This window comes from Uloborus diversus, chromosome 8, assembly GCF_026930045.1.
Source record: "Uloborus diversus isolate 005 chromosome 8, Udiv.v.3.1, whole genome shotgun sequence".
Lineage (NCBI taxonomy): Eukaryota > Metazoa > Arthropoda > Arachnida > Araneae > Uloboridae > Uloborus > Uloborus diversus.
In genome coordinates this window covers 149,912,181-150,039,838 of record NC_072738.1, presented here as the reverse complement: position 1 = coordinate 150,039,838, position 127,658 = coordinate 149,912,181, and the positions used below count along the sequence as shown (strand labels likewise).

At 34.6% G+C, this 127,658-nt stretch overlaps 3 protein-coding genes, 1 long non-coding RNA gene and 5 other non-coding genes across 9 annotated transcripts in view; 7 read left to right on the top strand and 2 right to left on the bottom strand.

Moving 5' to 3' along the window:
• LOC129227851 (ubiquitin-60S ribosomal protein L40) overlaps positions 1–27,512 on the bottom strand; it is a 145,227-nt gene extending 117,715 nt beyond the window's left edge. Inside the window, exon 1 of the mRNA XM_054862469.1 lies at positions 27,495–27,512. The gene's annotated coding sequence lies outside the window, so the exon portion shown is untranslated. The remainder of the gene's footprint in view (positions 1–27,494) is intronic.
• On the top strand, positions 245–5,380 carry LOC129227855 (uncharacterized). Its single transcript, XR_008580879.1, has 4 exons — positions 245–818; positions 910–1,044; positions 1,152–1,289; positions 5,069–5,380. It is a non-coding gene; the product is annotated as an uncharacterized LOC129227855 (long non-coding RNA).
• Positions 27,513–38,091: 10,579 nt separating the features above from the next.
• Positions 38,092–50,816, top strand: LOC129227848 (heme-binding protein 2-like). Its single transcript, XM_054862466.1, has 5 exons — positions 38,092–38,239; positions 43,516–43,599; positions 46,296–46,425; positions 47,980–48,151; positions 50,575–50,816. The coding sequence occupies exons 1-5, from the start codon at positions 38,219–38,221 to the stop codon at positions 50,786–50,788; spliced, it is 621 nt and encodes a 206-aa protein (XP_054718441.1). The 5' UTR covers positions 38,092–38,218; the 3' UTR covers positions 50,789–50,816.
• Positions 50,817–67,725: 16,909 nt separating this feature from the next.
• LOC129228683 (uncharacterized) lies at positions 67,726–117,756 on the bottom strand. Its single transcript, XM_054863367.1, has 5 exons — positions 117,709–117,756; positions 114,500–114,557; positions 75,322–75,527; positions 68,776–68,911; positions 67,726–67,832 (listed from the first exon to the last, which is right to left on the bottom strand). The coding sequence occupies exons 2-5, from the start codon at positions 114,546–114,548 to the stop codon at positions 67,726–67,728; spliced, it is 498 nt and encodes a 165-aa protein (XP_054719342.1). The 5' UTR covers positions 114,549–114,557; positions 117,709–117,756.
• LOC129228865 (5S ribosomal RNA) lies at positions 84,845–84,963 on the top strand. The gene has a single exon (XR_008581043.1). It is a non-coding gene; the product is annotated as a 5S ribosomal RNA (ribosomal RNA).
• Positions 89,565–89,683, top strand: LOC129228840 (5S ribosomal RNA). The gene has a single exon (XR_008581021.1). It is a non-coding gene; the product is annotated as a 5S ribosomal RNA (ribosomal RNA).
• LOC129228730 (5S ribosomal RNA) lies at positions 94,287–94,405 on the top strand. The gene has a single exon (XR_008580924.1). It is a non-coding gene; the product is annotated as a 5S ribosomal RNA (ribosomal RNA).
• Positions 103,233–103,351, top strand: LOC129228739 (5S ribosomal RNA). The gene has a single exon (XR_008580933.1). It is a non-coding gene; the product is annotated as a 5S ribosomal RNA (ribosomal RNA).
• Positions 110,437–110,555, top strand: LOC129228740 (5S ribosomal RNA). Its single transcript, XR_008580934.1, has one exon. It is a non-coding gene; the product is annotated as a 5S ribosomal RNA (ribosomal RNA).
• Positions 117,757–127,658: the final 9,902 nt, after the last annotated feature.

Genomic DNA, 127,658 nt, shown 5'->3' with positions numbered 1-127,658 from the left:
TATAGGGATAGGGGGGATAAAGTAAAGAAAAGCGGACACAATAACGCAAATTAAGTTTTTAACATTTAACTGTGATATTGGAAAATCATTGAAGCAATAAAGAAATGGATGTGGTTTAACGAGTTTCGCATATGATAATTTTACTCAAAAGGATGATTAGGTTGGGTAGTGATGACGAAGGACAGGAAATGTCTACAAAAATAGATGTATAAAAGGGTTTTAGTGAGATTACTGCAAAGAAAATTTCCATCATAAGTAGGATTTTTTTCTAATTAATATGTGAGAAAGAGTTGGTATATGATAGAAAGTAATGCTTTAGCTATGGTTAAAGATTATAAATGCTTCTAAAATGTTCCATTATCGGCTTAGTCATTTTCTTTTTTGGAGGGGGGTAGGATTTAAATAATAATAGATTAGAGAAGAGTTGTTTGTTGAATTTCAAAAATGGTTAAGAGGATGTAAATAATGAAAAATAATTATAATGTAAGTGGATTGAGGTTAATGTATTCTTTTGAAGGTCTTGGTGAATTGTATAAAAACCCGTGGAACGCGTATTTCGATAGCTACAACCTCCCTCTCTCCTCGGCACCAAACAGCCAACTTCTAAGTTATTATGAACCCCAATACTCGTTCGTAAAGTTTTTAAATAATTTTATGACTTTTCTTCTAAGTGGGAGATTTTTTTAAAACTTGTATTTATTTCTATGACATTTAAAAGCATAGATATTTTCTTTTAGTAAAACGATCCATCGACCGACTACAGGATGAAGAAGATTGGGAACCCAGTCAACGGTTTGAACCGAGTACATCATCATCACGTGAGTCTTAGTGTTTTATTTCTGTATGTAAATAGGAGACTTTTTTTTTTCATAACAAAAATCTATTCTAATTTTTTTTTTTTTTAAAAAGCTTATGCCCACATTTTTTCCGTGCTAAAAAAAAGGAAACGAAATCAAGAATCAATTGATTATGAAGATGAGGGATATCAGCAAATTGAAGAAAAACGTAAACCGAGTGCTGAAGTAGGAGATAGGATTGTTGTAGGTAATACAAAATTTAGAATTTTTGTTTTTCAAACTATTAAACAGTTAATGATTTTAAAATATGTTTTTCGGTTTTTTGTAAATTAGTGTTTTTTTTTTATTTAAAAGCTCACACCGAAACAAAAGGATCGGACGCACGAAAGGATGTGGAAATTGTTGAAGTGAAAAAACCCAATTTTGATTTTGACCTGAGCAATGAACTCGAAGAAAGAGATGCAAAGCTGAAACCTTTCAGCATTAACCTCGGTAACAAAACTTCCGTCGAATTGAAGGAATACAGAAATGTGTTTTACTTCGGATTTTCTCGACACAATGATCTTGGTGGAGTAAAAAATAGATTTAATATTGAGTTAAATCAATTAAATATTGTCCTGAAAGCATTAGAGATGGTTAAGGGATACGCAAGAGAAAACGGGATACGAGTTTAAAACGAATTGAATATTCTTGGGGGAATTTTAAAAAATGATTTAAAGTAACTTAAAATGGAAAGGAGGGGGAAATAGGAAATGTTTTTGTATTCTTCAAATTAATGTTTTTGTTTGTCGCAGCTATGGACTTTTGCATTTAGTAATAACAATGGTGGAATTTATTTTACAAGATAGAGCATTTCGCGGGTATGTACGCTCATTTCGTTCTCAAATTCATGAGCTTGATATATATCGTGTGTATGAAATAAGTAAAACAAAAATTTTTGATTTATTAAATGTTTCTAATATTTTGAGATTACGATTTTTTATTTGCTTTAATATTATAATTAGCAAAATAGTGGAAAACAAAGAAGTGACGAATAATTTTTATTTTTGTAGTAGCATAAAAAGGATTATTTTCACAGGACAAATAAATACCGCTATTGATGAATGCTTTATTACTATAATAGAAAAAATTGAAAATTTTTTAAGAAATGGTTCTGGATGGGTTATTAAAGAAGTTGAATACATTGATGTCCTCATCGGTAGATATAACCCCCCCAAGGGGTGGTTGCTCAAATGTAAATTTACCTCCAAAGTTAAGAAATAAAAAGTGTTTAATTAATATTAAATGTAGTGATAACAAATGCTTTTTATATGCCGTATTAGCTAAACTGTACCCTCAAGACATAAACCCTCAAAGAATTTCCCCACTATAAAAAGTATTTAAAGACTTTAAAACTAAAAGGTATTTCTTTCCCTATTCAAATAAATGACATTCCGAAGTTTGAATTATTAAATAATATTGGAATCAACGTACTTACTATTGAGGATGATGATAAAAAATTGGAAATATTTCCACTAAAAATAAATAAAGATTCAAAATTTAAAAGAAATGTAGATTTACTGTTTTATAAAAATCATTTTTTTTTTTTTGATTAAAAATTTCAACGCATTAATGAGAGGTAAGGATCGTAAAAATTTTTATTGTAAATCATGCATGATAGGTTTTTATCGAAAGGAAACATTTAATTTACACAAAAATTTGTGTTTGAATATTAAAAATGCTCAAAAAATTTCTATGCCTACTGATTTGAACTTAAAATTTTCTGATGTATCAAAAATGTTGTATCACCCGTTCTGTATTTTTGCTGACTTTGAATGTATTACTGAAAAAATATCCGGTGCGTTACCGAGCAGTGAAAAAAGTTTTACTGCTCACATAGAGAGTCATAAGCCTATAAGTTATGCTTTGTTAGCTACCAATTCACAAGATGAAGTAATATTTCATGAATATTATTGTGGTTTAAATTTTACTGAACAATTTATTGCAACATTAAAATACATCACAAATATTCTTCTAAAAAAATTACATTTTAACAGACCTATGATTGATGATGGAACTAAAATTCTATATTGGGAAAAATGTCATTTATGTGATAAAAAGTTTAAACCCGGTGAGATACGTGTGAGAAATCATGATCATCATAGTAGAAGAAACGTGAATAATATTCTTGGAATTGCTCACGTAAGTTGTAATTTGAATTATCGAATACAAAATTTTATTCCTGTAGTAATTCATAATTCTAGGAACTATGATACGCATTTAATTTTGAAATATTGGCCTAAAGATCTTATAAAAGATATTACGATTATCCCCATGAATATGGAGAAAATTACAGTTCTAACGTTAGACAATATTAAATTCATCGATAGTTATTTGTTTATGAATGCCTCATTGGATGCTTTAACAGAAAATTTAAAACAATCTGGTCATAAGTTTAAAATTTTTAATGATTTTTTTAAAAAGCATGCCCATCGGGAACTTTTGAAACGAAAAGGTGTTTTTCCATATTCTTATTTTGATTCTATTGAAAAATTGAATGATACTTGTCTACCACCATGAAGGCTTTTTTTAACACTCTAACTGGGGAGGAAATTGATGCGGAAGACTATTTACATGCACAAAATGTATTTAATAAATTTAACTGCAAAAATTTCAGTGATTATCTTGAGATCTATCAAAATAACGATGCCGTTCTTTTGTGTGAAAATTTTTTAAAATTTAGAAAAATGTCAATGGAGTCATACAATCTCGACCCCTGAGATTTATCAGCAGCGCGGACTTGACGTGGCATGCTGGGTTAAAATTAAGTAAAGTTGAGATAAAATTGTTAGGCAACGTTAATGATTACATTTGGTTTGAAAATCAGATGCGAGGAGGGGTTAATATTTTATCTAAGCGATATGCAATTGCTAACAACCCATACATCCCAGAGACGTATAATGCAGATAAACCTCACAGCTATATAGTTGCATTAGATGTGAACAATTTATATGGATATGTAATGAGTCAGCCGATGCCAGTAGGTGAATTTTATTGGTTAATACTAACAGAAGTTGAAAATTTTGATATAACAGAAAAATCTTTTGATGATGAAATTGGGTTTTTTATTGAATGTTCGCTGACATACCCCCATAATGTTCATGAAATCCATAATTGTTTACCTATGGCTCCTAGTCATATAGATATCACATTTGACATATTGTCTCCCTACGCAAAAGAATTATGCGAAAAATTTAATTTGAAACATATATTTCCAACAAGAAAACTAACTCCTAATTTTTTTGATAAAAATAATTATGTAGTTCATTATATGAATTTAAAGTTTTATTTGGAACATGGTATTGTATTAAAAAAAATTCATAGAATTTTATCATTCAGACAGATAAAGTGGTTAGAAAAATACGTAAATTTTAATAATGAGAAACGTCAACAGGCTAAATCGGATTGCGAAAAATTATTTTTTAAAACAATGAACAACGCATTTTACGGGAAAACTTGTCAAAATGTACGAAAGCGAATCAATGTGAAGGCATCAGTAACAGAAGCTACTTGTGGAGCTAACATGGCTAGCCCACTTCTGGATTATTTTGAAATAGTTAATGATAATTTAGTCTTATTTAAAATGCGGAAAAAAACTCTCCGTTTGGACAAGCCCCTGTATATTGGCTTCTGTGTTTTGGAATTGGCGAAATATCGAGTTTACCATCTTTTTTTTGATTACTTTAAGAAATTTTATGGGCAAAAATGTCGCCTTCTTTACTCGGACACGGATTCACTTTTTTTACATTTATCCACATGTGATTATTACCGTGATATGCTTGATCCATATTTTTCAAAAATTTTAGATTGTTCAAATTTTAGCAAGGATCATTTTTTGTTTAATGAAACAAATAAGGGGAAACTAGGCTGTTTGAAAAATGAAATTTGTTCTCCCATACAAGAATTTGTCGGATTGAAATCAAAAATGTATGCCTTTAAATACGAGGATACGTCAAAAAAACGAGCTAAAGGTATAAAAACGTGCTGTTTAAAAAAAACTATTCATTTTGAAGATTATAAAAGAGTTTTATTTGAGCAAAACTTCGACAGATTATCTCAAAATTCTCTTATTTCTAAAAAACACGAACTTTTTACAATCATACAAAATAAAGTAGGTTTATCAGCATTTTATGATAAAAAATTCGTATTAGATAATGGCATCGATTTAAGATCATATGGTCACTTTAAAAATTCTAAGTAAACAAACAAAATAATCGAGGTCTCTTTTATAGATCAAGTGAAAGACACCAATTCGAAATACAACCACACCAGAAAAATAAATATAAATCGAAAACATTTTTCTCCTGACTTATTTAAAACTATAAAAAGAGATCCATATATGACGACAAAAGAAATGATTGACATCTGTTTCAGTGGTTGGACAGCAGAAAATTAATTGAATGATGTAAAATGTATGTATTTTAATGTGTATTTTATTTTTTGAAAATGTATCTGTTTTTGTATGTATTTTATCTGAAACTTTTTTTTTTAAATATTACTGTAGAATGTAAAATAAAAAAGGCGGGTCCCCTACAAGGGGCCTGCAGTGGTTTTGGAGAGACTTTTTCTATTTTTAAAAATGAAAAACCTCTTTGAAACCACCGTAGGCCAGAATCACATACACGCAAGAAGATGCAACCAAGCATGAATACAGATGAAAAGAACACGACCTGAAAGTTTTGGTGCGTGAGCAGAATATTTAAGATCGGTTGATTCAAGAGAGAGAGAGAGACGGTTGAGTGCAGTCAAGTGAGTTTTTACTTTTTATTTTCTTTGAAAGTTATCCAAGAGAGAAGAAGGGAAAAGCATTTCGGCAGTGGGGGCGAAGTGAAACTCGGTTAAATGTACACTACTGAGAAGAATGAACTCTTCAATAATGAAGCAGATGCTCAAGAGAAGGAAAAGAGAAAAAAAAAATCATTTGATAATGATAAGTATTATTCCTTGGACTCTGTTGAATGTTTTTTTTATATATACGTTAAACATGCAGCATAGTTCAGGGATTAAATACTGTCAAAAACAACTTGGGATGCATTAGGGAGTTCTCAAATCACGGTAAGTTATTTTTCTATTGCTCTCAAACTGAATTGTCTTTTTTATGCATTTTGATAATAATATTTTTTTCTATTGCTCTCAAACTAAATTGCCTTTTCCATGCACAAAATAACAAAAAGCAAACAGTCTTTTTAAAAAAAAAAAAAAAAAACATATATATATATTTATTAGTTTTACATTCATTGGTGTAATTCATGTAGCAATTCTTTAGCATGTAATAAACGAAAATAACAGATTTTGACTTCATAGTCTAGATACAATGTTTCATATTCTTTGTAAACATTTTTTGCATACAATAAAATATCTAAAAAGTTTAAAAACAGAGTTTTATCTAGATAAGATAAAGAAAAACAACAATCATTACATTTTTTGCGAAGCAATATCCCAAAACCAAGTGTTGGAGTTGAACTCTCTACTTTGTAAGAAAGTAGACTTGCACAATCTTCTTTATTAAGTACTTTAAAATAATTCACATGAACATTTTCTTGTTCACCTAAATATTCATTTGCTTCTAGTACACAAACTTTTATATCATAGTATAAATATTCTTTGAAGAACAAAATATCATTTTCAGCCGTCAACACAGTAGAATACCATCCGAATCGTTCCGCTCTCTCCATCTTCTGCATTTCTGATTAACAGTTTATGAAACTGCGAGCATGTTTTTAAACGACCGACATGTTTGAGAAATCCAATAAGAATGACGACAACAATTTTTGTATCGAAATTTTTTTCGAATAAAGCTTTGAATCATTTGTTCGTTTAAAGATGGATCATCCTTGTTTAGTTGAACCGTCATATTTCGAGCAGAATGGTACAAAAAATAAAGACAAAAATGCCCGCACGTCATTGTTAGCTTATCTTGAAAACATATTTTATTATACATCATTTTTTTGCAATGTTTTCGCATGAAATTTAACATATTTTTATTCTTTGGTCTTCTTCCGAAACTATCAAAATATATTCCCATTTCATTTTTAAAATGTAATACAATCCAATGAGAACCAGGTAGACGTTTAGGATCCAAATTGATGATAAAAAAATTAAAGTTGGATTTAGTATTAGGTAAAAAATCCGACGGGAAAACTCCACCAAATTGAGATTTTATTACTTCGTCGCTGCATGCTAATCGACATATCTGTACGGTGTCCATATTCCTTAATAATCAATGATAACCGATCGTGATTTGTCGATTTCAATAATGTTTCGAAATTCAGCATAAACAATCAAACTGACTGTGTTGGGTAAAGGAAAAGAAAATTTTAGATCGATGGCTAAATTCCCAGATTGTGTTGTACTGGAATGTGACTCGTTTCCTGCATAATCAGAAGTCATATCGAAGGAAAAAAGGGAGAAACCACCCTTATAGTCTGAATAATTTATATTTATGTTTTGAGCGCTATGATACCGATTTAAATCGGTAAACAAGTTCATGTAACATCGACTGTATTGGTCTTTCCGAAAATTTGGTTGTAGTGGTTTGAAAGGAATAGTTTGAGAACCATTAAGCATAGCTAAATATGATAAGTCAAAATGATGAAATTTAAATGGATTCTTCGAATATGTTCCATTATATGCCTCATTTGAAACCAACCCCATTATCAATCGGTTTGGTAATTGTCCAAGAAAAGCATTTGCAATATGTTTGGAAGCAATCCCAGCCGAAAGAGAAAAAGATTTAATTACTACTCTTCTTATTGGCATTTTTATTACTCCTTTTTCCAAGGCTTTTTCATGGGCAACAATAATAGAAGGTGCGATGTTTACTTTTCGTACATATAGACTTGCAGAAAGAATGTTTATTTTGAAATCATTAGTTGCAGACATTAAACAAAAACTATTTTTGTTTCGCTCCAATTTTATTCTGACTGAAACTCCATGAATTAAAAGTTTCGGTTGATTTGCTAAATCAAAATGAATAGGTCCAATCAAATCAATTACTTTACTAAGATTACTCAGTTCAGATCTTTTTTGAAAACCTACATTATCAGCTGTTATGGAATCATGATGATTAGCAATATCTTTATGAAAAAATGATGTAGTCAGTAAACTATCATGCGCATTTTTTGAATAAAACAACAAACTTTCAAGATATGAACGGTATGCGTAATTTACCTGAGTCGAAACTTGTTTGTCATTTAAAAATACACCACATTCTGAAAATATAGTGTTTAATAAGTAATTTATAGGAGCAACTTTAAGTTTTTCAGTATCTGTAAGTAATGTGTCATCAGCTTTTAAAACTTGTAATTGCAAATGTAGTAACGTATGAGAGATATCCACATATTGATTTCCGCTGCTACTGATCAAAAATTCAATCGGAGAATGTTCTGTCAACGAAGCAATCGGATGGATTTCAACAAACGTTGATGAATCAATTCCTAACTGCACCGGAACATCTTGAAACAAGTCTAATTCAGACTTGAGACAGATCAAATTTTTTGACATGATGAAAAAATGTCTCTATTTAGATTTTTACACCGTTTTGCTGATGAATGATTTTTTTCGACTTGCGTTTTCTTTTTATACCTTCGCCGTGTTGTATTTTTTTCAAAATATCATCTTTTATTTGTTTTGAAATTTCCCTAAATCTTGCACGTGCAGAATCTTTAAATGATTTGCCTGAGGAAACATCGGATATCACCCCTCGTCCCGCATGAGCAATTTTTTTACCCAAATATTTTGTTGCTCTTAAAGTTAGAGGAGTAATATATCTTTTTAAATCTCCAAAAAACCCATATCCTCTTTGATGGTTCACACCATGAAAAAAATTTTCACCGCCACCCACTTGTGAACAATAATAATTTTCACAGTCTTTAGTACTTAGGTGCATCGTTACTGTCTTCGTACCCAAAGACATTAGAAATGATTGCAATGACTTTTATCACTTAAATTTATACTCTTCTGCGTCTGAAAGATAGCACAACAAATGTTTTTCCTCCACTGCAAATAATTCTCTTCCCAGAACTGGTACGCAAATCAATTTCGATTGTTTCTACGTGTTTTTTTCTCGAGGGAAAATAAAGCGGAAAATTGTACTGTCTCACAATCTGTTCCTTTTTATCAGTCATGCATGGTATAACTCTAAGCAAAGGAGCAAAAGTATCTCCTACGTGATGAGATGAAATTATATCAGAGTACACAAATATTTCAGCTATTCCACCATCGAGTTCTAAAGGATATTGACTTACATGGGATTCACTTTGAAAATGAACAGATGAGAAACCTAACATATCAGCTAATCCTTCACTAAAATGTATTTCATGAAGAGGTGGAACTTCTAAGTGAACTTTCAGATTTGGTAACTGACGTAGAATTACGTATTCAAATACATCGAAAAGACTCTGCGGGGTTTCATACATACCCACGTTTAAATCCAATTTCTCGACTACATCTGTTGTTGCTATTTCTTCATAATATTCTTTAATTATTAATTTTATTATTTCGTCTGATTGTATCAGAATTAATGGGTTTATATTAGAAAAATTATGTATTCCTTTCGTGAATATCACATCTTTCTGAACATTCAGCATTTGCATTAACGATGGACATTTTTCGTGACTAACATGAAGTTCGGCATTTTCTGAAATTTCAAGTTTGACGTTATTTTTTATTGGTTCATACTCAAATTTTATTAATTTATCAACATCGAGTATATTAATATTTGCATTGATAACATTAAATACGTTATGAGAAATACGGAGTTTACTCTCTGGTTCTTTAATAAAATTTAATGGAATTACTTTTTCTGACTGATGCTTGGGATTTCTATTAAATACTGTTAATTTTTGACTAACATTTTTCTCAGTAGATCGCCTAAATTGAACCCTTTTAGATTTTGTAATTCTGATATCTTCACTTGGTAAATGTAACATGTATAAAAACTTATCGCCTTCTTTCTGATCAATAAATATTTCATACCCTTCAGATATTTCAATGTCGATGATGGTTTTGTTACGACTTAAAACCGGTGTAAATTTTATGAAATTCTTTCCCCTCTTGCTTTTTCAATGAGTTCATTTATACCTAGAAAAAAATCTAAATCATTTTGATCGGAATCATAAGAAAACACTATGTCGTATCTCACATGATCCACGGTAAACTTCCTCTGTTTTTTATATTTTACTGTGTATGATTTGTTATGATTAAAAATAGTGTACCAATTGCGCGGGATTGATAATTCAGAAATCCCAACATCCCAATCTCCGTTAAGGTGTAAAGGTGAAGAAAGTTTGGTTCGAAAAAATGTTTGTGTATTTTCGGGGAAGTATTGCATGCTTGAATTACTCGGTAAAGTCACATAAAATTCGTTTGTCGTTTCATCCATGTTGATTTTATCCAAGAATTAAACCGCTCGTCAAATCCTTGCCACTTTACAAACAATTCTTTGTTTTTTCCCGATTCCCTTTGTCTTTAACACTTTTTCAACTTTCCAAAAATCTTCTGAGGTTTTCAGTTTTCTGTAGTTCTTGTTCATAAAAACGTCCTTTTATTAGTTCATTTTTTAAATCTTTTATGATATAAGTTGGTGGGTTTGAAGCATAACGTTTATGTATAACGAATATTTCATCGGTCCAGTTAGGTAAATATCCACGACGGAAAGTTCTTTTCAATTTCGAAATCCTCACTTGATCGCCGATATTAAATCTGTATTTAGGTTCATATTTATATCCATACAGTTTTTCAAAAATTAATGGTTCTAAATCTGAGGTGACTTTGTTCGGAGCATAGCCTGTACTGCGATGAATGCTGTCATTATAACTCTGCAACAGTGGTTTCAAGATGTCTACGTATTTATAGGAATTTCGGTGCGTAAAAATACGAAATAACTTGTTTTTTATTGTTCTGTTTGCTCTTTCTATGACAGAGGCATGATGTTTACTATGTGATGAATAATGATGAATTTTATTTTTTTTGAAAAATGCTCGAACTTTGGAGTTGTAAAATTCTTTTCCCTCATCAGTTTGTAAATTCACTACATGTTTGGATTCCTTCAATAATTTTTTAAATGCTCTCAGAACTTCTTCGGAATTTTTTTTTAATTGGTATTGCAAATAAACGTTTCGAAAACACATCGATTGCTGTTAGCAAGTATTTGTAATTATTATTTTGCTTTGCGTATTTTGATAAGTCGATCAAATCACACTGCATAAGTTCTCCCATACCAAAAGATAAAACTTTCCTACGAGGAAAGTTAATTCTTATAGGTTTATGAAGTGTATAAACATCTTGTTTCAATAAAAACTCTTGTGCCTTTTTATATGGAACACCACTGGTTTTCGCGAGTTTTGAAACACCACCGAATGAACCGGGGTGTTTTATATCGTAATAATTTTTTCTTAATAGTTTATCCATGGTGATTTGATTTCTTCATATGACTTTGATCTCTTATGTTTAGGTGACTTGATTCTCTCATATGACTCTGATCTCTTATGTTTAGGCTCTTTTGTATTCAGCAACATATCATCAGCAACATCATCGTGCTTCGCCAATTGTTGAATTTGAGGGATAAGTTTTGTATTTCCAATCCAACTGTGAGGGATGTTTATTTCTTGAATCGCTTTTAAGAATGTATAAAAAATTTTTGGTTCTACGTTTCGTTTCGCATTACTCATCGCATACACAAAATAGTCCACAATTTGCGAATTTTTTACCTTAGACTCTCCAACCATAAAATTACCTTCATCGTTCTAAGAGTAATGTCTAGTTTTTAGTTTTTCAGCAATAAGCGGAACAAATTTCGCATACTTTTTTGGGACAGATTTAATGATATTTTTCAAATTTAAATCAACATAATCATCATGATGAGATGTGACTAAACTCATTTTCCTCACTTATGTCATTTCCTTTTGCTGCATCGTCTACTACTTTAACACGAAGTGGTTCCGGAGGTGTGTGAATCACTTTTTGATATCTCGATACCATTTGACCAAGCAAACGGGCTTTCATATCATCTGGTAACTTATTTCGATCCAACAAATTCGTGATGTCATCTTCCAACCTATCTTCAGTTCTTGGAATATTATGAGAATTTATTAACTCTTCAGGAATCCATGCCATTTTTTTCGCCATAACACTTGTTTGTTTTTAAAAGTTTTTCAAATTCTATTTCCTATTGCTCTGCCAACCATACCTGCGACTGCAGAAGCAAGTGCTGGAAGAATGAGGGGTAAGAACCCTCCCACTTGATTTACTAAATTTTTTTTTTAGATTTAAATGGTATACTCTTTTGAGTTAGTTTTCTTAACACGTTCTTATATTTTTTTCAGCTTCTTTACATTAACGGGTATGTTTCCTCCTAATATATTCAAACAAATTTCACACAAACAGATAATTTGAGGTTTGCTAGCGGTTCGCAGTAAAGCTTTTTTTTGCTCTCGTGATGAATGCGCTAACAAGTTTAAAAAGGGGAGATCCTTTTTTAATTTCTTCATTAGATAGGATGAAAAAAGCAATAATATCCTTTTTCGTCCGGAATCAAACTATCCCTCAGACGAAACTCTTCTTTCGTTGATGGAGGCAAATCGATAAATAAATAGGTATGTGCTAAATCAGTGGCTTTTATATATGCATCCAAAAAAAATTTTGACTTTTGAGGATACAGTTGTCGTCCTAAACAATTAACTTGACTCATATCTCTTGAATTTTTAAACAAAGTAATATAATGAGCGTTCAAACTTATGTCGCGCATAACTTTTAGTCGTGGAAATAAATTTTGCAATATTAAAATTACGCTTACATTACGATGATGAGAAGCAGCAGTGAATAAATCAGAAATTTTATCATTTAAATGATGCATCTGATCATCAAGTATGATCAAATCAACCCCCTCATAGTCCTGTGGCAAGCCGGAAACAAATTTGATATGTTTTTCTTCCAAAAACCAAGGAGCAGAATACAAATAACACCAAACAATGTTTTTATTTTTTTTTTTTATATATGTTTCTTTTGATGAGACGGCGAACAAGACTAGTTTTTCCTACTTGAGAAGGACCAACCACGATTAGACTACTTGGATGCTTAAGCTTCAACATATTTTATAAACAAAAAAATAACTCAAAACAATTATCTTGTTTTCTCTGAATTACATCGGGAACAAACTATACTCTTAACGACTACATAACAAGATTGCGAGTTTTGACATTCGCAAAGTACTCGATAATCGCAATAAGGACACTTTTTCAAAACGCACATATTTTTAAAGTGTTTATAATAATACTTATAACGATGGTAACAGATGATTCATTTAATTTAAACGAGTTTTTCCTTGTTCTTCTACTTTCAGGATGTGTGCATGTTGCTTATATATGTACCTGATGGGGGGTGCACGCTGCTTATATATGTACCTGATATGCGAAAATCCATACCTCCTCCACTCCACCTTCTCATGCATATGAAATATCGTTAAGACTGTCAGTGTTTGGTATTTAAAAAAAAATCTAAACACTAACAATCTTAGCATTATTTTATAAAGCACAATCATCTTTTCTTAACCCTTAAAGTGGAACGCCCCTCTCCCACTAAACTAGTCAAAAATGTCTGACCCACTGTAAAGAATTTGCTCTATTTGGACACATCACATCCACACGCACGTGCTCCAAAAATGCCAGCTACCTTGTTGTAAACCCCCCCTTCTTTCTCATCAAGGTGGAACCCAAATTGACAGTTCAATGCACTGGTCTCGCCCTGTTCCTTGGAGATTTGAATCCTTTTAGCTATTCAAATACACGTTATCTGGATTTTTCCGTTTTGTTGTGGTTTGCTGAACAAGGAATGTTCTCAATTTCGAGCTGCCTGCTTCATTTTGTAGCAGTAGGAAGTAAATTTTTCTTCGCACTTCAGGAATATTATTTCGCAATACGGTCTTCAACTTTTGCTGAAGAAATTACATATTAAAATTCCTTTTCAAAAAGTCATAGTTTATGTTTGGGCACATGCAAAATTTAAATTTGTTCAGTACCTACTACGCTACAAATGTTTATTCCTATTCAATTGTTTGCTTAGCAATTGTTTAGTTCAGTCTTACTAAAAATCAATATCATATGAGTATAGGTGAAAGAGGTACCTATGGGGAATTTTTTCCTCGTTTCTTTTTTTTTTTTTTTCAAAGAACGTTATGAATTTCTCAGGGCAAAAGTGTTCTAATGATAGAAGTATTTTCTTTGAGTCATGATCTTTATGAGATTTTGAAAGAAAATCTATTCACTTTATGGTGTTTGAAAAAAAAAAAAAGAAAGAAAAAGAAAAGGCTTCAATTGTTCAAATGTGCTCCGATTGTGGCCGAATATCGTCAAGCCTGGGGCACATACGAACAAGATTTTAGAAAAAAGAGAGGACAATCATCATACTTCAAAGAATTACATTGAAGAGTTTGTGACCTATACCAGGACTGTGGAGTCAGAGTCGGGCTTATTTTGGGGTGAAGGATTCGGAGTCGGAGTCATTCGAAACAGGCCTACTCTGACTCCGGGCTTCTTTTTTTCAATAATATTTACCGACTTTCCTTGCATTTTTTAAATAATTTACCACAAATTAGTTCGATTACAAGTATATAGGCCTACTAATAACAAATAACTGTCTTTGGCAACCAGCAGACTTGATTGTTTATCATACTTTCTGTAATAGCTATTTACGCCGTCCCCTACTTTGCTTGTTTTTGTACTCTCTTTAACTCATAGCAACTGTCATCAAACAGATTTGTTGCCTAAAGTAATCCCTTTCAAATAAAAATAATAACTAGTAAAAGGAATGTATTCCTTGAACAAGCCGGCGCCCGTATCTTGAGAGGAAACTTGAGGGTGTTCGGTAAATTCAAATAAGTGTTGGCGCGGTGAATCCGAAAAAGATCTGATGAAATATATAATCCTTTCCCTTGAGGGAAGGGAGGGAATTGAAAATAAATAAATAAATAAAAAGCCGGCGTCGAAGTTGGACGATTCAAAATCCAGGAGTCGGAGTCGAACATTTTCCTTCCGACTCCACTCCTCCGACTAGTACTTTGTTAGTTTAAATTATACTGTAATGTGTCAAATACAAAAAAAAAAAAAAAAATGAATTACATAACAATGCTCACTGTTAAATTTGAAAGTTTCGTAGTTTGTTCCAATCGCTGGAGACAAAAGAAAAAGAACCTATAGGACTGCACAGCCTAAGAAATATTTTATTGTGTTAAGATTATTTTTATTATACATTGCTATTAGGTTTCACACAGGTTATTAATGTTTTTAAATGATTTTAAACTGGATTTTTTGTTAATGTTTCGTGTTTAGTTAAAATGTTTCGTGCCTTTTTATTTCCTGTAGTCAGGACTAGATTAGCCTTTAAAATTAGGGAAAACTCGGTCTCATTTCAAGGCCCTCACTTTTAGCTTTTGGAAATTTTTCGAAAATTCGGAACTCCAGCGCTCGAATACGCTACCTTGCGGTGATTTATAAAACTGCGTCTGCACCTAAAACATTGCCACGTTGCGCATCACGTGTGTCTGTTGACGTGAACACAGGCAGTTTGTTCTGAGTATTTATTAACGCAATCGATGTGTCTTAGTTTGCTTTCAGCTACAGAAATTAATTCGTCCCTTAGTAGTATTCTCGAGCTTCTCAAAATAATGTTAGTTTTTCTTATTTCTTTCAAAAAAGTATTAAATGGTGGAAGCGTAAACAAGAAAAGTCTGGATTAACAAAATTGGATAACGTAATACCAGGTAAAATTTTTTATTGTTTTGTATGAATTTGTAAGAATATGAGTTTTTTTTAATCTTAAATTAATTTAACTAATCATATTTTACAGCAGCATTTAGTTGGAATGGACAGTATGCAAAATATTTTCTTGAATTTATTATCGTAGAACAAAATGAAAAATGTTTAACCGAGAAAGAATTTACTTTATTCCTTTTATTCTCAGCTGAAAGGTTTCGCCAAATTTGTTTAGGGTTATAGTAGTTTTAGTATTGTGCAAGCAAAGTAGCCTTGGCGAGTTTTCGCATTTTTAGTTAAACCATTTTTAATTTTTATCATGAGTGGAATAAAATGATAGTAAGATTACAGAATTCGATAAGCAAAAAGAAATAATGGTCAATCAACTGAAAAGAAAACTACCACCATATATAAACTGTGAGTACACATTTTATTTATTTTGTTCTGAGTGAATTTGAATCAGTTTTTCAATTCGATGGAAAAAAAAACGAACTTAACAACATTGACTGGACACTTTTCCTTAACCTAATTCCACATAAATGATTTAAATAACCTTTGTTACTACAGTATCCTACTGAAATAGACAGTATGCAAATAAATTTTCTTGAAAATATTTATCGCAGAACAGATTGAAAAATCCAGAAAGAACGTTAAGAATTTGAACAATAAAAAATAAAAGTTCGCCAAAAATCTGTTTATAGGCTTATGGTTTTAAAATTATGTGAAAGAATAATGTATCTTGACAAGATTTCGCATATCAGGTAAATCATTTCCATGACGAATGAATTAAATGCATGATTTCTTTGGATATCCAATCATATAGTCATAGAAATAAATTATCTAGTGTTAAACGTTACTCTTGACAGTCTGCCACGTATGTGCACTATGTGACAAAAATGTCAACAAATGCTGGAAATGTCACGAAACTGAACTTAATATGTACTAATGTATAGAAAAAACGGTACAAAATGAAAATGCCGTTCGAAGCGAACCAAAAATTCATGAATTCCGAATTCAACATCGTGAAAATGGCTGCTTCAGAACAACTTACTGTGTGTTCTGCATTAATTGTTTACTTTCGTAATACTTTTTGGTTTCTAATCTCTTTCTATATGGGTCAGAATAACCAAAAGACTTTGAAAAATCTTTTCAAATGAATAAAGCGAAAAAATCATGCATACGAACAAAAATCACAACACTTTTAGCATTTTCTTCGTTACCACATGCGTTTGTTTTAGTTTTCAATTCCGCCATTAGACAGTGACTGCAGTGCCCCCTATAGTTCGTTGGAGTTGCGAATTCTATGCACATTGATGCAAAACTTTTTTGTGCTACTAGTAATATTTACAAAAGTGATCCAGTAGAATTCAATAAAGTTTATTCCACCTTCCCAGCGAATTGAAATTTCGTACATTACACATGTTGTACTGCAATGCTCGACGAATAACGTAGTAAAACGTTTAAATCAAATTTAACACTTCACAAAAAAAAAAAAAAAATGAATGACATAAATGAGCATTATAACAGAGTTGAACCAAATCCTATGCCAGAAAACATAACTTGTGATCACATTTTATTAAATGTATCCTCACCTTTTATTATTATTTATTTCTTCCAAACATTTTTATTTAGCATGCGGCAACGTTAGCAATCTCTTTAAAAATGCTTTTAAAAGCAGAAACTCTAATTGTTAATCACAGTTTTTTTATTTATTTTCTGGCTCCCTAAAAATTCTGAGGAGAAGCTCAAGTTTTCTGACTTTTATGGGGTAATATGGCCTCCCTGTAGCTGTTCTATAGCACAAAATTCTTGACTAATTATGTAGTAACAAGAAATAAAGAAATACTTAACTATACTTTCTGAATCGACAGTACAAAAAATAATAATAAATTATAATATTGTTTTCTCGAAAATTAATAATAACCTAACATTCATGTTTTAAAAAAGATACCGGAACAGCTCACATGAGCGGCGGTTGTTATGTGTTTACAAGTTCTCCATCTTCTACTTTAGGACTAACTTGCAATAGTAAAGAATTTTTAATTTAATAAAAAAGAAATTACACATATAGTCATACATTTACGTAAATGTTCATCAGTGGCAGTATCGTGGCGAACGCAATGGGGTCCGCAATGGTGTCCGGCGGTCACCCCCATTATTTTTAGACCATCTCAATGATCTAAGCCTCTATCCCCTCGATTCGTTTTTCTTGTCTGTAAACCTATTTATAGCAGTCATCTCACTGCGTGCACTGTTAAAACCACGTAACAACGAAGTCAAAAATGCTTTCATTTCTTGTATTTCATAATTTACATGACTATATAAACGTGAATATTCATCGTACAGCGTAAATTTATTTAGATTTGTAGTTGCAAAATATGAGGCATCAAGAAGCTGTAAGAAGGGATGTAAGTTGACTTTTAAAGTTTCGAGTAAAACACGTTTAAATTTTAGATTCTAGATAGACTTTTAATTGATTTTTTTCTAAACTATGCTGTTTAGCAGCACTAGCCAGAACTTCGAGTTCTATCTCTTGCCCCAAAACAGAAAAGAGGTTCTCCTACCATTTCTATTGATTATCGCCAAATTTTAAAATTTTGGATCTTACATACGTTTGTTTCTCACTGTTTCATAACATTTTAAAACTGTATTGAAAAAATAATTGATTGAAATCCTAAGATAGAAAACAAGTAACATTATTGTCTTTTGTTAAAAGCATACTTTAAGATGAAAGACTACTTTTCTTCAAGATTGAAGAGAAAGAAGATTCTGTCTTCATCAAATGATAGTTTTTCTTTTTGTTTTTAAATTTTGAAAAAAAGTAAATGCGCAAATTATTGTGGTTTTTGGTAATTCCATTAAGTGTTCGTTAAAAATTCCAAAGAAAAGATGAAATTTTGCATATTTTTCAAATTTTCAGGAACGTTACCGGCTTTGATATCAGATTTCAATTTTCTTTTCCGCTTCAATTCTTCATCAATAATTGGAACTCTCTGGTCTTATAGTATTTTAAAAATAAAAATGAAGGGTTTTTTTTTTAATTATGAAGAAATGGTGGAATTCTTCCATTTTGGAATTTTCTGTTTAGTCGTGGATTGGATTATAATGTTCAATTTCATTATCTTTTTACAAAAATTAAGTGTTCACCAATTGCAACGTTTCAGGGTTTATAGCACTTGAAGAAAAAAAAAAGATGCAAAATTTTGAAAAAAATTCCAAAAAACCGGCAAAACTCTCCGCGTTTTCGAATTTTTAAGGCTCGTTCGGCTGTCAAAAGCATGCAATTTCAAAATAACTTATTTTTTAAGCCGTTGCGTTCACCAATCGCAACTTCTCCGTGCTACATTCACTCGAAAATAATTGTTTTGATTTTTTCGCACCACTCTTCGCTCTTTCTGTTTTACTGAAGAATATCATTTAAAATTAATACACTCCAATAACATTAATTATATTCTACCAAGTAATTAGCTTAACTTTATTCCGTTCTGTTTTTCATTTGTTACACCTATTTGTTCAGCATCGCAATTCCTATAGTAACATAAGGTTCAAAAATATATGTCTAAGAATGTTTTGTTTCAGTACTTATTTAAAAATTGGTTTTCAAGTGAAAACAATGACTCTTTCTTTATGAAAAACAAAGTTCTACAAATATTATAATTCCAGTAATGTAAGGATGAGTTTTGCTAACTCTCCAAAGCATATCTTAGTTTGTTGTTTGACTTTATTGAATGCACATGTTCTTATCAGTCAGCTGAATCACTGTTCTTTATGAAAAGAGCTTGAAAATAAGATTTCCCCCTTCTGATGCTCAAGGGATCTGCATTCATGTGGAAGGACAATACCGAGGACTTCCCCTTTCTCGTTTCGTCTTGCAAACGAAACAATGGAGTACTCTAGCTCGTTTGCTATGGCGTTATGGGGTGCAAGTGTCAGGGTCAGGTATACCCCGCAAGGTGTCCTTGGGGTAGGAAATGGCGCGAAGCTGAGACTGGACTATCAACCAAGCTTTTAACATTTCAATATCAGGCCACCATTTTGATACCACCATTTTCACACCATTAAAACCTCTCGCTGCGGCACCATAGGGTACCACAGCAACCCACTTTGAGAATCCTATCTCTATTTTTTTTTAATTGTTAAATGTTGAATATGAAAAACAATTAAGATTGTGCAATTAAAGGTATCCATACTAGTAAAGCAAAAAATTCCAATGAAAGGTTCACGTATTTTGGAGCAGGGCCGACTCAAGTGGTTTTGTCCCCCAGAACAAAAATGAAAAATGACTCCCCTCCTCACGATAAAAATATTGAAATTTATATGTGATGAAATACAATGAATCTTGAATAAATCTTGCACATAGATGACCTGCATCGCAAAATAATTCATATTATAATAAATAAGCATTTAGCTTTGATAAATAATCATTCATTGAAGCTCCTTTTTCGATTATATAGGAAAAAAGAAAAAGAGAAGAAGACAAAAATTGAAAGCAAATACTAGAAAAAGCATATCTGGGCCCCTGTGTAACATTTACATGAATTGAAACATTTACATGAGAACTCGAACCTCCTAATTTTTTTATAAATGTAATTTTTAATAAAAAATAGTAACAAGTGGCAACCATTTCTGTGGGCACTCATTAAGTCATATCTTCATTCTAAGACAGCGTTGCTTGATTTTTTTTTTTTTGATGAGTAGAGGTGGAACCCTTATTAATGTTTACTTTTTTCATGAAGCCCTGGATTTTTCTTTACACAATGTAATCGACTATCAGTAATATTAAATGTTAGAATATTTTAATGCATTTTTCATGCAAAAAAAAAAATTATAATAGTTCACATGGATATTAAATTTTTTTACAGCTTTTTATCTTATTTAATGAAGTTCTGACTTTAATAATTCGTGTTTTAGATATTTCGAGATAGAATCAGTCCCATTCATCTTGAACTATGGAGATTCAACTATATTTCTGTTCTTGGATTTAGTCACATATATATCCATATTTTTGTAATGAGACAAGGTTAAATTTAACATAATATTTGACTTTAATATTTAACTGAAAGTCTGGGAAAAGTTTGGATATATACAAACTAAATAATAATCCGTGATCGGTAATATGAGTAAAAATAACTTTGTGAATCAAAGTTACCGTTATGTACGCCTTGATATAGCATTTTTTTTACGTGGCCAGTTCCCTAGTAGCACATAACGTACGACGATATCGTAAAATTTACCAGTACTATATCGCTGCGTCATCGGGTCACGATATAAAACGATGTCTAATCCGACAGAGCGTGCGCTATCGTAACAATATCGTATTCGATATTACAACGATAACGGAAGCGTCATTGTGTCGTCATCGTTTTGCCCATAGTTCCGATATCTCCCTATATCGTTTATGCGTCATTGTAACGATAACGTAAGCGTCATTGTATCGTCGTCGTTTTGCCCATAGTTCCGATATCTCCCTATATCGTTTATGCGTCATTGTAACGATAACGTAAGCGTCATTGTGACGATATCGTAAGTGACATCGTGCTGTCATCATTTGGTTGACTATTCTGATATCACCCCTATTTCGCTTTATATGTCGACATCGCTAGCTGTAATTAAGATCATCTTTTTTTACAAGGAAATAATAAAAATCAGGTTTGCTCCCCTCCCCCCCTCATCTCAACTCTCTTTTTTTTTATTTTATTTTTTCACTTTTTCGTAATTTCATTGATTTTTTTAAATTATTTATTTGATAATTTATTTATTTTAATTATTGTTGCTATTATTAATTTGATAGAAAAGATCTGTGCTATGCCAATGACACACACACAAGCTAAATAATAAATAAATGGAAGTAAATTAATAATTGAAATTAAAAATAAATCAATAAATTTTAAAAAATGAATGCTGCCTCCCCCCCTTGTTTTATTTATTTATTTTTTTTTTTTTTTGTTTTGTTTTTTGATGCCGCAACTTGCGCCATAATCTTCCCCTGTGGGTACCTTTGATAAAAATTAATTGATAAATAGTTTAATCAAGCTTTGTTTAGTTTTAAATAGGGTTGCGGAGTCGGAGCCGTATTGATTTTGGGGTGAAGGAGAAGGAATCGAACGTTTGAAATTTCAAGAGTTGGAATGCGTCATTTTCTCCCAAAGTTTGTAATGCTGCCTGTGCTTGCGGAGTCAGAGTTTGAATCAGTCTGATTTTAAAGTAGAGTAATCAGAGAGTTGGTCATTTTTCCTCCCACTTCGCAGCTCTGGTTTTAAAGAACTATTTTTAAAAAATATTTAAACGTTAATTATAAGATTAGAAATTATTCTGATATAATTATACATGCGTAATAAAGACTGCAATGTTAAACAAAGTAGAAAAATACGAATATTAATAACAAATTAACGTAAAAGATTTCAAATAGGTTAGATAATGCAATATTTTTTATTGAGAAGTCACAATTGTTTGTGGTTTTACTTGAACGTTGAAAGACATTCTTTCCTGTTTGAACACCCCCCCCCCCCCAGAATCCACAGACTGGTGCTCCTCCTGGGCTGTGGCATCCATGTCACCTGCCCTGGAATAGATTTCATTTATGCCGGACCCACTTGACTTTATACAATCCTTTGTAGACATCCAGAACCCTGCGCACAGCATCTGGCATCCAGTTCCCTGCATTAATTTGAATTTTGACATCTTGAATCCAAATTAAGTTCTTATTAAATTATAATTACAATAGGAGGCATTTGTAAAAACAAGGATCCCTAAGAGTATGATCCTATCATAACTTGTGGCTGCGAAAAACATAATTTGAATTCAAGATGCCGAAACTCACATGTGTGCCAGGGATTGTACTCTAAATGTTGTGAGCTAAACATTAAATCTTTTTTTTTTCTGTCCTTTTTTCTAAAAAAAATAAGGTAACTTTTTTAACATGAACTAACAAAAACCTCTGAGGACCAGTCAAATTTTTCTGTGAACCAGTTTTTGGTCCTTGGGACCATTGGTTGAGAATTGCTGATCTGCATAGTAAAATGAACACTTACTTCACAAAATTTCTTTACTTTACCTGATGCACTAGTCAACAGCAATAGCTATTCTTTGGGGTTATTCAATAGCAACCAGCAAGGTCATTAAAATGACAAAATAAAATTTTGCCTATCAAAATCACCCAGCTAGTGTTGAAATTAATTTTCAAAACTGCTGAAAACATACTTTTTTCATTTTAAAAATATTTGACTTGCTCAAAATGCATGTTATTGCATTCAAACAACTACATGCATCATATCCCCCTACATAGTCAAACTTTGGCCAAGAGCTGAGTATAAGGGACGGATACAAGGAGAGGATCATGGAGTCACTACCCAACTAAACATCCACAATCGCATGCAATTGTCATTTCAACCAATGCCTTTCGATTTTTTTTCCCACAAATTTTACAGCTAACATAACTCATTTATGGTTGGTAAATTTCAAAAATGCAAACAGGATAATTTGAAAGACTGAGATTTCTACAGATTAATCATACACCAGTCACCATTAGCAAACATGGATAAACTTACACCGACAGGAATTGAAACCATGGCCATCCAGCCGGCACGGATCTGTAAATTGTAAGCGGCCCTCTTCAAAAATTTTGCAGTGTCCCAGCGGCTCACTGGATTGCCCCCCTCCCCCCCAAACGATGAATTTTTAACCAAGTGATAGTTGCTTGTTTCTACCTGTTTCAATATTTCTTCTCAAATTTTGGATTTATTTGTTCAAGTGTTTTTATTTCATTTTATTCTTATATTATAGTTTATTGATTTTTAACTTACCTGTTTAAGCGTATCGAGGTAGTTATGTGGGTTTTTTAATGTTGATTCTGTTAAACTCATTTTGTTTATAAGTTATGTCAGCAAAGAAACAAGTTTCCCATAATTTTACAGCTCTCCGAGATTTAACCAATCTTTTAATTTCAATCCAAGTTTAAGAACCTCAAAACTGTTTCGGTTTTGAAGGAATTTTTACATTACACGGAATCAGCTTAACGTAGTACAGGGTAGGGCTTTCATTCTATAAATCTTTCAAGTTAGGCTTACATTTTTGCCCGCTTTATAGGTTTTCTCCCAATTCGTGAATTTAATCATGAGTCAAACTGAACAATGCTTCATACACTCAATGGTGAGATAAATTTACTTTACCTTTCGTTAGTTGGCATTCTCAGCTTCAATGCCATTACATCTGCCTCCAGCTTGGTTATTCACTATTTTAGACTGATGAGTTCTAATAAGAGCGGAACTGCAGTCCCTGGATGTGATAACTGCAGGCTCCGATCTGCATACCCCTGGAGTGGGGGGGGGAGGGGGCACGTCCTTAAGAGGTTTTAAAAAAAACATGAGCACTACAACTTATTAACATTGCAAATTTACACTGTTGGCCTTTGAGGGGCGGGCATACAGATTTTGTTGTAGGAGGGCCCAAAATTTATAGTTACAGGCCTCGATAACCGTGCTGCATTTCATGTATTTCTGCCTTAGCCCTAGCTTAGGAGTGGTAACTTACTGCTAAATCACTCTATATTTGTTATTGTAGCCCTGATTAAGACCACTTAAGGAATTTCGCAAAACAGTTTTAACTCAGGAGTGCCCAGCCCCCTTAAAAATCACGAAGACCCCCCAAAAACCAAGAACCTCCCTAAAAAGGTAAAAAATACCCCCTAAAAACTTTTTGGACATAGTCGGCACCATGATCCCCCCCCCCCCCTCAGGTGGTCATCCCTATTTAACTAAAGTTAAATCTGTTTTAACCCTAATTTTAGTTTACGGCAAAATTTAACCAAGAGCCAAAAAATTGAAATATGATAGCCTTCCTCTATTTCAAGAGCAAAAAAATCAGAATACTATACTACAGTCGACTCTCGATAACTCGAAGGCTTATAACTTAAACATTCGTTCATTTCGAAGTTTCCATTTGGTCCCAAAATAATTAAGTTTTTCTTAATACCAAGTTGTTTCTATGTCTCAAATGTACCCCTACGACTGCACTATAGTCTTTTCTTGTAATGGCAGCAAGAAAAAACAATAAGAATAGACGAAATGTTTTGATGGAAAATTCAAGTTTTTTCTCGCCCGTTGAGGGCGGAAAATATTGTTTTACATTTTTACGTCAATAATTGTTCTTACTAATTTCAAATTTATTTAAAAAATTTCTCAACAAAAATATTTGAAAGCTGATCACTATTATTCACTTACCCAGGAAAATTATTCGATTAAGCTGGAGTCTTTAATCAGGCCGGATTACACAATAGGCCACCCTAAGCCCTGGGCTAAAAGTGCAAGCCGAAAAGGGCACACGTCACAGGAAAAAAAATTAATAGCTTGTTGAAAAAAAAAAAAAAAACTGGCATGCTATTATGAAGAAGCAAAATTCAACTTTATAGATATGCAACCAGATCTTTAGACAGAAAAAAAGCTATTTGAGGAGAGCTGAGGGGGTGTATGCTTGAGTCGAGGTCCTTTTCCAGTAAAAGCAGATAATTTTCAATATCTTTGATTTGAACAATAATTTCTTCAAAGTATAGCTTTGCTCAGGGTTAGACAGGGTCCTCTCGAAGAGCTCACATATTCAAAGGCACAAAGAAAAAGAAAAAAAAAAAAAGTTGCACAGGCTCAAGAGAGAAAAAGTTTGGGGATGTCCCATGACACCTCCATTGGGGCGCCTCTGCAAGATATATCACCTATTTTGCACAAAATATTTGCCATAGACTGCTTAAATTCTCTACATACACATTAATTGCGTGAAAGTTTCAAATTGATAGCAAATTATATACACAGTTTTATATATTTTGTTCATAATTATATCGGTTATCGGAGTTTGCTGCCAACATATTATTTTTTGAAGCATTTTTATTCAAAATTTCATCACGAAGACCCCAACAAAGTGGATAAAAATACATGGGATGCCCCAAAATATGTTTTAAATAGAAAAAATAAATAAATAAATAAAATGAAGAAAGTAATTTAGAATATGGTAAGGAAGAGATACTAGCAGTTATAAATGGTCCTAAGGTAAAAAATGAATGGTGAACAAAAGTGTATCAGGAAATTCAAGAGACATGTTTAAATTTAAGTAAATAAAAAAAAAAATACATAAGATACCCACCTCAGCCCAAAGTATCAAATTTTCCTTTTTCAGGGGGAACAAAAATTTGAGATTGAAATTTGAAAATTCCTTTATGGGAAAACTAAAAGTTAAATATTTTTGGAAAAGAAAAAGTATGGCAGGATGCTTTACAGAATATTTTTAAAAATAAAAAATACAGTAGGCTCTCTGTTTAACGACTTTCAAGGGACCACAAAAAATCATTCTTAAGTAGAAAGCGTCCTTAAATAGAATGCTTTTAACATTATAGTGGACTATCTGGGACCGTCAAAAGCCGTCGTTAAACAGAGAGCCAACTGTATATATTACGGACAAAGCAAAATACGAGGAAGGAGGCCTTTTCTGAGCCTAACCCCATTGGGGTGGGGGGCTGATTTCGATATAGTTCGGATGTGAGGTGGGGCGTCATTTCAAAGTTTGGCCTAGGGTGTATATGGAACTTAATCCAGCCCTGTCTTTAAAACTGCATCTATGGGGAAAATTTTTGTTTCAGGAGGTTTTATTCATACAATCGGTGTAGTCATTTATCTGTTACCCCATTAAGTGACAGTATCTTAAAAAATTTATTCTGTTCTCTGTAAAGTTATTTTTATTTAATACATATTAATATTTAATTTATCCAAACTATGCATGTTATAATAGTTTATGTATCGGGCACTATTCTTGAGAAACAAAATAAAAATTATACTTGAGAATGATAGGAAAGGAAATTACTGTAACTTGAACTGCTGATTATTGGAAGGTTTTAACCATGTTCTTGGGACTTTGAGTTACCGAGAGTTCACTGTATATATTGGAATTCTACTTCACTAGCTTTCTTGTCTGTTGTTGCAACCATAATGTAGAATTTCAGGCAGTTCTAGTGCGCACTAAGCCCATCATTTAAAAATTTTTCACGGGGAGCGAGGCAATGGACATATACACATTGCAAATGTTAGGAAAAAAACAGTACAGTAACGCTCAATGCAATAGCTTTGGGACAAATATATTTTGATAACAATAATCGAAAAGAATCCAGAAAAAAACATTTTTTTCAATTAAGCATGCAATATGCTGTAAATTAAAATTGCAATCAGTCAACTAAACTGTTTTAAATTACTAAATTAGCAGAAAAGAAAAGCAGTTTTTTCCATCAATTAAACCATTCCACCGGTGCTTTTTGGCCTATTTTTAAAACAAGATCTTCTGTGTTTTTCTCCCGCAAGGACAGTGTACTGAGAAATACTAAAAAAGGGCACAGGGTCTTCTTAAAATGCCAGGGGAGGGGGGCGGGACATAATAAGAAAATCAAAATTTATTGGGGAAAAAATGTCAAACTATAATTCATCTTGCTGTAGAATATTCAAAATTGCAGCATTTCTTGTAATGAGATAGATAATCCAGGAGCAGGCAAGCATATCAGCCATTTTTATTGTACCGTTTAAAAAAATACTAAACCTAGTTATATACAATGCAAGTGTTTGTTTTAATGGAATTTCATCTGAAATAAATTTACTGAAGCAGCTTTGCATAAGGAATTAAATTTGTGATTTAGTTTCAATTAGCAACAAAAAAATCATGTTTCAGCCATAACAGCGTTCCATTACCTTGCATTCAAACTCACTGTCGCTAAAACAATGTTTAAATTTTAAACATAAATTCATTATTTTAGAGTTTGACTTTGAATTTTAGAGCTTGTTGACACAAAACAGTCAAATGTCATAATGTAGATCCCGAAAATTACTTATGAAATTTTCTACGTTCGCTCGAAGCAAATATTTGTTTACACTTGAAGACTTGAAATCAGTGTTGCCAACTCTTCGAAAGGACTGGGGCTAAGTCAAGCTAAAAAAAAAGGGCTAGATCAAGCCAACGCATGGACGAATGGGGCTAGATTCAGTAGCGCCATCTGTAGTATACTGCCGTAAGCACAAATATGGTATTCGCACATTTTATCAAAATTTAATTACTGTCGCTGGCCGGTCATTAGTAGTTTAGTTTACCTAAACCTCAAGTTTTTATTGGTTCATTTGCGAACGCAAAATATTAAAAAAAGCTTTAGGGTATAATTGGTGCATATTTCTAAGGCAAAGTGACAAATACTAAGCCTTTAATGTAGTATCTGCGCAGTTACCCGTTTTTTCCTTAGTTATTATGTAGATACAACTTTTATACCTTAGTAAAGTAGCATATTTAATAATGTAGCAGTTTTTGTAGCAGAGTACTTAAGTTTAGTTTAGCTATTAACTGAATAGTTGATAAAGGTCAATAATAAAAACTAATAAAAATTTTTTATAAATGTTTAAATAGATATGTATTTTCTAGTAGAACTCAGTCAGTTGATCGCTGACAGTTATAGACGTCAATGGTGCACCAACCGATGCTCCATGGAACTAGAGCCGCACAGGCCGACGCATCAGCTTTAGTTTAGCCATTTTGGATCGGATTTTTCATTGCTGCTCTGCGAGGGTTATCACAGCAAAGTTTCGGGTTTCGCCAAATTTGCCGAAAATAATACTTTATTTAATAAACAATTCACGTGCCGCTAAGAATCGCTTGCAGTGAACAATCACCAAACTCGATTACTCGCCAGAAAAGACAACCACTCTAACACGCGCTCCGATCCAAAAAGGCTGATCTTAAGCTGATGCACCGGCTCGTATATATTATTTTCGGCAAATTTGGCGAAATCCAAAACTTGGCTGTGATAACCCTAGCAGCGCAACAATGAAAAATCTGATCCAAAATGGCTAAACTTAAGCTGATGCGTCGGCCTATCTAGATAGCGGAACGATTTTGGTTGATAACGTAGTTACTTGCACAGATGATTAATACTTATTATTGCTCAAAAATGTCAATCAACCAGTTAAATCGACTGGTAGCGCTATGCCAACGCGTCTGCGACCTTTTGTCTCATCTAGGAAAATTCTATTCTATTCAAGAGTCACAACTGACTACAACTGTATTTATGTCGAGGACTGCATACAAAGTGCCTTGCCTCCATTATTTTATATACCGATAGATGGCAGCACCATCACCGGAGTCTAGGAAAACTGTAACCGATGCTGGCACGTCGGTTACAGTTTACGTATGAAGTTCAAATAGAAATTCTGATGTTGCAAAAATGGGAGATGTATTTTTAAAGATTAATAAACTAACTCAGCCAAAAACATTATTGAAAAAATAAAAAAGCGTTAGGGGGCTAGATTCGGGGCTAGGTGCTAGATTTTCTTCTTCGGGGCTCAACGAGCCGAAAAAGGGCTAGATCTAGCCCCAAAAGGGCTAAATTGGCAACACTGCTTGAAATTTGAATTAGAAAAAAGAAAACAGCGCGAACGCCCTCTGGCTTCTGGAAGAATCGAAAAATATCGTTGTCATTCCTAAAAAAAAAAGAAAACATATGAAACCTATTTTCGAACGTAGAATAAGTTATTTTTCGAAATTTCTTGTTTAGAGAGGAGTGACTATCCAATATAAATGGGTACAAGTAAAAAAAAAAGAAATTACAATGACGTACGACGATATCGTGAAAATAACCAATCCTATATCGCTGCGTCATCGGGTCACGATATAAAATGATGTCTAATCCGACAGAGCGTGCGCCATTGACAAAATCGTCACGCGTCATTATAACGATAACGCAAGCGTCATTGTGCAGTCATCGTTTGCGATATCTGCCTATATCGTTTACGCGTCATTGTAACGATAACGTAAGCGTCATCGCGTCGCGATTAGAGAAGTGCGTGAAATTTCAAATATTTGAATTTTTTTTTATTAAAACTGAATTATTTTTGATTTATTCCATTTTATTCATAAAATAACTGTACAGTTTTGAAATTTGACTATTATAAGCAATTTTGTAAAATGCCGTTTCGTGTGATATCGAGCCGATGACGAGCTATACAGTAGAAACGATATACGATATCGGGTAGATGAAACGATATACGGCAATGACGTACGGATGACGCTAAGATATCGGGTGCTACTAGGGTGCTTCCTAAAATCAGTTTCTCCTGGTTGGTGGTGTCTATGTCCTACACACACGCACGCTCTCACACACACACACACACAGACACGCTCATACACACACACACATGCTCATACACATACACACACGCCTACGTGCATATACACAGGTCTACATACACACGCGCCCATACACACATGTCTACACACACACACACACACAAGCCTACACGTGCACGCACGTGCGCCTACACACACACACAACTATACACGCGTAAAGGGCAAGGCGGGAGGGCCAGGCTTGGGGGGACAGGAGCGGTTTCTAGAAACAATAGCCCCCAATGAGCAGGAGGGTCCTGTCGCAACTCGTGATTGCGAGAAACATAATTTGAATTCAAAATTTCAGAATTCAAGTTAATTTTAAATTTTTTCTTTTTTTTGAGAGAGAGAGGAAAGCTTTATACCAAGTAAATTTTTTTTTTATTGTTTTGTGTAAATTTGTAAAAATATGGTTTTTTTTTTTTTTTTTTTTTTTTTTTTTTTTTTTTGCGCAATCACGATTGCGTATATTGTTCTCACTTGACGGTTTTGAATTCGTATGATTTTATTTTCCCACCACCTCCCTCTGCCATCAGCACCACCGTCGGCCGGCCTCACAATGCTGCTCCTCTAGCGAAAACTAACCGTCTTCAGTTTGCGTCAATGTCCTACGCATACATACACCCACCCACACACACACAAACACATACACACACACACGCATACGTACAGACACCTACACATACACACAATTACCCAAACACACATACCTACACACACATACACATACCCACCCCCACACATACACACGACTACTCACACACACAAGCACACATGCCTATACACTCACACACCCACAAGTACACATGCCTACACACACATACACATACCACACACAAACAAACATACCCCCCCCCCCACACACAAACAAACATACTCCCCCCCACACACACACAAACAAACATACTCCCCCCCACACACACACAAACAAACATACTCTTAAACGCTTAAATAAATGTGTTTTTAGGACATCAATTTTCCATTACTACTCCAACCGAACAATTAAAACTTATTTTAAATTTCTTGCAGGGGCGACGAGAGTTAAAAAGAGAAACATTTTGAGGACCCTTCTCTCAAGGACGTAGCCAAGGGGTGGGTCCATGGGGTCCGGACCCCCCCTTCCCGAAAGACCCCTGTCCTTTTTTCTCAGTTGTTGCATCTCGCATCAACAAAATTTTTCCGAAAGAGAATGTTTTTATAACACCTTGCATTTTCCACTTAAATATTCCCAGTAATCGGCAATTTTCTCAGCGCTTGAGTCAATTCAGAACACGAGAACCTCGTGCAACAACTGCAGGTTCCCAATTTTCGTCTGCTTTTTGCTGTGTCACCTACTCCGTCCGAAACGGGGAAATGTCCCTTTCGACTTTCAAACCAGCTGGGTCCTGCGACCTTGAAATTCAGCCCCTCTCCTTGGTCCATCAAATTGCCATTGGCAAAGTAAAAACAAGCATTTATTGCCACTTCCGCTGTATCCCACAGGCTCATTGGCGTGGTTTTCTTCATTTCTTTCTCTTTTCTTTTTGGATTTTCGTGGATTTCGTAGACGTATGTTGTACGAAAGACAGCCAGAGTGAGGTGCGTTCCTGGTGAATCAGTAATTGAATTCCGATTCTTTTCTGTTTTAACACGCAGTTTTTATCTACATCATACTTATAGGAAACATATCCTGAAGAAAAATATATGCAAAAGAAAATCAAGTTTACCCAAACTAGGTAAGTTGCAGTGCTCCCTTTTAAAGTTTTCTTAAAAATACAAGCAATTTTACGTGTTAATGTGTTTTTCCATTTAAAAACTAATTTTAGATTCTAAGCCAGCAGCGAAAAAAGAAATTCTACACATTTCATGTGCTTGAGGATGAGAAAAAATTATTGATTTTTTTTTTTTTTTTTTCATTTTAATTCTTTATATTTTTGACTTGGTTCATTTCAGATTCATTTTATATTTTGATAACAATTTTATTTGAACTTTTAGATTATTTTTAACATTTCTCTCCTTTCTGAGTAACAAATTACATAGATTTTTTTTCTGATGTTCCCCCCCCCCCCCCCAATATTTAAGCATGATCATTGAACATATTAAATGCCCAAAATGAATTCGTGTTTGAAGGTTAAATAAATAAAATAAATGAATAAATAAAACTTGAAGTTGATGTAACGAGTTTTTTGCGGAATCAAAATTTTATAGAAAAATAATTGAAAATTACTTGAATATTTTTCTGTGATCAGTTTATGAAATTACAAGTTCGGCCATATTAAAGCATGTAATAAGTAATTTATTACGAATTAATACTTTTAAATCTTACTGAATTGTGATTCTATGATCCCAAAAGAAAAACAGTTTTTTAATTGAAGAAAAATTATCTCTCTCTCTCATCTCTTATTCGATGTTGTCCCAAAAAGCATATTTGTATTCCAATTGTACTGAGAAGTTATTTAATTAGCATCTATGCATCCATCTTTAGTAAATTGTGAAGGTAGCATTAAACGTAACAAAAAACAGGCATATGCATTTAACATAGACTAATAATAAGAGTAGACCGAGCTTTCTCAGACTTGCTGATGAAAAAAATTGGTTCATGGATACATCACGTGACTAGTGGAAAGGCTTGGCGAAAACTTTGGCAGCATGGTTGCTAGATGTCAACATTATCTATAGTTTGGCACTCGACATGTATTTTAAGACGTAATGTGTTTTCATTATAATTTTTTTTTCCAGGTGCAGAGATTGAACAGTTTTTCTTTTAGTTATGTATTATTTTGACATTCGTAATTAGTTTTTTATCACAGCTTTCAGTAACTTTTATTTCATTTGGAAATCTTACGTCAGCGTTGGCGTGAACGGAATGGCGTAAACGTTTTGCGTTAACGCAAAAATGTACTAATCGGTATCTTAAATTGAAATTGTATGTAAGAATCTTACCGTTTGCCGATTCTTTTTGTGCGTTTGCATCTTTAATTGCTTAGAGAGTTATTGAAAAATTGACTAAAGAAAATGCACAGTACCATCTAAACGAAAAACTCACTATATTAACAAAATATTTACAACTTAGAATAACAAATTTACAAATAGGATTTCATAAAAGCTCATTCCTCCGTATTCCATCAATTCTATTTATTTTATTTCTCGCTCGCGTTGAGATCGTCTGCTTCGATCAACGCCCGCTGTTGCTAGGATATCCACCAGTCACATGGTTTGGTTTATGAGCAGCAAAAGGGTTGCCATAGCTCGGTCTACTCTTATTATTAGTCTATGGCATTTAACTATAAATTGCTAGGTGAAAATTACCGCTATTTATTGCGCTACAAGCAAAGAAACAAAAAAGGTGAATACGAGATAAATTTTTTTGAGTTTTTCGTTTCTATATCGCTTTTTTTTTTTAATTTTTTCGACTCTTATTTTTTTCAAGCTAAAGATATTTGCTATTTCTTGCAATAAAGTGTTTTGCTAACATCGTATTAAAGAAAAAAAATCATTGCCTGCGTTGTAAAATGTGATATGTATTGTTGTTAAAATTAACAACACGTTGTTAAAATAAAATCACACAGATGTTTAATTTAATTCATTAGGTATACATTCCATTAATCGGCATGTAAAAGATCCCTTAGGTCGTTTGAGCTCTTGACAAAATTAAATTTCTTTTGCAGTTTCGCATCGAAAAGAGCTCAGGTGTCTCCATCTGGTGGAAACTGGACATCAAATTTTTCTCTGACATTCACATCCGCGCCTTAATGGTGGCATATGAATGACTGGATGCCATATGGTTGGTTCTCACTTGTTCCGCAAAAGGCTAAAGCCTCTAACACAGCCCCATTAGAAAAAAAAAAATGATAAAAAACGGCAATACGCCTTTTCCAATATTTAAAATTTTTTCGAACAGCTTTTACCCTTTGAGGAATAGTGACTTCACTTGAGAACCCCATTTATTTCTTGCTTCTCTTTTTTTATTTCAGCTAACTGGAATCATTGTGTCAGTTGGCTAAAGAAAAAAATTTATATATATAAAAAAATGGTTGCATCAAAGGAAGCCTCCGTCTCTCAAACAGTTAATAGTTTGTTCAAGCTTTTAATTGATGAAAAGGAATGATAATTATAAAATGGATAAGATTGGAAATATCATTCTATTTCGCATTATCAAAAGAATATTATAAATGTAAATCAATAAAAACTAATTCAAGCTTTTTAAATGAAACCTTGTTAATATTTTCGTTGAGAGAGTTGTGGGATTTTGCCTGAAATGTTGTTCAAATCGGACAGGGTTACGTTATATAACATTCATATAGTAATACATTCGACTCCATAGACATATTTGTCCTCATATAAATAATGACGATGATCGAGTAACCCGCGTGTTTCAACAATGAATTCGCACCACGGCATGATATGTAATTCGATAATATGTTTTGGTAATGCTTAACATGCAAGGAAAGACTTTGTGACAAGGCTGAACTCGATCCGATAACTTGAACAGTTTTACTGGTAAGACTGTGTCATATCAGAGGAATGAAGAAACGAAAACAATGAACGTTATCTACTGGAGTTTAGGGTTAATCCACTGGTGTTAGAGTTAAAATTTCAACTATCAAAATATCACCAAACAGGCAATTGCTTCGTTCAAATGAAGAAGAGTTGAAGCAATTTTCACGCGTCATGTCTTGACGGGTGACTTTCTAGTTTTCAAATAAAATGGCTTAAGTACAAATGTACATATTTTGCTGAAATATATTACAAAGCTTTAATATTTTATTAAATTATCGCATGCATTTTCCAAGTAATTTCTAGAACAGTTTTCGTTTTCCGTTTTTCTTTTAATGTGCCCTTCTTATTAATAGAAAATATTTCACTCATTTTCAGGAGGACAGAGGTTCACCCATGTTTGGAAACTTTGTGTGTGATAACTTTTAGTTTAATGTTAATTTACAAACTTTCAATAATTAATTTACCACTTAATATAAAATTTTTGTTAACTAATTTTAACTAATGGCTCCATTAATTTCAATTATTTGATTAATTTTAGTTAATTATCATATTTTAATAATCAGTTTTAATTGGATTTATCTTATCTTGTGTAACTATCAGCTACTAATTCTGCTTTAGCCTGCCTCCTCTTTTGAAGTTCGTGCAACCTTGGACCCCCCCCCTTAACAAAGTTCTAGCTACGTGCCTGCTTCTCTTCTGATTGACTAGAAAAAAAAGGGGAGGGGTGGAGTGTAAGAAAGAGAGAAGAACTTAATTTGCTCAGCATCTGTTAAAAATTTTCAATTTTAAGATTTATTTTTGAAAGAATAGAGATTTTTTCCCCAAAAGTATTTCCTTTTTGTTAAAATAACTTCGCTTTTCCAAGACACGTTCTTTTCTTGAGTAAGGGGTATGGATCCCCTGACACCTTCTGAACACCAGTGCCTGGTGCCCCCTAACGCAGGGTTCCTAAACTTTAATGATTGGCGGCACCCTTTGAAGAATTAAAAAATTTTCACCGTATCCTAGTCTAGTTTTAGATACATATTATTGATATCATGGGCACTTCGCGGCACCACTCACCTCTGGAACACACGACTTTGGAAATCCCTGATCTAACGTGCAGTAAACTCCCGATTATCCGCTGAATAGGGTGGCACGGTGACCGCGGATAAGCGAAAACGCGGATAATCCGAACAATGAGTGTAAAACAATACTACTGTATACAATAGCTAAAAAATATGAATAAAACTCAAACATACATTTAAGTTATAGCTAGAAACATTGCTACATTGCGTCTACTAACATTGAATGTAAAAAAATATACGCATTTAAAGCCGAAAACGAACAGTAACACAATCATAAGTTTAAAAAATATTTAATGACCGTTAAAAATTAATTAAAAAAATTGTGAAAAGACCCGCGGATAATCCGACCGCCGATAATCAGGAGTTTACTGTATTATAATTATTGTTATCACTATTATTATTTAACTAGAACATCGTTCGTCAAGATATGACTGGTGAACATTGCTTCTATATTTGAGCGAAACAATTGCCTGTTTGGTGATATTATGATAGTTGAAATTTCAACCTTGACTCCAGTGGATTTACCCTGAACTTCAGTAGATAGCGTTCCTTGTTGACCACTTTTTCTCTTCTTCCTTTTCCTTAAATGACAGTCTTACCAGTAAAACACTTTAGTTACCGGATCCAGTTCAGCCTAGTCAAAGTATAGCATTTCTCTGCATGTCAAACATTACCAAAACATAATATGTATCAAATTATCAGGCCGTGGCGCGAGTTTTATTGTGGATGACGTCAGGAGTGTTACTCGATCATTGGCTACTATATATATGATGATTCTTCTTCTTTTTTTCCCCTGAAAGTTTGGAAATTATTTGTGAGCTAATTAAAACCAAATAATAACTCTCTTTATTTATTTTTTTCCATTGGGAGGGGGGCAGGGCCCCCTCGGTCCCTTCCTTATACAGTGGCTCCCAAAAGTGTTCGTACGCCTACGACTTTCAATGAAATAGGCCCCTACCCATTAGTTAACATTATTTTTTCGGAATAGATATTTAATTATAAGATCTATGATTAATTATTTAAAAAACTGCATGAAAAATTGTAATGAAAGATTAAAACTCAATTTTTTAAAAATGAAAACCAAAAATGCCGGAAATTTTATCTTACAAAAGTCTTTGTGCACTTTAAAAAATGTCTATGTATTATTGAATAATCTAACTTTTTATTAAGTTAATTTTTAGTAGAATATAATTCAACATCCACAACAGCTTTTGAAAAAATAAAAAAAAAAATTCGATTCACTAGACGCAAAAGTTGAAAACCTTGTGCTTCTTATCGTTATCTTGATAAAAAACAAAGTTGTTTCCAATAACCAAATTTTTAGCTTTGAGTTTAAAATTTTTTTTTTAATATTTAAATAAACAGCATGATTCATTATTTCATCAAAAAATTTCAAACTACCAAGTCCTGATGCTGATATGCACCCTCACACAAGAACACCTTCACCGTCCTGATTAACTGATCCAACTAAGTTCTTAAGATTAACTTTCTCATTTTTCTTCTACTAACAATTATACAAAAATTTAACCAAAAATGTTGAATTCATTTTTTTTCTGTAGGTAAATGTAATTCAAAACGTTTTGTGCTTATTTATCAACGATTTTGCGACGAAAAGCGTAAGCTTTCTGCTTTTCGCACAAACAAGTAAATTTCTGCTTAAAGAGGTCCCATATTAATCCAGCTAATCAGAGAACTTGGCGAACAATTTTAGGTAAAAATTAAATGTTACATAAATGTTTTATTAAATTTTGCAGAAACTTTTACAGCTCTCAAATGTGTATTTTTCATAAATTTTATAACTGTAAATCTCCGATCACGCTTTGATAACTTTGCCGGTTGATTTTTTCTTACCTTTCTATTCTTTTATCCTATCCTTTTTTATCAAAGCATGTTTTAGTATAGAAAGGAATAAATTAACTAAATTAGAGACATTTCAAACCAATTTACCTCCACTATGAGGGAAAAATTCAAATTTCGAATGGTGTTTTGTTTTTTACGAATACCAGCCATTTTAAAGTAATAAGCAAAATATTAGGGAATAAATAAACAAAAAATTAAAGCCAAATGACTTTTAAGGGTCACACAATGCGAAAATAATAAAAAAATGACATATGATAATTTCAATAATGAATTTATTCGAAAATATTTGAGTGTACGATGACTTTTGTGGCGTGTTATTTCTCTGTCTCTTCGTTTTTTGACCCATTTCAAAAAAAAAAAAAAAAAGATCCGTCAATATTTTGAAAAAAAATACTGGGTTTTATTTAGAATGAAATAGGAATGATGTAAAAAAAAAAAAAATTGAACTTCACATTCGAATTCAGTTTTGCGTTATTTTAGTATTACTAAAAAATTTAAAAGTGTACGAACACTTTTGGGAGCCACTGTATACTCCCTTGTTGCTGGAAATTTTAGCAAATGACGGAAATATTTTTTTTTTTTTAATTTTGTGTTTCTAAAAGATTGAGTCATCTATTTTCCAAGAATATCTGTAGTAAAGGCGTTATATCAACAATATACAATATTAAAATCCACTCTTTATGGTAATTTTTCGGTTTTCAAAAATGAGTCAGATTTATCAATACAATTCCAATTTTTCCTCTTCCAAAACATTTCACGACGTAGGATTAATCTAATACAGTCACAAAAATTCAGCTAATGATAAGAAAAAAGAGGAGTTTGATATCAGTATCTTCAAAAATAAACACGGAGAAAGAGCTGTTTCACTCAAAGAAAGTTCGTTTGGAAATAACTTGATAACACTCCATCTAATCATTTCTTATATAAGGTATTTTCATCGATGCCGACAAAATAAAATTCGTGGTAAACATTGGGAACCGAGGAGATAACACATTTATTTAAGGAAGCCATTTCAGTAGAATTTAAATATTCTTCGTTCGACACAATTATTGTGAACATGTTGAAAGTGGCCGCTTTGGTAAGTTTCTTTTTAGAATATGCTAGATAAAATTGCAACACTTAAGTATGATTTAAATTAAATTACTCTGCAAACGAAAAAAAAAAAAAAAGCATAATCAGGTTCTGATTTTAGCAATTTATCAATCCTCCTACTTCGGTTAAAGTTGTTGTACTAACTTTTAATGATAATTCTTACCTTCATTTGTGAGTAATTAATTTTCTTTCGAAAAAAAGAAAGGAATTATTAATGCAAATGTATAAAAAAAAAGCTCCACTTTAACATTTTAAGCGAAAAATTTTTTTGCATCATATGTAGAGCGCGTGCAATTAATTCTTCGATAGTATTAGGGAATGGCGCGAAGCAATTTGTACGTCTTATTCAACGTTTTTACAATGAAATACGTTTACGGTTGTCTTTTCTGGCAAGATATCGCGTTTGGTGATTTCTCACTGCGAGCAATTATTAGCAGCACGTGAATTATTCATTAAATAAAGTAATATTTTTGGCGCTCCGCAAGAATTAAAAATTCGATCCAAAACAGTGTTGCCAGATTGAGGGAAATTTCCCCATTTTGGGGAAATCTGGTGCTCTCTGGGGAAATTTTGGGGAAATGGATTTTGAGGGGAATTCTTTGGGGAATAAATTTTTTCTTGGGGAAAAGAAATTGTGATTAAATTTGCGTCTTGACATCTAGTAGTTACATTCAAACAGCGCAGTGTTGCTAGATGGTCAAATCCAGATTTCCCCAATTCTCTTCCAACTTTTCCCCCAAAAAGCGATGTTTTCTATCAAAATTCCCCAAAATCAAAAATTATTTTTCCACTAATATTTTCATAAAATGAATCAACTTCCTCTAATATTTTTGTCTCTTAAAAATTTTTTTTTTCCCCCAAATAACCAAATTTTCTTATAAAATTCCCCAACTTCTTTTTTCTTCCCGTTTTCGCTTTTTTGAGCAATCACGATTGCTTATTGTTCTCATTTGACTGTTTTTGATGTTCCGTGCCTTTTTCAGCTTGGACCAGAAACCTCTGCAGCACCACCGCCCACCGTCCTCTGCAGGCGGCGCGGCGCGGCTGCTCCGGTCCTGAGCTATCCGCTTCTCCTGGTCGGAGACGTCCATGTCCTACACACACGCACGCTCACACACTCACACACATGCCTACGTGCATACACACAGGTCTACGCACACACACAAGCCTACACACATAACTATGCACACGTAACCGCCCAGGAGGAGAGGCAGGCTTGGGTGAGGGGGAGACAGGAGCTGTTTCTAGAAACAATAACTCCAATTAGTAGGGTCCTGTCTCAGTTCGTGATTGCGAAAAACATAATTTGAATTCAAAATTTCAGAATTCAAATTAATTTTAATTTTTTTTTTTTTTTTTTTTTTTGTCTTCTTTATCTTTATCTTTACTAATAATAAAGCTGAAAGTCTCTCTGTCTGGATATCTCTCTGTCTGTCAGGATCTCTGGGACGCGCATAGCGCACCGCTTGGCCTATTTTCATGAAATTTGGCAAAGAATTAGTTTGTAGCATGGGGGTGTGCACCTTTAAGTGATTTTTGGAATATTCGATTTGTTCTTTTTCTATTCCAATTTTAAGAACATTTTCCCGAGCAAAATTATCATAAGATGGACGAGTAAATTACCAAGATATCATAACGTGGAATTGTAACGTGGGCAAGCCAATTGGCGGGAAATTCATCATGCATTATTTGTAAATATACAGGAGAACCAAAAGACCTTTTAATTTTCTACTACGGGCAAAGACATGCGGATGCCACTAGTCATAAATACAAGCGCCTGACCGAGAGATAAGAAATAGCCAAATGTTTTATTTCTACTTGCATTTACTACTCTGCTTCTGTATGTACATTTAAACTATGATTTTTGTATATATTTATCCAAGAACATTTTCTTCATCACACTTATTTTTACCTGTTTCACGTATCAACTATTTACTCACACAGAACATTAATGCGAAATCCGTAGCATAATATTCCACACAATGCGAAATGCAAATTCCATAAAGTTGAGCAAAGCTAAACCAACGCTGTTTGATACAAACAATGTAACTACTACTTCTTGACGTGACAAAAAAAATTCTTTTTTCTCAGAGGGTTTTTTTTCCCCAGGTTTTCCCCAAGAAAAAAAATTTTCCCCAAAGAATTCCCCTCAAAACTCATTTCCCCAAAATTTCCCCAGAGAGCACCAGATTTCCCCAAAATGGGGAAATTTCCCCCAATCTGGTAACACTGAAACAGCGTTGGTTTAGCTTTGCTCACCTTTATGGAATTCGCATTTCGTATTATGTGGAATATTATGCTACGGAATTTGCATTAATAGTTCTGCGTGAGTTACTAGTTGATACGTGAAACAGGCAAAAAATAAGTATACGAAGAATGTTCTTGGATATATATATACAAAAATCATAGTTTAAATGCACATACAGAAGCATAGTAGTAAAATGCGAGTAGAAAAATTTTTTTTTGGCTATTTCTTATCTCTTGGACAGGCGCTTGTATTTATGACTAGTGGCACCCGCACGGCTTCGCCCATAGTAGAAAATTAAAAGGTATTTTGGTTCCCCTGTATATTTACAAATAATGCATGATGACTTTCTCGCCAATTGGCTTGCCCCCGTTACGGTTCCACATTGTGATAACTTGGTAGTTTAGTCATCCATCTTATGATAATTTTGCTCGAGAAAATGTTCTTAAAATTTCAATAGAAAAAGAACAAAATCGAATTTTTGAAAAATCGCTTAAAGGTGCACACCTCCATGCTACAAACTGATTCTTTGCCAAATTTCATGAACATCAGTCGACCTGTCTAGGTGCTATGCGCGTCACAGAGATCCTGACAGACAGAGAGAGAGAGACTTTCAGCTTTATTATTAGTAAAGAAGGTAAATAAAGATAAAGTCAAAAAAAAAGCGAAAATGGGAAGAAAAAAAGTTGGGGAATTTTATAAGAAAATTTGGCTATTTGGGGAAAAAAATTTTTTTCAAGAGACAAAAATATCAGAGAAAGTCGATTCATTTTATAAAAATACTAGCAGTACCCCCACAGCGATGCCCGTGCTAAAAATTTAATAGAAGTCCATTGAATAAAAAAAATTGACGCCCCCTCCCCCTCTGATGTGAAATGATCGTTTTTCTTTGTATAAAATGCGCACACACCTTTTCAAAAAAAAAAAAAAAAAATATATTTAAGTTTCTTTGGAATTTAAAACTTTTCGTCAAATCATTAAATTAAATTTACAGTTGCTTTAAAACTCTATTTAGCGAGTGATGCGGTTTTTACTGCAATTTAAAATATTTCGCCAAATAAACAAAAAAAGACATCAAATAATATCGTTCAAATGTAAAAATAATTCCGCAGCTCTATTGTTTATCACCAAACTTGCCCAGCAACCATGCTATCATAATCCATTCGTCTAACGAAAAGCAAAAAAACATCCCGTTGAACATTCAAAAAATCATCGTCAGAAAAAAAGAAAATGTCGTACATTTCACTCGGATAAAAACAAATCAAAAGTTTCTTTTCTTTCAAAACAAATCGCCAAAACAATGAATTACATTAACGGTTGCCTTAAAACAATAATCCTAGACTGAACTGCTCAGCGCCTAACGTGCCAAGCGACCGCGCTACCGGAACCCAGCCCTTTTGCGAGTGAAGCGGATGTTTTTTCTTTGGCAATAATAAATAAATGTTTCGCCAAACAAACAAAAAGGTTAAAATCACATTAACAGTAGCTTTCAAATCTTCATATATTAAAAACTGCTTGCCCGGTTTACCTTGAGAACAAAAATTGTGTCAAGTGTGTCAATATTCAACACACATTGTCAAAAATTATGTCAATATTCAACAATTAATTAAAAGAATAACTTAATAATTTAAAGAATAACTTAAATAAAAGAAACAAAACACCATGCAAAATTACCAGGTCGAGAGAGATCTGGAGTAAAAAATCTCGCTTTTTCCAATGCTGTCAAAAAGAAAACTGTGGGACAATTTCTTCACTTTTCACTGATAGATTTTATGAAGAAAGTATTGCATAAATTTCAGCTAAGCCTAAAAAAGTTCGAGCTATAAACGCAAATTACTCCCGCCGTAATTAAGTTAGAGCATTGAAATAAATTGTTTAGAACGCAGAAAATTCTGCCCTTTTTAACGATATATAATATTAATATGTGCAAGTAATTTTTCACCCCTTTAATAGCCAATAATAGGCAATTTACGTGAAATTTGGGCCTACATTTGAATAAAAAAAAGAACTATTTATCGGATTTTTTCGAATTATAGCCTATAACTCAGTAAAAAAGCACCTTTCATGTAGTGAAAGAATTTTTCAAATAGGTGCAGTGGTTCCGGAGATTACCTCGAACATGTATAAACACACAAAAATTCGCCCTCTCTCTTTATAATATTAGTAAAGATTAGTGGAAAAATAATTTTTGTATTTGGGGAATTTTGATAGAAAACATCGCTTTTTGGGGAAAAGTTGAGAGGGAATTGGGGAAAGGCACCTATCCGCGGGGTGAACGGGGTGTTGTACCCACGGACAAAAAAGATGGTTTTTAAGAAAAAATTTTTGAAGTTGAAAGCTTTTAGATTTTCGCCTGACAAAAATTGCCAATTTAGATGATAAGTTGTAGATTCTGTCAGAAAATTTTTCTGGTTGATTATCTATTCCCAGAAACCAGCAAAAAATGAAAAGTAAATTTTGTCCGTGGATACAGCAGCTTCCTCTAATAATTTAAAAAAAAAAAAATGAATAGGCTAATCGAAAAAGCATATTTAGAATGAAATTTTACCCAAAAAATATTTGTCCTCTCCTTCCCTTTATCGAGATATAAGGTTTTTAAGTTTTCACTGTTGACGTGCCAACGCATCTGATTATTTTTCTGTGTCATTACTGCTTCGTACCCATCAATGTTACGGATTTAGATTTGTATAAAATGTGAATGAAAGGTAAACGTTCCCAAAACATTGTTGCTCTTTATGTGGGAGCTCTTTATCTTGGCAGGCAATTAACTTTATAAACTGCTATTGTATTTTCGTTCTTTTTTTTCGTCCCCCCCCCCCATGATTACAAAACTGGGGGACGATTAAAAAGATGTTCACACCTCAGTCAGAGTGAGTATCTTTTTAAAAAATGCATTTTAAAGAAAGATTTTTTTTTTTTTAAATGTGAAGAAAGAGTTAAACAGGATTAGGTAATATTTTCTTTAATATTTAAGTTAATCACTTATTGTTGTTACTTCTTTTCATTTCTTTTTTTAGGTAATATTTGCCAGCGTTGTTGTGAGCGGATGTAGGTACAAAGACTCGGAATGCGCCGACTACGTAGTTGTTGAGCAACATGCAGTAAGTATTGACGAAAAGGGGGGGGGGGGGAGAGGGGTAGTGTGTGAGAATCATCTTCAAAAACTCAGGGATGGTCATGTTCTCGAGTTCAAGCATTAATCAAACTTAATGATTTACTGAACTTGAAATTGAAAATACTTTTGCACGAAATTTTTTTGAAATGCAGTCCAATTTGCTTATAACGAGCTCTGATTTAACGAAAACCCGGATTTAGCGAGGAAATCAGAAATACTTGGTTGATATAATGTTAAATCTATGGGAGCATAATTCGCTTTTAACGAGGAAACCCCGCTTAAAGCGAGCAATATTTTTGTGATTCGTAAAATTTTCTATTGATTTCCAGCTCAGCTTATCCTGTTTTGGTAAATTTTCTTTAACATTCCAAAGTCAATCAAAGTTACTGGTAAATCATAAATCTTGATAACAAGCTATAATAGCACTTTTTAATTTGTGGAGCAAAGAATCATTTAAAAATTTTATATATGTGTGTATGTGTTTTCCTCAAAAACAATGACCTAAGACAGAGACATTTACACAATTAAAAGCAAAGTAAAAAATAACCTATTTTGTGCTGTTCAGTGATTAAAGATAAGAAGAGAAAAAGAAAGTTTAATGAATTTTTATGGTTTTTTTTTTTTTTTTAAATCACGGACTCGCTCTTTACGAGCACTCGGTTATATCGAGCGAAAATCACGGTCCCTTTGTGCTTGTTATAAGTGAGTTCGACTGTACTTTAGTTTTTATATCCCAAACTAAAGCACGGTCCTAAAAGGGGGATAGCCAATGATAACCCTAAATAGAACAAAATGGTTTCTTTCATCTTTCGATCACGCAAGTTAGGGCAAAAAAAAAAAAAAAAAAAAAATCAGGCAAAAAAAAAAAAAAAAAAAAAAAAAAAAAAAACGAGCTGATGTGTGCATCACACGACTTCCTTTTACGCCACTTGAATGATAATAGGGCCTTGGAGTAAGCAAAGAAACACTTTAAATATTTTCACTCCAAGTTTGTCGCGAACCGAAACAAAAACGTTTTATTACGTTACGGATTAATGTAAAAAAAACCTGCCAAATTTGTCGCGAAGTTGGCGACAAAAATTGGCGACCAAAAGCTTGGCGATATATTGCTAAGTGTTTGCTAAATTATAACACCACTTGAGTTTGAACTGAAATTTACAATGGTTTTCCTCCAAAAAGGTGTAAAAGACCCCCTTTGGAGTATCCAAATGCAACCAAAAAGGGAGGTGCACAACTAGAACCCTCTAAGAGTCTACGCACCAAATTTCAACTTTCTAGGACATACCGTTTTTGAGTTATGCGAGATACATATGCACATACACACATACGCACATACATACGTACATACGGACGTCATGAGAAAACTCTTTGTAATTAATTCAGGGATCGTCAAAATGGATATTTCGGGTGTCTATACGTTTTTAGGCATGTATCCACGTGTGGTCGGGTTGAAAAAAAAATCCCTATATTCATTCGGGGACGAGCAAAATGGAAATTAAGGTCGATTTTTGTGTAAAAACTTTTCGCGAATACAATACTTCCTTTACTGAGGAAAAGGAAGTAACAATGAAAATTGATTTCTTATGAACCCTTAAAGAACTGATCGCAGGGATGGGATAGTATCGATCCTTTTTTAGAAGGTTTGGAAAGTTCAATCGTAACTGATCGTAGAAAAATATGAGATATTGTGGGCGTATTTTCCCCCGGGATTTGAAATGCATTTACAAAAGCAAAGAATGAGCTAATATTGGAGTTTCTTATGTCGCCCAGTAATTTGATTTTGTCTCTTCTAGGCGACATATTTTTTTCACTAGGTGACATCAGGATAGAATTAAGGCATGAGCACATGGGGCTCAGGTCTAGGGCTTCAAAATGAGAAGGGGCACCAAATCTGTGGTTGAAGTAGGGCCTGATTACTGAATAGGCCAACTAGGCATGGCCTAAGGCCCCTGCTCTTTAGAGGGCCCCATAATGGCCAAAATTGTTTTTATGCAATGGCTAAAATTGTAAGGTTTAACTACTTAGGGGCCCCGAAAAAAGCGTTTGGCCTATCCCCCTGATACATTAATCGGGCCCTGGGTTGAAGTTTTTCTTTTTAAATAAGTATTTTTTTATTGCACTAGAGCCAGATGTGTAAATTAAAAAAAAAAAAAAATTTATCCTTAAAATTTGAACCCTCTTTTGCAAATTCCAAGGTCAATATGTTTTATTACTTCAATGTATGTCTATAGTTCGGGCAAAACCCATAGATGTAGTATTAACTATCTATGATCTAACTTAGTTATAATACATCTATGATCTAACCTGGCACCATTGGGAAGGATACGCAGATCCTAATCACAGCATTATGACACTACTAGGTTATATTCGCCTCAACTACAGTTAAACAAATTCTTGTGTTTCCTATCAAAGTAAATAAATCAACAAAAATTAAAAAATGTCTGCTCAAAAAAAGAAGATACTGAAACCTAACATATATATAATGAAACGTTATCGTTTGATCCAAAAAAAAAAGAAAAAAAAAAGATGCTCATTAAATGATTAGCCTAGAAACCGCAAATAAATGCTCTGCATTTATTAGAATGAATGTTAGAAAATATGAATTTTGTTGAATTTCTAGGATTTACTGATTTAAAAAAAACGTATAAAAAATAAAAACAGCTGTTTTGTATTTTATTGAAGGATTATGAAATTCGTTCCTATCCAGCGTTGACCTGGGTGATGACAAGCGAAGAATCTCGAGTACCAAGAATTGCTAAATTCAAAACATTCAGAAGGCTTTTCAATTATATCAGCGGCGAGAACGATCAAGGTAAGTTGTACTATTTGATTTTCTTATGAATACAACAGCTTAACTGTCACAAACCGTACAATCTTTTCATCTACAGTTGGGGCAAACCTAGCCTGGCAGCATTGTGAGGCTACGCAGACCCTAATCACAGCATTACGACTCTGACAAGTTTGGTTTGCCCCAACTATAGATATATTCTGGAACTTGAATATAAATCTTATTCAAAAACACAGTAATTGCACTTAACTTTTTCTTCTTTGTGCATTGAATTAATAATACGGTAGAAACTACCATGCTTATTTATCCTCATATAAATAATAATCGATGATCGAGTAACCGGCGTGTTTCAACAATAAAACTCACGCCACGGCATGATAATTTTATAACATCTTTTGGTAATTCAGTAAGTTACCGCCCATTAGCCAGAGCTAAGTCAGAAATACATGAAATACACCGCCAGCTCAGTCAATTCCAGCCGAGGACTGCAGTTTCGTGCTTATTAGCACTCATCAGCCCGGCATAGGAGTGACTGAGCTGGAGGTGGAAAACCATTTAAGGAAGCCAAGAGTGCCAAACAAACTGGTAGCTAATGCAGAATTAGCACTGATCAGACGAGTGACCGAAACAATGGTTCGGTTCAACTCGAATATTGAAGGCAAGGCAAGTATATTCAGTAAGTTACCGCCCATCAGCCAGGGCTAAGGCAGAAATACATTAAATACACCGCCAGCTCAGTCAATTCCAGCCGAGGACTGCAGTTTCGTGCTTTTTTCCACCTCCAGCTCAGTCACTTCTATGTCAGGCTGATGAGTGCTAATAAGCACGAAATAGTAGTCCTCGGCTGGAATTGACTGAGCTGGCGATGTATTTAATGTCTTTTGGTAATGTTTAACATGGAAGGAAAGGCTTTATTGTAACAAGGCTCAACTCGATTCGGCAACTTAACAGTTTTACTGGTAAGACTCATTTAAGGGGAATGAAGAAACGGAAAAACAGTCAACAATGAATGCTACCTACTGGAGTTGAGAGTTAATCCACTGGAGTTAGGGTTACCATTTCAAATATCAAAATATCCCCAAACAGGCAATTGCTTCGTTCAGATGCAGAAGTGTAGAAGGAATTTTCACCCGTCATACTTTGACGGGTGACTTTCTAGTCTGTTAAATAAAAAGCAATACAAATAAATTCAATATTTTTTAATCGGAAAACTATATTTCGGGCAATTATAACCATGACTGCAGAATCGGAGTAGGACAGATTTCGGGGTAAAGGAGTCTGAGTTGGGAGTTGAAGGTTTAAAATTCCAAAAGTCGGAGTCGGAGCCGGTCATTTCCCCTCAAAAACCCGCAACTCTGCTAGTGCTTGCGGAGTAAGGGTCAAAGTGAGTTTGGGGAAAAGGAGGCGGAGTCAAAGCTCCGGTGCTCGTTGTGTCACTATTGTTGCCGGAGTGAGTGATTAGATTTTTGAAAAAACAATTTTAAAATGTACTATACGTAATCATATTGCACTTAACCAACCATATTGCACCTAATTCCATAAAATATCAAAATGAAATATTTATTTATGTTTTTTTAGGTATAAAGATCAATATGACTGTGCCTGTCCGAATGAGATCTACAAAAACTGATGGCAAAACCACACTTGAGATGAGCTTTTTACTACCATCGGTGGTTTCATCAAGTCCTCCTGTTCCCAATGATAAAAGTCTCACTGTATCTGCAGAAGATCCCACTTTATATGCTGTTAGGTAAGAAAAAGCCCGATGGCATTGAAAAAATTTGCAAATAAGTTATGAATCAATTGATTTCATTCCAACTCTGCATTAGCTTATAACGTAATATCATGCAAGAAGAAAAAAAAAAGGCGTAACTTCGAACACATTTCCTTTAGAAAACAGTGGCCCACAAAGTTGATCCATATGGCCTGTTGTTCTGTTCATTCAATTGCGAATTGAAAACGATGTTCTGAAAACTTCCAAAACGACCGATTATTATCGTTCGACATTGAGAATGATTGCTGAAAATGTGGAGCCAAATGGTCTAAAATTGGTCGCTGTAAGACATATGAAAGCTTGGTATTGATAAAATAAGCATATACCTACTTATAGTTACATTAACAAAGACAAAAAATTCCCAGTTTATAATTTTTCTTCTTTTTTTGAATGTACTAGCGATACCCGCACGGCTTTGCCCGTAGTAGAAAATTAAAAGGTCATTTAGTTCGCCTGTATATTTACGAATATTGAATGATGAATTTCTCGCCAATATGGCTATGTTCATTTGCTCGCCTACGTTACGGTTCCACGTTATGATAGTTTGGTAATTTACTCTTCCACGTTATGATAATTTGCAGGGTAAAAATTTTTTAAAATTAGAATAGAAAAAGAACAAAATCAAATTTTTGAAAAATCGCTCTGAGGTGCACACCCCCATGCTACAAACTAATTCTGTGAAAAATTTCGTGAAAATCCACGAAATCCGCATAGCGCCTAAATCGCCGAACGATTTAGGCGCTATGCGCGTAACAAAGATCCAGACAGAGAGACTTTCAGCTTTTTTTATTAGTAGAGATTAGAGTTAAATAAAAGCGCTTCTATTAAAACTACTTCTAAAAACTACGCATTTTGTTCCGCACTTTAAGCATAAGGACAAGAAAATTCTTCAGCACTTAAATTAGAAGTCGCAGTCAAAAATGATTAATGTGGGCAGTTTGTTCCTGCGAAACAACTAAACTCGTAGTCCTTTAGAAGAAGATATACATTTAAAGAACATTCTAATTTTACCACAAGAAAACATATCATTGCTTAACTGAGAGATTTCTAAATGCTATTTTTAAAAGTTGTTCTTTAATTGACATCTGATTTAGTGTTACAAATAAATACACTGTTGTGTCAGAAGAGGACTTTTTTAATTTTGTATCCCCTTTTAGAGAATGTTTCAATGTGAAAAACGTTTTTATCATACACAGGGAAGCAAAATAAATGCAGAACCTAAGTAAGAAGAACTGTCAGATATTTGAGTCGATCTTTGAGCACTTTATTCCATAATGATCTCAATAAAAAGGTTTTTTTCTAAATTGACAAAAGCTAAACAAAGAATAACCACAGGGTTTGTTCCTTGTTGAATATATCTTGCATTCATTTTCTAGCTATCATTTTAGTGTGTAGAAATGTGTGCTTCTATACTTTGCTGCTGTGTTTTCGTTTTTGTGATGAACTATTGAACAACGTCAAACTAAAACACTTCTCTCAAGTTTTATTATATGTGTAGTCTTATTTCTTTTCTCCACTTTTTTTTTTTTTTTTTCATTTTCTTTGTTTGTTACTTATTACTTACTTCACAAGGGGATTGCCAACTTCTTGCGCATTTTACAAGAGGTTCGCTAGGGATAAAAGGTTGCGAACCGCTGGCCTATAGTAACAAATTTATGAGAAAAAAGCATATTTTTTACAGAATTTGTAATGGGTTTTTTTCCTTCAGTCAAAAGTAGTACTTTTTGTCACTGAAATTGATAGAATAAGCAAAAAAAAAATAATAATAATAACTTGGATTCAGAAAATACTTTCATTTTCCCAACAGTTATTTTTAATCAATTTTTTAAAATGTCCGAATTTTGAAACACGGCGTGATCTTGATGACGTCACAAATGATGCTCTTTGGCGCATCTTTCTATCGCGTTTCCACGTTATGATAATCAGGAAGCGAATTAAAATTGCGCTCTACGCTTGCTATCAACCCTATCATTGCCAATACACGTTAATAAAGATGCGAATTAAATATTGTGCTATGTGAATGGCAACATTGAATGGCATTTCATCATTTGTGATGTCATCGGACAGAAGCGTAAACATTGGAAGCGCACCGACTTAAGTAATTTTCTTAAAATATTAAACTTAAACAAATTATTTAAAAAATGGTCAGATCCTATGTCTTTAAGCATGCTCTTTCAGAAAAAAAATACTTTTAAAATTTTGGAAATGACCCCATTGCCTGTGAGGTTCTTCATTGGAATACAACATTTAGTTTCTCTTGAATTATTAAATTTCATCAACTTAGTATTGTTATTGTTATTATTTTAACTATAATTAATTTACAATTGCTGACAAATTTATGAAATGAATGAAAATCATTCAGTTGGTGACATTTTAGTTGTAAATTATTTGCTCCACAGGACATTCAAAGGATACGTTTGGAGGGAGAAGACTTGGGCTGAAGAAGCTGCCAAACTGTCTGAAAGTTTGAGGAATGACGAAACAGTAGATAAAAGTTATTACTATCAAGTTGGATACGACGCTCCTTTCGAATTCTTTGAAAGGCGGAACGAAATTTGGATGGTGAAACCGAACGGGGAAAATTTCTCTAATGAAGTGCCTGACAATAAATAAGAACTTGTTTCATAAGATATGAAGTTGTTTCTTCTTAAAAACAGGTACATTTAGATGAGATAACACATAGGTACAAGCTACAGTGGCTCCCAAAAGTGTTCGTACACTTTGAAATTTTTTAGTAAAACCAAAATAACTCGAAGCTGAATTCGAATATGAAGTCCAATATTTTTTCACATCATTCCTATGTCATTCTAAATACAACCCATTGGTTTTTTCAAAATATTGACGGATCTTTTTTTCGAAATGGGTCAGAAAACGAAGAGACAGAGAAATAACACGCCACAAAAGTCATCGTACACTCAAATATTTTCGAATAAATTCATGATTAAAATTATCACATGTCGTTTTATTAATATTTTTGCATTGTGTTGACCCTTATAAGTCATTTGGCTTTAATTTTTTGTTTATTTATTCCTTAATATTTGCTTATTACCGTAAAAAGGCTGGTATTCGTAAAAAACAGCAAACACCATTCAAAATTTGAATTTTTTTTCAAACAGTAGTGGTAAATTGGCTTGAAATGTCTCTAAATTAGTTAATTTATTTGTTTGTATAGTAAAGTGCTCGATAAAATGCTTTAAAGAAAGGAATCGGACCGAAAACAAGGTAAGAAAAGGTCAACCGGCAAAGTTGACAAAACGTGATCGAAGATTTAAAGTTAAAAAAAATTATGAAAAATACACATTTGAGTGTTGTAAAAGTTTCTGCAGAGTTAAATGAAACATTTTATATTTAATTTTCACCTAAAATTGTTCGCCAAGTTCTCTGATTAGCTGGAATAAATGGGTCCTCTTCCCGCAGAAATTTTCTTGGTCGTGCGTAAAACAGAAAGCTTACGCTTTTCGTCGCAAAATCAATGATAAATAAGCTAAAATCGTTTTAGAATCATGTCTTACTTACAGATAAACATTAATTTAACATTTTTGGTTAAATTGTTGTATAACTGTAAGTAGAAGAAAAAATTAGAAACTTAATCTTGAGAACTTATTTGGATCAGTTTATCAGGACGGTGGAGGTGTTCTAGTGTGAGGGTGCATATTAGCATCAGGACTTGGTAGTTTGTAATTTTTTGATGAAATAATGAATCATGCTGTTCCTTTAAATATTTTAAAAACCAATTTTGAACTCTTAGCCAAAAATTTGGTTATTGGAAACAACTTTGTTTTTTATCAAGATAACGATAAGAAGCACACGGTTTTTAACGTTTGCGTCTAGTGCCTCGAAAATTGTCCTTAAGTTTAGAAAATACTCCCTCAATCTCCAGATTTTAACTTAATGTAACGTATTTAGAGATATCTGGAGGCTAGATTACGAAAATAGGGCTTTAAGACGAAAATAGAGCTAGAAACAGTGAGACTCGAAGTGTGGTTGAACACTTACTCAGAAATTACGCAAAAAAAAGAAAGAAAAAGAATGAAATGTATTCCCAGACGTTTAAAAGGTGTTATGAATACTGTATGATATTCTAATAATTAATAACTTAATCAAAAGTTAGATTATTCAATAATATATAGACATTTTTTAAAGTGAACGAAGACTTTTGTGAGATAAAATTTCCGGCACTTTTTGGTTTTTTATTTTTAAAAAATTAAGCTTTAATATTTTTTTAAAAACTTTTCATGTAGTTTTGTTAAAACTTGATCATAGATTTTATAATTAAATACTTATTCCGAAATATTAATCCTAACCAATGGATTGGGGCCTATTTCGTTGAAAGTCGTAGGTGTACGAAGACTTTTGGGAGCCACTGTATATTGCATAGGCATACACATGCTCAGTGCAGATAAGTTTAAAACTTAAATGATGCAAGTTGGCGACGCGACTATTAGCAAATCGGTCGATTACTGATTAATTGGCCGATGCCGCATAATTTATATTTAAAGCTGTAGGCTAGCAATTCGAAATAATGATACAGCCACAGGCTACCAAAGTCTCAAAAAATGGAAACCACTTTTGCACTATCGATAGCCTTTTTTTTTTTAAGTATGCACGCAGTGAAAAAGTAAAATAACCTATATGCTATTATATAATAATAGTAACAACAAATTCAAAAAATATGATGCTCTACAAAACCAACAGAAGACAAATTTTACTGGGTGTATTTTTTAAAATAAAGATATAGGCATGCAACAAAATTAAATATTTTAAAACTTTTTAAATATAATACAAATGTAGGCAATTATAATTGAATGAACGCAAATGTAAGGGTAACACGCCCAGTAGTTGGCAGGTCACCGGTGGTTGGCACTTCCAACAAAAATGTCCTAAAAAAAGATTCATATCCAATCTTTTTAACCCCCGACACACAAAGGAAGGGGGTTATAAGTTTGATGTGTCTGTGTATCAGTGTGTCTGTCTGTGGAGCTCTAGCTTCTAAACGGGTGGACTGATTTTGAAAAAAAAAATAATAATTTTTTTCCGCGTCTGATAGAATGTGTTCGGAACTTCCATGTTTCATAGAATTCGAATTATAACGTTTTTTAAAAGCAAATTTTAATAACGGCAAAGCCTTGATTCACGCGATTGATAACCGATATCATTGTTAGCCGACAAGGAAATTAAAAACAATGATTTTAAATGTTTATCTGTTGCCAGTTTCTATTTAATAGCAAATAAAATACTTGAAATTGATTTTTAATAATATAAGAATTTCAAAAGGATTTTCAATTTTCTCTCTTAATTCTACAGTTGCTACTCAATCGGGGTTTTTTAAATTTTTTAATTTTATAAAATATAAGCTATATACCAACTGATTGTACATTTATAATTTAAAGATTTTAACTTCGATTCATGTTACTAAATGATAGCAGTGCATAGAAAAGAGACAAACAGACAGGGGGTGCCCCTTCCCCAAAGAGCAAGGACGCATCTCCTAAAGATCAAGATGACCCCCCCCCCCCCCCCACCCATAAAGTACCGATACTTTTGCAGCAACAATATTATATAGGCTGTATTATTGATTTGAATCCTACAGAATCTATTGTTACATTTTTAAGAGAAACAATAAAAAACCAATACGTTTGGCCATCACAGTCAGTTATTGCGACTATAGAGAATCGTCTCATTTTTTACGGTCCCTTAGAATCATCGGGTAATGTTCCTTTTTCTGTGGAAACAGCTATAATTCGTAATATCAAAACTGCATACCGACTGATGAAACAGAAATTATCTCAATATTTTTTTCCATGTATTCCAATTTTTTTTTCTCTGAAATACTTTTTCAATGTCTAGATATGTGATTTAACATTAATTTATGTAAAATTACTTTCTTTAAACTAACATTAATTACGATTATTAATGTTGTCATTTGCTAACATTTAATTAATGTTAACATTTATTTAATTAATTGTTAACATTTTCGTCCAGATAAATTATAACAGGTAGCTCGGTACACAAAAGATCAGTGCAGTGGAAGATCCTTATATTTGGTGGAAAGAACAAATTAGGTAATATATGAAGTTTTAAAAGTTTTCCGTTTAAATGATCGGATTGTTAATCGGTCGGAGTTGACTTCGTTCTCTGATCGGCTGGATTACAGTAACGTAGTGGCTTGGCGACTTTGGCTATAAACAATAGCCAAGTTAGTTGCGTGAGCATTTGTTTACATTTTAAAGCTACTGTTAATGCAATTTATTGTATTTTTTGTTTCTTTGGCGAAATACTTTAAATTGCAAATAATTGTTTTTCGTTTTTAAAGAGTGTTTAGTCACTTTAGTTGAAGAATGTGTTTATTTTACATCGGGAAGTGGGGGGGGGGGGGGTGATTTTCGATCGACGGTAACGATTTGAGCCAAGAAACAAATGTTGCTAGGTACGGTACTTTCACGGGACCTAAAATCGTTGCTTTTAAGAAATGTGTGAAAAGGCTTCACTCTTTCGCTCTACGTTTTATCTGTTCTTCGTTGACATATCACAGTAGAAAATTTCATTACAATAAAAAAAATTTTGAAAAGAAAATAGAACCAACTTCAAAATTGCTCTAAAAAGTGAAAAATAATTTTATTCTTTAAACACCATCGATAATGCTTTTAAACTCAATTTTTGAAGTTGGCGCAGAAACAAAACGTAAAATCCAGTGTAACCAGGCTTCGTTCATATTTTTTTTCAGAAAAGCATCCAAAGTTACGAATGAAAGATTTATATCGTTATTCAAATACTAGCCGCCTGCGGCGACCAGCTGGTCCGCTTTTTTACGCCATTCGCCTTTTTGCGCCAGGGTTGGCGCCTTCGACGGCAGCTTGGAAAATTTAGCGACGGTATTAATCAATGTTTTTCTCTATATTATCAATATTATCATTCGCCTTTTTACGCCAATGTTGCCGCCTTCGGCGGCAGCTTAAATAAACTTTGTGGCGGGTATCAATGAATCTATATCTATCTATATCATTAGTAGTTTGAATAAAATATTTTCTAGATCTATCTCCAGTTCCGTCGTTCGGAGTATTATTAAAGGAGGGGGAGGGGAGACACAAACGGCGTACTCTTCATGCAAATTTTGTAAAAAAATAACAAAAAGCACTCCACTTTTATGTGAAAGCATTGTTTTTTCGAAGTCATGGTGTGTGTGTGAGGGGGGGGGGGGCATTGACGCCTCGTTGAAGTTCCTTAAATGACGGGCATGTCTCTTTCTTTGCTGTCCATTTACTGTATCGACCTCTATATTTGTTTATCTATCTATACGATCTATGCATATCTATCTCTGACAGTAATTAACAATCTTTTTTTTTATTTATATAAGTTTTAATTCGAAAAAAAACATTTTTTGTCCACTAAATCTCAATCTCTGTATTTACCTAATGCCGCCTTCGGCGGCTATCTACCTTTACGATCTATCTCTAAGTTTTCCTATCCATCTCTATTTATTTTGACTTCCCCGCTCATCTATCTATACATATAATAAAATAAGATGTTTGTGTGTGTGTGTGTGTGTGTGTGTGTGTGTGTGTGTTTGTGGCGCGCATCCCAGGAAAACAGTAAGGCCTAGAAAGATGAAATTTGGTATACAGGTGCAGTTTTTGCTGAAAAAGTGCACCTCGGGCTTCGATTTTTGATATTTTTATTAGAAAAAAAGTTATTTAATGTTTTATGCGTTTTTTTTGCACTTTTTTAGTACTTTTTACCTCACAGACCCCGAACCAATCGCACTACACAAATATTTTTTGTACTATAATGTAGGAAATTTAGTTTTAAAATATGATGATTGAAATAATTTTGAAGATAGAGCAATTTTTGTATTTTTTATTGATTTTTGAAAAAAACCTTTATTTTACATTTTTTTCTGGGTTTAGTTTTTTTCGAAACCCATCCTGCGACAAGTATTGAACCCTCAATTCTAAAATTTTAGTTGGTAATAGTAAAAACATTCCGCCCTCTTCAGAAGAAAAAAGTTTTGAAAAATACGAAATAGTTTTTTTTTTTTACAATTTTTTTAATGGCAGAACACAACGCGCGCTGTTCGCTTGCCGGCTGAGTTCCGAGTTTACCTCATCACGTGATCCAACTGAAATCGTTTGCCTTCTCTTCACCTTTCTTTTTTTTTTTTTTTTTTGCAAGAGCTACTTTTTGAACACTACGGAGAACAAAGAGCTTTTATTTTTGAGGGCTATTTTGATTAAATAAATAAAGTCCGCGATTTTTTGCATGATCTTCGTTTCTGTTACGAATTGGCGGTTAGGTTAGGTAGATACAGAGATAGATAGAGGTTGAGTGGACAAAAAAGGTTTTTGTTTTCGAATTAATACTTATATAAATAAAAAAAGATTGTACTGTCAGGAGGTAGATATGCGCAGATCGTATAGATTGATAGATAGACAAATATAGAGTTCGATATAGCAGATGGACAGCAAGAAAGAGGCATGTCCGTCATTTAAGGAATTTCAACGGGGTGTCAGTGCCCCCCCTCCCCACACACACCATGACTTTGAAAAAACAATGCTTTCACATAAAAGTGGAAGTGCTTTTTGTTATTTTTCGACAAAATTTGCATGAAGAGTACGTCGTACCCCCTCTAAAAATATTCCAAACGACGGAACTGGAGATAGATCTAGAAAATATTTTATTCAATCTACTAATGATATACATAGATATAGATTGATTGATACCGCCACGAAATTTGTTTAAGCAGCCGCCGAAGGCGGCAACATCGGTGTAAAAAGGCGAATGATAATATTGAGAAAAAAGAGAAAAACGTTGATTAATACCGTCGCTAAATTGTCTAAGCAGCCGCCGAAGGCGGTAACTCTGGCGCAAAAAGGCGAATGGCGTAAAAAGGCGGACCAGCTGGTCGCCACAGGCGGCTAGTTTCCTAATAAAAACAAAGATCACTCAAAAAACCGCTTTTTTTTATTTAAATAGAGCAAAAAAAAAAGTTATCTCCAAAATTTCCCGTAGTGTGCAAAAAGTAACGAAGTAAAGTAAGTGACGAAGAAAAAGAAATCTCGCTGTTTTTATTGAATTAAATGCGCACATCTATGAAATGTAACGTAATATAGATACAGCAAAAGGTCCAGCTTGGGGGGGGGGGGAGGAATGGAAAAAGAAATAAATGCAAACAAAAAAAATTAAACAAAAAAAAAAGGGGGGAAAGAAAAAAAAGCAAGCACTGCCGGAAAAACACGTGGTCATCACGTCATAAAATGTAGAAGTAAGCTATATAGTTAAAAAAAAAAGTTAACATTGTTTCCGATTAAGATTCCGTCGTAAATATCGAATCGAAATCCAAGTAGTGACGTCAGAGACATAAAAGATTGAAGAACGCTTTTTTCGACCGATGCGTAGAAAGACATGATGTGTTCAGCATTAAAAAAATTGTAAAAAAAAAAAAAAAAACTATTGCGTATTTTTAAGAACTTTTTTCTTCTGAAGAGGGCGAAATCTCTTTACTATTACCAACTTAAATTTTAGAAATGAGGCTGTGATACTTCTCGCAGGATGATATTAGAAAAATATAAAATCCAGGAAAAAAGGGAAATTGAAGGTTTTTTCAAAAATTCATAAAAAATACAAAAATTGCTCTATCTTCAAAATTTTTTCATTCATCGTATTAAAAATTAAATTTCCAACACTATAGTAAAAAAAAATATTTGTGTGGTGCGATTGGTTCGGGGTCTGTGAGGTAAAAAGTACTAAAAAGTGCAAAAAACACATAAAACATTAAATATTTTTTTTTCTAATTAAAATATCAAAAATCGAAGCCCGAGGTGCACATCTTCGGCAGAAACTGTACCTGTATACCAAATTTCATCTTTCTAGGCCTTACCGTTTTCCCGGGAAGCGCACCACACACACACACACACAAACATCTTATTTTATTACTAGCCGCCTGTGGCGACCAGCTGGTCCGCCTTTTTACGCCATTCGCCTTTTTGCGCCAGAGTTGCCGCCTTCGGCGGCTGCTTAGACAATTTAGCGACGGTATTAATCAACGTTTTTCTCTTTTTTCTCAATATTATCATTCGCCTTTTTACACCGATGTTGCCGCCTTCGGCGGCTGCTTAAACAAATTTCGTGGCGGTATCAATCAATCTATATCTATGTATATCATTAGTAGATTGAATAAAATATTTTCTAGATCTATCTCCAGTTCCGTCGTTTGGAATATTTTTAGAGGGGGTACGACGTACTCTTCATGCAAATTTTGTCGAAAAATAACAAAAAGCACTTCTACTTTTATGTGAAAGCATTGTTTTTTCAAAGTCATGGTGTGTGTGGGGAGGGGGGCACTGACACCCCGTTGAAATTCCTTAAATGACGGACATGCCTCTTTCTTGCTGTCCATCTGCTATATCGAACTCTATATTTGTCTATCTATCAATCTATACGATCTGCGCATATCTACCTCCTGACAGTACAATCTTTTTTTATTTATATAAGTATTAATTCGAAAACAAAAACCTTTTTTGTCCACTCAACCTCTATCTATCTCTGTATCTACCTAACCTAACCGCCAATTCGTAACAGAAACGAAGATCATGCAAAAAATCGCGGACTTTATTTATTTAATCAAAATAGCCCTCAAAAATAAAAGCTCTTTGTTCCCCGTAGTGTTCAAAAAGTAGCTCTTGCAAAAAAAAAAAAAAAAAAAAGAAAGGTGAAGAGAAGGCAAACGATTTCAGTTGGATCACGTGATGAGGTAAACTCGGAACTCAGCCGGCAAGCGAACAGCGCGCGTTGTGTTCTGCCATTAAAAAAATTGTAAAAAAAAAACTATTTCGTATTTTTCAAAACTTTTTTCTTCTGAAGAGGGCGGAATGTTTTTACTATTACCAACTAAAATTTTAGAATTGAGGGTTCAATACTTGTCGCAGGATGGGTTTCGAAAAAAACTAAACCCAGAAAAAAATGTAAAATAAAGGTTTTTTCAAAAATCAATAAAAAATACAAAAATTGCTCTATCTTCAAAATTATTTCAATCATCATATTTAAAACTAAATTTCCTACATTATAGTACAAAAAATATTTGTGTAGTGCGATTGGTTCGGGGTCTGTGAGGTAAAAAGTACTAAAAAGTGCAAAAAAACGCATAAAACATTAAATAACTTTTTTTCTAATAAAAATATCAAAAATCGAAGCCCGAGGTGCACTTTTTCAGCAAAAACTGCACCTGTATACCAAATTTCATCTTTCTAGGCCTTACTGTTTTCCTGGGATGCGCGCCACAAACACACACACACACACACACACACACACACAAACATCTTATTTTATTATATGTATAGAAGATAGAAGAAGAAGATAGAAGATAGAAGATAGATAGATATGTATAGATAGATGCTGTCATCAATGCATAATGTATGTGATAGTGAAGAAACTGGGCGTGGTTAAATTTATAATTATAGTTGAGTTATGGCTGTGAATGATTTTATCTATCGTTTTTGCGCCAACTTCAAATTATTTTTCACTTTTTAGAGCAATTTTGAAGTCGGTTCTATTTTTTTTCAAAATATTTTTATTTCATTCTTTTTAGTGTAAATGTAGGTATTTCAGAAATAGTAAGAAGTTACCATCACGAAACTTCGCCTTATTTCTTTCATAAAAATGCGCCATACTAAAAAAAAAACAAAAAACTATAAACACGCATTAAACTTTAGGCGATTGGCACTAAAAACTTATCTTCGTTCCTCTCTGGAATTCATGTGTAGTTAATTTAATTATAACCATTTAAGTATTACGTTTTCCCTAATTAGTTTACATTTCATAGCATACAAGGTTCTTGTTATGCAATCCTGTATTTTCTTATTTATCCCTGATCATCTGTTATTGGCGTAGATGATAACAATAAAAATACTACTGTGTAGTTGAGGCAAACCAAATGGTAGCATTGTGAAGGCGAAGCAGATCCTAATCACTGCATCACCTCGCTTCCAGGTTAGGTTTACCCCCACTATGAAGCAATAGCACTGAAGAAGGGAAAATTTCGATAATTCACATAGGCTTACTATAAATCAGCAGTATTACCAAAATCAAATTATTTATGCCAAAAATGAGACGACAGCGCCAGATTCCCGATTATCGAAATATCCCCCTGAAGAAACTTGATGCTTGCTTCAGAGAAGCCTTCATTCAAAATTATCACTACAATTACTATCAATGTTACTGTCGTATGGCACCAAACTTTCATAACAATGGGTTTTATATTCAATCATTTAATAGGGAAATTGCATGAAATTTGTTGTTTTCTGCCCATAACTTTTTTTTAAAGGACAAATATGGTCAAGCAAAGTAATGGGACCTAAGTTGAGCCATCCCCTATCTATTAAAAAAAAAGAATCATCAAAATCGGTTCACTAGGTGAGACGCTGTGAGTGGACAAACAAAAAAAAAAAAAAACATACATACGGTATGAATTGATAACCGCCTCCTTTTTGAAGTCGGTTAAAAAACTGAGCTGGATTTCTTATTGTCCTTTGGCAACGGGTTAAATATTTATTTCAGTTTTTTTTTTTTTTTTTGTCGTGTCCATGGACAATTAAATGGCTCCGTGTGTCTTCAAGACTGCGTCCGCTAGCTGCAACGCATCTGTGCTGTAGAGAACTTCTCGAAGTTCTGAAGCCAGTGGCACCATACCCAGCTGCAGAACATGTGGGATAAGGGCCGGGCACTCAAGAATGTGATCCGGAGTCAGTTGGGCATCGGTGCAGTTCTTGCAGGGAATATAAGTTCTCGTTTTGTCGGGAAGAATTTTCATCCCTTTATAGTGGTTTGTTCTTAATCTTGCAATTGTAGATGTTAGGATTCTGGGGCAATCAAAGTCGGTGATGAGGGGCTTCTTAAAGGTATGTGGCAGAAGTCTATGTGTTGCGACAGCATTTGAGTCTGCAAGCGTGATGGTGGTGCAAGGTTTGCCAATGTTTCTGCCTTCTTTTGCTAGGCAATCCGCACACTCATTCCCTTCAATATTCACGTGTGCCGGTATCCATTGCAGCATGCAGGATTTTCCATTGCCTTGCAAGTCTTCGAGTAGGGCATTTATGGCAGAGGTGATGTTGGTTGCTCCGTTTTTGATTGCTTCTAAGGCCGCTTTTGAGTCAGAGAAGATTGCCAATCCATCAGTTGGGACTGAGATCTCTTGATTGGTCATGTAAAAAGTGAGTGCGTCCTTAATCGCAAGAAGTTCGCTGATGAAGTTAGAAGCAATTATGCCTGTGTTGATTTTATGTGTATATTTATCTCTATTTGGAAGGAGGAAGAGAATGCCAGCACCTCCTTTGTTGAGGGATATGTCAGATGAGCCGTCCGTATAGACAGTCACAAAGTTACCCTGGGAGAACTTTTCAATCGTCTCAAGGCCTTTTTGTCTGAGTGTTTGTGGGTCTTCTTTTTTCGAGCATGGTTGTAGGAGGTTCGAATTAATCTTTGTTTCCTTTGGTGGCTTTCTGGGAAATAGAGGCTCTTGCAAAAAGTTCAAGGTGGAATGCTCTAACTTTATTTGGCTCCTGATGTCTCCATCAAGTTGGAGCGTTGATGATCTTTTAAGCCTTTTCCTGTCTTTCCATTCGTTGAACACTCTGGTGGAGATATGGTCTTTATTGTAGCAATGTAGTTTGTTGGTGAACTTAATGGTGGCAAGCGCCTACAATCCAGAGGAGGCAGACCACATTCCTGTTCAGCTTTTTCGTTATTAGTGAAAGAGACTGCGGCAATAATAATTTTTGATTTTTATTCCCTCGGGGGAGCCTGTAACCCCTAAAGAGCGCGTCCCCGGGTGGCGGATAGGGGAATGCCTTCAGTGGTCTCCACTGGTGGTAGAAGGGAAATAAAATACCTTCCGCGGACCAACAGGTAGAAGTCCAACCTTTCGAGGCTCTGGCAACCCTCCTTTCCATGGATAGTGCAATTTTATTTCAGTTCTCGCTCAACAATAGGTTAAAATAAATATGAATCATTTGGGAGATACAACCATCCAATGTTTAAATTAATTAATTAACAAAAACGTTTCGATTCGACCCATCGCGCTTCGAAACCATGCTTGCCACAATTTAATTACACACAAAAAAATTGATCAAAATCATTCCAGTCGTTTAAAAGCTTTATGGTGACAAGAGCCCAAACAGAAGATTTTTATGTATTAAGATATTACCTTTTGTTGCATTATGAGCGGCATTTATTTTATACTCATTCAAAATATTTTTTTCTTTTAGACATACTTACACTAATTTCAGTTAAAAAACGATATTCTGGTGAGAATTGTTCGATAATAAAAACAGGGCGTGTCGTTAAGATACATGATAGAAAGAAACTTTTGTATTTCAGGGAAACATTTTAATTAGTCATCAATCACTTTAGCATAGGTTGTGTTTATCATTCCTTTTATTTACAAGAAATTATGCACATATGCATCATTGTGCATCATCTTTCTAAATTTCCCAGGAACCGTGGGAAAAATCAATAGTTGCTCCATTAGATTTTTGTTTTATTAACATTCTGAATTGTTACTTCACTCGCACTTTTTCTCTCACATCACGCTCTTGTTCCTTCTGTGCCTGACTTAGGCACATCCACAACAAAATTGCTTATTTTATTCAAGAAAAGAGATTATAAACAATGAGAAAACTAAACAATTCTCGAAATGCGTTGGTTATACGCACGTTTGAGCGGATGCTCTCTTGATAAACCAACAGCTGTACTCAGTGATCGCTACGAAGCCTGAACACAGGACACGCAATCACGGACAACGAGAAAGACAGACAAACCGTCAAACAGACAGACATACATTTTCCCCATCTCAATACTCTACTTTCCAATTTTTAATTTTTCGATATTTATTTAATGGTTTTTTTTTTTTTTTTTTTTTTGTTTTTTGTTTTTTTTTTTTTTTTTTTTTTGACTTTTTTTGTTTTTTGCAATATTTTCAAGATGCATTAAGCCTTCTTTCATGCTTTTTTCTTCTTTCTCTGACTTTTACTGGGAAAGTAGGATTAAAAAAAAGAAGGAAGAAAGAAGGAAAGAAAAACTACACTAAAATTAAAGATACTCATTAAATTTCACGGGAAAGAAATCCGAAAATCTTGTACAATAAATTTAAAAGAAAAAGTCATGGGTGTTTATTAGAATTCAAATAGTTGTTGACAATCGTTTAAATAAATTACAATAGACTACATTAGTTTAAATAGAATTTTCTACTTACATTCACCAATGACGAACCACAAGAAGACTAAACTAATCTGCATCGCTTAGATTAAACAATATTTACATCGCAATGCGCAATATATTTCATAGAATATAGAGACAACAGCTGAAATAGCTTGCATTCGAACCGAACTTCATAACGGAAAGAATTTTGCGGGAGCAGACGTCAGGCACGGAGTTGAACGAAGTAATTCAATATCGTCTTCCGCGGCATTCATTCCCAGCAGGAACATGATTCATTTGACGTTCTGTAACCGTAATTATAACAAAGAAGGAGCTTTTCGTAAATTTTTGATTGAAGTACAACTAGCAGTCGTTGCTGTTTATAAATCGCTCAGATATTTAGGGACACAAAAATCGAATCAAACGAAAATATGAGTATATTTTAAACTATTTAAAATCATGGGCGCTCACAGGGGTGCCCCCTTAATATCAAAGAGGCCCCCCCCAAAAGCGAGAGCCCCCCAAAACGAGAAAAGTACGCCTCAAAACACTCCCCTAAAAATTTCAATGGCGCAGTCTGCGCCATGACCCCCTCTAGCAGGTGGGCACCCTTGGGTGCTCATATGAGGGGAGGCAAGTGGGGGCTCAAGCTCCCCCCCCCCTTAGAAATTAGAACTCTCTTGCTTTTAGCATTTTTTTTCTATGCAAAAATGTAAAAACATTTCTTCTCCAGTCATTCATGAATAAGTAATTGCAAAAGTCAAATTTCAAACTCGAATCTGTACTGAAAACGGTTTTCACGGGGAAAATATCCTGCTAAACCATGGGGAGAATACCTGAGCCCCCCCCCCCCTTAAAATTTTACTACTGTCTAAACCATGTCTAAAAGTACAGTAGAACCTCGTTTATCCGGATCTCTTGATAATCCGGATAAAAATTGTAGACTTAAAAAAAATGTTCACACGCAGATAATAATTTTAAATTATGGCAGCGAAAACCACTATAGTTCTATAGGGATGCATCGATTAATCGGTAATAATCAATAATCGGCCAATTTTTATAGATTAATCGGTGTAAAAGTATTTTTTGATTTAAACAACTTTAAGTTTGGATGGGGGGGGGGAGTACACCCAGGAACAAGAAACTATGCAGAATGAATTTATAAGCAATAAGTAATGTTTTTTTTTTGTTAATTTAATTGTTTAAAAATGAAAGTAGGTGATTCTGCGATCGTTATATGCATGTCTGTCTCATTTCCTCGCAAATGTCTGAGAGAATACTCCTAAGAACCAGAACCGCCGAGAGTCTAGTTGAGCTCCTTATTGTTCGTTTGGTAACCTGGCCCCCTCCCCCAGTAAACTCGTAAAACTTTTTAGAATAAAAACTACTCCAATTCCGAGCAGAGCCCTTAGTTTCAGATTAAGCTGATATTGCCTCTCGTCGGCCCTGAATGGAACAAACTATTTTTCTTAGGTTTTTAAGTTACATACTGCTGTTTTATACAGCACGGACAAATAAAGTAAAATTTTCATGTCCAGATAACAGGATAAAATTTTACTAATAATAAGAAGAAAATTGGCTTACAGAATTTGAATAAAATTTTGAAACATTTTTTTTTTTTTTTTGAAAAAAGAACTAAAATAAAGAAAAGGGAATAATTACTCATGAGAGTAAGCAAGCAATAAATTAATTCTGAAAAGACAAAATTATGAATTAAAAAAAAAAAAAAACAAAAACACAGATAAAAGAAATGGGGTCTTTTTCAAAATTTTAAAAGTATTTCTTTCTGAAAGAGGATGCTTAAAAACATAGGATCTGACCATTTTTTAGATAATTTATTTAAGTTTAATATTTTAAAAAAATACTTAAAACGGTGCGCTTTCATTGTTTACACTTCTGTTGCCATTCACAGTTCAAAATATTTAATTTACATCTTTACTCACGCGCATTGGCAACGATAGGTTTGATAGCAAGCGTCGAGCGCAATTTTAATTCGCTGCTTGATTATCATAACGTGGAAACGCGGTACAAAGATGCGCGAAGAAGCATCATTTGTGACGTCATCTAGATCACGCCTTGTTTGAAAAATCAGACATTTAAAAAAATTAATTAAAAAAATAACAGTTGGGAAAATGAAAGTATTTTCTGGGTCCATGTTTTTGAGCAATCACGATTGCTTATTGCTTTCATTTGACTGTTTTTGATGTCCTATCATTTTTCCCACCGCCACCCTCCACAGCATCACCGTCGACCGGGTCCTCACGATGCTGCACCTCTAGCGAAAACCGTCTCCAGGTTTCGTCAATATCCTACACTTACACGCATACATACACGCACCTACACACATATACATATATACACCTACACACATACACAAACACATACACACACACACTCACATACACCCACACACTCATGCCTGCACACAGACACAAACACATATGCCTACACACACATACACATACCCCCCACACACATACACACAACTACCCACACACTCATGCCTGCACAGAGACACAAACACACATGCCTACACACACACACATACCCTCCACACACAAACACACATGCCTACATACACACACACACACACACACACACACACACACACACACACTCGTGATTGCGAAAAACATAATTTGAATTCAAGATGACAAAATTCAAATTAATTTTTAATTTTTTTTTTTTTTTTTTTTTTTGCTCATTCTATCCATTTCAATGACTAAAAAGTAGTACTTTTGACTGAAGGAAACCACCTCATTGTAGCATTAAAGATCCCTATCATTATAACGAGACCCGAATTAAGCTCCACATCGCCCCTAGACAGACTAGAAATTTTCCGCCTCTTCCCCTGCTTAAAATAAAAAGCTAATACATTGAGTATGAAATCTCAATTAAAGCCCCTTGAAATTCGAAGTAGTGATCCTAAAATTAAAGGAAAAACTTATGAAAAAATGATCAGGTCTATTTACTATGGTCTAGAGTAACTTAAGGCATATTTTATTCCTAGAAATCGGCTTAAAATATTAAAAAATTATGTTTGAAACAAATTGCGATTTTAGCTATTTTTAAGAATATTGATCAGATACTAGAAAGTAGATATGGGCATACGGGAAAGTAAGCTCGTTTAGTGTTAGACAAAACTTCTTGTTCTTCTTTTTCTGACTTTTACTGAGAAAGTAGGCTAAAAACTATTAATTATAACACTTAGATTCCGACATAAAATCCCTATTTTTCGAAGGCATTCCTCCATTAAAATTATTATTCAGTGCTTAATCGCAACTTTCCGTAATAGTCTTATATAATTAAAAACTGAGCGTATGTATCTATGTATGTACCCATGTATGTACCTATGTATCTGTGTAGTCATCTATGTCCAAGTTTTTTCTCCCGAACGACAGTGAACTGACCATCATCGAACCAGGTACCGATGGATTCGTAATCTTCCCATATTTATGTTTGGCTATTTAACATAATCCTCCGATAATAATTAGCGGAGATATCAATTAAAAACTATTAATTATGACACTTAAATTTCGACATAAAATCTCTATTTTTCGAAACCTTTCCTCCATTCAAATTATTATTCAGTGCTTCATCTCAACTTTCCGCAGCTATGCTTTTATTAAAATTTATAGCGTGAAGAAAATCGAAAGAAAAGATCTGTTGCCATTTTTTGTCTAGAGTATAAGCAAATAAAATTCTGGGTTTTGTTTTAAAGGCTTCTCCTGTAATCGGGGGATTTAAAATGTTTACTTTTTGGTTATTTTTCCGAAATCTGCTGCAAAATTTTACTGATATATATATATATATATATATATATATTGTTCAAGCTTGATTGTTCAACACGCGTCACTTGACCTGACTTTTATTTTCGAGGTAGACCGTGCAAAGCCGGGCGACGCAGCTAGTATAAAATTAAAAAGCTGCAGTAACCGAGATTTTACCGAATACTAAGCATGCTGCACAAAAAAAAGCACCTTTACTTCCAGAATAAATGAACCAACTTCTTTAAGTTTCCTCCATTCGTCATTTGTCTCTCAGTAACACATTTCGATAAAAGAGAATTACAATCTGAATAAATCCGAAAACTTCATTTCAAATTATTGGTGCAATTTTGTCCAAAAAGGTGTGTTTCAAAATCGAATCTTTAGTTCGTTATTTATTATTTTATCCCCCCCCTCCCCTCGTGCTTGACCGTCTTCGGTTCCGACTTGGACGGATCGCGGTCCGCCAGTTGCCGACTATTGCCCAAGGTGCTTAGTATATGGAGGAGCATTTACATTAAGCTCTCAATCATACATATTAATTCAACGAATACTTTGGAAATACCAAATTTATTACACTTCAAAAAGTAAGTATATTCAATTCAATCCAAGCATATATCTCACATGATGAAATTTTATTAAAATATAAACAACAGCTATAAGAAAAGTAGAACTTGAATTTCTGGTAACAGCACTGTAGTTATCTGAAAGAGTTAAGAACAGATTAGAACAAGAAGTAAAAATTTTATGGCCGCATCTCATTACTTTATTTACATACTTTAATACAATCCTTTTACTTTACTTTAACAGATAAGATATTGTTTACTTGTGCTCCTAATTGAAATAAACTAAAACTATCGAATTAGCTCTATCCGAAATTATCAGATTTACCAATAGACCAGGGGTTCCAAAGCGGATATCATGACACTCTGGACTCTGGGGTGCCGCAGGGAGCGGCAAGGGGTGCCGCAAAACAGTGGCGTAGCGAGGAATTTTTCATGTGTGTGTGGGGGGGGGGGGTATATAAAATTTTTCGAAATTAAAGATCGAAAAGCACAATTTTAGGCCTTTGCATTTGTATTCATTTTATTTTGTTGCTTCATGGGGGGGGGGGGGGAGGGGAGTAGGGTTCTGACCTACTATTCCACCTTGGCTACACCACTGCTTCAAAATTTCCAAGGAAAAATCCACAAAAAAGAAAAAAAAGGAATTTTAAAGTTTGTCCGTGAACTTTTTTTAAAACCCAGTACATTCAAAAACTAGGACCTTTACAATGCAAAACGTTTTGTAGTTGTTTGTTGTTGCAAAACGCTTTTGTTTCAAGATGTTTTTCTGAATGTCCTAATATTTACTGTCCAACCACGGATTGTATGGAATTTTCAAATGTTTAGATAAGACGAATCTATGTGAATAAGGTTGAAAAGTAAAAATTTGATGCTCGTATTCCTCTCATTTGAATGAGACTCTGCTTCTGCAAAAGCTGAAATCGCTAAAAAAAATAATAGATTCGTCTATTTCCGGCTGTAAAACGGATGTTTGTCTTTTCCATACAATCCGTGGTCAGACAGTATAAAGTTCTGACCCTTTATACTAATGCAAAACGCCTTCGTAATTATCGAGATTTTTCTATTTGTCACTAATATTTACCTGCCACAGTCATAAAGGCTTCCGCTGTCACTGTCTGGAAATGGGGAGCATCAGCCAAAACTTCACAACGAAAATAACCAGTAGATATTCGCTCCAAATCACGCAGCACCACTGATGTATTTGTCGTTCGATGCACCTGTAAAGTAAAAGAAACCTTTACCTTCTTTTTATTTGTAAAAATATATATTCTTCGGCTAAGCGATGTGTTCTAAAAGCCATTTGGGCTCCTATATTCTTATTTCATTCAATGCAACAACAGTGATGCTTTAATACAGCGTTTCTTAAATTGTGTTCCGCGGAACCCCAGGGTTTCACGAAGCTCTCTCAGGGGTTCCATGAGACTTGTATGTTTTCATTCCACATCTTTCAAATTTGTCATTTAAAAAATCGATAAAAACGCTTTCCCAAAATTAAAAATAACTTTACTTTTACCTTCGTATACTAATCTGAGCTTTATTACACATCAGGGATAGCCACGATAGGAATAATTTTATTTGTCGCCTGAAATTGTGCCTTTAAGATTCAACTTCGAAATTGTTCCAAGATCAGTGAGAAAGCACCTCACTTTTAAGCACTTCAATTTCGAAAAAATTCTGGAAGAAGCTACCGACTCTCTAATATCCACAAAGGTAGTTTAAAAGTGACTTTAATGATGAAAAACTTATGGAGGGACACCTCAAATTACCTTTCTTGCATCATTACCAAATATTGCCTAAAAGTACGATTTTTACGGTAAATTTCAAACATTCTATCGCAGTATCTATGGCAGCAGTTGAAAGCACAAATTTAACATTTAACGAGTGAGGACCAATTTAAGTCAACATAACATACAATGACATCAAAGTCTGATTTATAAGAACTTTAAAAACTGTTATAAAATAAAAGATATTTTAGTTTTTAAGTTTTAAAAATTTTTTCTTTGTAAATTTTAGTGAATTATTAACACTACTGTAGGTAAAACGCATCAGTATTTCTTTCCCCAACTAAGAAAATATTTTAATCATATAACTCGTGCATAAATTCTGAGATTATTTATCCCTTTTAAAAATACTCAGAAACACAAATAGGCATAGGCGGTTCGCACAAGGGGGGAAAGGGGGGCAATTGCCCTCTCACTTACAAAAGTGTACCGATTTTACCCCTCCACTTTTCTAAGTTCAAACCTAAGTGTCGAATGAAAAATTACAGTGATGATCTATTCACGAGTTTGAAGAAAAAACTAACTTAAGAAGTGCTTGTTTTATGTTTTTTTCATGTTATTATCTCGTAAAACTTAAAATGGAACTTTGATTTTGGGGGTAGGAGGGGATCTTTTCTGTGGCCATCTAGTCCGCTTTTTGAGTCCGGTTCTCAAATTTTTGGAAGAAGGTCAATTCAGACGTAAAAATTCAACTGCCCAATTTTTGAAGAAAATATTTAGCTTTAAGGGTGTGTCACCCACCAAACGTGCGTCCCTCCCCCGCACCTCATTTGCCCCCCCCCCTTTTTGGGGGGGGGGCATCTGCCGCCTAAGCAAATAGGATTGTTTTGGTGTTTTATAATAATAATAAATAATAATTAGCAGTTAGCAATAATTACCATGGTCTATAATGAAGTCTATTTAATTATCAATTTAACGGCAAATAGTTAATGTGATAGTGTCTTTGAGATAAGAACCTGGACTCCCTCTGAAACAGAATCTTGTCTACGTCACTGCAAACGATTGACAAAAAACTAAGGGTTCCACGAAAAAAGTGAGCATTTAAAAGGGTTCCACTGATAAAAGAAATTAAGAAACGCTGCTTTAATAGATTATCATTAATGCTGGGAAAAAAAACTTTCTCCTACTTCTGCTACACTCCGAGTTCCCCTGTATTTACTACTACCGTGGTTCAACTAGTTGAATGTGCCCAGAGGATAGCGCTGTTTTTGATCCGGATCAGGAGCCGAACCACCCCTGATCCAACACCTCCCAGAGGTATTGGTTTGGAATGGGAACGTTGAGGACTTTGTGGCGACGACTGACTTAACGTGCATCAGTCATCATCACAAGGATGGCAATCGACCGGCCGGCATCGAACCAGCGACCCTTTGGCTACGAGCTCGGTGTGTAACTGATCGGCATAGACAGATAGGAGCTAGAGATGAGACGGGCTCAGCCCGGGCCTGAAGCGGGCTCGGGCTCTAGAACCGAAAATAGGTTTCGGGCTCGGGCGGGCTCGGACTCAAGCAAAGATATTCAATCGTTGATCGCCAAACAAATTCAAAGCAAATAAACACTTTCCTACTTTGAGAAAATGAAAGGAACATTTAAATCAGTTCAATCAGTTTGAAAATTAAGCCAAAAAAAAAAAAAAAAAAAAACCCAGAAAATAAATTAACGCTTATTTATAGTTTTTTTTTTTTTTTTTTTTTGCGATTACTATTGCAATATGACATACAATAAAGCGTTTGAAGTGGAACATTTTGAGAAAATTTAGAAACTTCTGCTAATGAAGAACATTTGACATAACATTTTTTATTAACAGTCAGACTGTAGAAGGCTCGGTTTTCGATACAAGAAAGTTTCCTTCGAGCTCGGGCGGGCTCAGATTTTGATCCGAGACAATATCACCCGGGCTGTCAAAAATGAGCCCGAACTCATCTATCTATATAGGGTCTAGTGGGGGAAAGTGGTCAATGGGGTAAAGTGGTCATAATTCAAATAAATGGCTATAGCTTGGAAATTAATGATCGAATAAATGTAAAAATTTTATTTTAGGGTAGTGCATTTATAAACTATATTTTGAATACAAAATTTTACAACTGGCAAAATTTTATTTGGTAAAAGAAAATATTTTGTGTAAATATCAAAATTCTTAAAATCTAAACACCTTTTTTAACTTCCTTGGGAAATTTTGTTTGTTAGAATTATGAACAGATTGACTGCACAGGAAGCTTCCTACATGTCTCAAGAACTCTTACTCATTAGCAGTTAGCTGAATCTATTTTAGGTAATTTTTTAGAACAATTTAAGTAAGATGGGGTAAAGTGGTCATAATATTAGGCTTAACGAATATTGTTCTTCTAAAGTCACTAAATCGTTAAGTATAAGGCAGATATAAATTAAACATTAATTTCACTTGATATGTATTGTTTTTACAATAAACAGGGTTAAATATGTGAGCATATGCGTATGTATACGCATATACTCGTGTAGGCACGTATATATATTCACATAAATGCACCAATAAACACGTATTTGTGTACCTGCAAGTATTTTTTATCTATACAGATATACATTCGACTGTACACGTATATTCCTGCTTATATGCTCGTGTATATACGAACAATTATATACTCAGGGAGACACGTATATACGCGTACGTACTCGAGTAGACACTTGCATACAAGCATATGATATACATGTACACAGGGTGAGTCTAAACTCTTGGTCAAATTATGAAAAGGTGTTAGACAGGAGGATAAGAAGCAAGAATCATAAGAAACATTCAGAATCAAACTCAAGGCTGACGCGCTACATGCACGCAAAGCCAGAAACTGATGGATGCAAAACATGTCACAAATTTATTACACAAAGACAATTTTACACAACATTTTAGGTTTTAAGAAAATTTTAAAGTTATTGATGAAATTTGCGGCCGGCAGATGTAATACATGCATCGCAATCACTCTGTTGCAATTACGAGACTTTTGAAAAACTTTCATCAGTCGCTGCACCTTCGTTGCGATGCGTGTATTAGAACTACTAGAGGCCGTAACTTTTAACAACTGCTCTAAATATGTCTTAAAAACTAAAATGTCGGGTAAAATCATCTTTGTGTAACAAATTTGTGACCTGTTTTGCCAACGTCAGTTTCTGACCTTTTGTGCATGTAGCGCGTCAGCCACCATAAGTTCCTTATGGTTATTTGCTTCTTATCCTCCCCTTTCACACCACTTAGATTTTGCAAAAAATCTTGGATTCATTCTGTAAGCATACATGTATATTAGCGGATATACTCGTGGAAATACGTGGATACATGTACTGGTGTACACACGGAAACAGATATATAATCGTGTTTACACGTAAACATAAGAATATACTCGTGCTTTCATATATATCTACGTGAGTAGACACGTACAAACACGCACTGGATATATCCACGAATTAACTCGTGTATACTCGTATAAGTATGTATGCGTACTTATATATGCGTATATACATCGACTGTACACGTATATAATCAGGTATGCACGCATATACTCGAGATACAAGCACAAAACACGCATATGATGTTCTTTTCTACGCTTTACTCGCATATACACGTGATACGTATATACTCGTGTAGACACGTATACACTCCTATAGGTAATCACGTATACATGCGTGAGTATATACGTGTATACACTCGTGTATACACGTATATATTTGAGTAGGCATGTGCATGCATCTGATGTATATATGTATCTATTCATATATGAACATGTTTACTCATGTCTACACGACACGTATAGTAGACTCATGTATACCCGTAAATACCCGTACATATACTTGTAACTATAAAAATAACTGAAATATACAAAAATTAGGGTTATTTGTAACGGTTTTGCAGTTTTTTTAAACTATGACCACTTTACCCCATACTATGACCACTTTCCCCCATCCCATGGGGTAAAGTGGTCATAAATACAAAGGGAAATGAAAATGTTATAAAACTACTTAAATTCAATATTTTTTTCCTGAAATGCAATGTACCGTGTTCTTTAATAATGCAATGTAAAATAACAACAAAAAAAGTTGAAGTGTATAAAGAATTTATTGTTTTTATTATCCACCTAAGTTGAAAACCTACGATTTTATGACCACTTTACCCCACCAGACCCTATATAATAAAATAAGATGTTTGTGTGTGTGTGTGTGTGTGTGTGTGTGTGTGTGTGTGTGTATGTGTGTGTGTGTGTGTGGCGCGCATCCCGGGAAAACGGTAAGGCCTAGAAAGATGAAATTTGGTATACTGGTGTAGTTTTTGCTGAAGTTGTGCACCTCAGGCTTCAATTTTTGATATTTTAATTAGAAAAAAAGTTATTTAATGTTTTATGTGATTTTTAGCACTTTTTAGTACTTTTAACCTCACAGACGCCGAACCAATCGCGCCAGACAAATATTTTTGGTACTATAGTGTCGGAAATTTAATTTTAAATATGATGAACAAAAAAATTTTGAAGATAGAGCAATTTTTGTATTTTTTATGAATTTTTGAAAAAACCTTTAATTTGCATGTTTTCCCGGGTTTTATTTTTTTCTAATATCATCCTGCGAGAAGTATCAAAGCCTCATTTCTGAAATTTAAGTTGGTAATAGTAAAAACATTTCGCCCTCTTCGGAAGAAAAAAGTTCTTAAAAATACGCAATAGTTTTTTTTACAATTTTTTTAATGCTGAACACATCATGTACTTTCACGCATCAGTCGAAAAAAGCGTTCTTCAATCTTTTATGCCTGTGACGTCACTACTTGGGTTTCGATTCGATATTTACGATGGAATCTTAATCGCAAGCAATGTTAATCTTTTTTTTTTTACTATATGGCTTACTTCTACATTTTCTGACGTGATGACCACGTGTTTTTTCTTCAGCGCTTGCTTTTTTTCTTTCCTTTTTTTGGTTTTATTTAGGGATTGCATTTATTTCTTTTTCCATCCCCCCCCCAAAAGCTGGACCTTTCGCTGTATCTATATTACGTTACATTTCATAGTTGTGCGCATTAATTCAATAAAAACAGCGAGATTTTTTTTTATCTTTGTCAAACGCTACTTTTTGCACACTACGAGGAATTTGAGCTTTTTTTTTTTTTTTGCTCTACTTAAATAAAAAAAAAAATCGGTTTTTTGAGTGTTCTTTGTTTTTATTAGGAAATGGGCGAGGAAGTCAAAATAAATAGAGATGGATAAGAAAATGTAGAGATAGATTGTAAAGGTAGATAGCCGCCGAAGGCGGCAATCTTGGCGCAAAAATGTGAATGGCACAAAAAAAAAAAGATAGAGATGGATTGATTAATACTGCTGCCAAATTTATTTAGACAACCGCCGAAGGCGGCAAACTTGAAGTAAAAAGGTAAATGACAAGTTAGCCAAACAGCCGCCGTAGGTGACTGCTTGCACATTGGGTGTCAACGGTCCCCTCCCTCCCCCACGTGTGGAAGTGTTTTTTGTTATTTTTCGACGAAATTTGCATGAAGAGTACGTCGTTTGTGTATCCCCACCCCCTCCTTTAAAAATATTCCAAACGACGAAACTGGAGACAGATCTAGAAAATATTTTATTCAAATTATTAATGATATAGATAGATATAGATTGATTGATACCGCCACGAAATTTATTTAAACAGCCGCCGAAGGCGGCAACATTGGCGTAAAAAAACGAATGATAATACTGATTTATAGAGAAAAACATTGATTAATGTCGTCGCTAAACTGTTTAAGCAGCCGCCGAAGGCGGCACCCCTGGCGTAAAAAGGCGAATGGCGTAAAAAGGCGGACCAGCTGGTCGCCGCAGGCGGCTAGTCTCTAATAGGAGCATGATACTTACATCTAAGTTGATGCCCCTGGCGGGAAAAAACATAGTGCTAGGATCTTCGGACGGACAGAATCTGTAGAATTCCTCGCCGTTATGGAACCATTTGATGGCATAAAGTGTGTCCCCTTCCAAATCGAATTCACAAACGAGTTCGACGTCCAATCCAGAAGGCCAGCTCTCCGGAATGCGGAGGGAGCGCAGACGAAGACAGAAGCAAACTGCAAGAAAAATGTGTTTAAATGTCGGCAGCTATTTTTCAAAGGCAATAACATCACGTGAAAATAATTGAAATAGTGTTTAAATGAAATAATAGTTTAAAAAACTTAGAAAACACGCTTTAGTAGCAAAATGAACTAAAAAGTTAAAAATAATCTTTGGATGACAAGTATATAAAGTAATTGACCAAACACTTAATTTTACTGCAATAAAAAAAAGCGTGGAAGGCTACCTATTTACATTTTTGCATGGATAACAAGTGGAAGAAATTTAAGACAACATAAGAAGCCCCCAACGCTTTTTTTTTCAGTAAAATTAAGTTATTGGTCAATTACTTTATATACCTGTCATCCGAAGATTATTTTTAACTTTTTAGTTCATTTTGCTACTAAAGCGTGTTTTTTAGTTTTTAAAACTATTATTTTATTTTTTACTTTTTATAAATTAATTTGATTATAGAATATTGTATTGTCATCGGGTCTGAGGTTGCATTCCAAATTTTAAAAGAATCCGATCACAAACTAGTATGTTGTGGCCATCACGAAACTTTCTTCTATATTTTTTTTTCTGATCCCTCAACATGCTTGATGAGGAAGCAATATTCCTAACAAAAACAAAATTACACATGCAAAAACTTGACGACCATCCCAGTGTCTGAACTATTGCAAAAGCAAAGCAAAGAGCGAAAATTGAAAGTTATTTTAAAAGCCTTGCTTGAATTAATTACAAATATTTTATTTGTTAACACAGTGCTTCTCAACCTTTTTTACTTTGCGGCACACTTAAGAAATTTCTAGATCGACGGGGCGCACTGAACTTAATTTCGAAGTGGTAATATAGAAATGTTTTTATCATTCACTGGTAAAAAGACGGGGGGCGGGGCTTTTTTTGATATGAATAAAACAATTATAACAAACCTTTAAATTTATTCAGAAAGCAGAAATATTGCGAATGCGTTGAGGTTGATAATGAACAACAAAACTATAGCTATTAACAGAAAATTATCCTTCATATGTTTCAAAGCATTTCTGTCAAACATGTCATAAAAGTGCACACTGCAATTACACGATTTATCAAATAATATTTCAAGAAAAAAGCAAGCAAGAAATTAAAACCAAGCTCCTAAGTTCCGTTTGACACTAATTTTGCGAAGACGTTTAATGTTCGGCTCTATGCTGGAAAGAGCTACACGAAGTTCTTGATCCAGGCTCTTTAGAGATGATCTCTTACTGTTTTTTATAAGTGCGAGGGCTGAGAGGCTGAGTTCGCAAAGATATGTAGTTGAAAATGGCAGCAGCACATCAATAGCAAGACAGAAGATAGTGGGATACTCATTTTTAACAAGTTACCAAAATTCGTCCAGAGGCACTTCACTTAACTTATGTGTAAGAGTACGGTCGCTCTTGAGGTCCATAAATTATTCTCGCGCCTCAAAGAAAGGTCTTTAACTGATGCATCCGCAGATGAAGGGAATGAATCGCGAATTCAGTCATACTGTTCAATGTTACTATTCTTGAAATAGCGCTTAAACGTGTCCTGAAGTATGACTAAATTTTCTGCCACCATATGCAGCAGCTTTTCTTCCATGCCATTTTCTTCACATGCCATGTTGACGGTCCGTTTGAACATGTCCAATGAGCCACGAACTACTTCTTCTCACCACAGCTGAATTTTTGATTTGAACCCGTTTGGCTTGTCCATACATGTAACCCAAATTCTCTCCTTGTCCTTGCATTTTCGGATTTAATTCGTTAAGGTTTTCAAAAATGACAGCCATGTACGTTAGTTTTGCCAACCAATATTTGTCTTGCAACAAACTGGCGTACTGCATTTCGTTTTTTAAAATCAAAACGTACCTCGTCCCTCAATTCAAAAATTCTTGATAGTGCCCCACCACATGAAAGCTAGCGAATCTCTGTATGAAGAAGCAGGGGGTGGTGATCTGCCCCCATTTCTTCACAAAGTACGGAGAAAAGGCGAGAATTACGCGGCCTCGATTTTATAAAATTCACCGCTTCAGCCAAAGCTGACTTCAGCTCATCTGGTAAGTTCTGCCATGAGAGCTTCACGATGGAGGAAACAGTGTATGGTGTTAATTTCTATTTTACTAAGTCTCAGAATCGAGCTTTGAGAAACTACAATAAAAGGAAATTAGTACCGGAACTGGAAAAGAGGAAAACAAAAGCTAAAGCTGGGGCTAAAATTCCTGGGGGAGGGGACAATACTCACGTTTGCGAAAGATTTAGAAAAATATCTGTATAATTGGTTGATTTCCTGGAAATTAAAATCCTTTTTCAAAAACTGAAATTAATAGGATCACAAGAAGTTTAAAAGAGGTGGGGCAGCAAATTCCGCCTTTCCCAACTTGTTGATGGGTATGTCTTATTGCACATGATCGACAGGGTGAATTGAGAAGTTACAGAACGATACAAACGCTATTCGGTCGTAACTTTAAAATAAAATACGTCAAGGCTCTTTCTTTTTATTTAACTACGAAAATACTGCGGCACACCGGATTCCTTGTTGCGGCGCACCAGTGTGCCGCGGCACACCGGTTGCGAAGCCCTGTGTTAACAAACATAAAATGGCAACAGTTAAAAATTTTAAATCATTGAGATAATATTTCCTATCATTTCCATACAATTAAAATCACGAGAAATACGCAGACGACAATCTATTACGATTTATCTTTCTTATTGTTGCATTAATAAAACTATTTTTATTCGCAAAAAAAAAAAAAAAAAAAAACCAACACCTTGGAGCGATTGGTGTCAAAATTGAACCAAAGCCTGTTTACATATGGATTCACATATATTCCAAATTTCAACCAGAACGTAGCATTACTTCTTGAGATAGGGCACTCACAATGGAAAAAAAGAACGGGCGATTGCGCTACCCCCTTTTTAGCTGTTGACACCAAAATAAAATCAGCTCTTATACCCACTAAGGGCTACTTGTCAAAAAATTTTTGTTTGATTCCGTTCGTTATTTCTTGGGATACAGCAGTCACAATTGACGACAAAAAACGTTCTATAACTCAACCCCCGTTTGAGCTATTGACACCAAATTGAATCAACACCTGCTCCTGTTAGGGGCAACATATGGACCAAATTTTGTTTGATTCCGACAGTTACTTCCTGAGGAATAGCAAGCACGCGTAACTCAAAAAACGTCTCATTGCTCCACCCCCCTTGGAGGGATTCGCGCCAAAAACCAATGGGCACAAGTTCACATAGCGGCACATATGTGTACCAAATTTCGTTCGATTTCATGCGGTAGTTTTTGCTGTACAGCGGCCACAAAAAACTGGTCACACACAGACGTGACACACACACACACACACACACACACACACACACACACACATACACACACACATACACACACACATACACACACACACACATACACACACACAGACAGACAGACATTTTCCAAAAATAGTCGAAATGGACTCAGCACACCTCAAAACGTTCGAATCCGTCAAAATTCGAAATTCGAAAATTTGCACGAATCCAATACTTTCTTCTATATATTAGATATAGAAGAAAGTAAAAATGGGCGAAAATTGAGTTGCAAGATTATAACTTTAATTTCGGTGTAGACGTGATTAGAACGCACGCCCAATGATTCCCGGAGGTGGACGTCAGCGAAGACCCGCGCCTTAGACCGCCCGGCCACAAACGCTCATAAAGTGGTGGAATGTACTAACACAGTAATAAGTCATTAGTTCTTAGTCCAAAGGAGAGTTTCTCATAAACATACAAATGAAGCTAATAAAAGCATGTTAAAAAGGAGGAGGGGGGAATTTTTTTATTTCATTTTTGTGTACTTATTTATATTTATTTATTTATTTTTCGTGTTAAATACATGTTTAAAGAACCGTTACAAGATAAGAACCTTGATTTTTGCTTTTGCATCATAAAACTGACTGCCGGGCCGTGGTAAGAGTGTTGGATTCGGGGCCGGAGGGTCCTGGGTTCGAACCTCGATGGTCGAAGACCCACCGTCGTCATTAAAGGGGACTGGGCGACGTTAAATATGCTCGTGGTCTCAATGTCCTCCAAGTGAAACGATGCCTCTGGGGGTGCTAGCACCAGGCAGCTATTAGCCCCTGGTCTAGTTCTAAATTCTCATTAACTGTTCGATCCGGTGATGGTGCTTTCATCTATCGGTATATAAAATAATGGAGGCAAGGCACTTAGTATGCCGTCCTCGACATAAATACAGTTGTAGTCGGTTGTGACTCTGAATAGGAATAGGAATAGGAAAACTGACTGCCCTCCCAGAATGTATATAAGGTGTATATTTGAACATAAATTAATTTTACTGGTCAATTGACCCGATATGTCTCTACCATCGAATAAAAGGCATCTGTGTTTTAGTTTTTATACATGCATGCGACACATACGGACGATATCGGATCGGAACATGTTGTCAGAATTAATGCTTATGCTTTGTGTTGCTATACATGTAATAGGAAAAAATGGTCCAAGCTGCAGTTATGGAGGTTATAGGTGTTTGCTTGTTTCATAGTTCCAAAGTTTTACAATGTAAAGATAGTTATCTGGTTACACTAATATATACGTTGAGTGTTATATTTCATAAATTACTTCTTCTGGAATAGCGTGCGCTTTTCTTTTGGGTGTTTTTTTTTTTCTTTTTTTTAATAGTTTCTCATACTTCATCGGGAAACTGCAAAACACATGCAGGTTCAGTTTTTTTCTTTTGTTATTTTTACTAACACGGTGTACCAATAAGGTCCAACTGACCTTAGTTCAATTCGTACATAATCGCCCACTGAAGGATGAAAGCTTAAAAGTAGCAAATTTGGGGCATAAAACAGCAATTCTTTGCGTTTACTTTCACTATCACTTCTTGTGAAACATAGTATAGGTGAGCATCGGGATACATTTCTAAGAAGGCCGGAGCTCTATATCCTGCGGAACACATATTCACACGTAGTCTGAATCCTATTCCTATTCCTATTCAGAGTCACAACTGACTTCAACTGTATTTATGTCGAGGACTGCAATTTGTTAACAAACATAAGATGGCAACAGTTAAAATTTTTAAATCATTGAGATAATATTTCCGATCATTTCCATACAATTAAAATCACGAGAAATACGCAGACGACAATCTATTACGATTTATCTTTCTTATTGTTGCATTAATAAGGCTATTCTTATTCGCAAAAAAAAAAAAAAAAACAATCAACATTTCTTGGAGCGATTGGCGTCAAAATTGACCCAAAGCCTGTTTACATATGGATTCACATATATTCCAAATTTCAACCAGAACGTAGGACCAACCCAACATATGGACCAAATTTTGTTTGATTACGCCAGTTACTTCCTGAGGAATAGCAAGCACGCGCAACTCAAAAAACGTCCCATTGCTCCACCCCTTGGAGGAATTCGCGCCAAAAACCAATGGCACAAGTTCACATAGGGGTACATAGGCGTACCAAATTTCGTTCGATTTCCTGCGGTAGTTTTTGCTGTAGAGCGGCCACAAAAAACTGGTCACACATAGACGTGACACACACACGGACACACACACACACATACACACACACACATACACACAGACAGACAGACATTTTCCAAAAATAGTCGAAATGGACTCAAAACATCTCAAAACGTTCGAATCTGTCAAAATTCGAAATTCGAAAATTTGCACGTTTGCACGAATCCAATACTTCCTTCTATATATTAGATATAAAAGAAAGTAAAAAGAAACGAAGTACAGCGCTGAAAACGCATTGCAGTCCATCTTTGATGGAATTTGGAAGATCAGGGTTCGAGATATGTCTCTAGAAAGTATTTGACACTGAAGTTTTAAAAACGCAATTTTAAACTACAAATACTGTCCAACCACGGATTGCTTGGAATTTTCAAATGTCCAGATAAGATGAATCTATGTGAATAAGGGGGAAAAGTAAAAATTTGATGCGCATATTCCGCTCATTTGAATGAGACTCTGCTTCTGCAAAAGCTGACATCGCTAAAAAATACTAGATTAAGTGGCGGATGGGACACCATGAATCGGACCTGGCATTTACAGGCCCCTTAACAATTGCTTCAAAAAGAGGTGACGCCCCCCCCCCCCCTACGCTTTTTCAAATTAATGGGAAAGAGAAAGCGGATCCAACAGATTTAGTTTCAGGAGGGAGTCGTCACTAGAATTTGAGGACTCAGGAGAATTTGCGTTTTACAAAATTAGAGAAAAAGAATAAATAATACCACGAAAATTTCACCAGTTAAAAAGTGAAATTTTCGTGTAGAATATGGAGGGTCCGGGGACTCTCCCCCGGAAATTTTTTGAAATTATAGCTCCAAAAACTCAATGTTAGCCCACTTTCAGATGATCTTCTGTGATGTTTGCTGGAGGGGGATTTGAACAATTCCCCATGAAAATTTTCGAAATTAGAGTCTTAAATGCGCATGTGGCAATATAACTTTGAAAACACCAGGAGAAAGGGTGGCAATGTTAGAGGAAGAAGAGTTCGGAGAGGGACTCTCCCGGAGAAGTTTTGCGAAGTTGTTGGTCCAAAAACGCAGCTTTATACGGTGTTTGGTGATGGTAAGGAAAGGAGAGATTTTGAGTCTTTGCATAAGTTCTGGGCAGGGGGGGGGGGGCAGAACGCTTTCCCGGCCATTTTTCAAAATTGAATATTTAGAAACGTTATTGCTAGATCACTAAATATGTTAATGATAGGACGGCTCTCTTTGGAAATTCTTGATAATTTCAACAACGGAGTTTTAGTCTATTTTTTACAATGTTAATGAGAGCAAAGATCTGATGCCATCCCCTCGGAAAGTTTTTTAATTTGTTTTCTTAAAAATGCTTTCTAGATGTCCTTCGGTAATGTTAGGGAGTGAAGAGGTTCAGGGGTGCACCCCAGGAAATTTTTCGAAATTGAAATCTAAAAAATAGGATAGTAGGTCTTCTTTCATAACGTCAAGAAGACCGACAACTTTTTGAAACTAAAGCTTAAAAAACTCTATTTTAGTCGACTTTCAATAACGTGAAGGAGAGGAATTTTCGGGAGATCTCCTCCGAAAATTTTTCGAAATTGAAGCCCTTTAAACAAAATTTAAAACGACCTTTAATGATGCTGGCGACCACGTTGGGAACGCTACAACGAAAAATTTTTGGAGTTAGCTTTTAAAATGCAGTTTTCAAGCGATCTTTCGTAATGTTAAATAGTTCTTTGTAATATTAAATAGAGAAAGTTTTTAACTTCCAGCCTAATGTTTGTTATTTGTTTGAAGTTAAAGCGTTGAGGATTCATTAAAATAATCTTTTAGCATTTTGGACTGATGTGGTACTTTTCAGTGACGCCGTAGGTCTTCTTTTAGCAACTTTGCTTTACTTTAAATATCATTCCTCCAGAATTTCTGGATAAAGTTTTGGTTTACTTTCATTTTGTACATTGAAACACTTAAAACTGCTGGTGTAACTATATGCAATATAGCAGACAGCCCGTTGATCACGTCCATAGACTGCAGTTTCGTTCTTGTTTGAACTCATCAGTCTGGAATAGTGAATAACCGAGCAGGAGGCAGACGTCATTTCATTGAAGCAGAGAGCGCCAACAAACTGGTAGGTAAAGTAAATTTATCTCACCAGCGAGTGTCCACAGCATTGTGTGGTTCAACTCGCAAATTGAAGGCGAGGCTTGTAAATGAAGGCTATCTTAGTTATTCACTATTCCAGGCTGATGTTCCGAACGAGAACAAATTGCAGTCTCTGGATATGATAACCGAGCTGTCTGGTATAATGCATTTTGTTCTGCCTTAGGCCTGGTTTAAGTTCAGTAAATTACTGCTAAACTGGTGTGACTATTCGTTACATTATTGTAAATCTCCCTTTTAGGGCATTTAAACTTTTTTTCCATTTTCAACATGCTTCGGTGATCCCTACGAAACCCATGATTATTTATTTATTCATTTCTTTTTGTTTTCTGCTGAAGCTTGTCATGGATTTTTACTATATACCGAATATTTATTTTCCTTAAAAAAAAATAAGTTCGAAATAAACATTTCAGCGGCCTTCAGTTAGGTAAATTATAATAAAGTGTCGTAGATGTTCCTAACTAATAATCAGACGTTTAATTGCTTAATATTCAAACGACGCATTTTCTTCTAAGATAAAAAATACTTTTTGTCACTGGAACTCCGGGAGTTTTTTTTTTTTTTTTTTTAATACTTCAATTTTTTACTACCGAAAACGTTTTCTTTCTTTTCTTTTTTTGTTCATCATTAATTAAAATTGGCTGCCTTTCCCGGTGACGACCCTACCTTTACGTGTTCATTGTCCCTTACGAACGAGAGGCAGCCCAGGACCCTTAAAAGGTCCTAGGCGTTATGAAACAAAATTATCTTATGAGCCGATGAATCTTCCACACGATTTCCGAAACAAGTGCTGCCAGCCTCTACGTAACACTAGGCGTAATTTCCATTCTAAAACGCTCGGCCACGAAGATATTCTCGCTGATGGACTCGAGTAAAATTTGCACCAATCAGACTCCAAAAATTAGTCGCCTTCTAACCGTGTTTCTTAATTCTATTCATGTTAAAAGTAGCTGCCATGATCGCTACTGTTATTTTGTATTGCACAACAGGCTAAAACTGGAACGCAGTGCATTACTCTAAAAAGTACAGGAAAAAAATTAACGGCTACAACACTGTGTTGCATTTATCATGTTAGCTACGACCGCTGGTTATAAAACAATAGATAGATACCCAAAAGTAGCCGTCAGATTTAATTTTCCTCTTGTGCTGTTTGATTTCTCATGAATTCGGAAGATGGCAGCAGCAGTAATCGCTATATTCTTCTGGCCATGGTTTAGAACAAATCTAAACTTGGGGAATCCCCGGGATCATTTGATATTTTAAAAAAGATCTTGGAAAGAAAAATTTCCAACATTAAACAATGAAAAAGATTCTCGTCGCGCCGAAGCTTATTACTCGGTTCTTGACTATCTGTTCGACATGATCAAATAATAAAATACTGAATTGCAGTTGAAAATCAGCACGAAATTTTGCTTAAGCTGCCTGCGTCTGCAATATAAAATTCAATTTCCCCCCAAAATAAAACTCAATGTTTCGTTCAAGTGTGAAGGCTCGTCACTCTTAAATTCAGATTGCTGGATCTTGTAATGGTTAGTTTGAGATTGATATATTCTCAACACCATTGCGGAACGTGCGCAGGTTCAAAAGTTTTAACTAACTGCGAAAGGGGGGAAACAATAATCAAATTGATAGTATTTACTTTAAAGCTTATATTAATGTCTAGTTTGTTATATACTGTCAACGGCCATACCATGTTGAAAATACCGGTTCTCGTCCGATCACCGAAGTCAAGCAACATCGGGCGTGGTCAGTACTTGGGAGGGTGACCACCTGGGAACACCACGTGCTGTTGACATTTTTTAAATTTTTTAATACTTAGATAAATTTTTACACTTTAAGCTCCCTGACGTCTATGCTTTTGGAACTGCTTGAATTTCTTTTCTCTCCCAAAATGCATTTCTTTGCATACTTTTACGCAGAAAATAGAGCGACTCTTCATACTTCTACCGAAAAGTAATAGAAAGCAGTACTCAATATTACTCTCATAATACCCCTAGGGAAAACTTCAAACTTACTTCACGTTAGGCCATTCTGCATTCCTTAAAAGCCTTCAATGTTCTTCAAGAGAGGCCACATTATTTGAGTTTTTTTTTTTAATTTTCGAATGAAAACAACTTCCAATTCTTCCCTTTACGAAATAAATAAATACTTTTGTGCTGAGAAATGACTGGAAATATTCACCTTTTTACCAAAAATAAACAGGTTACTGAATACACGTGTTTCGGGGTTTCCAGGCATCGCCTTTCCATTTCGAAGTTGTGAGCTTTTTCCGGATGTCTTTACATCCAAAAGCTCAAAAAAACGAGTCGAAAAAGGGGTTCCTGGAAACCCCGAAACAAGTGTATTCAGCAATTTGCTTATTTGTGATAAAAAAAACATTGGATATTTCCTATTATCTTCCCTTTACGTTTTCGTTTTTTTCTCGCTTCCAAAATGTAGGGAAGGACTTCTCTTCACTCTAACACTAAAAACACATCATAATTTATCTACGCCATTTTTAGGTAAAATATTCAAGCAATGAAAGTTTTTCAAAAACAAATCTGATCTGGGGGAAAATTATTTCGAAAAATTGTTTCCTAAAAGAAGTGCATGCGACAACTGTTCTCAATGACGACTAATCGTTACATGTGGGGGAGGGGAATATATATAAATATACCTCAGAGCAAGTCTAAAAATTGTCCTTTTCCGTTTATAAGTTCATTGTACATAGAAACCTTTTCCGCATCGAGCCATGTGAAAGTAATTCTTTAAAAAAAAAAAAAAAAAAATCCTTTTCAATTTGTTACCAGGGTTAAAAGAGAGAGGGTCCCATTCTTTGCATTCGCCAGAAATACGATTTTCCTCGCTCCTGGTAAAATTACCATCACGTGATGTACTTCCTTCTGGCTCTGAGGTACATGTATTACTTTAAGTTACTTTTGCGAGGATGTGATCAGTTTATTTAGTCTTAGTTACTATTTCAATTAGTTTAAATTGCCAAAAGCAGTTTTGGTTAGCACGTATCGCCAAAGATCGCCCAAATTACCTTATGACTTACATAACGCAGAGATTAAACAAGGGCCTTTAGAAGGTTAGCAGTATTACGCAAACTTGAATATGAATATAGAAACAAGTTGCTCTTGATTAACAAAAATATTCTCTTACAGAAATAACTAAAAAACAAGAAAGGGCATCCGTTTGTCCGTGAGAGAGACAATCGCTAAATAAAACACAAACCTTTTGTACGGGCCTTAATACCAAACTTTTTAATCCGAATATTTCTATACATGCTTCTTATACGGAATGATATTAAATAGTTAAAAAAATAGGGCGAGGTGTCGAGTAAAAAAAAGAGAAAAATAGCTTTCGTAAAACAAAGATTAAGGGTCTTCAATTGATTTATGACGTTGCGTGAAGAAACTTCAGCGCTATGGATATAGAATTTTTTTTTTTTTTTTTAATTCCTTTTATCGGTCGCCTAACTTTTTTTCGCATAACTATCTTGTTTAGTTAATACGTTGATAAACTAGAGGCTGGCGCATGAAAAAATGGTTCTACGAAAACGATGGTTTTTTCGCAAAACTTTTTTTTTTTTAATTAATATCCTTTTGCGTGTCCAGTTGTCCCAATATCAGTGACTTCACAGTAAGATTTAGATGAATATGAATGAAAAGTGAGATACCTCGTCAAACATCGTTTTCCCTAAATGGGAACGCTCTTTTCGAATTTCTGGCTGCTCCTATTTTAAAAGGAAAAACAGTGATATTCGCTTGTAAATAAGAAGGGGTGATTTTAAGCACACCGTTACATGTTTCAGGAATGAAACTCTAGTACGTTGTCCGAATTACGTATCCTGGCAATGCGTGAAGTATGGAACTGCGAACTCGGATCATAATTCACGTTGAAAACATTAAAAATCAAACTGTGTCACCATACAATTGATTCGCAGTGCGAAATCAATGCTGTTAACTACAGTCTTTTTTAAACCATATAGGGGATAAAAACAATAAAGTAGATTGAAAACATGACTAGGAATGGAAATAATTGTAGGTCTTCTTTGATAACGTCAAGAAGACCGACAACTTTTTGAAACTGAAGCTTAAAAAACTTTATTTTAGTCGACTTTCAATAACGTGAAGGAGAGGAGTTTTCGGGAGATCTCCTCCGAAAATTTTTCGAAATTGAAGCCCTTTAAACAAAATTTAAAACGACCTTTAATGATGCTGGCGAGCACGTTGGGAACGCTCCAACGAAAAATTTTTGGAGTTAGCTTTTTAAATGCAGTTTTCAAGCGATCTTTGGTAATGTTAAATAGTTCTTTGTAATATTAAACAGAGAAAATTTTTAACTTCCAGCCTAATGTTTGTTATTTGTTTGAAGTTAAAGCGTTGAGGATTCATTAAAATAATCTTTTAGCATTTTGGACTGATGTGGTACTTTTCAGTGACACCGTAGGTCTTCTTTTTCCAACTTTGTTTTACTTTAAATATCATTCCTCCAGAATCTCTGGATAAAGTTTTGGTTTACTTTCGTTTTGTACATTGAAACACTTAAAACTGCAGGTGTAACTATATGCAATATAGCAGACAGCCCGTTGATCACATCCATAGATTGCAGTTTCGTTCTTGTTAGAACTCATCAGTCTGGAATAGTGAATAATCGAGCAGGAGGCAGACGTCATTTCATTTTAGCAGAGAGCGCCAACAAACTGGTAGGTAAAGTAAATTTATCTCACCAGCGAGTGTCCACAGCATTGTGTGGTTCAACTCGCAAATTGAAGGCAATGCTTGTAAATGAAGGCTATCTCAGTTATTCACTATTCCAGGCTGATGTTCCGAACGAGAACAAATTGCAGTCTCTGGAAGTGATAACCGAGCTGTCTGGTATAATGCATTTTGTTCTGCCTTAGGCCTGGTTTAAGTTCAGTAAGTTACTGCTAAACTGGTGTGACTATTCGCTACAATATTGTAAATCTCCCTTTTAGGGCATTTAAACTTTTTTTCCATTTTCAACATGCTTCGGTGGTCCCTACGAAACCCATGATTATTTATTTATTCATTTCTTTTTGTTTTCTGCTGAAGCTTGTCATGGATTTTTACTATATACCGAATATTTATTTTCCTTAAAAAAAAATAAGTTCGAAATAAACATTTCAGCGGCCTTCAGTTAGGTAAATTATAATAAAGTGTCGTAGATGTTCCTAACTAATAATCAGACGTTTAATTGCTTAATATTCAAACGACGCATTTTCTTCTAAGATAAAAAATACTTTTTGTCACTGGAACTCCGGGAGTTTTTTTTTTTTTTTTTAATACTTCAATTTTTTACTACCGAAAACGTTTTCTTTCTTTTCTTTTTTTGTTCATCATTAATTAAAATTGGCTGCCTTTCCCGGTGACGACCCTACCTTTACGTGTTCATTGTCCCTTACGAACGAGAGGCAGCCCAGGACCCTTAAAAGGTCCTAGGCGTTATGAAACAAAATTATCTTATGAGCCGATGAATCTTCCACACGATTTCCGAAACAAGTGCTGCCAGCCTCTACGTAACACTAGGCGTAATTTCCATTCTAAAACGCTCGGCCACGAAGATATTCTCGCTGATGGACTCGAGTAAAATTTGCACCAATCAGACTCCAAAAATTAGTCGCCTTCTAACCGTGTTTCTTAATTCTATTCATGTTAAAAGTAGCTGCCATGATCGCTACTGTTATTTTGTATTGCACAACAGGCTAAAACTGGAACGCAGTGCATTACTCTAAAAAGTACAGGAAAAAAATTAACGGCTACAACACTGTGTTGCATTTATCATGTTAGCTACGACCGCTGGTTATAAAACAATAGATAGATACCCAAAAGTAGCCGTCAGATTTAATTTTCCTCTTGTGCTGTTTGATTTCTCATGAATTCGGAAGATGGCAGCAGCAGTAATCGCTATATTCTTCTGGCCATGGTTTAGAACAAATCTAAACTTGGGGAATCCCCGGGATCATTTGATATTTTAAAAAAGATCTTGGAAAGAAAAATTTCCAACATTAAACAATGAAAAAGATTCTCGTCGCGCCGAAGCTTATTACTCGGTTCTTGACTATCTGTTCGACATGATCAAATAATAAAATACTGAATTGCAGTTGAAAATCAGCACGAAATTTTGCTTAAGCTGCCTGCGTCTGCAATATAAAATTCAATTTCCCCCCAAAATAAAACTCAATGTTTCGTTCAAGTGTGAAGGCTCGTCACTCTTAAATTCAGATTGCTGGATCTTGTAATGGTTAGTTTGAGATTGATATATTCTCAACACCATTGCGGAACGTGCGCAGGTTCAAAAGTTTTAACTAACTGCGAAAGGGGGGAAACAATAATCAAATTGATAGTATTTACTTTAAAGCTTATATTAATGTCTAGTTTGTTATATACTGTCAACGGCCATACCATGTTGAAAATACCGGTTCTCGTCCGATCACCGAAGTCAAGCAACATCGGGCGTGGTCAGTACTTGGGAGGGTGACCACCTGGGAACACCACGTGCTGTTGACATTTTTTAAATTTTTTAATACTTAGATAAATTTTTACACTTTAAGCTCCCTGACGTCTATGCTTTTGGAACTGCTTGAATTTCTTTTCTCTCCCAAAATGCATTTCTTTGCATACTTTTACGCAGAAAATAGAGCGACTCTTCATACTTCTACCGAAAAGTAATAGAAAGCAGTACTCAATATTACTCTCATAATACCCCTAGGGAAAACTTCAAACTTACTTCACGTTAGGCCATTCTGCATTCCTTAAAAGCCTTCAATGTTCTTCAAGAGAGGCCACATTATTTGAGTTTTTTTTTTTAATTTTCGAATGAAAACAACTTCCAATTCTTCCCTTTACGAAATAAATAAATACTTTTGTGCTGAGAAATGACTGGAAATATTCACCTTTTTACCAAAAATAAACAGGTTACTGAATACACGTGTTTCGGGGTTTCCAGGCATCGCCTTTCCATTTCGAAGTTGTGAGCTTTTTCCGGATGTCTTTACATCCAAAAGCTCAAAAAAACGAGTCGAAAAAGGGGTTCCTGGAAACCCCGAAACAAGTGTATTCAGCAATTTGCTTATTTGTGATAAAAAAAACATTGGATATTTCCTATTATCTTCCCTTTACGTTTTCGTTTTTTTCTCGCTTCCAAAATGTAGGGAAGGACTTCTCTTCACTCTAACACTAAAAACACATCATAATTTATCTACGCCATTTTTAGGTAAAATATTCAAGCAATGAAAGTTTTTCAAAAACAAATCTGATCTGGGGGAAAATTATTTCGAAAAATTGTTTCCTAAAAGAAGTGCATGCGACAACTGTTCTCAATGACGACTAATCGTTACATGTGGGGGAGGGGAATATATATAAATATACCTCAGAGCAAGTCTAAAAATTGTCCTTTTCCGTTTATAAGTTCATTGTACATAGAAACCTTTTCCGCATCGAGCCATGTGAAAGTAATTCTTTAAAAAAAAAAAAAAAAAAAATCCTTTTCAATTTGTTACCAGGGTTAAAAGAGAGAGGGTCCCATTCTTTGCATTCGCCAGAAATACGATTTTCCTCGCTCCTGGTAAAATTACCATCACGTGATGTACTTCCTTCTGGCTCTGAGGTACATGTATTACTTTAAGTTACTTTTGCGAGGATGTGATCAGTTTATTTAGTCTTAGTTACTATTTCAATTAGTTTAAATTGCCAAAAGCAGTTTTGGTTAGCACGTATCGCCAAAGATCGCCCAAATTACCTTATGACTTACATAACGCAGAGATTAAACAAGGGCCTTTAGAAGGTTAGCAGTATTACGCAAACTTGAATATGAATATAGAAACAAGTTGCTCTTGATTAACAAAAATATTCTCTTACAGAAATAACTAAAAAACAAGAAAGGGCATCCGTTTGTCCGTGAGAGAGACAATCGCTAAATAAAACACAAACCTTTTGTACGGGCCTTAATACCAAACTTTTTAATCCGAATATTTCTATACATGCTTCTTATACGGAATGATATTAAATAGTTAAAAAAATAGGGCGAGGTGTCGAGTAAAAAAAAGAGAAAAATAGCTTTCGTAAAACAAAGATTAAGGGTCTTCAATTGATTTATGACGTTGCGTGAAGAAACTTCAGCGCTATGGATATAGAATTTTTTTTTTTTTTTTAATTCCTTTTATCGGTCGCCTAACTTTTTTTCGCATAACTATCTTGTTTAGTTAATACGTTGATAAACTAGAGGCTGGCGCATGAAAAAATGGTTCTACGAAAACGATGGTTTTTTCGCAAAACTTTTTTTTTTTAATTAATATCCTTTTGCGTGTCCAGTTGTCCCAATATCAGTGACTTCACAGTAAGATTTAGATGAATATGAATGAAAAGTGAGATACCTCGTCAAACATCGTTTTCCCTAAATGGGAACGCTCTTTTCGAATTTCTGGCTGCTCCTATTTTAAAAGGAAAAACAGTGATATTCGCTTGTAAATAAGAAGGGGTGATTTTAAGCACACCGTTACATGTTTCAGGAATGAAACTCTAGTACGTTGTCCGAATTACGTATCCTGGCAATGCGTGAAGTATGGAACTGCGAACTCGGGTCATAATTCACGTTGAAAACATTAAAAATCAAACTGTGTCACCATGCAATTGATTCGCAGTGCGAAATCAATGCTGTTAACTACAGTCTTTTTTAAACCATATAGGGGATAAAAACAATAAAGTAGATTGAAAACATGACTAGGAATGGAAATAATTGTAGGTCTTCTTTGATAACGTCAAGTAGACCGACAACTTTTTGAAACTGAAGCTTAAAAAACTTTATTTTAGTCGACTTTCAATAACGTGAAGGAGAGGAGTTTTCGGGAGATCTCCTCCGAAAATTTTTCGAAATTGAAGCCCTTTAAACAAAATTTAAAACGACCTTTAATGATGCTGGCGAGCACGTTGGGAACGCTCCAACGAAAAATTTTTGGAGTTAGCTTTTAAAATGCAGTTTTCAAGCGATCTTTGGTAATGTTAAATAGTTCTTTGTAATATTAAATAGAGAAAATTTTTAACTTCCAGCCTAATGTTTGTTATTTGTTTGAAGTTAAAGCGCTGAGGATTCATTAAAATAATCTTCTAGCATTTTGGACTGATGTGGTACTTTTCAGTGACACCGTAGGTCTTCTTTTTCCAACTTTGTTTTACTTTAAATATCATTCCTCCAGAATCTCTGGATAAAGTTTTGGTTTACTTTCGTTTAGTACATTGAAACACTTAAAACTGCTGGTGTAACTATATGCAATATAGCAGACAGCCCGTTGATCACATCCATAGATTGCAGTTTCGTTCTTGTTAGAACTCATCAGTCTGGAATAGTGAATAATCGAGCAGGAGGCAGACGTCATTTCATTTTAGCAGAGAGCGCCAACAAACTGGTAGGTAAAGTAAATTTATCTCACCAGCGAGTGTCCACAGCATTGTGTGGTTCAACTCGCAAATTGAAGGCAAGGCTTGTAAATGAAGGCTATCTCAGTTATTCACTATTCCAGGCTGATGTTCCGAACGAGAACAAATTGCAGTCTCTGGAAGTGATAACCGAGCTGTCTGGTATAATGCATTTTGTTCTGCCTTAGGCCTGGTTTAAGTTCAGTAAGTTACTGCTAAACTGGTGTGACTATTGGTTACAATATTGTAAATCTCCCTTTTAGGGCATTTAAACTTTTTTTCCATTTTCAACATCCTTCGGTGGTCCCTACGAAACCCATGATTATTTATTTATTCATTTCTTTTTGTTTTCTGCTGAAGCTTGTCATGGATTTTTACTATATACCGAATATTTATTTTCCTTAAAAAAAAAATAAGTTCGAAATAAACATTTCAGCGGCCTTCAGTTAGGTAAATTATAATAAAGTGTCGTAGATGTTCCTAACTAATAATCAGACGTTTAATTGCTTAATATTCAAACGACGCATTTTCTTCTAAGATAAAAAATACTTTTTGTCACTGGAACTCCGGGAGTTTTTTTTTTTTTTTTTTTAATACTTCATTTTTTTACTACCGAAAACGTTTTCTTTCTTTTCTTTTTTTGTTCATCATTAATTAAAATTGGCTGCCTTTCCCGGTGACGACCCTACCTTTACGTGTTCATTGTCCCTTACGAACGAGAGGCAGCCCAGGACCCTTAAAAGGTCCTAGGCGTTATGAAACAAAATTATCTTATGAGCCGATGAATCTTCCACACGATTTCCGAAACAAGTGCTGCCAGCCTCTACGTAACACTAGGCGTAATTTCCATTCTAAAACGCTCGGCCACGAAGATATTCTCGCTGATGGACTCGAGTAAAATTTGCACCAATCAGACTCCAAAAATTAGTCGCCTTCTAACCGTGTTTCTTAATTCTATTCATGTTAAAAGTAGCTGCCATGATCGCTACTGTTATTTTGTATTGCACAACAGGCTAAAACTGGAACGCAGTGCATTACTCTAAAAAGTACAGGAAAAAAATTAACGGCTACAACACTGTGTTGCATTTATCATGTTAGCTACGACCGCTGGTTATAAAACAATAGATAGATACCCAAAAGTAGCCGTCAGATTTAATTTTCCTCTTGTGCTGTTTGATTTCTCATGAATTCGGAAGATGGCAGCAGCAGTAATCGCTATATTCTTCTGGCCATGGTTTAGAACAAATCTAAACTTGGGGAATCCCCGGGATCATTTGATATTTTAAAAAAGATCTTGGAAAGAAAAATTTCCAACATTAAACAATGAAAAAGATTCTCGTCGCGCCGAAGCTTATTACTCGGTTCTTGACTATCTGTTCGACATGATCAAATAATAAAATACTGAATTGCAGTTGAAAATCAGCACGAAATTTTGCTTAAGCTGCCTGCGTCTGCAATATAAAATTCAATTTCCCCCCAAAATAAAACTCAATGTTTCGTTCAAGTGTGAAGGCTCGTCACTCTTAAATTCAGATTGCTGGATCTTGTAATGGTTAGTTTGAGATTGATATATTCTCAACACCATTGCGGAACGTGCGCAGGTTCAAAAGTTTTAACTAACTGCGAAAGGGGGGAAACAATAATCAAATTGATAGTATTTACTTTAAAGCTTATATTAATGTCTAGTTTGTTATATACTGTCAACGGCCATACCATGTTGAAAATACCGGTTCTCGTCCGATCACCGAAGTCAAGCAACATCGGGCGTGGTCAGTACTTGGGAGGGTGACCACCTGGGAACACCACGTGCTGTTGACATTTTTTAAATTTTTTAATACTTAGATAAATTTTTACACTTTAAGCTCCCTGACGTCTATGCTTTTGGAACTGCTTGAATTTCTTTTCTCTCCCAAAATGCATTTCTTTGCATACTTTTACGCAGAAAATAGAGCGACTCTTCATACTTCTACCGAAAAGTAGTAGAAAGCAGTACTCAATATTACTCTCATAATACCCCTAGGGAAAACTTCAAACTTACTTCACGTTAGGCCATTCTGCATTCCTTAAAAGCCTTCAATGTTCTTCAAGAGAGGCCACATTATTTGAGTTTTTTTTTTTAATTTTCGAATGAAAACAACTTCCAATTCTTCCCTTTACGAAATAAATAAATACTTTTGTGCTGAGAAATGACTGGAAATATTCACCTTTTTACCAAAAATAAACAGGTTACTGAATACACGTGTTTCGGGGTTTCCAGGCATCGCCTTTCCATTTCGAAGTTGTGAGCTTTTTCCGGATGTCTTTACATCCAAAAGCTCAAAAAAACGAGTCGAAAAAGGGGTTCCTGGAAACCCCGAAACAAGTGTATTCAGCAATTTGCTTATTTGTGATAAAAAAAAAAATTGGATATTTCCTATTATCTTCCCTTTACGTTTTCGTTTTTTTCTCGCTTCCAAAATGTAGGGAAGGACTTCTCTTCACTCTAACACTAAAAACACATCATAATTTATCTACGCCATTTTTAGGTAAAATATTCAAGCAATGAAAGTTTTTCAAAAACAAATCTGATCTGGGGGAAAATTATTTCGAAAAATTGTTTCCTAAAAGAAGTGCATGCGACAACTGTTCTCAATGACGACTAATCGTTACATGTGGGGGAGGGGAATATATATAAATATACCTCAGAGCAAGTCTAAAAATTGTCCTTTTCCGTTTATAAGTTCATTGTACATAGAAACCTTTTCCGCATCGAGCCATGTGAAAGTAATTCTTTAAAAAAAAAAAAAAAAAAAAATCCTTTTCAATTTGTTACCAGGGTTAAAAGAGAGAGGGTCCCATTCTTTGCATTCGCCAGAAATACGATTTTCCTCGCTCCTGGTAAAATTACCATCACGTGATGTACTTCCTTCTGGCTCTGAGGTACATGTATTACTTTAAGTTACTTTTGCGAGGATGTGATCAGTTTATTTAGTCTTAGTTACTATTTCAATTAGTTTAAATTGCCAAAAGCAGTTTTGGTTAGCACGTATCGCCAAAGATCGCCCAAATTACCTTATGACTTACATAACGCAGAGATTAAACAAGGGCCTTTAGAAGGTTAGCAGTATTACGCAAACTTGAATATGAATATAGAAACAAGTTGCTCTTGATTAACAAAAATATTCTCTTACAGAAATAACTAAAAAACAAGAAAGGGCATCCGTTTGTCCGTGAGAGAGACAATCGCTAAATAAAACACAAACCTTTTGTACGGGCCTTAATACCAAACTTTTTAATCCGAATATTTCTATACATGCTTCTTATACGGAATGATATTAAATAGTTAAAAAAATAGGGCGAGGTGTCGAGTAGAAAAAAGAGAAAAATAGCTTTCGTAAAACAAAGATTAAGGGTCTTCAATTGATTTATGACGTTGCGTGAAGAAACTTCAGCGCTATGGATATAGAATTTTTTTTTTTTTTTTTCATTCCTTTTATCGGTCGCCTAACTTTTTTTCGCATAACTATCTTGTTTAGTTAATACGTTGATAAACTAGAGGCTGGCGCATGAAAAAATGGTTCTACGAAAACGATGGTTTTTTCGCAAAACTTTTTTTTTTTTAATTAATATCCTTTTGCGTGTCCAGTTGTCCCAATATCAGTGACTTAACAGTAAGATTTAGATGAATATGAATGAAAAGTGAGATACCTCGTCAAACATCGTTTTCCCTAAATGGGAACGCTCTTTTCGAATTTCTGGCTGCTCCTATTTTAAAAGGAAAAACAGTGATATTCGCTTGTAAATAAGAAGGGGTGATTTTAAGCACACCGTTACATGTTTCAGGAATGAAACTCTAGTACGTTGTCCGAATTACGTATCCTGGCAATGCGTGAAGTATGGAACTGCGAACTCGGGCCATAATTCACGTTGAAAACATTAAAAATCAAACTGTGTCACCATACAATTGATTCGCAGTGCGAAATCAATGCTGTTAACTACAGTCTTTTTTAAACCATATAGGTGATAAAAACAATAAAGTAGATTGAAAACATGACTAGGAATGGAAATAATTGTAGGTCTTCTTTGATAACGTCAAGTGCGAAATCAATGCTGTTAACTACAGTCTTTTTTAAACCATATAGAGGATTAAAACAATAAAGTAGATTGAAAATATGACTAGGAATGGAAATAAGGCGGCAATATTTCGTTCGACCATTGCATTTAATCGATAAGATTAAATAAAAGCGTCTTATCGAGACTACCAAACAATCACAGCGAGGTGTAGAAACTTACAGACGTATAACCAGCGAATTCAAGCAAATTAATTCATACAAATTGATTGTTAAATAAGGAAATTACTATAATAAACTGTTTGAAGTACAAAACATTACTAAGAATGTGCTACATACCATTTCCAATCAGAGGCGGACGGATTTGAGTTCTTGTTGACCGAGCAAAGTTTACACGCTACTAAAAACGACCCTTTTTCATTTTCTCGAGTACACTAAAAAAAGGTATTACAAGTCGGCCGAGGCAGTTCACTCCTATCATATCCTCATGGAACTAGAAAGTAGCTCGCATATTGGGGCAAAAGAAACAATAATTCGGAAACTTGTTACAACACGTGTGATTTCGAGTACAATCAGTGGCGGATGGGACACCATGAATCGGCCCTGGCATTTACAGGCCAGCTGGCCCCTTAACAATTGCTTCATAAAGAGGTGACGCCCCCCCCCCCCCTACGCTTTTTCAAACTAATGTGAAAGAGAGAGCGGATCCAACAGATTTAGTTTCAGGAGGGAGTCGTCACTAGAATTTGAGGACTCAGGAGAATTTTCGTTTTACAAAATTAGAGAAAAAGAATAAATAATACGAACACCAGTTAAAAAGTGAAATTTTCGTGTAGAATATGGAGGGTCCGGGAACTCTCCCCCGGAAAATTTTTGAACTTATAGCTCCAAAAACTCAATGTTAGACCACTTTCGGATGATCTTCTTGCGATGTTTGCTGGAGAGGGATTTGAACAATTCCCCATGAAAATTTTCGAAATTAGAGTCTTAAATGCGCATGTGGCAAGCTGACTTTGAAAACACCAGGAGAAAGGGTGGTAATGTTAGAGGAAGAAGAGTTCGGAGAGGGACTCTCCCGGAGAAGTTTTGCGAAGTTGTTGGTCCAAAAACGCAGCTTTATACGGTGTTTGGTGATGGTAAGGAAAGGAGAGATTTTGAGTCTTTGCATAAGTTCTGGGCGGGTGGGGGAGGGGGGGGGGCAGAACGCTTTCCCGGCCATTTTTCAAAATTGAATATTTAGAAACGTTATTGTTAGATCACTAAATATGTTAATGATAGGATGGCTCTCTTTGGAAATTCTTGATAATTTTAACAACGGAGTTTTAGTCTATTTTTTACAATGTTAATGAGAGCAAAGATCTGATGCCACCCCCTCGAGAAGTTTTTTAATTTGTTTTCTTAAAAATGCTTTTTAGATGTCCTTCGGTAATGTTAGGGTGTGAAGAGGTTCAGGGGTGCACCCCAGGAAATGTTTCGAAACTGAAATCTAAAAAATGGGATTGTAGGTCTTCTTTGATAACGTCAAGAAGACCGACAACATTTTGAAACTGAAGCTTAAAAAACTTTATTTTAGTCGACTTTCAATAACGTGAAGGAGAGGAGTTTTCGGGAGATCTCCTCCGAAAATTTTTCGAAATTGAAGCCCTTTAAACAAAATTTAAAACGACCTCTAATGATGCTGGCGACCACGTTGGGGACGCTCCAACGAAAAATTTTTGGAGTTAGCTTTTAAAATGCAGTTTTCAAGCGATCTTTGGTAACGTTAAATAGTTCTTTGTAATAATAAATAGATAAAATTTTTAACTTCCAGCCTAATGTTTGTATTTGTTTGAAGTTAAAGAGTTGGGGATTCATTAAAATATTCTTTTAGCATTTTGGACTGATGTGGTACTTTTCAGTGACACCGTAGGTCTTCTTTTCCCAACTTTGTTTTACTTTAAATATCATTCCTCCAGAATCTCTGGATAAAGTTTTGGTTTACTTTCGTTTTGTACATTGAAACACTTAAAACTGCTGGTGTAACTATATGCAATATAGCAGACAGCCCGTTGATCACGTCCATAGACTGCAGTTTCGTTCTTGTTAGAACTCATCAGTCTGGAATAGTGAATAACCGAGCAGGAGGCAGACGTCATTTCATTCAAGCAGAGAGCGCCAACAAACTGGTAGGTAAAGTAAATTTATCTCACCAGCGAGTGTCCACAGCATTGTGTGGTTCAACTCGCAAATTGAAGGCAAGGCTTGTAAATGAAGGCTATCTCAGTTATTCACTATTCCTGGCTGATGTTCCGAACGAGAACAAATTGCAGTCTCTGGATGTGATAACCGAATGTCTGGTATAATGCATTTTGTTCTGCCTTAGGCCTGGTTTAAGTTCAGTAAGTTACTGCTAAACTGGTGTGACTATTCGTTACAATATTGTATATCTCCCTTTTAGGGCATTTAAACTTTTTTTCCATTTTCAACATGCTTCGGTGGTCCCTACGTAGCCCATGATTATTTTTTTATTCATTTCTTTTTGTTTTCTGCTGAAGCTTGTCATGGATTTTTACTATATACCGAATATTTATTTTCCTTAAAAAAAATAAGTTCGAAATAAACATTTCAGCGGCCTTCAGTTAGGTAAATTATAATAAAGTGTCGTAGACGTTCCTAACTAATAATCAGAGGTTTAATTGCTTAATATTCAAACGACGCATTTTCTTCTAAGATAAAAAATACTTTTTGTCACTGGAACTACGGGAGTTTTTTTTTTTTAATACTTCAATTTTTTACTACCGAAAACGTTTTCTTTCTTTTCTTTTCTTTTTTTGTTAATCATTAATTTAAATTGGCTGCTTTTCCCTCTGACGACCCTACCTTTACGTGTTCATTGTCCCTTACGAACGAGAGGCAGCCCAGGACCCTTAAAAGGTCCTTAGGCAGTTATGAAACAAAATTATCTTATGAGCCGATGAATTTACCTTTTTTCGGAAAAATATCGTATTGCTCACAATATGAGTTTGCAGAGTTTTTTTTTTTTTCATTTGTAGCCATTACTTTTCTATTAGCGATTTTCTTGTAAATCGTTGAGAAATGTACCGGAATATTATGATATTGTCATAGAAATTTAAATGTATTTTTTAAAAAAGGAAGAAGGAAAAGAAAATAAAGAAAGGTTTTTTCTTTTTTGTGCTGTTCAGTTGTAAAATTCAATGCGACCCAAACAGAGGCGGCCCACCGGGCAAATGCCCGGCTGCCCGCTGGCCCCATCCGCCTCTGAGTACAAGCACTGACAACAAGATTTCCGAAACAAGTGCTACCAGCCTCTACGTAACACTAGGCGTAATTTCCATTCTAAAACGCTCGGCCACGAGGATATTCTCGCTGATGGACTCGAGTAAAATTTGCACCAATCAGACTCCAAAAATTAGTCGCCTTCTAACCGTGTTTCTTAATTCTATTCATGTTAAAAGTAGCTGCCATGATCGCTACTGTTATTTTGTATTGCACAACAGACTAAAACTGGAACGCGGTGCATTACTCTAAAAAGTACAGGAAAAAAATTAACGGCTACAACACTGTGTTGCTTTTATCGTGTTAGCTACGACCGCTAGTTATAAAACAATAGATAGATGAGATAAATAAATACCTTTGTGCTGAACAGTAAAGTAAGACAAAACAACGTTAGAAGAAGCACAAATTTGTAAATTACAGCAGACACGTGTTTCGGCGTTACAGGGAACGCCTTTTTCAATGCAAAAAATAATGAGCTTAAGGCTTTTGTCGGATGTCTTTTCATCCATAAGCTCATTATTTTTTGCTTTGAAAAAGGCGTTCTCTGTAACGCCGAAACACGTGTCTCCTGTAATTTACAAATTTGTGCTTCTTCTAACGTTGTTTTGTCTTACTTTATCTTACTTTAATAGATAGATACCCAAAAGTAGCCGTCAGATTTAACTTTCCTCTTGTGCTGTTTGATTTCTCATGAATTCGGAAGATGGCAGCAGCAGTAATCGCTATATTCTTCTATCCATGGTCAGGGAGGCTAAAAGGAAGGAGGCTCATCTCCTTTGGCAGCGGGGCGAAAAAGTGACCGGATTATTCCATCGTCACTGGTGGCGCTAGTGTTCAATCTCTCGCAGTTCGCTCGCCTGATTTAAAGGGAAAGGAGATTTCGCTTGACCGACCCCGAGTATTCGACTGGGTGGATGCCGGCAATTAGCTAGTTTGGGGCCATTGATGCGAAAAATTTGTTGGAACTCAATAATATCGCGCGGTCATCACGATGGACCTAAAATTACTTTCTTTCTTATATTTGTTCTAGAATTTAGACATTAATTCTGTGTTTTAGCCATTAGAATTATTTTTTTTTTAATTTTATGAATTTCATTAAGTTAGATTTCACGTACCATACTTGCTTAGTTCTTTTACTCCAATTACTTTATTGTGTTACCTCGATCTTCTTTCTCCTTAGCTCTTTTACTCCAATAAATTTATTCTGTTACTTCGATCAATTTTCTCCCCCTCCCCATAAATTTTGCGTGATATAAGCTCATTTAAAATTAAATATTTCACAGTAATATGTGCAACAATATTTAGTTTCTTTTTCTGTTTACTTCTGCTGAAAAAGCCGTTTTTTTTCCTTTTTTCTGTTGGATTTATTTTTAAAAACGATAAGAAAAAAAAATCAGTAATACTTTGAACATTGAAAAAAACTTCTTTTTCGTTAGTTGATTGTGAACAATTAAAAAAGAATCTTACAAGAAAGTGCTATTCAATTCAAGCGCTAATCTAGTTTATTGCTTATATTTATCAAGCTAAGTTTCGTTTTCACTTACCATAATTACTTGGTTCTTTTATTCCAATATTTCGTTCTGTTTCACCGAGTTTCTTTATCCTGCACCTCCCCCCCCTCATACACACAAATTTCGTGCGATATTAGCTCATATAACTTAATATATTTCACTGTATTATGTACACCAATATTTAGTTTCGTTTTTGTTTAATTAATTACTTTTGCTGAAATAACCTTTTTTTTTCTTTTTTATTTCGTTGGATTTATCTTTAAAAACGATTAGAAAAAATATTAATACTCCGTACATTGAAAAAAAAATTGTTTATCGTTAGTTATTAGTGAACAATTACAAATAATGTTACAAGAAAGTGCTATTTATTACAAGCGTTGATCTAGTTTATAGCTTATATTTATCACATTGTGTTTCGTTTTCACTTACCATAGTTACTTTCTTTCTCCTCCTCCCATACATAAATTTCGTGTGATATAAGCTTACATAAAACTTTATGTATTACATTTAGTTTGGAATTGTTGCTCTGCGCTCGATGTAAGTGAAATTTGAAGATAAAAAAAGCAAAACATAAATATTTTGAGGAAAATTATATGTTAAACAGTTCAATCTTAATTTCAATTGAATTCTCTACCATGAGTGCGTTCCTGAGTTTTTCTACTACAGTGGAGTTTCTATTATTCAAGTTAAGCATATGTGAATTTTAATAAATAAGAAGAAAAAGGACATGGAAATATAACTAGAAGAAAACAAAATTAGTGATTTAAATTCCAAAACTTTAGTTGTTCATTGCTACTCTCTTTCTATTTTTTTAAATGAATAACTTTAAAATCAAGTCCTCTCATTTACTCTTAAAATCAAATGCATAGTACTCAGAAAAATTACGAAAACCGGATCGTAATCTACGGGTTTTATTGGGAGAAAATGTTTTTAAAAGTCAGCTAAAATCATTTTTAGTTTCATGGCAAATGAGCAGAACAGCCATATCAAAAACAATATACAAAATAGAACACAAATTGCACAACACATAACAAGAATGAATGCTCGCTAAAGTCGTAGCAGAAACACAAATTAAACACATCGAATGCAAAATATGCCAAAAACCTAGGGTGGAGTAAAGTATTCTATGCTTCTCTGAACAGCTTTCATGGCGAAAGTAGTTTAATACTTCCAAATATACAGGTGACAGTTTTTAAAACACACTTGTTTACACTGCTTCGCTACGAGCGAAAAGATATAAACAGTGCGAGAGATGACACTGTAGCGGCCTCTGGCGGAAGTGGAATTTTGTTGCCAAACTGCTAACATGGAGATTCGTCTCCTTCCTTTTACTCCCTGTCCATGGTTTAGAATAAATCTAAACTTAGGGAATCCCCGGGATCATTTGATATTTTAAAAAAGATTTTGGAAAGAAAGATTTCCAACAAAAAACAATGAAAAAGATTCTCGTCGCGCCGAAGCTTATTACTCGGTTCTTGACTATCTATTCGACATGATCAAATAATAAAATACTGAATTGCAGTTGAAAACCAGCACGAAATTTTGCTTAAGCTGCCTGCGTCTGCAATATAAAATTCAATTTCCCCCCAAAATAAAACTCAATGTTTCGTTCAAGTTTGAAGGCTCGTCACTCTTAAATTCAGATCGCTGGATCTTGTAATGGTTAGTTTGAGATTGATATATTCTCAACACCATTGCGGAACGTGCGCAGGTTCAAAAGTTTTAACTAACTGCGAAAGGGGGGAAACAATAATCAAATTGATAGTATTTACTTCAAAGCTTATATTAATGTCTAGTTTGTTTCATACTGTCAACGGCCATACCATGTTGAAAATACCGGTTCTCGTCCGATCACCGAAGTCAAGCAACATCGGGCGTGGTCAGTACTTGGGAGGCTGACCACCTGGGAACACCACGTGCTGTTGGCATTGTTTAAATTTTTTAATACTTAAATAAATTTTTACACTTTAAGTCCCCTGACGACTATGCTTTTGGAACTGCTTGAATTTCTTTTCTCTCCCAAAATGCATTTCTTTGCATAATTTTACGCAGAAAATAGAGCGACTCTTCATACTTCTACCGAAAAGTAATAGAAAGCAGTACTCAATATTACTCTCATAATACCCTAGGGAAAACTTCAAACTTACTTCACGTTAGGCCTTTCTGCATTCTTTAAAAGCCTTCAATGTTCTTCAAGAAAGACCACATTATTTGAGTTTTTTTTTAAATTTTCGAATAAAAACAACTTCCAATTCTTCCCTTTACGAAATAAATAAATACCTTTGTGCTGAGAAATAACTGGAAATATTCACCTTTTTACCAAAAATAAACAGGTTACTGAATACACGTGTTTCGGGGTTTCCAGGCATCGCCTTTTCATTTCGAAGTTGTGAGTTTTTTCCGGATGTCTTTACATCCGAAAGCTCAAAAAAAAAAAAAAAAAAAAAAAAAAAAAAAAAAAAAATGAGTCGAAAAAGGGGTTCCTGGAAACCCCGAAACAAGTGTATTCAGCAATTTGCTTATTTGTGATAAAAAAAAACATTGGATACTTCCTATTATCTTCCCTTTACGTTTTCGTTTTTTTCCCGCTTCCAAAATGTAGGGAACGACTTCTCTTCACTCCAGTGGCGCACACAAGGGAGGGGTCCAGGGGGTCCGGACCCCTCCCAAAGGTCTTGCTTTTTTTCCCGATTGATTACGATTCTGTGAATTTTGTACGTAAAATAAATTCAAACAAAGGTAACATTAATTTCAGTTCTAATAAGTGAAAAAAAAAATCCTCATGATAAAAGATTTTTTTTTTAATATTGTGCACTTTTCCTATAACGAATTGCCTATTACAAGCAGAATGGTGATTATAAATGAATACACTAAAAAACCATGTTTTAGTTTTGTAATTACAGATTACACCAAATGAGATTCTATGAACTTCTAAATCATATGCTGCTTCTACAACGATGAATTTGATTTGTTGAACCCATTTTTTAATTATGAGAAAAGTTAATGCGTATATTATTTTGCTGTCTGGTAATTTATTTAAGTATATTTTAATTAATAACACTAAGTGTTTATTCAATAATTTATTTTTTACTGTTTTTCGTTCTCGAGAATCGAAAAAATCAAGTCAATATGTTTGACGGCGTATCGGAGATATGATATGAGACTGAGGCTTTCGATCTTGGACCCTCCCCTTGCAAAATTCCTGTGTGCGCCACTGCTTCACTCTAACACTAAAAACACATCATAATTTATCTACGCCATTTTTAGGTAAAATATTCAAGCAATGAAAGTTTTTCAAAAACAAATCTGATCTGGGGGAAAATTATTTCGAAAAATTGTTTTCTAAAAGAAGTGCATGCGACTATTGTTCTCAAAGACGACTAATCGTTACATGTGGGGGAGGGGAATATATATAAATATACCTCAGAGCAAGTTTAAAAATTGCGCTTTTCCGTTTATAAGTGCATTGTATGTAGAAACCTTTTCCGCATCGAGCCATGTGAAAGTAATTCTTTAAAAAAAAAAAAAAAAAAAATCCTTTTCAATTTGTTACCAGGGTTAAAAGAGAGCGGGTCCCATTCTTTGCATGCGCCAGAAATACGATTTTCCTCGCTCCTGGTAAAATTACCATCATGTGATGTACTTCCTTCTGGCTCTGAGGTACATGTATTACTTTAAGTTACTTTTGCGAGGATGTGATCAGTTTATTTAGTCTTAGTTCTATTCTATTCAAGAGTCACAACTGACTACAACTGTATTTATGTCGAGGACTGCATACAAAGTGCCTTGCCTCCATTATTTTATATACCGATAGATGGCAGCACCATCACCGGATCGAACAGTTAATGAGAATTAGTCTTAGTTACTCTTTCAATTAGTTTAAATTGCCAAAAGCAGTTTTAGTTAGTACGTATCGCTAAAGATCGCCCAAATTACCTTTTGACTTACATAACGCAGAGATTAAACAAGGGCCTTTAGAAAATTAGCAGTATTAATCAAACTTGAATATGAATATAGAAACAAGTTGCTCTTGATTAACAAAAATATTCACTTACAGAAATAACTAAAAAATAAGAAAGGGCATCCGTTCGTCCGAGAGAGAGACAATCGCTAAATAATGCACAAAACTTTTGTACGGGCCTTAATACCGAACTTTTTAATCCGAATATTTCTATACATGGTTCTTATACGGAATGATATCAAATAGTTAAAAAAATAGGGCGAGGTGTCGAGTAAAAAAAAAGAGAGAAAAATCGCTTATGTAAAACAAAGATTAAGGGTCTTCAATTGATTTATGACGTTGCGTAAAGAAATTTCAGCGCTATGGATATAGAATCTTTTTCTTTTTTTTTTTTTTTAAATTCCTTTTATCGGTCTCCTAACTTTTTTTCGCATAAATATCTTGTTTAGTTAATACTTTGATAAACTAGAGGCTGGCGCACGAAAAAATGGTTCTACGAAAACGATTGTTTTTTCGCAAAACTTTTTTTTTTTAATTAATATCCTTTTGCGTGCCCAGTGGTCCCAATATCAGTGACTTCACAGTAAGATTGAGATGAATAAGAATGAGAAGTGAGATACCTCGTCAAACATCGTTTTCCCTAAATGGGAACGTTCTTTTCGAATTTCTGGCTGCTCCTGTTTTAAAAGGAAAAACAGTGATATTCGCTTGCAAATAAGAAGGGGTGATTTTAAGCACACTGTTACATGTTTCAGGAATGAAACTCTAGTACGTTGTCCGAATTACGTATCCTGGCAATGCGTGAAGTATGGAACTGCGAACTCGGGCCATAATTCACGTTGAAAACATAAAAAATCAAACTGTGTCACCATACAATTGATTCGCAGCGCGAAATCAATGCTGTTAACCAGTCTTTTTTAAACCATATAGAGGATTAAAACAATAAAGTAGATTGAAAATATAACTAGGAATGGAAATAAGGCAGCAATATTTTGTTCGACCATTGCATTTAATCGATAAGATTAAATAAAAGCGTCTTATCGAGACTACCAAACAATCACAGCGAGGTGTAGAAACTTACAGACGTATAACCAGCGAATTCAAGCAAATTAATTCATACAAATTGATTGTTAAATAAGGAAATTACTATAATAAACTGTTTGAAATGCAAAACATTACTAAGAATGTGCTACATACCATTTCCAATCAGAGGCGGACGGATTTGAGTTCTTGTTGACCGGGCAAAGTTTACACGCTACTAAAAACGACCCTTTTTCATTTTCTCGAGTACACTAAAAAAAGGTATTACAAGTCGGCCGAGGCAGTTCACTCCTATCATATCCTTCATGAAACTAGAAAGTAGCTCGCATATTTAAGGCAACAGAAACAATAATTCGGAAACTTGTTACAACACGTGTGATTTCGAGTACAAGCAGTGGCGGATGGGACACCATGAATAGGCCCTGGCATTTACAGGCCAGCTGGCCCCTTAACAATTGCTTCATAAAGAGGTGACGCCCCCCCCCCCTACGCTTTTTCAAATTAATGTGAAAGAGAGAGCGGATCCAACAGATTTAGTTTCACCAGGGAGTCATCACTAGAATTTGAGGAATCAGGAGAATTTGCGTTTTACAAAATTAGAGAAAAAGAATAAATAATACGAACACCAGTTAAAAATTGAAATTTTCGTGTAGAATATGGAGGGTCCGGGGACTCTCCCCCGGAAATTTTTTGAAATTATAGTTCCAAAAACTCAATGTTTGACCACTTTCGGATGATGTTCTGCGATGTTTGCTGGAGGGGGATTTGAACAATTCCCCATGAAATTTTTCGAAATTAGAGTCTTAAATGCGCATGTGGCAAGCTAACTTTGAAAACACCAGGAGAAAGGGTGGTAATGTTAGAGGAAGAAGAGTTCGGAGAGGGACTCTCCCGGAGAAGTTTTGCGAAGTTGTTGGTCCAAAAACGCAGCTTTATACGTTGTTTGGTGATGGTAAGGAAAGGAGAGATTCGGATTCTTTGCATAAGTTCTGGGCTGGTGGTGGTGGGGGGGGGAGGGGGGGGGCAGAACGCTTTCCCGGCCATTTTTCAAAATTGAATATTTAGAAACGTTATTGTTAGATCACTAAATATGTTAATGATAGGATGGCTCTCTTTGGAAATTCTTGATAATTTTAACAATGGAGTTTTAGTCTATTTTTTTACAATGTTAATAAGAGCAAAGATCTGATGCCACCCCCTCGAGAAGTTTTTTAATTTGTTTTCTTAAAAATGCTTTTTAGATGTCCTTCGGTAATGTTAGGGAGTGAAGAGGTTCAGGGGTGCACCCCAGGAAATGTTTCGAAACTGAAATCTAAAAAATGGGATTGTAGGTCTTCTTTGATAACGTCAAGAAGTCCGACAACATTTTGAAATTGAAGCTTAAAAAACTTTATTTTAGTCGACTTTCAATAACGTGAAGGAGAGGAGTTTTCGGGAGATCTCCTCCGAAAATTTTTCGAAATTGAAGCCCTTTAAACAAAATTTAAAACGACCTCTAATGATGCTGGCGACCACGTTGGGGACGCTCCAACGAAAAATTTTTGGAGTTAGCTTTTAAAATGCAGTTTTCAAGCGATCTTTGGTAACGTTAAATAGTTCTTTGTAATAATAAATAGATAAAATTTTTAACTTCCAGCCTAATGTTTGTATTTGTTTGAAGTTAAAGAGTTGGGGATTCATTAAAATAATCTTTTAGCATTTTGGACTGATGTGGTACTTTTCAGTGACACCGTAGGTCTTCTTTTCCCAACTTTGTTTTACTTTAAATATCATTCCTCCAGAATCTCTGGATAAAGTTTTGGTTTACTTTCGTTTTGTACATTGAAACACTTAAAACTGCTGGTGTAACTATATGCAATATAGCAGACAGCCCGTTGATCACGTCCATAGACTGCAGTTTCGTTCCTGTTAGAACTCATCAGTCTGGAATAGTGAATAACCGAGCAGGATGCAGACGTCATTTCATTGAAGCAGAGAGCGCCAACAAACTGGTAGGTAAAGTAAATTTATCTCACCAACGAGTGTCCACAGCATTGTGTGGTTCAACTCGCAAATTGAAGGCAAGGCTTGTAAATGAAGGCTATCTCAGTTATTCACTATTCCTGGCTGATGTTCCGAACGAGAACAAATTGCAGTCTCTGGAAGTGATAACCGAGCTGTCTGGTATAATGCATTTTGTTCTGCCTTAGGCCTGGTTTAAGTTCAGTAAGTTACTGCTAAACTGGTGTGACTATTCGTTACAATATTGTATATCTCCCTTTTAGGGCATTTAAACTTTTTTTCCATTTTCAACATGCTTCGGTGGTCCCTACGAAACCCATGATTATTTATTTATTCATTTCTTTTTGTTTTCTGCTGAAGCTTGTCATGGATTTTTACTATATACCGAATATTTATTTTCCTTAAAAAGAAATAAGTTCGAAATAAACATTTCAGCGGCTTTCAGTTAGGTAAATTATAATAAAGTGTCGTAGATGTTCTTAACTAATAATCAGAGGTTTAATTGCTTAATATTCAAACAACGCATTTTCTTCTAAGATAAAAAATACTTTTTGTCACTGGAACTCCGGGAGTTTTTTTTTTTTTTTTTTTTTTTTAATACTTCAATTTTTTACTACCGAAAACGTTTTCTTTCTTTCCTTTTTTTGTTCATCATTAATTAAAATTGGCTGCCTTTCCCGGTGACGACCCTACCTTTACGTGTTCATTGTCCCTTACGAACGAGAGGCAGCTCAGGACCCTTAAAAGGTCCAAGGCAGTTATAAAACAAAATTATCTTATGAGCCGATGAATTTACCTTTTTTTCAGAAAAATATCGTATTGCTCACAATATGAGTTTGCAGAGTTTTTTTTTTTTTTTTTTTTTCATTTGTAGCCATTACTTTTCTTGTAGCGATTTTCTTGTAAATCGTTGAGATATGTACCGGAATATTATGATATTGTCATAGAAATTTAAATGTATTTTTTTAAAAAGGAAGAAGGGAAAGAAAATAAAAAAAAAGGTTTTCTCTTTTTTGTGCTGTTCAGTTGTAAAATTCAATGCGGCCCAAACAGAGGCGGCCCACCGGGCAAATGCCCGGCTGCCCGCTGGCCCCATCCGCCTCTGAGTACAAGCACTGACAACAAGATTTCCGAAACAAGTGCTACCAGCCTCTACGTAACACTAGGCGTAATTTCCATTCTAAAACGCTCGGCCACGAGGATATTTTCTGATGAACTTGAGTAAAATTTGCACCAATCAGACTCCAAAAATTAGTCGCCTTCTAACCGTGTTTCTTAATTCTCTTCATGTTAAAAGCAGCTGCCATGATCGCTACTGTTATTTTGTATTGCACAACAGACTAAAACTGGAACGCGGTGCATTACTCTAAACAGTACAGGAAAAAAATTAACGGCTACAACACTGTGTTGCTTTTATCGTGTTAGCTACGACCGCTGGTTATAAAACAATAGATCGATACCCAAAAGTAGCCGTCAGATTTAACTTTCCTCTTGTGCTGTTTGATTTCTCATGAATTCGGAAGATGGCAGCAGCAGTAATCGCTATATTCTTCTGTCCATAGTTTAAAACAAATCTAAACTTAGGGAATCCCAGGGATTATTTGATATTTTGAAAAAGATTTTGGAAAGAAAAATTTCCACAAAAAACAATGAAAAAGATTCTCGTCGCGCCGAAGCTTATTACTCGGTTCTCGACTATCTATTCGACATGATCAAATAATAAAATTCTGAATTGCAGTTGAAAACCAGCACGAAATTTTGCTTAAGCTCCCTGCGTCTGCAATATAAAATTCAATTTCCCCCCAAAATAAAACTCAATGTTTCGTTCAAGTTTGAAGGCTACGTCACTCTTAAATTCAGATCGCTGGATCTTGTAATGGTTAGTTTGAGATTGATATATTCCCAACACCATTGGTTCAAAAGTTTTAAGTAACTGCGAAAGGGGGGAAACAATAATCAAATTGATAGTATTTATTTTAAAGCTTATATTAATGTCTAGTGGTACATACTGTCAACGGCCATACTATGTTGAAAATACCGGTTCTCGTCCGATCACCGAAGTCAAGCAACATCGGGTGTGGTCAGTACTTGGGAGGGTGACCATCTGGGAACACCACGTGCTGTTGACATTTTTCAAATTTTTTAATACTTAAATAAATTTTTATACTTTAAGCCCCCTGACGTCTATGCTTTTGGAACTGCTTGAATTTCTTTTCTCTCCCAAAATGCATTTCTTTGCATAATTTTACGCAGAAAAAAAAGCGACTCTTCATACTTCTACCGAAAAGTAATAGAAAGCAGTACTCAATATTACTCTCATATACCCTAGGGAAAACTTCAAACTTACTTTACGTTAGGCCATTCTGCATTCTTTAAAAGCCTTCAATGTTCTTCAAGAGAGGCCACATTATTTGAGTTTTTTTTTTATTTTCGAATGAAAACAACTTCCAATTCTTCCCTTTACGAAATAAATAAATACCTTTTTGCTGAGAAATAACTGGAAATATTCACCTTTTTACCAAAAATAAACAGGTTACTTAATACACGTGTTTCGGGGTTTCCAGGTATCGCCTTTTCATTTCGAAGTTGTGAGCTTTTTCCGGAAGTCTTTACATCCGAAAGCTCAAAAAAATGAGTCGAAAAAGGGGTTCCTGGAAACCCCGAAACAAGTGTATTCAGCAATTTGCTTATTTGTGATAAAAAAAAACATTTGATATTTCCTATTATCTTCCCTTTACGTTTTCGTTTTTTTTCCCCGCTTCCAAAATGTAGGGAACGACTTCTTTCCACTCCAGTAGCGCACACAAGGGAGGGGTCCAGGGGGTCCGGACCCCTCCCAAAGGTCTTGCTTTTTTTCCCGATTAATTACGATTCTGCGAATTTCGTACGTAAAATAAATTCAAACAAATTTAACATTAATTTCAGTTCTAATAATTAAAAAAAAAATCCTCATGATAAAAGATTTTTTTTAAATATTGTGCACTTTTCCTATAACGAATTGCCTATTACAAGCAGAATGGTGATTATAAATGAATACACTAAAAAACCATGTTTTAGTTTTGTAATTACAGATTACACCAAATGAGATTCTATGAACTTTTAAATCATATGCCGCTTCTACAACGATGAATTTGATTTGTTGAACCCATTTTTTAATTATGAGAAAAGTTAATGCGTATATTATTTTGCTGTCTGGTAATTTATTTAAGTATATTTTATTAAATAACACAAACTGTTTATTCAATAGTTTATTTTTTACTGTTTTTCGTTATCGAGAATCGAAAAAATCAAGTCAATATGTTTGACGGCGTATTGGGGATATGATATGAGACTGAGGCTTTCGATCTTGGACCCTCCCTTTGCAAAATTCCTGTGTGCGCCACTGCTTCACTCTAACACTAAAAACACATCATAATTTATCTACGCCATTTTTAGGTAAAATATTCAAGCAATGAAAGTTTTTCAAAAACAAATCTGATCTGGGGGAAAATTATTTCGAAAAATTGTTTTCTAAAAGAAGTGCATGCGACAACTGTTCTCAATGACGACTAATCGTTACATGTGGGGGAGGGGAATATATATAAATATACCTCAGAGCAAGTCTAAAAATTGTCCTTTTCCGTTTATAAGTTCATTGTACATAGAAACCTTTTCCGCATCGAGCCATGTGAAAGTAATTCTTTAAAAAAAAAAAAATCCTTTTCAATTCGTTACCAGGATTAAAAGAGAGCTGGTCCCATTCTTTGCATGCGCCAGAAATACGATTTTTCTCGCTCCTGGTAAAATTACCATCATGTGATGTACTTCCTTCTGGCTCTGAGGTACATGTATTACTTTAAGTTACTTTTGCGAGGATGTGATCAGTTTATTTAGTCTTAGTTACTACTTCAATTAGTTTAAATTGCCAAAAGCAGTTTTCGTTAGCACGTATCGCCAAAGATCGCCCAAATTACCTTATGACTTACATAACGCAGAGATTAAACAAGGGCCTTTAGAAAATTAGCAGTATTACGCAAACTTGAATATGAATATAGAAACAAGTTGCTCTTGATTAACAAAAATATTCACTTACAGAAATAACTAAAAAATAAGAAAGGGCATCCGTTTGTCCGTGAGAGAGACAATCGCTAAATAAAACACAAGCCTTTTGTACGGGCCTTAATACCAAACTTTTTAATCCGAATATTTCTATACATGCTTCTTATACGGAATGATATCAAATAGTTAAAAAAATAGGGCGAGGTGTCGAGTAAAAAAAAGAAAGAGAAAAATCGCTTTCGTAAAACAAAGATTAAGGGTCTTCAATTGATTTATGACGTTGCGTGAAGAAATTTCAGCGCTATGGATATAGAATCTTTTTTTTTTTAATTCCTTTTATCGGTCTCCTAACTTTTTTTTCGCATAAATATCTTGTTTAGTTCATACGTTAGATAACTAGATGCTGGCGCACGAAAAAATGGTTGTACGAAAACGATGGTTTTTTCGCAAAACTTTTTTTTTTTTAATTAATATCCTTTTGCGTGTCCAGTTGTCCCAATATCAGTGACTTCACAGTAAGATTTAGATGAATATGAATGAAAAGTGAGATACCTCGTCAAACATCGTTTTCCCTAAATGGGAACGCTCTTTTCGAATTTCTGGCTGCTCCTATTTTAAAAGGAAAAACAGTGATATTCGCTTGTAAATAAGAAGGGGTGATTTTAAGCACACCGTTACATGTTTCAGGAATGAAACTCTAGTACGTTGTCCGAATTACGCATCCTGGCAATGCGTGAAGTATGGAAAAGCGAACTCGGGCCATAATTCACGTTGAAAACATTAAAAATCAAACTGTGTCACCATACAATTGATTCGCAGCGCGAAATCAATGCTGTTAACTACAGTCTTTTTTAAACCATATAGGGGATAAAAACAATAAAGTAGATTGAAAACATGACTAGGAATGGAAATAAGGCTTTAATATTTCGTTCGACCATTGCATTTAATCGATAAGATTAAATAAAAGCGTCTTATAGAGACTACCAAACAATCACAGCGAGGTGTAGAAACTTACAGACGTATAACCAGCGAATTCAAGCAAATTAATTCATACAAATTGATTGTTAAATAAGGAAATTACTATAATAAACTGTTTGAAATACAAAACATTACTAAGAATGTGCTACATACCATTTCTAATCAGAGGCGGACGGATTTGAGTTCTTGTTGACCGGGCAAAGTTTACACGCTACTAAAAACGACCCTTTTTCATTTTCTCGAGTACACTGAAAAAAGGTATTACAAGTCGGCCGAGGCAGTTCACTCCTATCATATCCTCATGAAACTAGAAAGTAGCTCGCATATTTAAGGCAACAGAAACAATAATTCGGAAACTTGTTACAACACGTGTGATTTCGAGTACAATTTGTACTTAAAACAGATGTTCGTCTTTCCATACAATCCGTGGGTCAGTCAGTACTAAAACGGACGGTAGAGCAGAGAGTAAGTGCTCTTCCTCAGGAAATTTTCAAAATTGGAGGCCTAAAAATGCGATCTTAGGCTATGCTTGATCATATTGGTTAAAATTTTCAAAATGAAAAATGAGAAAAAAAAAAGTTTTTGAAATTAAATAAAATGTTACCAAACATAATTTCCACTTGAATGAAGCATTAGCACATCAGTAACGAGCATTTCGGAGGGGGGGGGGGGCTCTTAGGCCACGCCATTGAGGCAACCTGACAAGTTTTTGAGGAAGGAAGCAATTTAATGAAGCATGTGTGAACATGGAAGGGGGGCACAGACTGCTCCATTGCAAACTTTAGAGGAGATGATTTTACAGGGTTTTTGTTCTCGTTCTTAGAGCGTGCCCCGTAGCGTTTGGGGTGTGCGCCATCGCCTTTGGTGGGGGATGGGTTGTAGGCACTCTTGAAAAAAATGCTTTTCACCAAAAAATACAACATGAAAATTAAAGAATGAGAGGATGCTGTGCACACTGTGCTCAGTACGCACTATACGGCCCACTTACGCTTGTTCATCAGAGCTTAGAAGCAGGTATAGATATATAAAGGTAGAATGCATGAACAGTAATATTTACCTTGAAATACAATGAACATGTACCACAAATGCAGGAAAGAAATTTTCATTTCCAGAACCTAAAAAGTAAAAGCATTATTTATAACAACTTATAAAACACTGCAGTAGGACCTCTCAATAAGAAGAATATTAAGGTGCCGCTGGAGAGAGCCTCCGAAGTTTCGAAGTCAATGTTAAGTCTACGGGGAAGTTTTCTCCCAATTGCTAATTCGCATTTAAATATTTTGAGATATTTTTTTCTGCATAACATTCTTCACAGCAGTACAAATAACGCGCCTTTTTTAATTTTTCATTTTCCGTTAAAATTTAATATTAAATGGCTGTTAAATTTATGAGTTGACAAAATAAGAGGTGCTTTCTGTTTAGACGCTTCATAAGTACTCAAGATCTAACATTTGCTCAAATTGAAAAACTACGCGTTATTCTTGAAAGTTTGGGCTTTTCAGGGATACCTTTCTTTTTATCATACTTAAATTAGGATAAGAGTAATTGGGAGGGAAAAACTGGAAAATTTTGCAAAGATTGACGAGTTTCCGTGTTAACCACGCCTCCCGCCGGTGACAATAGAGAAAGAGGGGACAGCTTCTTTATCCCCTGTTGGGGTGGGGCATGGAGATCGTCTTCAGGTCTTCAGGCAGTCTTCAGGGTAATAAAAAACATGTGTTTAGGGGGAGGGGATGACAGTAATTAAGAGTTGAATGAGCGAGAGCATTTATTTCCTTCGGGTCTAAACTTGGAGAAGACAATTTTTTTGTGCTTCGCTACACAACTTTTTCCTTGTTTACATACAAATTTGGAAATACATATCCTACTTCAGCAAGAATTTTAGAATACATGCTTACTTCGTTACTTCGTTTAGTACAGGTTAATATCAAACTTTCACCAGTTAATTTTTAGACAAGAATTGAATCTTCAATCAAAATAAATCCAGAATTTCTAATTCATTTATTATAGTTTGTAATTTTTCTCTGTGACTGTCCCTAAAACGTAGACGTAGTGTATAGTGTCTCTTAATCAGAGGCAAATTTATGGAGATTTCTATTCAAAGAGAATGGGACCGGAAAAAGTGTATCTTAAATAAAGGGGTCCTTTTTTCGGGAGTGTTCTTTAAAGGAGGCAGGCCCATCATTTAAAACTGCAAATTTTATCATAAAACAACAAAACCACGCCCATTTAATGCAAAACATTAATTTTTCGTTTCAGGAGGGATGGCAATTGACCTCCCCCCCCCCCCCCCCCAAATGGACTTGAAAGGAGGTACAACTGTACTTTCAATGAAAAATTCATTCTTCCTCATAAAAGTTCCTTTCACATGGAGCTTTTCTACCCTGGAAAAACCTGCTTTTAATCGCATTCCAGTTATTTCCCGGGTAAATGTGGATCTTTTCTTCTCCTGCCTCCCACCAGAGTATTTGCTGGGTTTTTACCCAGAATGCACTACACTAAACGAGATTGTTCATTTGGTAGGAAAAGCCGCTAAGAATGGTGTGTTTAACCGATTTCTCAAATACAACCTCTTTTCACATGTGAACGATGAATTTTTCCCACCGGTTTTTTTATTTGCCCTCGTATATCAACTCCATAACAAAAAAAAATCGATGCACCAAGGAGTTGTCAGAATGAAACGTGATAACAACATAAGTTAGATAATTAAATACCTTTGTGCTGAACAGTAAAGTTAGAAAAAGCACACATTTGTTAATTACAGCAGACACGTGTTTCGGCGTTACAGGGAACGCCTTTTTCAATGCAAAAAATTAACAAATTTGTGCTTTTTCTAACGTTGGTTTGTCTAACTTTAACAACAAAAGTGATTACAACATGAAAGAACTATTCTCCAATATTTTTTTCCAGTGTTCGCTAAGTTTTTTAAATAAAGGTCTTACTAAAACCTTAATTTTTTATGAAACGAAGCACAAACATTTAAAATGACATTTTTTATTGTTAGATTAAAACAGAATAAAGCAACTGAATTACATGATGGTTTGAATGTTTAATGATTCACTATGTTGAATTTATTCTAGTATGAGTATTTATAAGCTCGCAAAATACCCATAAGAAATTCTTACAGTAAATTAAACATGCCTAGTAATTAAGATTTGATTGATTCATGGATCTGAAATTTAGTCCGTAGCAGCAGGTCAGACATATTAATGCTCGCGGTTCAGAGTTTGGAAACGCCTGATTTAGGTCATTTGGCAAATAAGTTAAGTATCAACCAAGATCACTAAAATCCTCTCTTAAAGTATTGAAGCAAAATTAAGGTAAGAGCATAAATTAATTTTAAAATGCAAACTGTTTAAAAAATTCCTTTGAATGTCTCATTTTTGACAAGAAAAAAAAATTAGACTGCTCAAATTTGGCACATACTACATTTGATTGCATTCTGAACATTAGTATGTACTTTTCAAAAAAAAAAAAAAAAAAGAAAGAAAAATTAATTTGAATTTTGACATTTGGAATTCAAATTATGTTTTTCGCAATCACGAGTGTGTGTGTGTATGTAGGCGTGTGTGTTTGTGTCTGCGTGCAGGTATGAGTGTGTGGGTAGTTGTGTGTATGAGTGTTTGTGTGTGTGTGGGGAAATGTGTATGTGTGTAGGCATATGTGTTTGTGTCTGTGTGCAGGCACGAGTGTGTGGGTAGTTGTGTGTGTATGTGTATGTGTCTGTATGTGTGCGTGTGTGTATGTGTGCGTGTGTGTATTGTGTTTGTGTATGTGTGTATGTGTGTGTGTTTGTGTTTGTGTGTGTGTGTGTTTGTGTGTGTGTGTTTGTGTGTAGTTGTGTATGTATGCGCGTGTGTGTAGAACATGGATGCAACCTGGAGACGGTTTTCGCTATAGGAGCAGCATCGTGAGGAACCGGTCGACGGTGATGGTGCGGAGTATGGCGGGGGAAAAATAAAATGATAGCACATCAAAACAGTCAAGTGAGAACAATAAGCAATCGTAATTGCTCAAAAAATACACCTGTCATTTCTTGTAAAAATAGAATCCCAAGTTTATCATTGAAATTCATAGCAAATGAAGATACAACATGATGTTACAGCAAGGCTGCTGACCTTTTGGAAATAATGTGGCTTAGTAATTTAAGATATAAACAACTGCCAGGTGTACTAATTGTAATTAAATTATGAGTTTAATAATATCAACTTAATAGCTCAGTGTATCACTATAAAAACCATAACTTGCAAGCTGAAAGGCACTTACCTCTAAGAAATTCAACAACGCTCATACCATGTCTATCTTCGATTGTCACACAGGCAATATATCTGGCAAGAGTTCGACGATTTAAACGATATATCTCACAAAGCATTTGTGATTCGATGGGCAAAAATTCGGCAATTCATGAAAAATAAACTAAGGTCTCTGAGTAGTAGGGTGTGGTCTACAAAATCTCCCTTCCCCTTTTCCATTAAAGTATCAGGAGATTTACAAAAATACTTTCTGCCATCCTGGAATCACATCCAATTACTCGTTTTTTTTTTTTTTTTTTCGTGTGCAATAGGGATTTAAGGATAATTCGCTCTAATGTGTTTTTATATATTTATCGAGAAAACAATTTATAAGAAGAATAATCGAACAACATTTTTTTTTTATTTAATGGGATCTTAAGTACAGATTTTTGTTTTGTGAACGGAGAAAAGATGGTTACAAAAATTTCCCGTCGTACTTAGGTTTCGTTTTGAAATTAGTTGAGCAGTTTTAGTCAAATACAGTCGAACTTCGTTGGCTTGCTGGCTGGGGGTGACACCCTGAGTGGAATTGCAAGTTTTTGAAAAATATGAAGCTAAAATGCATTTTTACGACTACAAATTTGAACATTTTTCGGGGGGGGGGGGAGGGGAACCCCCGGACCCCTCACTTTAATATGTTTTTTATGCATTAGCAAACTTGAAATTTCGTTATAACACAAATGTAGTTGTTTCTAAATTGCACGGATTTCATGTTTTCATATTTTTTTTCTTTTGCGTCTTTTGGGGGGGGGGGGGGTGGACACCACAAATTACCACCCCGGGTGTCATCTATGCTAGGTACGTCACTATATATATATATATATATATATATATATATATATATATATATATATATATATATATATATATATATATATATATATATATATATATATATATATAATATATATATATATATATATATATATATATATATATATATATATATATATATATATATATATATATATATATATATATATATTTCCCTAGAGAGAGAGAGAGGGATCAGGGGTGCCCACTTGGGGGGGGGGGAGGGGTCATGGCGCAGATTGCGCCATTGAAATTTTTTAGGGTAGAGGGATACTTTTGAGGGATATTTTTCGCTTTAGGGAATTCTTCGCGTTATTTAGGGAGGGTGCGCCCTTGCTTTTAGGGGGGGGGGGGAGGCTGTATAGAGAGGAGAGTCAAAGTTACAGTAGGTCAATTACTCTGTAAGACATTATTCAGTAACTTTGAGCAACAGCTGTAATTATATTCTGCGTGATGTAGTTTTAGAGTCAGGTCAGAAACCCATTAGGTCAAATAAATAACGTTTATATTTCATCAAATGTTCGACATTTTAATTTCAAATTTCGGTAGTATATTTCTCTTGTACGCTGTCAAATTTTCTAAAATTTTGGTAAGTTTTAATTTAAAAACTTTGCGTGTTATGAGCCAAAAACCTCCAAATAAAATTCGTAGTTTTTGAAGGAAATGCTTATAGCTTCGTGAGCGATACTTACTCAGAAAAATGTAAAGTAATTTTACATATAGTTAGCTAACTAATTTCTGAAATTTACAGCTTATTCTCAACTATTTACGATAAACGGTGATCAGAAAACATTTTGGTTTCCCTCAATTTTTCACTGATCCCCCTAAACGGATGGGTGTTAAAACTTTTATTGGTGCCGGACAATGACAAATTTGACAAAAATTACAAAGCAATTGGTCACTTATTTCTCGAGAAATCCGTAAAATGTGATTTTTTTGGAAGTGTACCATACATTTTGGTGATATAGTGCAGGTTAGTTTCAAAAGCTTGTCTGCATTTTAATAAAAATCATTCAAATCGAAGATGGTCGGTGGAGACGACGAAATCACTTGACATGGAATGACTCAATGATGTTAAGTTTCTGACGCACCTTTTGCTACCTGTTTCCTTCCGAAACCTGCGCGACTCAACTTAACCCTTTCAGGGGCGCGTCATTAATTTTTGAGAAATCTTAAGAAAAAACATCACAAATGGGTTTATTTGATCATCTAGACATAGATTTTTCAGTTAAAATTTTTTTTTTCAGAATTTTTTTCACTGGGGGTGGTGTCCCCATTTATTCACACCCCCCACCTGGGGAAGGACAAAACCATGTTTATGCATGTAAAAATGTATTTGAATCTTTTCGAACAATATGATTGACTACCTCAGGAAAAAAGAAGAAAAATGATTCACTCTTTCAGCGCTAATTAAAAATTTTAAAATCTGAAAAAAATTCCAATTTTTGGGGTAAACGAAAAATTGAAAATTTGATGATTTGAACAAGAAATTGAGCCTCCGAAAAAAAATTTTTTTTTTTGTTATTCTGCTATCTAATTTGTTCATTGAACTTAAAAGAAGAGGACTCAAGCGATTTTGATTCAAAAAATTTGTAAAAAAGAGAGAAAAAAATTCATAAATTAGTGATTTCACAGCGCAACCACTACCCCTGAAAGTGTTAAATGATAGTGGATCTTTCTTCCCTGCTGGGATGTGCTTACGCCTTACGTTGAAAAATTCTGGGCCTTTATACCAGGGGTGGATCTAGAGGGAGGCCATGGGGGCCATAGCCCTTCCCAAAACCTTGTGATTGTAGGAATTCTTCTAAGACGAAAAAAAAAAAAAAAAAAATGAGAGGAAAGCAAAATTTTACTCATTGCGTTTTTCTTTAAAAGAAATTTAGGTCTTAGTTACTATTAGGGAGAGAAATTACATTCCTCTGCTTTAAAAAAAAAAGTATTATTTCCAAAATTTTGCTCCATCGTTTACATCATTTCTTGATGCCAACTTTTACACACTTGGACGATCTCTAAATACTACTGTCTTCAGAGTATACCTATTGCTAACGAGATCAAACAGCTCTGGTAAGCCACTACAGTGACAAGAACAGGTCGAGGGAAACCAAAGAGTGCCTAAATATGCTTTTTTATGGCTTCAATTTCGAAAATTTTCTGCGAGAGAGCCCCCTTTTCCCGTGCTCTTTCACAAATGCCAAGAAAGATAACCAAAAACTGCATTTTAGGGATACAATTAAGAAAATGTTTCGACCGAAATAAGCTTACCCACTACCCAGCCCTTATTTCTTAACTTGCCTAAAAGCGGCATAATAATTTTCATTTTAGTATATTTTTGGTTCACAACATTTGAATTCTCACCTCCGTGGCATGTCACACACCTTGTGTGACTGTTTATGTTGCTTAATAACTTGTTTAATTAAAAGTATATACTTATTTATTGATTATTCCTTTCACAAGTGTCTCAAATACTAATTGTTTAAGTATATTTAATTTTTTAATATTGTGTTTTAGTTCGTTTTAGTATGACAAGAAGTCATGTCATACAATAAATTCTCCCTCCATTACCTAAACACAAAATGCCATTCCTCATTAAAACGTGGCAGTAATGACATCAAATTTTATTTTCCATGATACAGCCATGGTTGGAGTTGTGAGATTTTTGTCAAAAAACAAAAAGATAGATTTTGCTTCAAAAACTTAGTATGGTTATTCTGACTTCTCACCTCCGTGAACTTGAATTTCAGGGATATAAATTAATATGAAAAAAGAAGTGAACATGTTTTCATATGCTTAACATGTGCAGATTGTAGCAACGAAGAAAAAAAATTCCATGAAAAATGTTTCTATTAGGTCTATATTGATGGAAAATTCCTCACCTCCGTGACAGACATTATCAATGTCATTATTTCTGAGGTGAAAATAAATGATGGAGGAGAAATACATCAATAATTACCAAAATTATAAATTGCCAGTATGTCCTCAAATTTACTAAATACTATTTTTTAACATACATTTGAAACTACTAATTAAGCCGTACTTTAATTAAGAGAGCTTATGTTATATTCCCACTAATCATGAAAATAGCTGAGTGTTTGCACAATTAACAAAATTTCTACTTTGACATTGAATTGGCCTCGATTTTTAAGTATTAAGAGTTTTTTTCTTTCTTTTTTTACTTCCTCTTACGAAAAAGGAAGTACAGTGAAACCTCCGAATAGCGGACAGTCAAGGGACCAGAAGTTTTGTCCGTTATTAGGAGGTGTCCGCTATTAGGAGGAGCTACTTAATTTACCTTTTTCAAAATGGGCTGTTGTTCCCTTTGTAGAACACAATCGAAACAATTGCGAAAGGTTTACTACATTTTACGTTAAGTGTAATTAATCTGTTTTTTCTTAATAAAGGTATACTGACAGCACACACTTGTCAATTAAAGTAATCAGTTAAAACAGTTTGACATCTCTTTTTTACATTACCAACGGCGGCGATTCGGCGGAGCAACCCCCCTCCCCCCACACACTTTTTATGGTTAATTTATTTATTTTATCTCGAGTATCACTATTGCATGATTGACAGTTGGCAGTGTGACCTTGAATATGGGCAAATCTTTTTCATGTCTAAAAAAAAAATTAAACAACCCAACGAAACCACAGCGCCATAAAGCCGTACCGGAGCCGGTCTGCTCAATCGCCGAGTTTCTTTTTTTTAATCTTAACTTTTGAATAGTTATTGTGTATAAAATTCATTAAAATCTTAAGAAAAATGTACGTTACTTGTTAGGCTGACATCAGTTTTCACTTATCTGCTTCAATACTCTCAAAACTAGCCGTTACAAAATTATGACTTTTTTTTCTTTTTCATTTTTTGCAGCACGCAAAAAGTACCATGCCTTTTAGTTCTTTTTTTTTTCTGCCCCCAACTTTTAAGCCCCAATCGCTGCCTCTGCCCATTACCACCCTTTTAATTCCAAGAAACAGCGATAAGGAAATGACAGGGGTGGGGGTGGAATATCAGTTGTGGAGGATGAAAAGCTTTGTAAGACAAGCAGTTACTAAGATATTCTGTGAAAAGAAAAAAAAAAACGGAAGCGCTACGATCGCAAGAAAATTTTTTGTGAAATAACTGTCCGTTATTCGGAGTGTCCGTTATTCAGAGTGAATTACATGGAATGGCCTATATTGAGGGACTGGGACTTGCAAAAATGTCCGTTAATTAGAGGTGTCCGTTATTCGGGAGTGTCCGTTAAGAGAGGTTTCACTGTATTATATTCGCGAAAAAAAAATTTAACTCAAAAATCGGCCTTAATTTCCATTTTGCTCACCCTCGAATGAATGTTGAGTTTTTTTTTTTTCGACCCGACCACACGTGGATCAAGACGCCTAGGGGATAGGGACGCCTAGGAAAGCACAGACACCCGAAATATCCATTTTGACCATCCCCAAGTTAATTACAACGAGTTTTCCCGTGACGTCCGTATGTACGTATGTATGTGCGTATGTATCTCGCATAACTCAAAAAAGGTATATTCTAGAAAGGTGAAATTTGGTACGTAGACTCCTAGTGGGGTCTAGTTGTGCACCTTCACTTTTGGTTGCATTCGGATGTTCCTAAGGGGGTGTATGTATGCCGCATAGCTCAAGAACGGTATGTCCTAGAAAGTTGAAATTTGGTACGTAGACTCCTAGTGGGGTCTAGTTGTGCACCTCTCTTTTTGGTCGCATTCGAATGTTCCAAAAGGGGTCTTTTACATCTCTTTTTTTTGGGGGGGGGGAATCATTGATAATTTTTATGCAAACTCAAGTGGTGTTATAATTTGGCGAACACTTGCCGATATATCGCCAAGCTTTTAGTCGCCAAATTTTGTCACCAACTTGGCGACAAATTTGGCGGGCTTTTATTTTTAAATTTGGTTTCATTTTGGCCACTATTGGCGATATTTAGAGAGTAAACTATTGAATCACATTAAAATTGCCAATAATGGAGAAATAACATTAAATTGGTGTAAAAGGAAGTCATGTGATGCACACATCAGCTCGTTTATTTCTATGAACAAGGCATTTTTTTATTTTTTAATTAATGAGTAAAATAATTGGAACTTACCTGGGCCATTGTTTATGGTTACTTCTAGTAGGTAACACTTCCATGTAAAAACGAAAAAAAAAAAAGAAAACAAAAGGTTTCGAAGTTGAAAAATATTTGCGTTCAAAAGTTACGTTTTCTGGAGAATGACCCATTAGCGTGTGAGGATTTATACAAAATTAAAATTAAAAAAAAAAGGCTGTCTAAAGAAGTCCTATAAAATGAGAAGTATATCTAAATATTGTTCAGTTTTTTATTTCTCATTCAAACTGTGTTTTCCGACTAAAACAATTGGTAAATATTTACATCTAAGTGAAGTGCTCAAATTTTATCTGTTTTTATCATTTTTTATTACTCCTGTTTTAGTTTCATAATTAGTAACAATTTATTCACAGCATTGAGAATAAACTGCCCTATAAAACATTCCAAAAATCAGCCAGGTTTTGTAACTTTTTGAATACTAGCGACGCTGGGGGGGGGGGGAGCATTCCGGCGTCCCTTCCCCGGTTAATATCGTGATGATAGCTTTAAAATGAGGTTTTTGTAGGGAGAACTCGCGAATCTTCCATCATTCTTTAATGCGTCCGAAAATAGCTTGGATTTTTAGATCTCAATGGCAAAATATTTTCAGGAAGGAGAAATTCCAAGCACCCTAACATTGCCTAAAGATGCATTTTTAGTCTCTACAATAGAATAGCTAGAGGAAGAGCATTCACCCCATCTCCTGATTTCTCAACATATAACAGCAGAATATTTCGGTTTCTAAGCTTCATCTTCAAAAAGCATTTGGAAGTCAGCACCAAACTCGGACCTTTCTTCTTGCATCATCAAAAATAGCTTAAAACGTGTTTTTAGGATCCTAATTAAAAAAATTACTCGGAAATTTCAATTTCGAAACATTTTCCAGAGGAATTCCTAAATCCCCTTAACGTGTCTAAAGTTCTTAATACTTCATTTCAAAAAAAAAAAATCTATCGAGTTTGCTCAAAAACTTCGGATGGAATCTCAACGTGATCGGCTAGATCCGCCCCTGCTTTATACTATGACGTAGCTCTGGCACTCACGAGCTCTTGATCTTTCAAGGTGGCACATCCATCAGCAAGGCGCATGAAAAATGACTCCCATCACTCACTGAAACTCGCTAAATTTGGCAACTTTTCTTAAATTTCGGTAGACTTAAAGACCTTAAATTTCGATAACGGAGATCGGAGGGCAAATAATTTATGCGTCCAGAAACATGTTTTACTACGTTCTTTCAAACTGCTACTACTAATTTAAAAATTTTCATTTTTACGTTATCGTTTGGTTTCTTGGTCAGTAGCTTATGCGCAAAATTCTGCTGTGATAATCATTATTTACTCAATCCCTTGCCCAATTACCGAGCCACGACGCATACGAGAAAAAGTTTTAAAATTACTAATGCGGTGGATACGACGGGTGCGGCGTATACTGTTTTAACGTTTCACCCCGTTAGAGAGAATAAACTTCTTCAGAAAGAAGGAAAACAAACTGTAAACAATATGCAACACAAATGATCGGAAATGAGTCCAATTTTCTGTCTTGTGCATGAAAATGTTTTATTTTTTGCAATCCTCAATTTTGAAATGGGTTAGTTTCTGAGTTTCATTTTTTATGTAAATTGTTGCTTTTAATCGGAATTAATATCATTAAAATTTTCTTATTTATTTTCTCGTAGCCTTAATATATATGCATTTTTTAAAGAACTCATTTGCAAGTGATCAACTATGCAAAAAATTAACGAATCCAGAATTTTATGGAGATTGCATCCTCCGAGGTAGAAGCTTCCTCTTCTAAGCTAGAGGTCGTGGGTTGGATTCCCGTCGATGCCCTGGGTGATATTATTCCTTCTCGTGTTGTAAATCTTTCCTGTGTGGAGGCAATGCGCTTTGTACATAGTTCTCTATGTATGTGAAGCTGTTTAGCTTCGTATAAATAAATAAATGCTTAGTCGAGGTTATAAAAGTCTTCTATTAGCGGGTAGGCAATATAAAATTTTGCTAGAGTGTGTGGACATTTATTTCTTTGGTGTTTAGTTAAAAGGCTTCCGGCCCGATCTTCCAGCTTTAAACATCACTTCTAGACTAAGCGCGAATTTAAGCGAGTATACTCGGTAATGAACATTCACAACTTTTTCTAGGCGAGCGTCCAATGTTTTTTACATCTATGTTAAAATTATTGGTAGCAATCCGAAAATCGGCCAAGACTGGGGATTTAAGGTCCTAAATTAAAAATAATTATATTGTTCTTGGAAATCACCTGTTTTAATTACATTCCAGTTTTCTTTAATCTGTTAATATTGCGTTAAAAATGTTTAACTTCGGGTGCAGTGCGTGCTCGTGTTGAAATATTACCTATCTTAAATAAATATTATGCAGGTGTTGTTTATAGCTTAAAACACCATGGTACACAACGTTTTTTGTCCCGTTTTTTAAGATTTAAAAACAATTTCATCCACCTCCCTGCCTGATCGAGAGTGGCATGTAAATGCCCTGTTGTAAGGCAATTCCCGTAAATAACATTTTACTACCTAATGTTGTCAGTTTGACTTCGGATTTGTTAATGGTGATGGCAAAAGAAATTTCGAAACTGTACAATCACTTAAATTGGAAAGGGAAATCTTTCGAGATCATGGGAAGCAGGGTTTGTAATTTTTTTTAATCAAAAAAGTCGGATTTTTTTAAATTTAAATCAATTTTTTTTTATTTTTTGAAAATCTTCAAATATTTGTAGATATTAATTACTTTACATTTATAAACATAATATATTTCATATTCAGCTTACTTTTAAAATTAGGATAAGTTCTCTAACTATTCAATACATTTTTAAGGTTTAATGTTATAATGCTTAGATAAGATGTGATTTTTTTTTATTGCTTTGCTTAAAAGATAAGGTTTCCGTCATCATGTGCATTTTTAGTGTAAAATATGCGTTGAACAATTGCTTTTCTTAACTATATTAGAAAGTCGTCCGTCAAGGTATGACGGGTGAAAATTGCTTCTACATTTGAACGAAGCCGCCGCCAGTTTGATGATATTTTAATAGTTGAAATTATAAACCTATCTCCAGAGGATGAACCACCCTGAACTCCAGTAGGTGGCGTTCATTGTTGCCCATTTTTTCGTTTCTTCATTCCCCTGAAACGACACAGTTTTATCAGTAAAACTGTTAAGTTGCCAGATCGAGTTCAGCCTTGTCACAATAAAGCCTTTCCCTTGCATATTAAACATTACCAGAACAAATTATCAAATCACCATGCCGAGGCGCGAGTTTCATTGTTGAAGCACGCGGGTTACTCGATCATCGGCTATTATTTAAATGAGGATTAGTCATGGTGTATAAGAAAAACTGCAAATTTTAATTTTGCTCTGAACTGTAATTTTAGAGTAAAAGCAATATTTCAAGAGTGAAAATCTGTTATAATTCCGAGGGATTTATTTCCTTGGAGTCAAAATCCATTGCATAGATAAGGTGAATTTAAGTTTCGTTACAAAATTTTTACCACCCGAGTTTAATTTAAAAGCTTGAGGGGAGGGGAGGAGGGAGTCCTAAAGGTTTAAGAGAATTAAGGAGTTCATGTGGATGATATCATCTCCATACATTACGGTACCAATTTTACTACTAATATATATGCAAAAGTTTGAGGATGTTTGCTACTCTTTCACGCAAAAACTACTAAATGGATTTTAATAAAACTTTACATTAATATAGGTTACACATCAGAATAACACATAGGTTAGTTTTCGTCCCGTTATGGGGGGAACTCCCCATAGTTAGGCCATAAAACACAATTTTCCCTTTAATTCTCTATTATAAGGGTGAAAAGATACTTGCGCATATTAACATTATCTGTCCATCAAAAGCTCTGATTTTTCTGCTGAAGCTGCTCGAAATTTCTAAGTAGAATAAAAAGCAAGTAATAAGCTTTTCAGTTCCATGTTCGAAGGCTTTCATTAACCCAATTCAGTATTTAGTGTATCATCTCAACTCTGTCAATAGCTAGAATTGTTTTTGCTTTTT

Bases quoted from the DNA above. Each gene is read 5' to 3' on its own strand.
- LOC129227848 (XM_054862466.1), top strand. From the start codon at position 38,219: ATGTTGAAAGTGGCCGCTTTG. The intron at 38,240-43,515 runs GTAAGTTTCTTT...TTCTTTTTTTAG, and splicing joins TGTTGAAAGTGGCCGCTTTG to GTAATATTTGCCAGCGTTGT. The intron at 46,426-47,979 runs GTAAGTTGTACT...ATGTTTTTTTAG, and splicing joins CAGCGGCGAGAACGATCAAG to GTATAAAGATCAATATGACT.
- LOC129228683 (XM_054863367.1), bottom strand. From the start codon at position 114,548: ATGAAAATTTCTTTCCTGCATTTGTGGTACATGTTCATTGTATTTCAA. The intron at 75,528-114,499 runs GTAAATATTACT...TTTTTCTTGCAG, and splicing joins CATGTTCATTGTATTTCAAG to TTTGCTTCTGTCTTCGTCTG. The intron at 68,912-75,321 runs GTAAGTATCATG...TTTACTTTACAG, and splicing joins CCAGGGGCATCAACTTAGAT to GTGCATCGAACGACAAATAC.